The 144,179-nt window shown below is 32.6% G+C and overlaps 4 protein-coding genes across 6 annotated transcripts in view; 3 read left to right on the top strand and 1 right to left on the bottom strand.

Moving 5' to 3' along the window:
- The window catches only part of LOC148599374 (neurobeachin-like protein 1), a 71,839-nt gene extending 35,499 nt beyond the window's left edge, over nt 1-36,340 (bottom strand). Inside the window, exons 1-31 of one of the 2 annotated variants that reach the window (XM_088557071.1) lie at nt 36,228-36,340; nt 33,244-33,335; nt 31,444-31,605; nt 30,646-30,727; nt 29,608-29,726; nt 28,295-28,368; nt 26,793-26,875; nt 25,710-25,889; nt 24,609-24,717; nt 23,985-24,091; nt 22,923-23,006; nt 22,012-22,110; nt 20,653-20,893; nt 20,207-20,310; nt 19,882-19,983; nt 19,573-19,706; nt 17,074-17,206; nt 16,277-16,396; nt 14,816-15,101; nt 14,417-14,428; nt 12,380-12,468; nt 11,708-11,797; nt 10,848-11,019; nt 9,735-9,868; nt 9,301-9,454; nt 7,573-7,675; nt 7,040-7,193; nt 6,487-6,645; nt 3,798-3,957; nt 3,187-3,275; nt 1,239-1,988 (exon numbers count right to left, since the gene is read on the bottom strand). In XM_088557071.1, coding sequence (XP_088413197.1) covers nt 1,239-1,988; nt 3,187-3,275; nt 3,798-3,957; nt 6,487-6,645; nt 7,040-7,193; nt 7,573-7,675; nt 9,301-9,454; nt 9,735-9,868; nt 10,848-11,019; nt 11,708-11,797; nt 12,380-12,468; nt 14,417-14,428; nt 14,816-15,101; nt 16,277-16,396; nt 17,074-17,206; nt 19,573-19,706; nt 19,882-19,983; nt 20,207-20,310; nt 20,653-20,893; nt 22,012-22,110; nt 22,923-23,006; nt 23,985-24,091; nt 24,609-24,717; nt 25,710-25,889; nt 26,793-26,875; nt 28,295-28,368; nt 29,608-29,726; nt 30,646-30,727; nt 31,444-31,605; nt 33,244-33,335; nt 36,228-36,287 — 4,437 coding nt within the window. In that variant the 5' untranslated portion in view covers nt 36,288-36,340. The remainder of the gene's footprint in view (nt 1-1,238; nt 1,989-3,186; nt 3,276-3,797; nt 3,958-6,486; nt 6,646-7,039; nt 7,194-7,572; nt 7,676-9,300; nt 9,455-9,734; nt 9,869-10,847; nt 11,020-11,707; nt 11,798-12,379; nt 12,469-14,416; nt 14,429-14,815; nt 15,102-16,276; nt 16,397-17,073; nt 17,207-19,572; nt 19,707-19,881; nt 19,984-20,206; nt 20,311-20,652; nt 20,894-22,011; nt 22,111-22,922; nt 23,007-23,984; nt 24,092-24,608; nt 24,718-25,709; nt 25,890-26,792; nt 26,876-28,294; nt 28,369-29,607; nt 29,727-30,645; nt 30,728-31,443; nt 31,606-33,243; nt 33,336-36,227) is intronic. The other variant, XM_088557072.1, reaches the window with a different exon arrangement.
- A 596-nt stretch (nt 36,341-36,936) lies between these two features.
- Nucleotides 36,937-43,183, top strand: LOC148599373 (UPAR/Ly6 domain-containing protein cold-like). The gene is made up of 4 exons (XM_088558097.1): nt 36,937-37,066; nt 37,803-37,922; nt 38,646-38,824; nt 40,421-43,183. Exons 1-4 carry the CDS (start codon nt 37,018-37,020, stop codon nt 40,502-40,504), a joined length of 432 nt encoding a protein of 143 aa, XP_088414223.1. The 5' UTR covers nt 36,937-37,017; the 3' UTR covers nt 40,505-43,183.
- A 32,545-nt stretch (nt 43,184-75,728) lies between these two features.
- LOC148599372 (uncharacterized) lies at nt 75,729-105,627 on the top strand. Its single transcript, XM_088557085.1, has 20 exons — nt 75,729-76,019; nt 77,808-77,938; nt 79,396-79,722; nt 82,407-82,576; nt 82,787-82,964; nt 85,449-85,535; nt 91,049-91,153; nt 91,741-91,971; nt 92,332-92,489; nt 94,147-94,299; nt 94,417-94,570; nt 97,527-97,826; nt 98,648-98,847; nt 99,344-99,560; nt 99,989-100,393; nt 100,758-100,967; nt 102,873-102,951; nt 103,380-103,558; nt 104,416-104,568; nt 104,841-105,627. Exons 2-20 carry the CDS (start codon nt 77,839-77,841, stop codon nt 104,969-104,971), a joined length of 3,537 nt encoding a protein of 1,178 aa, XP_088413211.1. The 5' UTR covers nt 75,729-76,019; nt 77,808-77,838; the 3' UTR covers nt 104,972-105,627.
- A 5,262-nt stretch (nt 105,628-110,889) lies between these two features.
- On the top strand, nt 110,890-132,707 carry LOC148599371 (uncharacterized). Of its 2 annotated transcripts, XR_015917601.1 has the most exons (11): nt 110,890-111,553; nt 111,701-111,953; nt 112,967-113,145; nt 119,384-119,512; nt 120,408-120,524; nt 122,700-124,109; nt 124,540-124,664; nt 126,314-126,386; nt 126,596-126,825; nt 127,765-132,075; nt 132,144-132,707. XR_015917601.1 is itself a non-coding variant. In XM_088557086.1 (10 exons), the coding sequence occupies exons 1-10, from the start codon at nt 111,259-111,261 to the stop codon at nt 127,897-127,899; spliced, it is 2,946 nt and encodes a 981-aa protein (XP_088413212.1). In that variant the 5' UTR covers nt 110,890-111,258; the 3' UTR covers nt 127,900-132,707. The 2 variants fall into 2 exon arrangements, 1 of the variants encoding a protein (XP_088413212.1); XM_088557086.1 differs by having other exon boundaries at nt 127,765-132,707.
- Nucleotides 132,708-144,179: the final 11,472 nt, after the last annotated feature.

Below are 144,179 nucleotides of genomic sequence, written 5' to 3'. Positions count from 1 at the left end.
AAATCTATTGCAGAAAGTTCTAGGTCAATTCACAGGATAATATGGAAATAATTTGATAATTATATAATAAATTACATACGATAGTCATATGAGTATCGTATGATTCCGATATGTAAATTTTGGCCGGCTAATATATCGTTATCAAATGGCAATGGTGAGAATATTATAGGAAGAAATGATATTTTGTTTTATATAGTGACTTTATCAGTGTTCATATCAGGTGTACCAGCTAGGGCGAGTCCTGATATTAACTGTGATGAAGTCACTTAGTCTACATAAAACACAGTATCATTTATTCCTTTTATTGGTAGTTTGCTATTTATAAAAGAAGATACTTGTTAACTGAAATAAGTTAAAGATATTAAACAAAAGCATTATTTAAATTGGGACTTTTTTCAGATGACCACTAATCATCATGATTAGTGATACGGTCCAGTCAAAATTTAGCATGTGTGTCCTTTGATGAAGCGACATAACAGGAGAAGGTTGGCATACTACAAGATTAATTTGTTAACATCTGTTGTGAACTATTATCAGGTTTGTTTTAAGGATTATATAAATTCTAAAATGGTTACAATTTCGCTAGTTCCCTCAAGAATAAAGTCACTCCAGTGTATGTTGCCAGTATTAACGGACGATATACTATTCATGTGCTACAATTCATTTTAAAATAGTACTTTATAGTAACTAGTTTACAAGACAAGATTAACATCAGTTACATAACTTGAATGAGCATCATGGTTTTTCTTCAGCATGAGAGCAGACGATTTACATGTACATGTAAGAATGCAGCAAATCTTAATTGTGGTTTTAGAAAAGTATACTGTATTGATTTTTCATATCATTTCAGGATTAATGTTCAAAAGATTTGTGATATTGATGTACATGTATCCTAATTCTTTTGCATTTGTTTAAAAAATATTGTTTACAGTAATAGTTGCAAGTACAAATTTACCGGTCTTTGCAACGCCATAGTAAAACATAATTTCATTGGCTTCCTCAAAAAGGGGATCCCTATGAGGGTATTTGTGCGTGCTTATTGCAAACTGACCCAATATTTTGTTGTATCAAGTCAGTTTGTCAATCCAAACATTATCAGCAAGTACATATCAAAAGAGTGTCAAGCAGTTTTTGAGTACTTGCACCCACAAGTGTGATTGCATGGACTGACAATGTTACTTGGATGTTCCCTTCCGCATAGCTGCAGGGGACAAAAACCTAGTTTCACTTTGACCTACCTGCCATGCATCAGAATTTGATCCTTCTATACCCTTCATCATAATGACAAGGAGAATTACAATTATATTTTGGCACACTTCTTCTAATCTTTCTCCACTATCCCTCAGGTAAGTCTGCACTCCAAGATTATCAAGTGCCTTCTGAATATCCTCATTCAATGTCCCAGAACTTCTCCGTGAATCACTGAATGAAGCTGAAGAATGAATAGATGCATTAATGTCTATGGGACTACTAAGGATAGAAAATCCTGATATTCTGCTATCCCGTTCCTGAGAACTACGACTAGAATTTAAATCTTCTAAACTAACTGTTGAACTACGACTTATTGACCTAGCACGTAGGTCTTCCATGCTGCTACTAAAATCGTCAGCATGAGTAAGATACAAAGGAGTCATGGGACTATTAGGTGAGGGCATAGAAGTATTATCACAGGACAAGTATAAATTCAGGTTATTTGGATGTTTTACAGTTCCATCTTTATCACAGTCAAATAAAGCACTTGAATCACTTGGAGTATTGTCTATTGCACCATTTGCTGAATTAGAATTGTTAATATCAGCAGGTAAATCCTTGCAAGTATTATCCCCTGTAGCACAGGAAACTGGATTGGGCGAAAGTTCAAGGTCGTTATTTACAGGGACTTCATCAAATGACCTGAATATAAAAAGTTTGACTAGAGATTCCTGCCAACCCAGCTGTTTGGCAAAAGTTTTAGCTGCATTTGGTCTGGAAACCAGCAATGAAATTATCTGAAAAAAAAAGATGATCATTCTAAAAAATTTGGCAAAGTATACGGCAATTCAGAAGTTACTGTGATATTCTTATTTTGCCAAAAAAAAATTACAGCATTTTAATACCTGGTTGCAAGATATCAAAATATAAAAACTGCAAATGCAAGATAGGGAAATCTCAGACACCTGAGGGTAAGATTTCATTATTTTTAACGACGTTCGACCAGGTGTCTTAGATTTCCCAGTCTTCCACTTCTACTATCATTAGATTTTTATCTCACTTTGAGTTAGATTTCTGATAAAATGTTTGAATTGAAACAACCTGCATTAAAACAGCTGATCGTGACATATCAGGCCAGTGTTACATAACAACCAGGTGTAAATTTAAATCACATCATAACAGTATAAACTGCAAGAAATCATCAATAATCAATTATTCTCAGTAAAATTGTTATTTTAAAAGAGTTTTCAAACACATATCAAATATTGGTCAGATCTGATTGTTCATTAACTTTTATTCAATTGTGCCAATTTTTTTTTCACAGGAAAGTGGACATATTCTGTCTTAACCTGTGGGTTATTTAAGGAAATTTTTGACAGACAAAAATAACGATTTTCTTGTCTCTTTAGTGAGAAACATCTATCCCAATTTCACACATTTCTTTCTATTTTTCACTTATTTATTATTCAGATAGCTTGTCATGCATTTTGTAAACTAAAGACTATAGATTATAAAATCTCCAGCAAAACCTAGAAATGGATAGAACCATGGACTTTCAATGACTGTCTTGTCAGTCATACCCTTTCACAATCTTATCTATTGTAAATCATAAAATTCTCATAACATTTTAATTTTGTGGTAGGATCTGTAACTTGAAAATGACATTGTCTTGAATAACCCACCAGTGCACCTGGTCCATGCTCCCAGTTTTTAGTGGAGTCTGAATTGCTCATTTACTTTTGTTACTTTGTATGTATGGTTTTGGTTACTTTATGTTCTTTGTTGTGTATGTCTGTTTTCCATGTCTGGTCTTTGTCCCTGGATTACATTCTTTTAATTACCGCTATAACTTTGGTTCCCTTGATTATTCTTTCAAAGAAAATTATCACAAAATCTAAGAGAAAATCACAAATTCAAAATTGTATAAAAGTAGATTAATCACAGAAATTGCAAAAAAAAATCAACATGAACATTTTCTGGTTTACAGTAACTGACCTGCTTTGTAGCCTCCAGTTTAATATCTGAACCACAGCAGTGGATCAGCTGTAATATTGCTAAGATAGAGTTGTATGTCTGTGGAGAATCTGTCAGGTAAAAATAAAATTTACATTTAACACAATCTAAATAATCCATGGCCATCAAGCTCCTCTTTCCCACCACAACATACACAAAAATGATGCTACTGGAGCTCTAAATACTGTGAAAGTTCTACTGATTGTGGTACCAATTTGGGTAAGCCAAACAACGTAAGTTGGTTTCAAACAGGAAGAAGATTTCCATAGATGTGTATACTGAAAACCTCAAAACCAACAATTCATAAATCAACGAACTTGTGTTTCTTCCTCAATCAACAAAAATTGATATCTACAAATTTAAGTACTTTCACAGTATAAAGCTTCAGAAATTTATAACGATTGTTTTTGTCGTTTTTTTCTGCTTCCTAGAAATTTACCTGAAAAAAAGTTGATCTTGACACGAGGAAAGACTATTAATGAAATAGCAATTTACTTCACTATTAATCATTTACTATTAAATAAAAAAGTATACATGTACATGTATATAGTATTAATGAATTTAATTTTCCAAATATATCCAAAATATCATACCTGTAAAAGAAACTTGTTCTAGAAATCTTTTGATCATCGGCCCAGAAATATCAATACCCTGCATCAATCCCACAATTCCTAAATGCCCACACTCTGCCAGTCGTAGTCTTGTTTTACTCTTTTCATACACTTTGTCTGACTTCAATAACAAGTATAAAACCTGCAATAATAATTAATCATTATTAGTATCATAACAGCATGACACAATGTATACCTATCAAAACAAGAAGTTTGTTAGCAATGGCTCACTAGTGATAACCCCACTTTCAATCATGATATGAGGAAAATAAACAATGTCCTCTGTAAACAGAATGTTGTTGTTGAATCCCACCATATGGCACGGTGTCTTCTAGCTATTCCAACATTTTAAAAATATATATTCTGGATATTCATACATGCAGAGAACAATGGATGTTGTTTTAGTAGGTTTTGTTGTTTTAGTAATTATTGCCTAATTAATTTTACAGGTAAATTTGGGATTCAACATTGGATTTAAACATTTTATTAGCAAAATTATAATGTGTTTTAGAGAAATGTGGGGCTATTTTTGCCAACTTTATAACTTTTTTCATGGTAATAAACATATAAAATATAGACTTAAAATGTTGAAATAATGGAAAGAAGATAGAGACTGAAAATTAAAACTTAATCCCTTGTTTATACAACCATTCTGGCTATTCCTACATAGATTTTATCATTTTCACCTATAAATTTTAGAACGTTGGAATAGCCAGAATAAACTTATGGCACACCTACAAGAAGAATGTGTTAAAATTTCAAGCTGCTGTAATAAATAGTTGCTGAGAAAAAGATGGACAGACTAACTTTTTACAGACTGACACACAGACAAGTGTAAAACAGTATACCCCCTCTCCTTTGGAGTAGGAGTATCATTACAGTGAGACCTGTCATAATCTATTCCCTTTCAGACAGTACAAAATGTTCAGCTTAGAAAAGTGTTCAGTTCATACAAGTTAAAATACATTTAAACTAATATGTTTTAAGTACAGCTCTGCCTTAAAATCAGGCAGAGGCTTATAATGGGTGATTCATGCATTTCTTAATCCCAAATATTTTTTGGATATTTGGCTTGCTTAAGGTAGTAGACCTGGGTTAAGGGAGGTAATACAATTGAAAGGATTTTAGTCACTAGAGCGTTTGATGACTCCTAAAGTGATACTGATGTTAAAGGAAAATAACTCCAAGAAAGGGTTCAACTTATAGAACAAAGATGCCAGCCCTAGTAACTCTGCTCTTTGGAAGTATTGATTAAATGTTTCAAATGGGTACATTGAGGAACACATTTTATAAGATGGCAAAACGTTTGAAATGAAACCTTTCGCAGCAAATCAAGATTCCTTTAGATATAATATTAAAATTAAAATATGACATTACTTCTGTCATGAGACAGTACGGCTAACAATAACATTGCCAGTTTTATAACTTCTTAACCTTTTAGAGTTAAAAAAATATATCTTTCCTATAATTCCTTATAAGACTTTAAGCTTGTTTTCATTTTGTTGCTTTGTTCAGAATATGGCTCTATCCAGCATTGAACTATGTTTAGCATATAAGTTTGTCCATTCGTCCAAAAGTATAAATATTTGTGTGACCACAATTATCAACAGTAGTTGACTCAAGCTGTGCCTGGCAATGCCCTTTCATCAATATATGTCATCATAATTTGATACTTAGTAACCTTACTGAATATTAACATAATTTTAGCCATAATGACTAATCAAAAAAATATTACAATGCCTTACCCTACTGTCATTAAAATATTTTTAAAAAACTACACAGTGAACTTTTCTGAAAATCTGTTTATTGATTAGCATATGAGTAGTCCATATAATATCAGTTTTGTATGAAAATTGAATTCAAAACTATTTTGCAAAATCGAGATTTTTATATAAGCCAACGGCTGAAAATCACCCCCCTTTTTGTTATTTTGGTAAATTAAAAGCCTAATATTCTTCTACAAAATGGAAAGAATAAAATTTGATGTTAAATCGGATATATTAATCCTTTTAAAGTGAATTTGACTTAATATTCAGTTATTTATTTAAATATATTGTCAAAATGACCCTAAAATACCAGATATGGTTCAGTTTGGCCAATGATTCAGATTTCAAAAAATTGCAATATTTTAGTCTTCATTGTTCAAAATCTGCAAGGTGAATTTTCTTTAAAATTTGACAAATGATGCCCCACAGTTAGTGTAATATCATGTACAAATTTAAAGAAAATTGAATTATGGGAAAACTTTGGGGGTACCCCAGGTCTACTACCTTAAATTTCTTGAAATTTTATTCAGCGTTTTACTTTGATAAAAGAAGCATAAGATATAAATTTCAAGAAATTTTAACCATATGTTTCATGGGAATAATTTCAATGAACATATAGTAGCTTCATCAACAAAACTGTTGTTCACTAAGATGCTTTGAGTTTGATATCAGAATGTCACAAAATAAAACGCTTTGCTGATTTTTTCAGTTATTTCCCTTAGGTGTTTTGTATCCCCTTAACGATTGATCAAAACAGATGATCCTGTGTCAAATAGATTAAATCAAAGTATTTTTTAAGACAATAAAAAAAGCTGTAAAAAACAAACAGTCCATACAACATTCACCCATATTAGTATCAAGTAGTTACAAAAATAGCTGATTCTGTTTCTGAAGGTTATACTCACCTTAACAATTTTCTCATAAAAAACAACAGAGTAGCCTTGATGGACCAAGAGTCCATACAACATTTCACCCATGTCAGCCTCAAATAATAACAAAAATAGCTGATCCTGTTTTCGTGGGTTCTCTAACAATGATATAAGGACATCCAATATCTCACATATCTGAAATGAGAATTAACCATCTTATCTGAAGATAAAAGTACCAAAAATACAATAAATATAATTGTTAAGTTGTGCTTTAAGTGAGTCACAACATGCTTCCCAAATTGTCACGAACTCAAAGTTTTGAAATCATCATATGATTTAAAGCCACAATATCAAGTTTCATCAAATTCTGTTGAATTTTACACTGCTTTCATATGTGGGGACCCCATTTTGAATAGCAGCCATTTTTGTAATTCATAAAATCGCTTGCAGTAAAAAGGCCTATGACAATATATATCACAGCTTGTTAAAAGCACATTATTAAAACACTACATTTATTTAAGTTTAAATTCTAATAATTCTTACAATATGAACAATAATCATGTCAAAATAGGTGGACATAAAAATATACCATATTCTCTTCTTTGGCCACCACCAAGAAACCGATGATGTGTAGAAGTTCATCAGCAGTTACTTCCTTTGCTATGTAGAACTTGACAAGACTAAAGAGGGAAACACGTATCTGTTTGGAATCTTCTGGTGACAACCCACTATCATGGATAGAGCTTAAAAAAATAATTTTCAATTTTGACAAATTGAATTCTTTTTAACTGACTTTCATTTAATCATTAACGTAGCCAAAGAATTTAAAAATTAAATTGAATAGAAAAATAGTAAGGCACTATTAAAATCCTACTGTAAACTTTTTGCTTCATTCCCATCAGAATGGTTTCAGAGAAGAATATATTTTAACCATGACATGCAATGAAGACAACAGCACATAGTGATGCCAATGCAATAACTCATAAGGACCTTTCATCATGGTGACCTAAATATAGGATAGCGAAATCAGTATCAAAATAAATAATCATAGTAGTAAAATCCATGATACAAATTTGATTTCCATTTTAAATCAAGAACTCAGATTTCCTATGTCACACATACCTATAATACATTCTAATGACATCCAGAGTAAATTGTACTCCAAACTTCTTCCTAAAATATTTCTTGTCATCCTTTATAATAGTAGATAGATACTGGATATGCCCTGTAAAGATGAATATAGCACAGTTGATATTGCATGTAAGCAACAAAATAAAATATCAAGGTCATTCCTGTGTTGACAAAAACATTCCCTGTTGCTTAATGAAATGTTAACCATCAAATTATTTTAGAGTTATGCACCTTTGAACATAGAATTACAATATATGTGAAAGTGAACTGCTTTCAATAACAAGTTTTGAATAGAGTAAAAAAAGGACAAAAAACATATTTCTTTTCAACTCCCATTATATATACCTTCAATTCAGAAAGTATTGCGTCCATTAATTTAATATGATTTTAGGCACTGCCTATGAGGGACGAAGGCATTGTAAACATACCAATTTTCATGATGTACTATTTTTTGTTATTTTTGTGGTAAACAGAAAAGCATGAAAAGTAATACCTGTGAAATTAATTTTTAAGACTGAAAAACAATCATTTATTTGAAACCTTGAAAATTTATACCCGTGAATATGTTAACTTGAAAGAATCCATGATAATAAGCACTGACAAATATTAATACATTTACAGTATTTTAACTCAAAATTTATTGAATTTTATTGTTAAAACAACTGCTACGATGTAATATCACTGACGTCTCAACCAACAGGAATATGCAAGACTTCATTTAACACATGATGTGTGTCCTCTGTAAGTAATCACATCCAAACTACATGTATCACTTCTCACAGAACGATTTCAACCCATTCATGTTTTGACAGAAGATCTAAATATGCAGGACGCTCCTTCCCTATTAAAGCAGTGTGATATATTTTGGAGACACCTTTCTTTGCCCACATTACTTCAAAAGTAAAGTAAAGTAATGACTTTTGCCAGTTTTAATATTTAAATAACACTATCCTTGTTGATGTTTAGAATAACTCTAGCCAACTTCATAACTAAAAATTACTCTTGTCTATCCTATTTTCAGACAACCCCTTGCCTATTTGATTGTCTCATACCCTTGTACCCTTTCCATTTTTAAAATGACTATTTCTTATTTCAGTTTCAGAACTAATCTTGCCTGTTTCTTTATCAGGCTCATCCATGTCTACCTTTTGGAATTTACTTTTCTCTTACCTTTTTTCCACTTACCCTAACCTATTCAATTTTCAGAATTACCATTGCCTATTATATTGTTAGAATTACCATTCTCTATTATATTGTTAGAATTACCATCGCCTATTTTATTGTTAGAATTACCATTGCCTATTATATTGTTAGAATTACCATTGTCTATTATATTGTTAGAATTACCATCGCCTATTATATTGTTAGAATTACCATCGTCTATTATATTGTTAGAATTACCATCGCCTATTATATTGTTAGAATTACCATTGCCTATTATATTGTTAGAATTACCACTGCCTATTATGCTGCTGCTATTACCATTACCTATTATATTGTGGGAATAACCCTTGCTTATTATTTTTTAGGAATGACCATTGCCTATTCGATTGTAGGAATTAAACCTTGCCTATTAAATTGTTGGCATTACCCTTGCCTATTATATTGTAGGAATTACCATTTGACTGCCAAATGCACATTACTTTTTCTACTTTCAGAAGAATCCACAGATATCAAATTTCAAAATTATCAAATTAAGCATCTCTGAAAACTCTTTACCTATTCTGATTGGGAACTGACTCTTGCTCCAGATTCTGAAGTCAAACAGTATGTACTGGTACAAGTGTTGTAGTAATATTCTACTAACATTAGCCATCTCTACCAGTAACTGGACGGCCATCAATACATTCACATCCACCAGTTTGGGATTTACCTGAAATATCCAAGCAATAAAGCTGTACAGTCTAACTTGTCCGAAGTGGTCACCATCAAATGGACAGCAAAACCATGATCACATAAGACAAGTGGTCCTTATATACAGGTTAACATTACAAACATATGATTTAATCATAATTGCTGAATACAGGTGGTCGCTGAGATAGGTTTGACAGTATATGTTAATGAATATTTGGTAATAAAATACTGCTATCAAGTTTGTGCATGACCAAATATATCAAAGCCTTGTCTACATACCAAATTCCTTTCACTCCTACCTTTTGTAGCAAAGCTCCTATGGTAGCAGCAGCATTTATCCTCACAAATGTATCTCTGTTAGTAGGACTGGCATGAAGCATGTGTCTTAGTAATGTCAGGAAACCTGCTACTTGATTCTGCTCTAATTTGGCATCTACATGTAAAGTACAAGAAAAGCTACTTTTTAGAACTTGAAAAAGTTAAGCACTGGGTTTGTAAGAATGGTGGGTGATACATCAAGAACAGCAAGGTATTGGACACTATGTCATACTAAGAATATCCCAACTCAACCATCCCTGGCAAAGGATAAGAAAGATGAGAAATTTCCATTACCCATCACCTAAATAATTACTAAGTCGTGTGGTAAACAGGAAGCAGAAAAGCAACAAGTCATCATGCTAAAGCAATTACCCAATATCTAAGCAGTCCTTTCAATAGAAGCTGAGAAATCTGTGACAGAAATATGTAATCTACAGACTAATGGACAGACCGATGGACAAAGTGATTGCAAATTAGAGTGGGATGTACATAAAAAAATCCATAAAAAAATACACATTTAGTTAAGATGCAGGTTGCAGAAAGAATGAACTATTTGAAAGCTGGTTGAAATGAACATTTTGATTTTCTGTGTATCCAATCAAATATTAGCTCTGTGTGCCAAACAGTCAAGGCCCCATTTCCTACAGGGAGGCAGGGAATTAAGTCAAGTACAAAACTATCCCAGCACTACATGTGTTAAGTGTTTTCTTCATTTATTGCATACATTTCAGTTTTACAAAATGATTTAGGTGTACCACAACAATGACTGAAATTCTAATCAATTAAATAAACATACATGTATATGGATAACATATGTCAACTAAAAAAGATCATCTGGTCATTACAGATAATTTTTTAAAATAAAAAACAGACCATAGCATAGGGAAATAAATAAACACCATATTCACAAGCACCCTCCCTTCAGAAATAAACAAGACTCACAAGAAATTTCACCAAATCCTGATTGCAATTGTCCAGATATAAGACATCTTTATTTTCCTCTGCTGATCTTTTTTAATGCCTGTCTCTATTTCCCCACCCTAAATTTATCTTTTTCAAATCATCTTTTGTTTGCCCATCAAACACCTATTTACCTGCATATGAGCTGCTTGGTCTAATAAGAACCCAATCCTCGTCTGTAGGTGAAGCTTGGAATACACTATTTATAGAAGCTGTATCCTCATTCATTTCTGGTACAGGTGATTTGTTGACTTGTTCAAGTAAGGGGAATAACACTTGAATACCTCCAATACAGTTTATTACATCCTGTTGAAAAAAGAGACACAGACAATGAATAGCATGCAGTTGGACATATTGTCAGGCTGAGCATATTCTTACTTGTTCAAGAAGTGGATATCAAAGAGCAACCAAAATCATTTACATTTGCCCCATCTTTATGAAACCACACACCAAATTTGAATAAATCCATCAATTGGGAGCCAAGATAATTGGTAAGAAAATTGGACAGGTGGATAGAATGACCGACAAACAAGATCATTCCAATATAACAAATATCTGTTGAGTGGGGGTATAATATGTCTATATATAATATCAACCAGAAGAATAAGTTTAAGTGAACTAATACATGAAGTTGGATGCTTTTCATGCTAGGCATACCACCAGTCATTCCGTACAGTCAAATTGGGAAAGTCCAACAAGATATGAAGCAACCAAAATTGCTTACAACATATGCCCAATCCACATAAAGCCAGATACCAAACTTGAAATCATTCCATCCATTGGGAATGCAAAGAAATTAGGACTGATGAAATGAAATAGGGCAAAGTGATTCCAATATATTATCCACTCATTTATTGGGGGTATTATATGTCTCTATTTCTTCTTTAAAACTCAATATATCTACAGGTTCATTTATTATCTGCCTGATTCCTTAAATGTAACAATTCCAATTTTCTGCCTTTGTAATTATTGATCATTTTATTCACCCACAAACCTTGATGTCCCATGTGACACAGCACTGACCAATCAGATTTCCATGATTCTGGTTCCCTGTCAGATCAACAATTACACCATCCTTATGAGCCTATAAAAAGTAAAACAGGATTTCTTTATAAACCCAATGAAACTATAAGCATTCAGATCAATATACTATAGTTTTATATTCTAAAACTACTGTTAGAATTCCTGGGTATTTCATTGGTTGTAAAAATACATTAAAATACTGTTAACTAAGAAATTTTGGCATCATCTTTTTTTTTTCATGGTTTCTACAATCAATCTACTTTCACACAGTTTTTAAATTCTAAATTCATGGCATGTTCATTTTCATGTTACAGGTATTACTGCAAAAATAACAAATCCAATTTGTTGTAATTAAAAAAAAAACACTGCATTGATGAGTTTGAGTTATCTCTCTTTGCTTCTATATCTAAGGCAACCTATTAGTGTTATATTAATGAATAAATAGACCTCAAAAAACGAGTTAGTATAACAACCCATTTTGTTCTGGTAGGCCTAATATTCAATCCTGATTTATAAGGATCTATACATCACCATATCTTAGCAGAGTAGGGTTATATTCCAGGATGCTTCATGGCTTGCAAAAAAGTACATTTAAAACCTGTAAGTCTTCCTTTTGTCAGTAAGGATCTACACATGAACATACCTTAGCAGAGTAATACAGAATAGCCTTGCTGTGTAGATCATTGAGTTCTGATCTCTCCTCATCATCAAACATATTCTTATGGTTTGGTCCTATTAAACAAAATATACTTGTATTATATTATGAATGCAGATTTGTGGAGTTATTTCTATAATTATTATTACCAGTTGCAATTTACATGATTTGATTAAATAAAGTTACATCACTTAGTATTCATGGATGTTAGTTTTAGATAGAAATTTTACAGTAAGTAATAAGAATGAAATCGAGTTGTTTTGCTTTATGATGTTATATACAAATATCACAACTTTTTAAAATTGCCAAGAATGAGCTACATATTAAGATAAAAATATGGCATTAATGGAAAGTGATACTCTGTCACATAATGGTGAAAAAAAGGGGAATTGCAAAATGTTTAAAATGGCCTAACTCAAAAACTGCATTCTGAATTATAATGAAAACTGAACTTGACCAGTGTTGTATAATACATAACTACTGGGCAAAGTTTCAGATCAATGGACAGACATGCAACTATTTGGAAGGTATCAAACAATACCTTGCCACTTCATGTATGAGGATACAAAAAGTCAAAAGTCATCAGAGCAACAGAATCCTTTCAGAGGCAGTCCATGTAAAAATCAGGCAGATCCTTTGATGTGAGTTGCTCATGGTAAATTTTATCCCACTGAATTTTTTGGGGTTTTTTTTTTGTTCCAAGGTAATATATACACTATATGTATGTCAAAATATTTAAAGTTTGTTTTGAATCAACAATGGATGGCTCAGAAAAGGATTTTAAAGTCCCCTAACAGGGCAACCACATTTTGCTCAAATTAAAGAGTTATCTCCCTTTGCAATGAATTTTTATGCTTTTCTACATAATTTATTTCTCTTTTAGTGTTGCAGTTAATTCAAAACAAACATACAACTTTGAAAAAGGAGCCATTTGTGATATGAAATGGATAAAAAATTGTTGAAAACAACATTTTGTCATGTGCCTCCCACTGCCTCACTTTTGCCTGGAAACCCTCTTAAAATTAAAAAAAAATCACCTCACTGTAAACATACCATTAATGTATACATGCTAAGATAATTCTAATCAATGTATATCTTATGACAAACTTCATGTATATAAACTTTCAGATTAATTCATTCAGATTTGTGTAGAACTTTGCAAGTCAATTATATAAGTAACAAGGTTTATTAAGCATGCTTATTGTTCATTGAAATAAGAAACATAAATAAAAAAATTTTCTCCTTCTCAAACACTGTGTATATTATAATAGCACATAAAAAGTTGATGTTCAGGTGAAAGAGTTGGTCTTCCGTTAATTAAGGACAATCACTTGATGACATTCCTTGATTGGAAATTTCAGTACTGAAATAGTAGTGGATAATACATTACAGAATTTTTGTGCGAAAGAAACTTGCTGTATTTATATTGGCATTAAAAGTACAAGAAATATGTAGTTAAATTCCTGTACAAGATTTCTCTACTCGTGATAGTTAAGTTTTAGAGAAATCTTGTAATCCCAAAGATCACTGGGGAAAAATCTGTTACTCCCATGAAATCTGTAGATGACTTGGTAATGTAAAAAGAAACAAAAACTCTTGCAGAAATTTAATAACCACCCAGTGGTTAAAAAGTTGCACATATTTTTAGAATGAGAGAAAGAAATTTAAACTTTCTATCAGACACAGATTTAAATGCCAAAGAAATGATAGAAATTTCAAACCTCCTTGTCAATTGTTTGCATGATTATCTAAGGTAGTTCAACATGTGACATTCAATCAACAGAAGACCAACTCTATCCCGTGAACATCATCATTGTATGTGCTGTAATAATCAAGTAACTCTAACTGATGGATTTTACATTATAATTTATCATGCCAAATGCAGAATTTAAATGTTTCACTCTCCAAGCCACATACATATCAAAGTATAATATTCAGTCAATAAATATATGCTATGCAATAATGCAATATATGCTATAATTGTGATACTACCGATAATTTTTACTCAGGGTTGAGAACACTTACTTTTAGCCTTTTCTGCAAAACAGTACTAATGGTTGAAATAACAACATTATTGTGTTCGTTTTTTTTTTTTTTTTTTTTTCATAAAATAAAATGTTTACTTTTGGTCAAAAATTGGAATTGACATTACAGTCCAAAACATGATTACCTCAAGTTCTTCTCTTTTATCATTCCAATTGATCAGTTATTTAGCATTCATTTAACTTAAGAATTACTTATTTCATATTTGTAATTTTTGCATACTTGCACTTCAAATTAAACAAATTCTGCAAAAATGGTATGTAAAAAAATTCCAATGTACTGTTCAGCTTCATGAAAGAAATAAAATTCATCAGCCAACACAAAAAGTAGTTATTGTAATTCCACTCATCAGTTTCTCAAAGAAGGCAAAACCATAAGTACCTGCAGTGTACAAAGCTTTGATCTGGCTTGGTGTGATGACATCATGGAATACACAAACTGACCCAAGCTGCCCATGGAGTACAATTGGAGAACCCCAATCCTCATTCTGCTTTCCACAAGGCACAGTGGTGACACCTGGCTCATTTGAACTGGATTTTGATTGGACAGGAAACATTAACCTAAATGGTGACTTTTTCTTGACCTCTGCACTGGCATCTGATTGGTCAATTATTGCACTGTATGAAGATTTGGGGCAGGGTGAACCAACACGACATGATGTAAATGGCTAGATATAGAGAAAGAAGAAAGATTAAAAATTCATTAACAACAACATACAGTGCAATACTAGTATCCATACATTTTATATTGGCAATTGCATTCTCAGGTATCAAAATTTTTGCCCAATTCTGATAATTAATTCATGAAATAACATAGATCGAACATTTGCTCCTATCAATATGTTATTCATCCTGAGAATATATTTATTTAAAAAGCAAATAAATCAAACAACAAAACCATCACAACTAAAATCTGCATAAACCTGACATCTTCTCACATCCTTCTAAATGATATAATGCATTGTAAACTTAAAAAAACCTTCAGTCTATGAGGGTTTGATGTAGACAGGTTTATTTGTAATTCTTAATCATGAAATAATATCTGAATTGACAAATGGTGAGAATGCTACACATTTGAAGTGGCAAACCATTAGTATGCTACCACTATATCACTCTGTTATTACCAATAAAACAAAATATTTTCAGTTTCTAATTCTTATCAATTATGTTTGCATGTTACTTTAATTTACTAGATGGTGATAAAATATTTGCAAGTGGTTTCCAGTCCATATTATAATTTCAAATTTTCTACCTTTTTTTCATTTATCAATTTCCCATACAGCCAAAAAATTATTTTAAACTGACTTGCTCATTCTCAAACAGACAATTTTTACATGCCTCCTAAAGCATGCATGCTGAAAATCAAAATTGTGATATTCTCAATAGAGAAATATGTAATTTATTTCAAGCCTTTCTTCTATGAATCGACCAAATAAAATTAATTATTAGATTCTGATTGCCTCTCGTCCCTAAAAAATTGACAACAATAAAAAAATGATTGGGACAGAAATTTCAAAATCATGACTTTTTTCGTGTCAGTTTCTAGTATTGAGATTTCATTTCTTGCTGATTAAAACAATGTTACTTCTCTAAAACTGATGTGGCTATACGTTTAGAACATATCAATACTTTAAATAGCTAAAATTAAACTAACAAATATCTTGTAAGAAATAAAAAAGATAAAAAATAAAATCCTCCCAACCACCCCATATTTTTTGTGAAAGATAGATGAGAATCTACCATTTAAATTTTACATGGTCATATATATATCACTATCTGATTGTAAATCTACATGTATTTTAACCACTCCTACATACAGCTATTTTTAACCAACAGTACATACATCTGTCATGCTGGGAAACTTTAACTGTGAATTCTGTGTCAGTTTACCATCAATATAGATATTCAACTGACTAACTGCGAAGGGTCTTCTAGAACTACTGTGTACTATATCTATACAATGCTGCAATACATAGAATACGTGTAGTTAAGAATACATGTAAGTTTGTTATGAACAAAAATATACAGTACTTGAACCAATCTTTACAACTGAAATCAGATTTGCCACCAACCATTGATCATTGAATGAATTTAAGGACATGAATTTTTAAAATTTTGAATCAAAAGTAAGGCTTATAGCTTTATATTCCATTCATTCAAATACAACTTCTGAAGTAAAGAGGAATCCATCATCCATAAATTTACATGATAAACCATGATCAGATCTGTGGCTGTTTATTGTTTATCAATTCATCATAAATCAATCAAAATTTGATCATTGATCAGTCAATTTGTTGCACCGATTGGTTTTTAGGACTAAACATGTACCAGTAATGGTATGTACCAAAGAAACATGTACCTTATAAGTATTAACACCCTAAAATAAAATGTTTTATCCAATGAAATTTCATGTTACAGTGATTGTTGCATAAGAATCAATATCTATCCATATCAACCCTTCTATTAACTGGGATGATTTTACGAGGTCCACAAACAAAGCGGAAATAGGCAAAATTGGAAGTAAATATACAGTAAAAAAAGAATCGTAACTGTAAAGTCCAGATTTGAAATAGCGGAATTCTGCTAAAATGCAGAAAAAAATCATCCCTTTTTTAATTAACCTTATACTACATGAATTACCCAATGTCCATCTCCAAGGATAGTATTCTCAACCAAAACTGAAGAATGTTCCTTCTTGTTGAATACAGAGATTACAATATTAAACTCAGCTGTCACAAAACACTCCAGTCCACATCCCGTTGAAGATATAAAGCTTGAAAATTAAATACAATTGCATTACAAAGGTAAATATTACAACATGCATGTATGTTAAAAATTATATGGAAACAAATGTTAAAAGTGACAGAAAACCAGTAGCATCTTATTTACATGAAAGCAGGGCTAAAATATAAATTGCTTGAATTTTTTCTGTCACAAATTACCTACATAATTCAGAAATAATGGTCTGAAATTTGAATGCACCTCACAGAGTTTGTGTTGGTTGAAAGTCTTAAAATTTTCCTGTTGGTCTAGACATCATCCATATAACATGGAAGTTCAGTATTGACAATGTTGTTATTTGAGAACAAATAGCCTCAAACTTTATTTCTAAAATTCATATTGTCTGTTGCTTGGCATTTGATGGATGACTATCATATTAACAATCATATCACATCTCTTACTCTTATATCATATTACAAGTTGGAAATGTAATTTTCTAACACTGTGAAAATATCAAAATATGATCCTTTACACCACATGGAGTCACAATTACCTCCTGCCTTACCTCCAACCCCACCCCAGCTATAACTACCTGTACACTTGTCCTCTATAAGTACGGTCCACTACACCATGGGGAGTCACATCTACATCCAACCCCACCCCAGCTATAACTACCTGTATACTTGTCCTCTATAAGTACAGTCCACTACACCATGAGGAGTCACATCTACCTCCAACCCCACCCCAGCTATAACTACCTGTATACTTGTCCTCTATAAGTACAGTCCACTACACCACGAGGAGTCACATCTACCTCCAACCCCACCCCAGCTGTAACTACCTGTATACTTGTCCTCTATAAGTACAGTCCACTACACCATAAGGAGTCACATCTACCTCCAACCCCACCCCAACTATAACTACCTGTATACTTGTCCTCTATAAGTACAGTCCACTACACAATGAGGAGTCACATCTACCTCCAACCCCACCCCAACTATAACTACCTGTATACTTGTCCTCTATAAGTACGGTCCACTACACAATGAGGAGTCACATCTACCTCCAACCCCATCCCAGCTATAACTACCTGTATACTTGTCCTCTAGAAGTATGGTCCACTACACCATGAGGAGTCACATCTACCTCCAACCCCATCCCAGCTATAACTACCTGTATACTTGTCCTCTAGAAGTATGGTCCACTACACCATGAGGAGTCACATCTACCTCCAACCCCACCCCAGCTGTAACTACCTGTATACTTGTCCTCTATAAGTATGGTCCACTACACCATGAGGAGTCACATCTACCTCCAACCCCACCCCAGCTGTAACTACCTGTATACTTGTCCTCTATAAGTATGGTCCACTACACCATCAGGAGTCACATCTACCTCCAACCCCACCCCAGCTGTAACTACCTGTATACTTGTCCTCTATAAGTATGGTCCACTACACCATCAGGAGTCATATCTACCTCCAACCCCACCCCAGCTATAACTACCTGTATACTTGTCCTCTATAAGTACAGTCCACTACACCACGAGGAGTCACATCTACCTCCAACCCCACCCCAGCTGTAACTACCTGTATACTTGTCCTCTATAAGTACAGTCCACTACACCATAAGGAGTCACATCTACCTCCAACCCCACCCCAACTATAACTTCCTGTATACTTGTCCTCTATAAGTACAGTCCACTACACAATGAGGAGTCACATCTACCTCCAACCCCACCCCAACTATAACTACCTGTATACTTGTCCTCTATAAGTACGGTCCACTACACAATGAGGAGTCACATCTACCTCCAACCCCATCCCAGCTATAACTACCTGTATACTTGTCCTCTAGAAGTATGGTCCACTACACCATGAGGAGTCACATCTACCTCCAACCCCATCCCAGCTATAACTACCTGTATACTTGTCCTCTAGAAGTATGGTCCACTACACCATGAGGAGTCACATCTACCTCCAACCCCACCCCAGCTGTAACTACCTGTATACTTGTCCTCTATAAGTATGGTCCACTACACCATCAGGAGTCATATCTACCTCCAACCCCACCCCAGCTATAACTACCTGTATACTTGTCCTCTATAAGTACAGTCCACTACACCACGAGGAGTCACATCTACCTCCAACCCCACCCCAGCTGTAACTACCTGTATACTTGTCCTCTATAAGTACAGTCCACTACACCATAAGGAGTCACATCTACCTCCAACCCCATCCCAGCTATAACTACCTGTATACTTGTCCTCTAGAAGTATGGTCCACTACACCATGAGGAGTCACATCTACCTCCAACCCCATCCCAGCTATAACTACCTGTATACTTGTCCTCTAGAAGTATGGTCCACTACACCATGAGGAGTCACATCTACCTCCAACCCCACCCCAGCTATAACTACCTGTATACTTGTCTTCTGTAAGTATGGTCCACTACACCATGTGGAGTCACATCTATCTCGGTGTCCAAACACAGCCAAGTGTGGAAGGAAAATGCCGGCCCTGGCCACTTCTTAATGCCTGGTAAATTTACAACCTGAAACATGATATTTTCAACAAATTAATGTATACTCAAAATACTCAATTGGGGAAAAGGGTACTTTTAAACAAATTATAAAGGTAACAGATCATGTCTCAGGACAATACAACCTAATATAAAAAAAACCAACTAAAATCTTTTTATCAGAAAAAAAACTTTAACCAAAACTTACATCATTATTTTCCTGCAACCTAAAGAAATGTAATGCCCCTTCTTTTCCCTCCCTCCTGGCCATGGTTGACAATGCCCTCATCATTCTGCTACAATATGGATTCTGAAAATAAATGATAAACTTACAAAAATTGAAGAAAGTTTATCTGCTGAAACTATTTCTAATTAAAAACTGAGTTCAACAATTTTGGTATTTTTGACAACTTCAAACCTATGTTTTTCTTTTTTAATCTAATGCTGGAAAAAAATAAACATTGTAAAATAAAATAACATAGAAAGTTTTCATTATAAAATTTGTAGCTTAATTTACAATCTGAATTTTTTACCTGATTCTCTTCCTCATCCAGCCTAAACAGACCAATCAACTTCTTTAATTCTATCGCTGTTATTGATTGGGTGCCTAAACACTCTAACAGACCAATCAAAAACCCTGTAATATATAACCATGCTGATACAAAAAGTAGTCATTAATAATGACTTTAAAAATAAGACTACAGGTTCCCCCCAACGCCTGTAACCATATACAATGTATTTAAAATATAAAGAAAGTTGTAGAACAGGAAGATGGTGTTACTCAAGTCTGATTCCATGTATATATAAAGTATATCTTAGTGTTGAATGCTGGTATTGTACCATTATGCATTTGTACTTGATTCAAAACCTCTAATTAGACATGTTTTTTTAACTCTAATGAAAATTTACATTTTAGAGAAACAAGTTTACAATATTTTGATACATGTTCATCTTTTATATTTTCTGTCCAAAAACTCACCAACTGCTTTAGTATTAATTTGTTTTGCTCTCTCCATCACCTGTAATATTGCACCAATCATTTCATTCTGACAACAATTCATTTTGTTGTATGTTCTGGAGCACAGTGTACCAAGGCTCTCTGACAGCCATATTTGAAGGTCATGTGACTGAATGTCAGGTAACCAGTGCAGTAACATAATGGCTGCTTGTGTATTCTGAACTAGCAGGTGCTTGGTACTGTCAAACTCTGTCTCTACAACCTGTAAATTGAGACCATGATGCAGATTTTTAGATAAATTGGTCTTAATGGCAAGCCAGTCAAGTTTAGCTATCTACCCAGATAAACTGTGTTGTTTTCATTCAATATCTTCTATCAAGACATTAATATCCTTAGCAGTATATTTCTATATTCTATTTTAAAAAATTAGCAACTGTGTAAATTAATACATTTACAATAATCAAATAAACCAAGATTTCAGGGGTAATCAAAATAATATACTCCAAGGTCAAAGGTCAGACAAACAGAACAAAAACATGAAATAACCAAAATCACATGTAGAAAGAAATGAAAGTAAAACTAAAAAACTGAGGGCGATGTAGGTAACAAATATATTACAACCAAGATAGTTAAAGAGCATTACTTTCATCTGCACCATAAGAACTGATTTGTTCAACATGTTATACTTTTCCTTTCCTCTTTCATCTACCCCGGACTTGACATTTTATGAGCAACTCCATGGGTGTTTCTATAAAAAGCAAAGAACACTTACCCTACCAGTGAACCTGGTCTATGCTCCCAGTTTTTAGTGGAGTACGAGTTGCTCATGTACTTTGTTTTGCTATGTATGTATTATTCTGGTTATTTAATGTTCTTTGTTGTGAGTGTGTGTTTTCCATGTCTGGTCTTTGTCCTTGAATTACATTTTTTTTATTTCCGCTAGAATCTTTGTTCCCTTAATTACTCTTACAGCATAAGCTTTATCAAGTGCTTAAAATACCAAGATATCTATCAAGATTTGAGAAATCTGATAATCCATCAAAGTAAGACACTCTTTCTCTAATTTCTTAAGACAATGTAATTCACAATGAAGTTCATATTTGCTCAACCTTTATGTATGAAACAATATGGAATTCTGGGATTGCTATTGTTCAGGATGTCCATGAATGGTCAATATATATTTTACAAGAAAGGAAGTTGAATTTCTGTTTTGGTCCAATGAATTCAATTGCATTATCTGCCAAGAAAAAAAAGCTCATATTTGTGATTAACAATATTACACAAAGGGTCAAGAGATGAATACATTCTCAGGAAATTAGAGAAACCAAAACCCCACATTTTACATTTTATTGGTAGGCTTTGTTTAATATGTCATTATACCAAATTAAGAACAGCTTTTAATAACTCCATAGACGGCTGTCCAAGACTCTTCAGAGCTTCAACAAACTTGACATAGCCAACCCTAAGGTGAAATCTCTCCTACAAAATAAATATCATTGTTATTATAGAATTTGTTATTAAGTTTTTTTTATGTTTTCCTGATATCTGAAAAACATATACATGTATCTCTTTTCATGCAAGCAATCACCAAAAATAAAATAAAGTCATTACTGCATTTTTATTTTTTTTATTTTAGACCAAAATTTCATTTTAATAGATGACTTTCACTTTCATTTCGATTCCGAAAAAGTTCTTCAATTATATTGAGGTCAACTGAGGTCATCAGGTGTAAGATCGGATGACACTGCAATGGGAGCCAAGGAATAGAAACTTGATTCAATTACGGATCAGAATATTTAAATGACACATAAATTACAGATATTTTAATGTTCAGAGATGATTTTCCACATAACCATTAATGTTCTTGTAGCCTTCAAATCTGATATCCTTTGTTAGTCTATTATAAAACCGTGAATCAGTTTCCACTACATTTGGCGTGAATTGCGAACATGAAAGTCATTATTGTTAGCAATATTGAGAAAAAAATCAAGCTTCAATTATATAAAAATTACCTATTCCAGGTTTTTATTGTAACATGTGCAATAACAAACCAACGCTCAGTACATTAAAAATATTGCAATTGTTTCTAATGTGCAATATAAAGAAATTCCTGCAAAAATGTTGCTTGGTAGTATTAGCAATATTCAAAATCGTAACTTTAGATTTAAAACATAACAGCTTTATATCTTCCCATTAAAAATAAATGAATGTTAATATTAAGATAAATGCGATAAATACATATTTATTAAGAAGTGGAGGGATGTCATTTAATATACAAAATCTCAACAAACCTTAGCACTGACTGACCCAGACAACACAGAGGTCATAACCTTGAGAATTGACATTGCAAGATTCTGACCTTCACATCCAGTCAACTGAAAAATATTAACTTATCTTGAGAAGTAGAATGATAAATGACATAGGTAAATAGTTGTGTACATGTATGTTAGGGGTGCTCAAATCAGGGAATTCATTTTTTTTCTTTAAAGTTCAATATTATTATCTTTAAAACCAAAGGTTGTTTAGTTTCAGACATCTGGTTTAATTTGTATTATAAACACAGAAATTTGTTAAATGAGATTTTATTTCTATGAGTTTTAGTGATAATGCATGTACACAGAGTGAAGAGACCTTTTGTTGATTCTGTCCAATTATATCATGAATGCAACTATTTTAATAACACCTTGGAAAACTGCAATGGAAATTTCATTTACTCATCGATATGTTTCACCATTTAAGAAGACATCTTCAGTATGCAATTATTTGTATAATAAATAACAAGTCTCTGAGATTTCTAGTCTAAGTTTAGCACACTGAAGTTCAACTTTACTTTTGATTTAACGGCTCGCATAGGCAAGTTTTAAGTCCTTTCAATTGTGGTAGCTTGCATTAGTAAATTTAAAAGGACAAAAATCATTTCAATACTGACACGCCCCTATTCAGTTAAATTCAGGGCTACTTTTCTCATGTTTAAAGATAAAAATGTTTTAAAATTAATTTATAAGAATTGGCTATGATAAAAATTTTGTCTATTAAAAAATAACATAAATTTTCCATGTGCATATTTTGTTCATTGCAATTCGCGCAATAAACAATATGCACGTGGAAAATTTATGTTATTTTTCAATAGACAAAATTTTTATTATTGCCAATTCTTATATTGCTTAAAATTTCCTTTTATTAAAAACAGTAAAAAGCGAGATTAAACTGTGAGCAAAGCTAACTTGGTGATACCCCATATCAATCACTAGAAACCGTACAGTTTAAAAAAGCCTGAAATGTTCTAACCCATATTTTTTACTATTCAGCAACATTACCCCATATTACATGTACATGATATTCTCTTAACTTACAGCAGTTTTCTGTAGAAGTGATATAAATGCATCCAGTGTACCACCACTGACCATAATAACCTGTAGAGAACTTTTATCCTGGCATGCCAGCATCTCATTTATAGCACCTAAACAGGAATTACTGTTGATAATTGCTAGCTAATGATTACTCCTTATTTCATCAATAAAAAGGATTTACCAGGAAAAATTGATATTGCATAACACAATAGAAAGGTAATAATAAAATGATCAAAACTCATAATCATAAATTTGGAATAGGAGATACATGTATCAAATACATATAGCACTGACAAAATCAAGGATATATCGGAAAAACAAAATAAGCCGCTGTGTTCCTAACTTGGTACAAGCATAAAAGTGAAAATGTAATTTAAACTAGGTTAGATGGCTAGCCAAGCCTTACTCTTATTGGTGTAAGTTTGTGTTGTGCACACAAGAGTCAAAATGATAATGGGTAAAATAGTAGTTAACACATGGTAGACTAGACAACATTGCATATTTACAAGTATGTATATCATTCGTCAAAATAATGGTTTTGAAAAGCACATGTACACATAATGTTAAGTACTTGTTAAAAGTAAGAACTAAAAAAGTTCAATATAAGGATTAGAAACATTATTATACCAATCATTGCCAGTTGAACTCGTAATTCCTGTTCATCTTGAGGTTCATCTTTATTCTTCAATAATATCTTGATATAATCCTCCATAACATGGGATACCTCCACCTGCCTCTGAAACACACAATACTAAAATTATGCTTTATGCATCGCAATGTCAAACATTAAGGAAATGCACTTACTATGATATAAAAACAAATAACATAATTTATTATATACATTTCTCCAATTCCAAACCAGTGATTAAAAATGCATGTGATTTTTTAACAACCTGGCGGTGATTTAATTTCTGTAAGAGTTTTCCTACCATTTCACATTTCTGAGTTATCTACAAATTTTGTGGGGGAAACCAATTCTCCTTCAGCCTATTCTTGATTTAAATTATTTCTCCACTCTCTATGGTAAAATTTAGATTTTATCATGCTCGGTAAGACTTGCATGTTGAAAATTTTAATTTTACCATCTCATGTGGAGAAATCATTTAAACCATCCATTACTGAAGGAAAGTCTGTATGTATATAGAGCGAAGTATGAAATATTCTCCTGCCAAATGTAATTGCACTTTTCTCTTGTAAACTTAACTTTATTCCACCAAAGTTTTAGTAAATAGGAAGGATAAACTGTAAACCAACTTATTTTCGTGACTACTTTCTTTCACATTTTGCTGTTTTTGGCTAATTTCACAATGATTATTTTCACGTTTTAAAATAAAATAATTGCTTGAACATATAGTGTCTAGGTATGCTTTTTTGCGACTTTTCTTTTTTGTGATAATTCTACGTCAGCGAAAGCCACAAAAATAAATCACTCGCGAAAATTTTATAGGTTTACAATAACCAAAACATAATTATGAGAGCTAGCATGCTATAACATTTAATTTGTACTTGGAACAATTTCCCAACACTCATTACTTCTTAGTATCTTTCAGCTATCATTATCATATTTGGGTTATTCACTATTTCCAATCAAATATCCTATAATTATAATCTTTTCATGTATTATATAAAAAGGTACCACATTTGATACCAGCCATTAACTCCTGGTTTTAACCCCCCCCCCCCCAAATATCAACAGGATTTATCACATGTATAGTCCATCTTTCTTACCTGGTCCACACTAGATGCATTTATAACATGCACCATACATATTATACACTTGAGCACCAAATCTTTGACAATAAACATCTCCTGTCTGAGTTCATTGGTTGGTCCTTTTACATTTTCAGCTGATAACATCTTCAGTAGAACCTCCAGTGTGGCTGGTGTTATCACTTTTAAGGCATTTCCCTACAAATGTATTACAAGAAAATGTGATTGACTGATTGATTGTTGGGGTTTAACGCCCGAGCAGCAATATTTCAGCTATATTCAGGCGATGAACATGAAATGGATGATTAAATGAACATGAAATGATGATGATGAAATGAAAAAAGGGATGGGACACAAGGATAATAGGGTCGACAATTTTGATTGCCACAAGATAAAAGGGAGGGATGAGTAGGGTCAGGCAATTTAGCCTCCTGTGGCGGAGCACAAAGGTTCTTACTCCTATCGAATACCACAGCAGGGTTCTTTCACGTGCGAGAAACGTGGCATCTTTCCCAACACGATGCACCACTATGGTTTGCAGTCAGGTTTTCTGTACTACAGCCTGACAACCCCAGTATGTAACACGCCAGGGGTACCCCATTCCACCACCTGGGGCACACATCCCAGTTGCTCTGTGGGCAGAGCGCCTAGCCACCGGCTAGGTTTCTGAGTACTATTTAGTCGCCTTTTACGACAAGCTTAGCACTACTACAGGCCTAATCTTTTGACATCCGGACCTGCAGGGGCACAAGTAAATGTGTCAAAGAAATGGCAAATATAGAAAATCTAAACAGACTAAAACAACTGGCAATGGAAAATCAGTTAGGCTAATCAAAGGTAATCATTTTTCATGAAACTAAAGAGTGAGGCATTTCTTTCTGCCTTCTAATTTCACAAAAGAAATTATGAGAGTTTTTTTCACTGTTTACAGCCAGAAAAAAATATGAGATTAGTTTATTTTTTATTCTTTATACTTGGCAATTAAATGGGTAATGAGACACTTTCAAAGGAGACCAGAAAAATTTTCAGAAAATAACAAATTCCAAAGTTAATTGTGAAGGACATTTGGGTATTTTCATTTCTTCATGAAATGGGCCTCACCTGTGATCCACACATGATAGCACCAAACATATGTAACAGTCGTGTTCTCAAGTCAAATGGCAAATGTCCACGATCAAAACAATCTACAAAAAAATATTCAAGACTTACATATTAACTTTTCTGCTGGAGTTTTTAAGATAAAGCTTATCTTTTTGTTATCTATTTTATTCTGTTGGCTAAATTGTGTAAGTATATTGTCTCTGTTTCATGTATTTAGGCCATGTTTTGGGATTTTGACCTATTTGAATGATCCCACTGCTGACTCCAGCCGATATTCTAATTTTTCATGCAGTTATCAAGTTTTTCTATAACTATGTATTGGTAAGTACTTGTAAGAACTTGCATGGGAATAAAAATGTAAGTTAATGTTAAATGATTGTTAACTGTCACAAGAAAAGAAGAATCCACATTTGTTTTCATTAACTGAAGAAGCATTAACCAAAAATATCTCCTATAATCAAATAAATTTGTTTTGAGATATTAACATGTTTGGCAAAGAATGACCCCCACTCATGTTTAACAATAGAAAAATCAGAAATATATAAGAATTAAAAGGAAGCTCACTCATATCAATAAAAAGGAAAAATTTAACAAAGTTTCATAAAAATTCGTGAAAAATTTTTTGCGCACAGTGTAAACGACAGATGGATGAACAATGGTTTACCATAATAATGTACCATCCACAAAAACAATCGTATAAAAACTTTAAGAAACACAGGAAACAGGAAGTATATGTGCTTGAAGGGGAGAGACTGCACAAGTCACCATGCCAACACTATAAAACTAGTAACGAAACATTTCATGCAGCTTGGGTGGGCAATCTGTTACAAAACTGACAAGGTGATTGCAGTTATGACACCCTCTCTCTTGAATTACATGATGAGTACAAAACTTTCTCCCTACACTTTATGTAGATACCATACACAACCCATATCAATCTTACCAAAATACAGGACACAAAGCCCATCCAATCACACATGTCAATCTTACCAAAATACCTACACAACCCCGCCTAATCACACATATCAATCTTACCAAAATACCTTACACAAACCCCGTCCAAACACACATGTCAATCTTACCAAAATACCATACATAGACCCCGCCTAATCACACATGTCAATCTTACCAAAATACCCTACACAAACCCTGTCTTATCACACGTCAATCTTACTAAAATACCATACACAGACCCTGCCTAATCACACATGTCAATCTTACCAAAAACCATACACAGACCCCATCCAATCACACATGTCAATCTTACCAAAATACCATACACAGACCCTGCCTAATCACACATGTCAATCTTACCGAAATACCATACACAGACCCCACCTAATCACACATGTCTATCTTACCAAAATACCCTACACAAACCCTGTGTTATCACACATGTCAATCTTACTAAAATACCATACACAGACCCTGCCTAATCACACATGTCAATCTTACCAAAATACCATACACAGACCCTGCCTAATCACACATGTCAATCTTACCAAAAAAGAAAGGAACAACTTCCACATGTAAGACAGCTGGTTTATATTTCATTCTACTTTTATCCATACTCCATCTGCAAAGGAAACAAGAAAACTTAATTTTTTTTTTCTTCCATTTTAGTTTTGTAAATTAATATATTTTTTTGCAATGCTATTGAAATATGGAATTTTTTACATGAAAAATACAAGACACATTTTTAAATTTTGCAAAAAATATTATTACATTTTAAGGTAGAATAAAATAATCTCGACAATTAATCCCCCAAGCTTGCAGCAACAATAGAGGACAAATGTTTTCATTAGGCCTAATAAAATTATACCTCTGTTTCCTGTTACATGTCAGAAAAAAAATAGGTCAGTAGGTCAAGATTTTACTTTATTTACTTATTTTTTCCCAAATTTCAAAGAAAACAACTTCAAAAAACATCTAATTTACCACACAGATTTTGTGAAAAAAGTTGTGTAATCCAGAAGTTGATTACAATCAGAAAAAAGTAAGTGTCATTCAGTTTTTTTTTTAATGTAAGGAATATTTCCAGTCAGGGGGATCCAACTATGAGTTAGTAAACAGAGGTATAACCTTTACAGCAAGAAGATTAAAATGGTGAAAATCCATAACTCCCACAAATTATCCTAAAAAATAATGAATCCTAATGGGGTTAATGTGTTCACATCTACACATGGTAAAACAAATGCTTCCAGTATGGACAAAATCTGACAAGTGATTTCAGAGAAATTGCATACATTATATCTTACAGAGGGATAGCCACTATAACCATGTCTTTTCTATCACTTTGCTGCAGAGGATAATTACTAAGAGTAATCAAGGGAATCAATGTTATAGCGGTAATCAAAAGAATGTAATCCAGGGACAAGGACCAGACATGGAAAACTGACATACACAATAAAGAACATAAAGTAACTAAAATCATACATACAAAGTAACAAAAAAAAGCAAATGAGCAACTTGGATTCCACTAAAAACTGGGAACATGGAACAGGTGCACCGGTAGGGTAAGCATTCTATTTAAGTTATAACAATTTCCCAGAGATTTCAGCAACTGTGGTGATACTAAAATTTTTATGTTAATATTAATGGCAATATCAAATGACAATCGAATATGACGCTGCAAATAAATAGAAAAAGGTCAGGTTTAAACGTGTCAAAAGAGTATCACATTTTGCCCCTAACAGGCTTACTGTGATATTTTCTGTTCAGACTTTATAACTACTGATATTCTGTAGCATTAACCAACATGCTCTCATGACATCTTTTGTATGTCCCCGCATTTTTATCCAATGATACAACTTACCCTCTAATACGTTTTCTCCAGAGAAAGTAAGGATCGTACAAACACTCAAAGAAATGTATGATGAGTTTGAAGAACTGACAACTTTGTTCATAATCTGTAGAAATTTCTGGCTGTGCTACCTGTAATGTAAACAATTGTAAAACTTTTAATTTTGATAGGAACAAACCATCAGTGATGTCCTGTATATGTAAATGCTCTGAAACATTAATAGCTTAAAATGGTTCAGTCTGAAATGAGGCATTTTGGACTTGAAATATATAGTTGGAAAGTAATAGTTTGAACTTGTAATGCAGACACACATGTGTGGAAGAGGAAGTCTTGCATAATCCTACTGACCAAAACATTACCCATAAATTAACAAGTACAAATATCTCGGTCCCTCATAGGCAAAGCCTAAATCACATCATAGAAAAAAAAGATTTGGTTACTGATATTACAAAAATCAAAGCATTCCAAAACAGAATTGAGACAGGCAAACAAATGAATGGTAGGGTCAGAGAAACAAGAGGCTCCCAGGAGCCTGAATCGCTCACCTTGTTAGTTTGCCTTCGGCAAGGTGAGCTAAAAACTTGTTTACTTAAGGTTACCCAACATTCCATATTTATTCTGCCTACTATAGCACATTTTATTGGCATTTTCTTTCTTTTAGTTCAGTACTATTAAAGTCAATATATCCTCCCAAATGTGTCTATATAAAATAGTTTAATCAAAATTAAATGGTTTTACCTATGGTTTTAATGTTTTTATATCCAATGCAATTTTAGACAGACATATATTTTTTTCTTGGCCTACGATGAAAGGTCACAAGAATTGTAACACATGTACATCCCCAGTTCACCCAGCATGAGTTGTAAAAACAAAAAGAACTTACTAGTAATTGCTAAGAAATTGTGAAATTTGCATTAAAAATGTTAGCTAAGAATAGAACTCAGCAATGTCATAAGTACATGTATTATCAAATGCATGAAGTTTTAAGTGTTTTAATGGCATTTCTTCTCCTTTGTGAATATCTATTTTTCATTACTTTGTATATCATACCTTTGTTATGACAATGGTTGCTATGGTAACAATATATTTAACAAATTCACAAGATGCTACTAATGGAACATTATCATAATTCCTAAAACAGATAAAAGGATATAAGAAACATGAAAATATAAACTGTGGTAATTATGAAATATTTTTAAATTAAATTTCAAATGATTGAGGTACATGTACATAAGTGATGTTTGACTGTCTCTGTTAAAGTAATTCCTCAGCCATCAGCTAGCAAAAGAAGATAAATATGCACATTCAATATGGCATTTTATGGTGTACTTTCTTATTTTTTTTTTGTATGTCATGGCGGTAACCAGGATTAAATTGGTTTTCTCTATGATCTGGTTGCCATAACTACCTCTAGCTTGGCTAGATATTGCTATATCACACTATGGATGAAGTGAAACCGACGTGAGATAAAAAAAGTCACTGTTGCAGTTGATTGTTGTGTGATTGTGTCCCTTAGTCTATAAACCTAATTTGTCAAAAGTGATGTTGTGACATTTAATATGTTGTTATGTCATAATACCTGGTGATGTCATAGACAGATGATTGCTAGAATTTCCACCATAACAAGATAAAGGTTTCATCACTAGTGAAATTTGACTATAGCAATAAATCAACTGGCTTGATTTAATTTCAACTTCATAACAATCTCCCAGAGGTTTATATGTTATGATGTTGAAATTAAACACCTGGAGTTGATATTTTGCGATATACAACTTGCACTCATAAAGTGTATCGTTCCATTTTGTTAAGAGGAAAACCAAACAAACTTAACCATTTATACTAATGTACCTTGTAATTATAATGAGACATTCTAAAATTCTACATGAAAATTTGAGCATTTCTACATCAAAGCCTTGTAGTATAGATTCACTGCATTGAGACAGTTGAGAACTGAGCACTTGTAAAACACCATCTGGCAACACTGTGAAGTGTGGTCCCTCTTCTGAATATCTACAGTATAAAATTTTCATCCTATCTGAAAAACCTGCTTACATTAACATGATCAAAGATACAAATGGAGACCTATAAAATGTAAATGAACAGTGTGTATCTATGGTTGAAAAATTCAACAAGTAAAATACAAGAATTTTTCATACTTCAGTATTACTTCCAATTGTAATTCATTTAATTTATTTCAAAAGAGCCAAAACCAAGTAATCAGAATTGCTTTTCGAGAATTAGTACAGACTAGTACATGTAATTAGATGCTTCTCAGTCCAGTATGGAAAGAAATTTCATTGAACTGTTTCTGAGAAAAAAATTCAGTTTCAAAGAAATTGAACTAAAAGAATCCAAAGGCAAACCCTCAAAGACCTGTGGCCCTTGAGTGTTCCTGTGTCCCTCTTCATAATTTCAAAGTGCTCTGATGAAATTCTTACAAAAAATGTCACCAAAGCCATCTCTACATGAAACAAAGGGGGTCACTCTTGTTTAAATTTGGTACAGCAGTGCAGGTGAATTTGGAAAAACACCCTGATTCTTATATTTGTCTGCAAGAAAATCAGTCCCATTCACAAATATTTCAGCATAAAATACATATCCATTCATATATTCTACTACTGTGTACATACATGTAACATCTTTTTGAATTAACAAGATCATAAAAAAAACAAGACCTACAGCAGGTTGCAGAAAGGGCACATAATTGCTTAATCTTTTGATCAAATCCAATACACCTGTAATTGATCAATTCATCACTTTATAAATTAAGATTAAACTACAGCAGACACTAATTGAAGATTAATTGGTGATAATTGGAAAGTTTGTCTTAGAAATTAATTATACAAGTATACATTTGAATTGTAGGAATTATGACCCACTGATATAGTATAGATCAGAAATGACAGCCCATTGACATAGGAAAGTGAAAAATTTATAACCCAATCAAACATTTGAATTCTAGAAAAAAAACAGACCTGTTCCAGCGGAACGACTGTAAATACCAATATGTGACACTCCCTCAAGACATAAAATAAACATTTACAATTGCAACATTTGTTGTTTTATGTTTTAAAACACATGGAAACATGTTTAGGACTAGTACTGTCAAAAAATGTTTTTGTGCTTTTAAAAACACATGAAATCTTACGTTTTCAAAAATCATATGAAAACAGTATATATATATATATATATACATATATATATATGAAATCCTACTCACTGAAAACATGTAAATACCAAATGATTTTTATTTAATTGTAATTCATGAATTAATTTGTTAGTCAGAAGCACATGTTTTTCATGGTGGTCCTAAACATATGAAATACATATGTTTTATGGGTGTTTTCAAAATAGTATATACGAAATTGATTTCTAACACTATATAATGCTAATAATTTTTTTGGAAACCGTGAAAATTGATACTGGCAAATATGATAACTTGATAGAATCCATGAAAGTTAGCAACCAGAAAAATTAATATGTTTACAGTATCTGAGTGTCTGTGGTATACAGTACAAAAACACCAAAGTGTCCTCCTCCTGTATCCCTCTTTTTTCAGATCATAACTAGAAATTGAAAGTACAAAACATTTACATGTATGACATAAACAGGCACATGTACACAATGTTTGTTACCATGGTTACTCACCCTTCATTTAAATGCTCAAGATCTAAATCTATTAAATGGTTATAAGTCTCTTTAAAACAGTTCAAGAAGTCAGCAAACTTTTCTCTTTCATTCTGAAAGGCAATAAGTTTTAAATTATATCATACATATCTTTAAGGAGTAATCAAGGGAACCAAGGTTATAGGGGTAATCAAAAGAATGTAATCCAGGGACAAAGACCAGACATGGAAAACAGACATACACAACAAAGAACATAAAGTAACTAAAATCATACATACAAAGTAACAAAAGTAAATGAGCAACTCAGACTCCACTAAAAACTGGGAGCATGGACCAGGTGCACCGGTAGGGTAAGCGTCCCTGCTTTTCTAGAAACACCCGCCGAGTTGCTCATAAAAAGTCAAGTCCTGGGTAGACAAATGAGGAAAGGAAAACTATGACCCGTTGAATAAATCAGTTTTCATGGTGTTGATGGATACACCATAACGATCCACAAGTTCATGATGACGAAAATCCTCTAAACATTTTTATATTGAACAAGTGTAAAACCTGTTATATGAAGATCAAGACCATATAAAAAAATAAAAGAATTATTTATTCATACTCCTTTGATTGATATGGTTTTGATGTACGGTACATTGTAGAAAACCAAGTTTGAATGAATTAGTACTGGATGTCAACAAAACAACCAAACCCCTGGTAGGACATACTCCGAGTTCTTCAATCATGTGTCCTGGGCTTTGTTAGTTTACCAGGAAAAACTGATACCAACAGAAGCCTGGAAAGGATGTATGTACCAGACTCAAAAGGCTAGTCAATACCTTTTAAAAAAATCCATCATACAATGTGCATACACCTGAAATTTGTTTTTGTTTGGCAAAAGTCCATACAGTAGCATGAGTTTTAAATTTAAATCATGATATCATTACTTTATTTTCATCCATTAGGCTAACTAACATCATACATGTGTTTGTCTGTCTTTTAGACATTTTCAAAGAAGTAAAATGATTGAGAATGTGAAGCAGTGCTCTATAGTAGATGATAAATACAATAAAAATATGTAGATGATTTCACACAGATTCTAGAATAAGGTTACTTATATTTTACAAAAATGAATGTCATATTCCAGGACTCAAGCTACTGGAAAAAAACAGGGAGAAGTTACTTCTTTCAGAGAGACACCAGGGAGAAGTGGGGAGGGGTCAGGGAGAAGTAAAGTTTATCACCTTCACATGCATGATTCCCCACCGTAATTCTGTGATGTATGATGTTACATGCATGTATAGAAGTGAGCCTTTTGATGCCCGTTTCTTGGTATTAGATAAATGCTACCTTCCTGTGTGGCTATGAGCTTCAGGAGTAAGTTACTAAATATTTTGGGAAAAATCGTAGCTGTTAGAAAGGAAATTTATTTTGAGAAGGGGCCATTTTCAGGATTATTCGAAGATATTCACATGTACAATCTTAACAGCCATAAGTTATGAAACCATATAGTTTTCTTTTAAATGAAGGGGCTATTTCCAACAAGAAAGGGAAATGGCCTAGAGTCCTTCGCAAGTCCCAACCCCTGAAATCAAATTAGACAGCATGCTGACAAATAAAAAATTGGACTGTATTGCATATTCATGTACATGAAATTGATTGACTATACCTCTACCTCTCCCCTTTTTAATATTTACTGCAACAAAATTAGTATATTTAAATGAGCAAAGCAAAGCTTTGTGCAAAGAATGGTTTACGATTTTCCCCTTTTTAGCAGCAGTTTAAACAATTTTGGCCAAAGACATTACTGCTGGAATTTTCATTTGTTCTTTTATATTTTCCAAAGCCCACTTAATCCTTAACGTTTTTATAGTCAAATATTTTGTCTCTGGATATAAGCTGATCAGGAGAATCAATATCATGTTCAAATTTTATTTCTGGCAAATCAAGATTGAAAACTTCTTTGAAACAAATTGCATGTATTGTAGCAGTCAGTCTAATAATGTCTGTAACTGAAAACATATTCCATTGAAACTGAGAATTCTCTGTTCAAATATGAAACAAGAAGATAAAAGTAAATGCTTTGTATTTGCTACCGCTTCTCAACTGAGATAAAATCATATCCCAAACAAATCAGAAAAACGAATTTGCAGAATTGGTAACAAAATTAGAACGGTAAAGACTTTCATTCCTGAATTGTCCGAAGCTTGAGTATCAAAATACTTGCTTGTAACCAAATTTTCGATGAATTTAAAAGATTTTGACCATTTTTTTTCTACATGAAAAATAGGCTCCATTCTTGGAAGATGTATGTTCAAATATAACTGGAATGGTCAAATACTGCTAAAAAATGGAATACAGTTCTGATCTTTAGGGGGCAAGGGTGACTTCACTTTGCCTTTGGTGTCCTCTGAGGGGGAAGTGAGCAACATCATGGGAACTATTTTGCTCAAATTGCCTTGTACTGTGAGTTCTGATATTTGTCATTTTCTAAAGTAAGATCAATGTATTTTGTCACAACTTATGACTACTTAATTTTACACTTTAAAAAAAAGTTATTTCATACTTAAATGATTTACCTTATCTCATCAGTAAATAGAAAATCATACATGACAGGTTATATAAAATTTCCAAATGTTATTGTCTTAAAACAGTTTAATTTCATTATCAAGTGCTGGTATGGTGATGCTCTGATCAAGGATTTATAAATAGCATTTTATAACTCCTTGCTCTGATTTAAGAAGTGTGCCCACTATATTGCACTAATAATAAGTCACACCCTTAGGCATTTATTTCAAAATAGTGAAATTATTGTCAACTTCACCTTAACCGAGTGTTAGCAGGAAAAATGACAGGTCAATTAAAATTTCACCACAAATTTACGAGAAATTATCAAACACAAATAAAAAAAACTCAAATTATGGGGCGTCCGGTTCCGCAAAAGATGATACCGTGGATGATCAACTCAACTATACAAGTTTGATTGGGGTGAAATGACTTTTCTAGTTTATCTTCTATTCAACCTTTGATGTAAACATCATCCATTTTTCAAACAGTGTCTCGGTTGCGCTCAGACCTTCCATTTGTGTGGATTTTTTAATTTCGACTGACAGTTCATCAGCAACAGGAAGTGGAATATACTGCTAATTTGCTAAATTGATGAAACAATTCTGATAACGTTCCCGGGTAACATGTCAAATTACGGTTGATTCATCAACTAAAATATAGTCAAATTCGGGACCTGATCAAATGAGCAACTTCAATCTTCAACTCTTTTTCAAGCATAATATTTATTTCATTTACAAAAAAGAATTATCGTTGTACGTGAGTGTGATTTATCTGATAAAATATTTGAATTTGAATTAAATTTAGTTGTGTATTATGTGATAACTAGTACATGTAATAGTACTTGTAATTATTTTTATTTATAGCCGTGTTTCATAGTAACAGGGGTTTATATTTTACATTTTCCCCATTTTCTTTATTTTTGTTTATCTCCGTGTAAATTTATATATACTGTATATTGGTTTAACCAAGGAGTTAAATGTATATACATGTATATAAATCATTGGTTTAACCTATTTCCGGTGCAATCACAAATTTGGATTAAAAATGTGTGTTATTTCTTAAATTATTATATATTTTGATAGGTCTTTTAAAAACAGGTGAAAAATCTGGCTTGTTCTTATGAAAGCATTCATTTTTCTTAGGTTCGTTTTGTTTAAGAGATGTAGTATTAGTTTTAGGTTGAGCAAATATTCATTTCCTACTTCCGTTTACCTGTTCAGGTGTTCAAATGTTTGAAACAAGCAAATGACGAATCTTTACATGTATATAGTCCTTCTTGGACTGCCACTTTGTAGTAAGTATAGCCTTTTCAGCTTTGGATATTGGAAGTTCATTTTTACGTAAAAAATAATCAAATATTTCGCATTTAAAGACCCTACCTTACAGGTAAAAACATGGCGCCTTGAAGTCATAATAAACAGCAGAATGATTTCAGTTTTATCGAGTATATTTTGATTATTAATATAAAGATTGTGGATAAAAGTATTGATGGTGTTCTTTCAAAGGTATTTTAAATAACATGCTTCTCAAATTATACCTGCAAGCTACACCTTTTGGCCCAATATTTAGTCAGTGACAGGTGCGTTCTGAAGGCAAGAAAAACGGCCGGCTGCCAGTTATTGTTTCCAATATTCAGACAGTAAAGCTAGCTAAGGTTTCAGAAATGTACGAGGAAGACATTTGTCTTAAGTTCGACCAAGGCATTTAGTAGGTTCCCTTTTAAATAAAATGGATTAAAAAGATATTACAAATATTTGTAATTTAATTGGTAAAACAATCCCAGGTTCAGCAAAGAATGCCTTCTTTTACCACAACAGGATTTAAGTTTTTGATAATGTCAAAGGAATTCTGATCAAATAACGTAATGTGGTCAATATGAAAAAAATTCTATACATTTCAGACTGATGGATCTTCACTCACTTATAATAACCAGTACAAAATGTATAGTCGATTCGATGAGTCATCTTAAAAAAACTAATAGCTTCATCTTATTACAGGTTACACCTCCGTTATATTGTATTTCTTTATAGGTTATGCATTAGAGTGCTATGTTTGTGAAGCACAGAACAGCAATAAAGACAAATGTGTAAAGACCACCATTCAGTGTCGACAGGAAGAAGACACATGTAAAACACAAATACGATGGCAGCGTAAGTATGGGGTTTTCTCAAGATCTGTGATAGCATGGTAATTTTTGTACTATAAGGGGTCTTGAATAGTCATATAATCCATATGTCAAAACAAGTATATAACATTTAATGATGAATAAATCTTTAGTTCTGCATCAAAATTGTATTATAGAATTGAAAAGTCAGTTGATATTTTTTCATATACATATAACAAGAATAGATATGGTGAATATGTCAAAGAGACAACAACCCCACTGGGATGAAAATGTCAACCAATGAATGACTAAGAAACCTTCCCACCATAGGGCAGACTGCAGCTGTCCCCAAATCAATATTACACAGGTACAATGAAATGGTTGCCCCTATATACCCCAGCAACATAAAAGTAAATTGAAAGTGAAAACAAAAGACATACGGAGGCTGGAAATTCCTGACTTGGAACAGGTACAAAAAATGTGACGGGGTTGCAGTACTCTGGCATGATAACAACTCTCCCCTGTTTAAATCTGGACACTGTGAAAAAAAAACACAATTAATATGAATTAAACACACCTAAAAGGTAAAAAAGTTTACCCTTGTTAAAACAGAAATAAAGATACTGATTATACATTATACAAACATAGGACTACTAGTACTTAACTGACATACCGGCAACAGACCAGTTTAAACCTACAAAAACTTATGTCTTCAATGTATGTACATGTATTTTGACAATGTTTTTTATATACTTGTGATATTTTACAGAGCCATTATTTTGGCAACCTCAAAGTAAACGATACCATTACATATCAAAGTCATGTGACACATCCACCAGCTGTCAGCAAGAAAGTATTGGTCTTGGAGTACGATGTAAGCGTGATTGGTACCGGGACTGGACGTGTGTTGAATGTTGTCAAGGTGACAGATGCAATTATTATACAACAGTAAGTAATTATAGTAAGTTTGAGGTGTTTAATGTTTTTTTTTGTCAATCCTTACATGTTGTGGCCTATTTAGCTTCTCCTTTTTTTTAAACATAAGTTAAAAGGTTTGGATGGGATTGAATATCACAAAAATCTGTTGTGGGGGATGAGACAGTTAAAAAATAATGATATTAGCATACCACTTTTTAGTGGTGTAGGGGCTGATTTCTTATTGCTACAATTTATCCCTTACATTGATGTATTTCATTATTGCATAAAATGTTTGAGGTAGGTAAGGGATACTCCTTCAACGTAAGAGGTTGGGATTCCGTTCCTCCATACTTCATTCTTATTGCGAAAAAGAATATCAAAGTAACCAACGAATTGCCTTTACCAACTTTAAGTTCGTTTTGTCAAAAATATATTGTATTCTGTAAAATTAGTGACCTAATTCAAAATTGTTGGTCATTTTGACAACTGTCTTCATTACAAATGTTTTTTAGGTATTAACAAATATTTAGGATTTTATTGCTCAATTTCCGGTAGGTTAAACTTTTTTTATGTATATAAAAGACTTAGAATGTTTTAAAACACATGTTAAGCTAATTCACATTTGCGGTGGCCTTCGATGGCACCAAGTCAGAAAATAGCTTGCCAGACAATCTCTAGCATTGCTGGAGTAGGGTGAGGGACATAACTCTTGACATCGGTGATATGTTTGTATTATATACAATTTCACCAAAGCCTTTCAAGCTTTCATTTGAGACAGAATGAAATCAATCCAAGTTACTTAGATGCTTACTTGAGCTTGGTGTCAAATGCTGAATGCAAACATTCCAATGATTTGTAAGAGTTGTGTCCCTTACCCTAGGTCTACCTCCTTAAACATCTGTTACAGTGACCCGGTCTCTTGCAGATCTAAACTGCCTTATTTACATGCTCAACTTGTGTATAGAATCTGCATTCTGGCCATACTAAAGACTTGAAAATTGTTTGCCATTGCTTCTTCTCCAAGCACTCAGCATTTCATGTTTTTTTTTTCTGAAATCTCAGAGTTTTCTCTACCATAGCAAAAATATACTTGGTTCAGTAATCATGGTAACTGGAGGATTAAGGTTTAGACTTTAGAATCACAGAATTTTAGTTCATATTGAGGTTAAAGGCAGTACTAATTAATTAAGATTACAACTACAACTTTTGGAGAGAAGTAAAATCAAATAAGTAAATAAAACAAAAACACCTAATCAATGGAATCACTATGTCTATCAGTTCGCAAAATTGTTTTTAAATTTGATATATGGCTTTATATTGATGGTGCATTCATTGGTAGTGATTTTGGTTGCTGTCAGATATCAACTGTCTATTTTGTGGGACTTTCCCATTTTTCATTATTTGAAATGGTTAAGAAAATTTGGTTCCCAAATTTCACAGCTCCTGCTGGACAGGTTGGTTTCAAATTTCGTATTTGGTTTTATATTTATGGGCCATGGAAAGCAATTTTGGTTGCTGTCCAATATGAACTTCCTGTACAAATGGTGGTGTACCTAGCATGACAACATGTGCAACTTCTTGTTACCATTACTAGTATTCTGGTAAAACTTTCATTTTCTTTTGTAGCTTGGAGCTGGAAATACAAAGATCAGTCTGCTTTTACTGACAGCTGTAACAGTGATGAATTATGTCTTCCATAGATACCTATAAAATCTTCAAATTAAAATGAAATGTTATTATGCGAAAATTCTTATATTGTATTTTTCAATAAGACATTTTGACTTGGAAGAGAGTTAACCTTTTTTTTTTATAGATTTTAACTAATTCCTTGAGAAATTTTTAAAATAAGAGTTTTTTCTCTGTGTTTATGTTTGCTACTTTTCGAATTATTTCAATAGAATAACAGTCTTTTGTATTTTATAAGCTATGTGCCATCACTGGTTGTGAATTTTGTATATAATGCATTTTTAAAATCATCTTGATTTATCAGTTTATACAGAAGTTGTTCAGTACACTGTACAATATGTATTTGAATGTGATCTGTACTTCAACATTTAAAGCCTTGTATACATAGTTTGATTGATCACATATGTTTTGCTTTTACCAGATAATACAGCAGATTCCACTTAATCATATACCTGTTAAAGTGTCTGTCCCTGTAAGAATCAGGCAGTGGGTGAAACACGGTATAAAAAAACCCATCATTTTGATATTGTAATTTGCACCATCAGAATAAAGGAAACAGACAAGATTTTCCATATCATGCTGGTCCATTGAGTTGCAATTTCAATGAAATGCACTGAAAATGAACATTTGAAGGGCAGATAACTGTCAAAAATCTAATTTTTCTAACATTCTGTTGACAAATTTCTGACAAAGCCAGTCATGCAGAGATCAAATAATGGTATTTTCAAATAGAGAAGGCATCCTTGAGTGATATTACATTGTCAGATCAGTGGGGTTTTGACATGCATGTTTCTGATTTTTCCCATTTTGCATGATTCTTACACACACTTACACTTAATTGCACAAAAACTCAAACACAAAATCATTTACTGTCTCATTAACATAAAATATTTCTCTTACTTACAAAAATTAGAAAATTTCATTTAGTTGCATAGGTATCTTTCAATATTTACTGACATGTACCAAACACCTTTTGTTGGGTATATCCAGTTTAAAAATATATTTAAACTGAAACAATGGGACTTCAATATGTGTTTGCTTTAGACAGATTTTTTGTTAATTTAGGGTTTGGTTGTGTCAAATTTCTGTAAATGCTTATAACAACAATGCTTTGTTAGTGAGAATCTATACATTGTTAGAAGAGCATTATCAGGTCATTACTCACAAAGATTTTTTTATGAAATTGAGCCTAGTATGTACAGTTGTTTGTTTTTATCTCCCATTTTGAATATCGAAGAAGAGTTATTTATTTCATTACTTGCTAAATTTGAACTTTACCAACAGACGATCAGTTTTTTTGTACCAATGTCATTTAAAGTAGACATGTTTCTGTTGTTAGAGGTAAATAATTTTGTGAATAGATTTGTGTACTAGGTTTTAGCAATTGTACATAATCTGTAGATTATATGTTATATATAACTCTACTCTTTATACAGTCTGTCATGTGACTCCTGATGATTTTCCTGACTTTTTTGGAATTTTGAGCAGTTCCTGTTTTTTTTGTTTTTTTTTTCCAAGAATTGATCACTCCTGATTTTGATGTTTTTTATCCTATAAAAAATTCTAGTGTTGCTTATATTTTAGTAAATAGTAAGTGTGCCTCTTTGAAAGTAATTTAAGACATATTATACAAGGTTGCCTTGGTAATTCCTAGTACTGAAAAAATGCTAAAATTTGTAATTTAGTCTAAAATTCTTACTAAGAGGGGAGAAGGCCATTTCCAATATTTAAAAAAGTGTATTTTTCACTTATCAGACACAATTTTTTCCTCTTTTTAGCTGAATTCTGCTATTTCAAATTCAGATTTTACTGTTGTGATTGTTTTTAACTGAATATAATTTATTTCCGATTTTGCCAATTTCCACTTTGCTTGTAGACTTTATAAAATCATATCTGACTTATTTCCTAAACAATTCCCAAAAAATATCCTGATTTTAACACTAAAATCTGCTTGATAATATACTTATTTTAAGCTGAAGAGTTCTTGACAGACTGTTTTTATCATCATTGTACATTGTGCTCTGCTGTATTAAAGAGGATGATATATTTAGTTTTATTTTGTAATCAAAATTGCTACTGATAGCAAAAACTGTTATTTTGGTAAAAAGGAAATTCAATTAACTCGTAAGAAAGAAAGTTGAAATTATATAAACAAGAGCTGTTTCATGAGTTTTCATCAAGCATGACCATTTATCTTCAGAATGTTCTTTACTGTAATTACTTTTCAAATGAAACAAGTAAGTAATATAAAAATGATGTAGTAAGGATTGATTCTGTGGCTGATCCAGAGGGGGATGCAGGGGGTTGGCACCCACCCCTTTTGTTTGAAAATTTGTCATTCTCATTTGTAAAATTGATAAAATATGGCAAATAATGCCTTAGCAATCCCCCCTTTTCTGAGGAACCTCAACTGGCACCTTTTCCTTTTGAAAGTGTCTGGAACCGGCCCTGTGATTGACATCAGGCTATCAAATGTATTTCTTTAGTACTTATCTTCATGGTATAATGATTTAATACATATGGAATCTGACTTAGTTTCATCATGACAGATTGAACGTATATTTTCATACATTCCATTTTAATTCACTTCCTGTGACTTTGTAATTTATGAATGAACCTCAATACTGTATATTATTATCATTTTTCACTTGTACATATCAAAGCTTTTATACATTATACTAACAATAAAACATTTTATTAGAATTCTGTGGTTACTGTCATTACTTTATTGCCTGAATCATGGTAAACCACTGTCAGTTTGTCTGTCGGCACGTCATACGATAGCTTTTGTGATATGATAATTGATAATTTCAACTGGATTTTCTTAAGTTAAAAAATGGGTTATTAATATGGTGAAGTACATGGGTGGGACAGGGCAGGTAGCTGCCTAAACTTGTCAGAGGTGTAACTAACACATCCTTTGAAATAGAATTAAGCTGTTTCCTCAATCAGAAGGTACAGAGCAGTCCGGTATGTCTGCGCACCTAAGACTGTACACATGTATTGATTCTCATAATTTTTCTTTATTCTGGTAATCACAGATATTTTTAAAGTCAACAATGGGACTGGAAACAGTACCCTTTAGTTTTTTTTATAGAATCATGCAAGAAAAGCCATTATTAGGCACAGACTAATTTTCTACTAAGGTGTTGGGGGGGGGGGTTGAGAGGAAGCTGGGATTATTTGCACTTGCACTAAAAATGTTCAATTCAACATGAAATCCTAGGTTCCTACTGGAAAAGTAATTTCGATACAAACATGCAGGAAAATCAAGACCACGTGTTAATTATTCGTACCTTTTTTTATTGTCTATACATTTCCCATTTTACAGTTATTGGACTGATCACAAGTACACGGGGTCACAACATACTTAGCCCTCCTTTTTTCTGATTTTTCCAGTAATAATAATATTTAGCCCTCTGTTACGATTTCCTATTTATTTTTGCAGTTTTACTATCAAGCCGTTTTTTTTTGTCCAGATTTATCATTTCTTTGCTCGTATTATTCAATTATGAATATATACCTGTTTGGCATGTGAGACTACAAACTATCAATAAGGTTTCTACGGTCCTAATTACAAAAAATACCAATTGTATAAATATTGCAAATTAAGATATGTTGTACACACCACGTTTCAAGTATTGACCTCTCATCAGTAGCATTAGAATCACATACAGGTCATAGGACAATCGAAATCCCCAAATTAATTGTATATAAGAAGTACTCAAAAGCAATACTATCGAAATAGAAAGCCAAATCCACCACAAAATGGTCGGAGTTACCTCCCTCTGAATCAGTATTTTTTTAAGTACTTCTCTGTCTAAGAATAAGGCAAAGTGTGTTTAAGGTGTGGCACATGAAGGGAAAAACTCGGAGAGTTTATTGCATTATACAAGTAATTATACCTTATAACCTGTAGAAATAACCATCAAAGTGTTTGTAAAGTTTGCCTTTTTAAGATATTGATAGTTTAAATTTAGTTGAAATGCACTATGGAAATAGCAAGAAAATTTTCACTTTATAAGTAGTAAAACAATATCTAGGTCACAGATGATTTCGGACAATTTTAAATAGCTTTTTGGTTCGTTTCTAGATTCATTGACTATATCTGAGGCAAAAACAAAAACAAATTTACAAAAATAATATGCCACCCGTTGCCTGATTCTTACACAGAAATGTACTAAATACATATATCTCCCATTCCCAAGTTGACATCGGGCCAATATGTACAAACTTTGTTTTGTTTTTATTTATCTAGTTTAGCAATGTAATTATATAGGCCCGCCATTACAAGAAATGGATTACTTGCTTTATTATTGTGCTATGTAAGTAAAACAAATCTGCTAAATCTCTGCGCGTTCTATATTCCATTATATGCAAATTAGAGAATATTCTCTTTCAATCAATATTATAAGCTATTATTTCCAAACGTTTAGGTTGAGTTCGCCAGAATTCTCACAAATAAAATTTAACATGAATCCTTTGTAAACCGGCCAACTATTGACGGTGAGAATGCTTCAATTAATTTGGTCAATCTTATCAGCAGATAGAGTAGTGTACAATTTATATATAAAGGTCACCCTCAAGACAAGGAAAACTGACCTCTACAACTATGCAGGTCTAGGAAGATCGTTTTTTTTTAAACTTAAATTGACCTGTTCTTATCATTATTCTCAACCACTAACTCATACTTTTATGTCAAAAACTTCTGAGCTTTACCCAATTGTCATATTATTCTGTAGTAAAACTGGTGTTAGACAGGGTTGTCCTTTCTTAAAGTTTTTAACACTCTTTAATGTCTGTAATCAAAGTATTACCAGTTACCTTTATGAATATCACTTCGCAAAAACTCTGTCTTATGATACATTGCATTCATATCATTTGCATGGATCAAAATGATAGTAGCTATTTTCTGTTTTACCAACATTGCAATTCAATGATTTTTTAATTAGATTTAGAATGTAAATTTGGTGAATAGTTCGAGCTAAACACCTGTTAAAACAAACTTAATAACCTGGAGTGTTATCCGAAATAGAAGTCCCTATACGAAAGACAATCATTAATATACACGAACAAGTTAATTAATGTCATTTCATGTGGTTTGACCTTCTGCTTTTAAATTTGCAGCGCATTATTTAACTGATTTACTGTTTTTGATGTTATGCATTCAAGATAGTTTTGTGGTACCGAAGATAAACTGCAATTTTAGGTCGGTCTCCAGTGCAAAATATAAAGGAAGGAAATTTACCTATTTAGCAACAGTCAAATATCTGGGTCAAGTTTATTCCAAATATTAATCGATCAAACTTATCATGTCAAAAGATTTATAATGATGAGAAATGTATTTGCTATTGTTGCTATTCATTAAGCAGTTTGGAAAAACTGTCATCATACATCCATATCATTTATCAGGACTTTACAGTAAATTTGAATAAATATTTGGAAAATATTTGTACTATGCAGTATAAAAGATGGACTCTTATATTGTAACATTGTAAAATTGTGCCCGACCTTTGGCGGAGCAGGGCATATTTACTCTACTGGATAACCTGATGTCAAATAACGTTTTTATGTGGGAGTTCATATTGCAAGTGCTTTGGATTTGTTGTGTGTGTGTGTGTGCGTGCGTGCGTGCGTGCGTGCGTGCGTGTGTGTGTGTGTGTGTGTTAGTAGTGTGATAAATCCAAAATCATGGCTTAAACGTGAACATAAGAAACAGAGACGATATCTGTCTGCATAACAAAATTAAAGATCCACCATTTAAATAAGTCATCTGTTACTTAATCAGGCGTTTGTTGTTAAGGGTTTCTCAAGAAGTGATGACACATCTTTCGTGCATTGTATAAAATGAAAACAAACAAACGCAAACTACCATAATCAAAACAAAAAACACACAAAACGCACAAAAAGCAAACAACATAAACAAATTATCCCACTTTGAATGTGATTCAAAGTTATTTATGTTGCACTAAAATAAAAACAACATATATAATAGTGCGATTGGTTAGTGTACATATAAAGAGATGCACACAAAGATTGTTAATGAATACCTCTAGATCAAAAATTGTTAAAAGATCATTTCAATTTTTCAAATATTTTATTATTGTGCTTAGTTCTGTACACATTGGAAAGATACAACAAGCTTTGAACATTGCTGTATACACAAAATGCAAATCTTGCATAAATATTAATAATTTCGGTATACAGTACACTTGTTTAAACTCATCTGCAGAGTAAGAACCAAATCCATACGAAGATTTAAGTAGCACTCCAGCTAAGAATCATGCAAAATATGATACATGGTTGGAAAGCCTACATATTTTTATTTTTTATATCTTCTTTAAAATGCTTTAGTAAACAGAAATTAACATTTGGTTTTTCATATAACCCGTGTTCATAGGAGATAAAAATTATGTAGAATGCAATGTAGAATTCAAAAGTAAGGGAGATAACTCAGTAAATAACACTCAAATACAGTAGAATCTATTGGATTTTCAATGTTGATTTTCTCCTTAGAGCAGGCAGATTTGAATGAATAATTACACATTTCATAATGTATACCCATAAAACAATTTAATTACAAAAATAAAAATATGTAGCCTTTTTTGGGGTGTATCACATTTTTTAGATTTTTGCATGATTCTTACAAAGACAGCTACTTAAATCCAAATATAGAGAGTCTACCAAAAGGATTCATATCATGTGAAGGAACCTTAATGGCCCCACCAGAGAAAGTTTTGACCAGTACATTGCTATAGCAAGCTAGCTATTCGTTTATCGGATAATAAAAATGTTAATTATCTTCTTTTTTATTAAGAACTTGAAACCAAAAACTACGACGTCATCTCGTATAAGCAGAAGTACATTTGCTTACTTCGAAATATGAAAAAAAAAACATCGGGGCCAACTGTAGCATGCCCTGTGGCTTGAGGGTTTCCTCGTCGTTCATTGAAGAACTATGGATGGCATGGCCTTGAGCTGACATTTTTTTTTTATTCCGGCTAGGTTGTTGTCTCTTTGAAATATTCACCATATCCATTCTCGTTATATCTATAGATATTTCATTCTTCGTTTTAATGTCTGCGAATTTTCTTTTATCTAAACCATTTTAACGGTGTTAATTTGAAGCAATCTTGTAATGTTTGTCATGCTTCTATCAAACTATTTTATATCCTTTGAACTGATTTAATACATAATCCTTTTTCATTTTTACGAAATGCAAGCCATTTAAGCAAGTCACCTGCCACAACAATGCCACAAAACGAGGTAATTCGTTTTACCAAATAGAAGCGGAAAAACTGATGACAGTTTCGGATCAAATTCATCAGTTTCGGATCAGGTAGCACATTCATGAAATAAGTGCATGTTTTTACTTTTTATTTCTAAAAAAAAAGCCTAAATAAAAAAAACCAAACAGTTTATGTCCTTTCTTTATCGAATGATTTAAACATAATGTTGAACTATAAATTTATTGTTAGGATCTTAAAACATCATATTGATAACGGTCAAACAATGCGAATATTTCATTCAATTAGAAAACCATACCATGCACAAATAGATCTAAATACATCATACATGAATAGACCCTTTTGTGGTAAGTTGATGAGCATGCTCAATATACAATTCCGCGAGGTAGGGCTTGAGTAGAACAAAAGAATTGAGCATGCTCTACGCGTGCTCATCGACTACCCCGACGTTAACACAAAAGGGTCTATTAAAGTGTTAATTAAACAAACTCATATTTAACTAAACATACGGGAAACATGACATGCATTGTTACAAGTGGTTAGATGGTTTTATTTAACATGCTTGAAGTGGTATAAAATAATATATTTACGAAGTTACGTGACGTCATTAAGAGAAAAATCGTCAATATTTTGTACACGTCATTTTAAGTTTAAACAGACGACACTTAATAAATACAATTAGTTTGTAATTTACTGTGACCTAATTACTATAGTAATGTTTGTTATTGTTTACATAATCAGGCTTGTTAAATACAAAATACTCTAAAGTTTAAGTGCCATTCCGTGTAAAAATCAGGCAGTGGGTGGTACATCATATTTCTCATTTTGATTGTTTTGCCCCAGATTCATTCAATACATCTAGAAACATCTGAAAAGCTGTTGGTAATTTCTCGAGGTTATCAGGTATAAATACTTGTATAATGCAATACAATCTCTGTGATTTTTTTCATGTGCCACACACTATACACATTTTGCCTAATTCTTAGACAGAGAAGTATATGCGAGGGATAATGTTGTCTGATTTTATACGTAACAACTACGACACCATGAAATCTCCAATTTTATTGCACGATCATGGGTTACTGATGTTACTAAGTAACCAACCAGTAAGTACCTGTATATAAGTCCCAGACAGAAAGTGTATTGGCAAGATTTCTTCGAAAAATGACAATATCCGTTATGCTGCAATAGTAATCAAGGGAACCAAGATTCTAGCGGAAATCATACGAATGTAATCCAAGAGCAAGACCATACATAGAAAACAGATACACACAACAAAGAACATACAAGTTGTTCATAAAAAGTCCAGATTAGACGAAACCGGAAAGGAAAACTATGACAGGTTGAACAAATCAGTTTTCATGGTGCAGATGGATTACACCGTAACGATCCACGAGTTCATGATGACGACCATAAACTTCTGTAGTGATGACTTCAATCTTGTAGCAACATACCCCTGTTCCAGAAACTTAACTGTAAGAAGTCTAGCGCGATACAAAAAGTCTGGGTAGATACAACAAGCTTTAGACTAGATGAACCGGTAGGGTAAGCGTCCTGTGTTTTTAAATTTTCTAGGAACACCAGCCGAGTTTCGCATATATATATATACAACGTATCAGAATGTGACGGCTCTATTCACTACACTGTTCCATCGGATCAAATTGATAAAGGGAAGATAACGTAAACTTATAGAAGGGTCTGAAAAATTCCCAACGATGTTAGAACTGTCAAATTTGCAATTTTTTTGTCGTTCCCTCCGCGGGTATTGAACTCGTACCGCTGTGACATCTATGGCAACACCGCCTGCACTATGGATCAAATTGATACAGGGAAGATATGTAAACGTATAAGAAGGCCTGAAAAATTCCTAACGATGTTAGAACTGTCAAATTTCCGATGCAAATTTTTGGTCGTTCCCTCCGCGGGACTCGAACTCATACCGCTGTGACATCTATGGCAACACCGCCTGCACAAAGTCCAGCAACCTAGACCACTCGGCCAGCTAGGCTATATAAAAATATATCAGTCATGTGGAAATATTTGCAGGTATAAATTTTCGCGGTTTAAAACTATGAATAGTGTTATTTAGTGTTAGAAGTCATTTTGTTCTTGCTTTTCAATCTACCGCAATTATAGCGAATACTAGTACACAGCAAAAATAATACATTTACAGTATTCCAAGGATAATGCTTATACAAAAAAAAAAATAGACAAGAACATGAACTTGCCAGATTAACATGCGAAAAGAGACAAACAAGTAACATTGGCGCCATTAAAACACTGGAAGCATATATCAGGTACACTAGAATTGTAAGCGCACTCTGTTCTAAAACACCCCCAGAGAGTTGCCCATAAAATGTCACGTACAAGGTAAGACTTACATTGTGTTTATTCATCCTTATTTTCAGCTTCATAAAACATCTTGTGTTAAGTATTTGTCAACACGGTTGGTTACTGTTTATATTATTTTCTATCATCTATAATTGTATTTAATTGAAAAAAAATGATGTTTTATTACTTTTTGTGACGTTAGTGATACAAGTGATATCCACTTGGTGACCTTCATTCCAAATATGTTGTCTCGTGGTTGTCCGGGCTTTTCTTCCAATTATCTACCGGAATTCCCTACCACGTGAAATTGTCTACAGTAGGAAAAAAACTGGGATCCTGTTTAATTTGAAATACACAATTAACTGAAATCGGATGTATCTATATGATGTTCTTATTTTTATTGTTTGCAATGTTCAACGTATGCACCATTTCATTTGTGAGATAAATTTGATTAAATAAAATATATGATTTTATTGTAAATGATTATATTTTACATATTACTAACTATAGTAAACCAATAATCATTTTGAAGTATTCAGATTTCTATCATCCCGAATTTTATCAGATTTCATCTTTCATATTTGTCAAATTTTGCAGTATTACAAATTTCAAAATACATATAACACTTAGGCTTCATTCCTTGTATTGTACATGGTAAACCTCTCAGTGATGGATTCGGCTTCCTATGTAGATCGTTTTGGTTTTGAGTAATTCTTGTATACAACTAGGAGAGGACACTCCTTGAAACACGTGTACAGCATATTAAAATTTACAATAGATATGCAGCCCTTTTCACAAAAAATCGTAAGAGTAAAATTAGTCGTAAGTTGTGACGTCACAATACTTAACTCTATTATGACATTATAACTTACGACTAATTTTCGATTCGTATTTTTTTTTATTTAACAGAGCTTTGAAGTATATGATGAAAATATCTTTATGTGTTACATACTATGTAAAATTCACTTGTATTTATTGACCACCTAACAAATGTGACCATGTGTAATTCTAATTTGGAAGTGCACTCAAGACAAGTGTTTAACTGTATTCAAAATGTTGCCTGTCGAGAAACAATTGTATGAATAATAAACAAGTTAACAGTAATCACATTTAAAAGATAAAAAGGAGCTAAATATAAATAACATACAAAGAAAAAAGCAATGAAAATGAGGTTCAAACTTGTGGCCTTACGGAGTAAGTCGAGAGGGGGGCAAAACGTACTAACTGAGACAAAAAGACAAATGCCGATTCCGACTATAGAGTAACTCACAGTTTGAAATGTACTTATGTTTCTTTGCTTTAACTTATATTAATGATATTAGTTCTGTTGATTCTTTAATGAATCTGTATTGAAAATGCTGCTCCAGAGAAATGCATGACTTAACTAATGATGTATGTCACTCTATTGAATTAAATGTTTGAACTTACGGAACAAGAAAGGATTAATTCGAAATGAAAATAAAGTGCTTGAATATTTGTAAAATCCAGTATTGGCAGTCTATCCTGCAACAGGTCTGCAGGGTCGTATTATATTTTAAAAAGCCTAAGCTTGGTTGTAATTCTTCCATGGTACCTTGTATTTTCTTCTAGATACTATAGAGATTGATAATCGTTCAGTTTTTACCCACCACATTAAGCACGACCAAAGGATTAAATGGTTTATTTGTATATACACATTTTATGCACGAAACCACTATGACTTTCAGCTTACAAACATCGCGTGGGTGCTAATGACTTCAGATGGTATAGATGAGGTGTAGTGTAAATAAAGAGGCATTGTTTCTTTTGCACTACATTCCACATTCCCATATTCCTAATTTCACACCTGTAAAAATTAATAAGCTCTTTAAAATGTTTGGATTGAAAACAAATGTCGCCCACATACTGCTCTGCAGTCATTAAATCATAGATAAAAAATACCTGATGCACGTCTTTTGAAATATATTGACTTGTGAATCTCAAAAAGGATTGGATGTCAATACGTATGAACGAAACACAATCAAAACCACTACACTGCATAGAAACATGTACATTTGCTTTATAGATAGTCGACATCATTAGGTATGAAAATAGACTTTTTGTCATTAAAATGCAAACAACGTTTTCGACATGTCGGCTAAATAACTTAAATTGTTACAAAAATAACTTCACTACCTCCAATGTGCAATATACTTCCGGGATTAAAAGTGCACATCAAATAGGTCACTTTGGCGGTCAACATAGATGTATTACCACACTGATATTAAACCAATTGATGCGTAACTTTTAAATGTCGTCAGTATACTATGGTCACCCAATGACAATTGTGAACTAATTAACCAATGATATTCCCTTTCGCAGATGTTCATTCACGCCCTTGAATGAACGTTAAAAAATATATTTATGTATTGTGGCTTTCTTGATACTATAAATTCTATCGTTTTATCAATGAAATCATTAATCCATTCATTCGCACACCAAAGATGAAGTGTTTAATTCTGTGCTTAATTGTATTTACTATAGTGTCAACAATGACTTTAGCTAAAAGTATTCCATGTGGTAAGTAATAATTTATGACTAAAATGTATAATGCTGTATAGTTAAAGCAATTCATGAATGTGGATCATTCTATTAAATTATGTTATAAAATCATAATTGAATGAATATTGACGAAAACATTTTCGACAAAATTTAATCAAATTCATATTTCTTCGTCAATTCAATTTTTCACAAAGTTGTTAGTATTTATGCAATTCTTATTGTTATCTGTATTTTAAGAGATAGAATAGAAATGTCTCTGCTGTTTTGTTTCTTGTCCACGTGGGAATCAGACAAAGTTGTCCATTTTCTCCCTAACTTTATCCTGATGTCTGCATACCTTACCTTATCTAATTATAATATATTGTGTTCTATTTTTAAGTTAAAAAAATAAAAGAATAAAATATTAAAGTAAACAAATAGACATGGTGTCAAAATTGAAATGCACTATCGAATTAATTATTTTCGTTTGTTATTATACATTCCCTGTTGTATTACAGCTGAATCCATCAAAGAATTAAAATTTTACCTTGAACATGGAAAAGACAATACCAAGGCAATCACACATCAGGTATATATGATTGATTTATTGTACATTAAGGAAGTGACAGAAGGTTCGAGAAAAATACTATTTTCGACAAGTTCATCACATGTAACTCTGCCCATATTTTGTACTAGAGTTACCAACAATAATGATTATCCATATGTAGGGTGAGCCACACATTTCTAGCCTGCATTGATTTTTAATATTATTTAATTTCTTGTAATATAATTTTAATGCTTTAATCTTGTCCTACACTTTTCCAAATTGTTAACGAGATCATGCTTTTTAGTCAACATTTCTAACATTGGTACATATTGGAAAGGAGTGTTCTATATCAATTGCGGTTAGTTTTTATATTTTTACTGAAATTTCAGCAGATCTTGATTTTTATCCTTTCTAGATTGGTTGCCTTATAAATACTGTTAACTATTTCAAAGAAGAGGTTCGACGACTTGATGAGGATTCACGACAACTTCGTCACCTACTGAGGAGAAAACTAAAGCTATCATTTTAGGACATTTATTTCGAAATATGTTGTGTTCAGTATTGATAATACCAAAGCAATTCTGTGATATATTTATCGAATATTTATTTATTTATTTATTTATTTATTTATTTTAAAATGTAAAATGAATACTCATTGGTTGTGCTAAATGTGATGTCAAATATAATTTTTTTTATAAAATATTTTACAATGTATATTGTTTTATCCTTTACCCCAATTATAAACGAATGATTCACATTCCCCCAGGCAAATTTTATCAAATTCAGGCACTTTCTAAAATTTATAAATATGTATTGACATGAAATTGTTAAGAACAAACATAATGCATTCAATCCGGGTAACACGCAAGATGTTCCAAATGAGGTTAGCAACATAATTATCAATATTAAATGATATGAAAAATCCAAATAACATTACATAATACCTTAATCAACCTATTCGGTCAATATGCCTATTTCCTTGTTTTATGGTATGTGATATGAATAGAGTACTTGATTGATAAAGCAGAAAAAAATAAACTGGCCAGCAGGAACTGACATGTAAAAATGGGCACTATTTGCAACTGGAAAAAATAATATAAAAAATACACCCAGCAGAATGTATAGATATTACAAACATGAACATACTGAACAATAAAAGATAATTTGAGGTTGTCAGTGCAAAATATAATAAATTGAAACAACCATGTTTTATGGTCAATTCTGAGGTTTATTTCTAAATTTACTTATATAAAAGCTTGTTTCATTTCATTTATGAATTAAAAATGCATGCAAGCAACTTCGTAATCATAATGACCTAAAATTGGATATATTGACGGACTATTGATCTATTACTGCTTATACTGTGGTACGACAACATATGTTAACTTTTTTTTTCATACTTTGTTCACATAAGATCACAAAATGTTTCGATGAATATGCAATTCAGAAAATAAATAAAACTGCATTCTCAAAAGCAGAAAAGGCAACATGCATTGACCAGTATAAGTTTTTAGACTAGAAAACAACATAAAGATATTGTGTATCTACAATTGAAATTGTAATAGGTATGAGGTATCTGCATTACTGGTAAAATCGACAAAAGAAGTACAACAAAAAAAAAGAATTACAAGAAAACGGGAATTAGGGACAATGCAATTATACGTCAAAGGATAAAATAATATAACATATATATATATAAACAGAATGGGATGACTCTATTCACTACACTGCTCCATCGGATCAAATTGATACAGGGAAGATATATAAACGTATAGAAAGGTCTGAAAATTCCCAACGATGTTAGAACTGTCAAATTTGCGAAGCAAATTTTTGGTCTTTCCCTCCGCGGGACTCGAACTCGTACCGCTGTGACATCTATGGCAACACCGCCTGCACTATAATATTGATTTGTTGTGACATTAATTTGATCCTCTATCCTACATAATAACATCTAGAATGAACTGTCCCGTACTACCAAACATCGTGTACCAAGTTACAGCCCTAGATTAATCATACGAGGAGGAATGACCCGGCCAGCGAAAAGGTCTGAAATATTCCTAACGATGTTAGAACTGTCAAATTTGCGATGCAAATTTTTGGTCGTTCCCTCCGCGGGACTCGAACTCGTCCCACTGTGACATCTATGGGAACACCGCCTCCACAAAGTCAGGCGCCCTAGACCACTCAGACCTTTCTACGTTTACATATCTTCTCTGTTTCAATTTGATTCGATGGAGCAGTGTAGCGAATAGTCGTCACATTCTGAGACGTTTATATATATATAACTGGAACTGATTCAAAATCAATACCAAAATGTCAATTTAGTTAAATATTGTGATTTCGGTATACTCTTTACATTTCAAGTTAGCAGAACAATATCAATCAAATACATGGGATTATTGTGATAAAAAAGATAATCTACAAATCAAAGGCTTCATTTCTTGTATTCCAATAAGTAGAACTTTGCGATCCTAAATTTCGATATGTTTAGTTTGGAATACTTATTGTGTGCATTTCAACTTTTCATGTAGATCGTTGTAGTGTATCCATCTGCACCATGAAAACCGATTTATTCAACGGTTCATAGTTTTCCTTTCCTCGTTTGTCTCGTGACTTTTGTTATTTTGTATGTATGGTTTTAGTTACTTTATGTTGTTTGTTGTGTATGTCTGTTTTCCATGCCTGGTCTTTGTCCCTGGATTGCATTCTTTTGATTACCGCTATAACCTTGGTTCCCTTGATTACTCTTTCATGTACATGTATTTGTTTCTTACGCTGCCGATAAGAAGTTACTCTATAAAATATTCATACTTATTTTCTTTATAGCTCGTGTCATATGAAGTAAAATAGAGAGGAAAGAAACACAATTACTTACAAAGTTGGCTTTGAGAATTTCTTTGAAAATTTACTGCCTTAAAACATACTGAAAATTTAATCTGATATCTTATCTGTATAAACATTCATAATAAAATAGACTACATCTAGAATAAGGCACGAGGTGAGATACATCGATGCACTAGTGTAGAAAGTATGTAACAAAAGATAGATGGGAATTTAACGATATGACAAAATTATCGTCGTACAGTTTTCAAGCTTTTTTTTTCAATATATTATATTAAAGAGACGGCCATAAGTCAAGGAGAAATAGAAAATTCTCTGTCATTATTCTTAAGTTATTTATTAGAATAGATAATGATGTGATGAAGATGAACAGCTAACCGACAATATTTAATGAAAACTGCCATTGCCTCTTTTAAATGGTATAGGCTCTAAACATGACAGTTTATGTGACGAGGAAAATAGGCAGTTATTGGTAAATATGTCTTTTTCATTGAAACAATGATGTTTTTTTTTCAACGAAAAAGCCCATCGTATAGGACATCTTTTAATCATTCATAATAAGGTATGGACGGTAAAAAGAATTGAACGTGCTTATTTGAGAAATAATAAAGAGTTCTTCCGATTTCATTTAACAGGCAAAAACATTTTGTTCTTATGTAATACAAGTATATCATCCTTTGGTATAAGTCATAACCACATCAAACGAATCGATTTCCTGATTTTAATTGTGTAAGAATTAGGGAGGAACTCCATGTGAAAAGCTCTTTCCAGGATAGATACTAGTACGTGTTATCACTTTGGATTTTGCTTACGTAATATTAATGCATAGTTGAGAATTATTTACATATATAAAGTAGATTTCTTGGTATGGAAAATTAAGTAGATAGCCTACGTGTTGGAAGATAAAAATCCGGTCTGTCTATATCTATTTTACTTAAATTCCAAAAAAAGGATAAACATGATAATTACATAATTGCTATGTTTAAATCACGTGTCTGCAATTTAACGGGTCAGACAGAACTTGTCTGGTTAACAGTCTACAGGAAACTAAATCATGATGAAATGGAGTCAACACATGTACATTTTAATGGTTTTAATCTTTATTTCATCTTTGTATCTAATGATTTGTTTCAACCCTACGATAAACAGGGTTTGGTATTTACATGAAATTTTTCCCAGAGTTATCAAAACGTAGGATACAGCCCAATATACAGTAACAAGTTTCATTGTTCTACAACATCGCGACAATGTCGATATGTAAGACCATAGAAATGTACAACATTGCACTCAAGCCCCAGTAAAAAGCAAAGAATACCTGTTTTAACTATGCCATAATTTTAACACACTTTTTACGATTTTCGGAAACTGCAGAGTTTGTGGAAGAGTAATCAAAGGAACCAAGGTTATAGCTGTAATCAAAAGAATGTAATCCAGGGACAAAGACCAGACATGGAAAACAGACATACACAACAAAGAACATAAAGTAACTAAAATCATACATACAAAGTAACAAAAGCAAATGAGCAACTCGGACTCCACTAAAAACTTGGAGTCAAGTCCGGGGCAGACAAACGAGGAACGGAAAACTATGACCCGTTGAATAAATCAGTTTTAATGGAAAAAGGGACAAAATACCAATGGATAAATACAAGTACATCAGATTCACGATATAATAATTTCTCCAAATGAAATTTGTAAAATATTTGGTGATATAAATGGCGGGATACCTCTATCGTAAATTATACCTGTCGGTGGTTTAAAATAACGAGTGTAAATTCTTAAGTGAGTGACCTTAACTTTATATTTTTTATTTACAAATGTCAGCCATTCATTGTCCGCACCAAGACGACATTTCACGATTTATTCATATTTTCATTATTATTTTTATCATTGGCTTTTATAGTATATTTCTTTGTAGTGTAATAATCATTATTGAAAATACTTTTAAGTATATTTCAATTTTCTTTACTCAAGTGTCGGACAGTGATAATGACAACTATGTCTCAACTATTAATGTATTAAGAAAACAACTATTGCTGTGGTTAATCTATTGTACGGTGTCACAACTGCTATTCTTTAAGACATAATCAATCACACATCATAAAATTGAATTCCGATAAAAAGATATCGTATAAATTAAAAACCTGAACGTAAATTACGATTACTTGAATTGAAAATTCACAAAACTCATACATTAGCTAAACATAATTTCTTCTTTGAAGTAAGGATTTTATTTAAGAAGTTAAAAGAGATAGCCAAAAAAGATTAAAAAGAAGTCAAGTCCGTGGTAGAGGAAAGAGAAAAACTATGACACGTTGAACAAATCAGTTTTCATGACGCAGATGGATACACCGTAACGGTCCACGAGTTCATGAACAAAACGTCTGCGTAGTTCTGGCAAGCTCTGGCATAACGTATGAGTTTTAATATGAATACTCCATACACAGGTGCTGAATGGATGTTGCCACATTTGAACGGAAAGTTGACAATTCTAATGAAAAGTCATTACGTTTGTCGTAAAGTTTGGTCAATAGTTTTCCTTATTCTTTATCTCAAGTTCTTTGGGGTAGATACGATGTATGAAATCCCCAAAATTAGGATTGTTTAAAGATAATACGTCATCTATATAGCGGAAACTGAGACTAAAGGATATTCTTTCTTTCGGATCAGATCAGCTATAAAGGCAGCCTCATAAGACTGGCGGAATAGGTCAGCAAGTAGAGGAGATAGAAATAGAGAAATAGATAACGTACTGTCTTTAAACAATCCTAGTTTCGTTGATTACACGTATAGCATGTATCCAAAACACTTGAGATAAATGGGAACTACAGTCACTATGAAGTCAGCTTCATATCTTGACATACGCTTAGAGATCGGATGAAAAAAAAACTCATGAAAATATATACGATAAAAGCGACAACTTGACTTCTCCTTCTGTATTGTCAACTTTCTTTTTATCTTTAGCAACATCCCTTCAGCACCCACATATGGCGTTTTTATATCACAATTCATATGTTATATGAGTGATTACTGAAATTACGAGGACTTTTTGTACCGGGCTAGACTTCTCATAACTAGGAGCAGGTTTATGTTGCTACAAGATTTAAGTCATTGTTACAGTGTAATGCTTGTCATCATGAGCTTGTGGATCGTTATGGTTTATCCGTTTGCACCATGAGAATCGTCTACCCTGGACATGGCATTTTATGACCAGCCCGTCATGTGTTTTTAGAAAAGAAGAAGACGCTTACCGTACCGATGCACTTGGTCGATACTCCCAGATTTTAGTGAACTCTGGGTTGCTTATTTAATTTACAATTTTTTTTCTACCTGTACAGACCTCATTCTTGGGATATATTCTTTTAATTTCGAATCTAGGTTTCCTTGATTACTTTTTCAATCTACATACGCCATTCGTTGACGTAACAATAATCTTTGCTGCAATCGATCTGCGTTTTTGAGAAAACCATACATTTATTTTCAACTAAAATTAAACTCAAGATCAATAAGTCTTTCAAAGCATCAATTTCACACAAAGTCCATCTAATTCAATGATGAAACAAATATTGTTAAATAACGTGAGTAACATATCAAATATTGATGATACTAGAAAACAAATGCATATAATGATTCAAATTGAATTTCAGCAACGAAGATAAGCGTATGCTCAGTGCGAACCTGCAACGGTTGTTCTGTGCATCTTTCAAGTTATCTTAGTTAAATCATTGGCTTCACTGAACACTGTAATATGAAACGGTCCAAAATTGAAAAGTTTGACAAGAATTTTACTTGTCAATCCACACTTAAAAGATCTTTAGATCTTTAGATTGTTCAGAGTAGGAATCGCTATACAAGGTATACAAACTATGACATGTAGATCTTATTCAGAAACTTTTATAAACTACATTGCCAAAAGCTTGTCATTAGGTTGTTAATATAAAGACATACTATGTATGTCCTGTAAATCTATTATTTTACACATTTATGAAAGTTTGCTTAGGGAAAATTTCGAACACAAAAATGGTTACTCCAAACAGAAAAAAAATAAAGTCTTGATAATTTATCGTAACAGGGATCAACTAAACAAAAAACTGAAACAAAATTGATAGATAATTATGTTAAAAGAACGGTAATTCATAGACAATAATTGGAGTTTAAGAACGAAACCTGTCCTGTTATAAGGAAGACCTTTATTATATAATAAAAAGACCGTAAACAGATACACAGACGTATATACTTCTGGCTTTAAGATATATGCAAAATTGATACAAAAACTGACATGTAGGTAACCTGGCATCCCGGGTAATATTTTTGTCCCACAAGTTTCTCTCAGATATACCCCGGGTCATCAGTGACGTCTTCCGTCTTTTGATTAGCTGAGAGAATATGACGTTATTTTTGCACTTTATACGTTCTAATATTTAAATTTAAAAACATATACGTTTAGATATTTTTTATCTAATTATTTATATCATCTTATTAAGTTAATTTTGATATTTTCATCTTTGTTTTATTTTATTTCATAAGCGGTAATGATATGATATTGACCAAGGAACCATATTAAAGTTTTGTTTTATTTTATTTTATTTTTGTTTTGTTTTGTAATTCAGTTACATCCATTAGTTTTACAAGAGGCTATGCGTATGTCTTTTTACGCTTCTGTTTTATTGTGTTTATTTAAGTGCTTTAATTTTATATATTGGCAAAAGCATTATCAATGTTTTAATGTTTCGTGAGTTAAGTTTTACATGATTTATTAATGTGTGATCAAGTTCAATAAAAACCGTTCAGCATTCAAGATAGAATTGTCTAATCATTAATGTGCTTATTGATCATAGTCACTTAATTTGCCTCATTTAGATTATTTACATTATGAAGAGTACTCAAGGGAACCAAGATTATAGCGGAAATCAAAAGAATGTAATCTAGGGACAAAGACAAGGCATGGAATACAGACAAACACAACAAAAAGCATAAAACATCCAAAATAATACATACAAAGTAACAAAAGTAAATGAGCAACTCTGACTCCTCTAAACACTGGGAGCATGGACCAGGTGCACCGGTACGATAAGCATCGTCAGCTGTTCTATCAACACCCGCCAATTTGCTCGTAAAGAGTCAGGTCCAGGGCAGACGATGAGGGAAAGGAAAACTATGACACGTTGAACAAATCAGTTTTCATGGAAACTGCGTTAAATAAAATGATATCGCCAAGATTTGAATCCTACCTGGTTGTTCTTCCGATGTGTAAAAGGACAAAACAGTTCTGTCATATGAGCCACACCTCTGCGTGATTTATCCCCGTTGTAGTACAATATCGGTAGTTTATATAGCATGATCTAGTCAGGACTTGAAATCATACAAACCCCATCCTAACGTCCAAATTTGCATAGTTGTTAAGTAGCACTCCAGCTAAGGATCATGCAAAATGTGATTCATGCGTAAAAAGCCTATATATTTTTATTTTTTACATTTTGTTTGAAATGTCATAGTAAACAGAAATAAACATGTGGTTTTTCATATAACCTGTGCTCTTAGGAGATAAAATTATAATTACAATACAAAATGCACTGTACATTTCAAAATTAAGGGAGGTAACTCTGTAAATGGCGCTCAAAATGCGATAGAATCTACTGTATTTTCAATATCAATTATCTCCTAAGAGCAGGCAGATTTGAATGAATAATTACACATTTCATAGTATCGACCCATAAAACGACTTAATTACAAAAATAAAAATATGTAGCTTTTTTGAGGTGTATCACATTTTTCGGATTTTGTATGATTCTTACAAAGACAGCTACTTAATTACAAAACAGTCAAAGCTACTCACTTATGAAATATTGTATCATATGTATATCACAAAAAATCTGCACTTCGTCGGCAACAATGCAAAAACAATATCATAAACAAAACAAAACATACAAAACGATATGTTTTATCAATGTTTTCATGATGGAATATTCGTCTTAAAAGTTCTAATCAAACCATCATGAAGAAACTTTTTTTCCTGGGTTACCAATTTTGCCTTTATTTTTGAAGTAACATTATCTTTATTAAAATACTATAGTATTTTGAAACTTTTTTGAAGCTACAAACATGGAAGAAAGTACGATACAGGATTTCACAATAAAATCAATTATCTCGGAACAAATACAAATGGGAACGAGATAATTTAAATAGCAGTCTTTATAACAATCAGGTGATTAATGCATGTCAAATTCAACCGAATTATTCACTTTACAGACCATATAACCATCCTTAGATTTTCACTTTTAGTTTTCGCTTATAATATACAATTTATATAGATTGAACGTACAATTGATTGGCACTTTGCCAGACTTATTATTTTTGATTTTGTTCAATTTAGTTGATTCTAGTGGGAGGAAAAAATATTATTTTTCTAAAAAAAAAATACAGTTTAGAATATGGAAAGGACAATAGTAACGTAAAATATTACATATGTAGATTGAACGAGCATCGCTTGTTCGGTGGATTTTTCTTCACCACGAATCACTTTACTTTGGGCAGTGTCAGAATTTTTTTTTTTTTTTTTGGACTGGTACTATATATCGTAACCTTCTTTGCAGCAATGCACATTTATACATAATACAGACACTCTGTCAGGTGTACTATTCTACTAGAAGGGACACAAATTAACTTGAATATTTGAAGAGACACCTATATGTTTTATGTAATCAGTAAAACAGAACTATTTAAACCATTTTCCAAACACATTGGGTGGTCGATTAGAGTTATTCAGTTCGTTTAAGAGGGAGAAACAAGCTATTTGACTGTCACACGATAAAAGACGCTACACACCTGCTGTTTGTCATACAAAAAGTCTCCGACAAAATGAGCCGAGGAACATCTGTGTTACTACAGGATAAGCCAATTAGTTGGAAAACGTTGTCTAAAAGAGGTTCAGAACAATGCGATAGTAATCAGGACCATTTCAGGAAACGACGTGAAGTTTAGTTGTACGAATGCATTTAAAATCATGGGATACATTGAAACGATTAATAGGCAATACATAAGCAATCAATTCACAGCGAGAAACATTGAAAGCAAAAACCAGGAAACCAAAATCGCACGAGGCTTGGAAAAAAAACGTGCAAGTCGCGACCAGCCTGCACAGGTTGCATTGGAATGAAGAAGGTCAAATATATGTTTTGTAATACAAGCTAAACGTCAGCAATCCCCTCCACAAACCTATAACTGCTTTATGATTTACTATATATTAAGCTGAAGGGTCTTCTATACAGGACATCCCAAGCATGAGCACAACTCATTGCAAACCTGCGAAGTTCTAAAACCAATTCACATGTCTAAATGAAAAAAAATGAGCTGATAAGATGTGTCATTTTGGTTCTGTGCTAGGTCATAGCAACTTTCATAATAGATAAAAAAAAAAATTTTCAGAAAGAAAAGTTCAGTTCTTTACCTGACTCATGAACTATAGATGGAGATGGAGATGAGATGGGCAAACATGACATATTATCTATTAATGACGATTTTGAAGTGCTAAAAGAAAAGCCTGGATCTTGTTAATTATTGCCATAGACATCAATAATATCATTAATGTTAATAGACTGAAGCTGTTTTTGTGGTCTGTCTAATTTTCCAGTTCCATTTTCTTTCTTAACATCGCTTGGCTCGAATGAAGGTCTTGAACGTTTACCCTTGCTTTTATTTTTACCATCCTTGCAAATATAACCATATAAGGAGGATTTTAGAAAACTTTCGGAGTGTTTTGCATGCCTTCGAGCAACCGAAAACTGACATCAATCTGTTGAGTATACGATCTAGCATTCAAAGCAGAAGCTCTTAAGCCAGCTTTACCAGAGTTTCTTACAGAGGTGTCTTGTATACTTTGCCTAAAAATTTTGTTGGCGTTTTGACCGAAGCTGTTGAAATGTTTCAGTGGATTTCCCACTTATCCCTTGTGCAGGTACTGAAATAAGCTGACTTTTATCGTTTATTAAGTCTTCAAGTGCAGTACAAGTACCTTGATCCAACTCTACTCGCTGCTTTCCTTCGGAATCTGTAGCAACCTCATTTGCCAAATTATCAACCTTTGTTGGAGGATCTCTTTCTGTTTCAGATTATTCAGCTGTCTTACTTACGACCATAAAACTTCTGTAGTGATGACTTCAATCTTGTAGCAACATAACCCTATTTAAATTACAACAGTGCATGTCCTCATCAAATCATTGCTTTCTACATTACTCCATCTATATGATTATACAGTCAAACCAGATTTAACCTATGGAAGTAAAATCTTGTATATGTTCTAAATGAACCTCAACAGCTTGTAACACAGAGGAACAGTATATTCTTGAGAATTTTTCTCATGACCTTGACTGTTATTTTCAGACGGCTTTTTTATGAACATGTCCGTTCTATGACGGAAATAAATATTTTTAAAATAATGAAGGCTTTTCTGTTAAAAAAAAAATTCCATATTTTTCACATTTTTACATAATTGTCGTTGTTACCCCATTCAATGTCAAAATACGAAAAATAGAAAATAACAATAGAAAAAGGGAACCAAAGTTATAGCGGTAATCAAAAGAATGCAATCCAGGGACAACGACCAGACATGGAAAACAGACATACACAACAAAGAACATAAAGTAACCAAAATCATACATACAAAGTAACAAAAGAAAATGAGCAACTCGGACTCCACTAAAAACTGGTAGCATGAACCAGCTGCACCGGTAGGGTAAGCGTCCCTGCTTTTCTAGAAACACCCACCGAGTTGCTCATAAAAAGTCAAGTCCTGGGTAGATGATCTATCTATGGAAGCTTTAACTTTGATGAAATTTTAATTTTTTTCTGTAATTATCAAAGAATTCACGGAATTCATCCCCAATATCTTCTAAATTATTTTAATGAATTTATTTATTTTCTATTTTCTCTGTTTCTATTTTACCAACTCCCTCTTTTATCATATATTGCCGTCAAACGTTTTCCAATCTAAAATCTTCTTTTTACAATCTATGAATTCAGATATTAAGGTTTTTCACTTTTGGGTTACACGACTGTTTAAATTGCTCAATAAGGCATTGCATTATTGTCAAAAATATCCACGATGTATTATGTTCGTTTCAAACAAAAGACAAACCATTCATTCAGTATTGATTCAACTTTGTTCACCCAGAATATTCTATCGTCGTGTTAGTAGAGGAAGATTGTGTAAATTGCAGGTAGCTTTTCTGATTTTCCAGTCACTAGTTTACGCCAAATGTTAATGAATCTCTTGCAGTAAATACTAAGGTATTTATTTCCAATGGAAACACGTGTTTGCAAAGTGCTAATTTCATTTACAGCCTATGTAAAATTTATCTCAAAAGCGCAAGACCCATTATGTGGTCTATAGGTGTGTCTGAACAAGAATTTGGTGGGATTTTGACATGCATGAGACACTTCCTGTCTGACCTTTATTCAGACTGCTTCTTTAAACATGTAATGGTTTTACTTTGAAAACCTGCTGTACAATATACGTCTTTCAAAAAATGGCAGTGGTACTAGAATATGCAAATTGAATATTGTTAATTTTTATGTGCTAATGGTAACAACACTGACAAAAATCGTCAGATATATCGTCCGGATTTTTTATATCTGACCTGTAGTTTCTATTCTAACAGATCAAAACTTTAAACTTGCTATAGGAAATATGTTAATGTGAAAGCCCGGACAGCAAAACAGTCAAGAAAAAAGAGGAAATAAACCCTTGAATTAACCAATTGATTATCCTATTTATTATATAGTTTTTCTCCATTTTATATTGCTATTTTCAAGATAAAATTTGTGAACAGCGGATTGATGCAGTGTATTCGTGTTGTGAAGTATTGGCGGTAGAAAGTGCGAGAGTAAAATTACCGAATTCAGTGTGAATTATTGATTATTTTACACCGGGAAATTTCGATAAATCACTGCTACCTATATAATAATATAATTTTGGGTTAATTGTATTTAGGCGCCTTATCAGCTATTTAGAATAATCAGTGGACATTTTTCTTTATTTACTTTCAAAATAGGCGATGAAATCACATGTTCCTGCTGGAGACGATTGTTGTGGTAAGCACCAAGCTTGGTGGACATATGCATTTGATAAATTTCTGCTAACAGCCTTTTGTAATTTGCAAATTATGTTTAATTGGTGATATTTCACTGCAAATCAAATTTCATATTACATTATTAATTTATATCTATAGTCCATATGATAGCTTATACAAAGGATACTCGAGTTGAAAATTGAAAATTAGATTTTTCTAAATGATATACTTTAACAATATGGTTTGTAATAATATAGAAATATATCATTCTTCCAAGCCCCTATAAATCGACCAATATTTTAAATGAATATTTTGTAACCGTTAGTTTTATTTTAGTAACAATGCATTGTAATAATGTATATGGTTTCCAACAACCACGAGATTCTTTGATCGTTTCTTGTACAGAAGTATTGTACAATCTATACATTTGCGGTGCAATTTTTCAAAAATAAACTTGCTTGACGCTGAATCACACAGAAAACAAAGTATGATGCGCACATACTTAATGAGTTACTGCAAATCAGTTCAGAATGTTGCTCGAAAATCATCTTTGACAAAAAATTATTTAACCAACCTTTATTATATTAACATTTTCTCTGAAACGGTAGCACTGTTTAAAAAAAAATTTTTTTTTTTTTTTTTTTTTTTTTTTTTTTTTTTGACAGAGTAAAAAGATTTTATATAAAACAATGATAAATAGCGTTTATTAATGTATAACCACGTGTATACTATCAACTTAAAATTAAAAGACAATATATACCAGTAACATATTTAAAAGAAAACAATAAAATATGTCTGTGCTTTCCATCACATAAATAAAACAAATCCCAAAATAAAATAAGATCTTTCTGAAATAGCACATGTTTTGGTGAGAACATGTCAAGTGTCAGTCTCTGTGAGAATCGGTAATAGATCAAAATAAGTCATCCCTAAGTGATATCATATCACATCGTAAAAACCATGCCATCTTGATTTTGATTTCACCGCATTGTCTTATTTTTGACGTTTTTTTTTTTGTTTTTTGTTTTGCTGTTTTGTGTAGTATGGGCGTTCCTTCTTTTGTCTGAAGTTTCAGTTCCAACCGGATAATTTTGATTTAACCTTTACACCAAAACAATGTTTATACTTTGTATTGACTGTTACATGTACCTGTGAAAACGTATGTAGTATGAACGTGGACACAGTTATAGACCTATTCATTACTAAGGGGTGTGTTTCTCGGTGGTTTTTGAAGTTCATTAACTTTTTAAGATATGAATCTATTATCATTTGATGCGAATAAAATATCCAATGTTGATGCTAGATTGTGTACTAATTACTAAATTAATTTTTCTAATGAATTGTGTCAAATCTGTCAAAATTGACATTTATGTCAGCACTAATTGTTTCGTATAATGAATTAAAAGGGCATGGTTAAAAGATCCGTTGCCATGGACTAGAAAGGTTCGGGTATCCATATCAACAAACATAGTATTTCTTTGATGAAAGTACATAGTAAATATGATATTAAGTAGATATACTTGGTTTATCAAAAAGCAGATATTTGATTCAAAATTTAATTCAATTATTGAAACTTACACATGGAAAATGTAAACAAATTGTTAAAGTGAAAAATGTCCAATTAGTAATGATTTAATAAGTGACAACTGTATGGTCTTTTTTTATGACCCCACACTGCCTAAAATTATAAAGTCATATCTAATTGAACTTTTTTGATTGGTGTGTAAATTCAATAAAAAAAAGTTATACAAAGCACGAATAAGTCAACAATCCTTAATATAAGTCTTAGAGAGTAACCAATATCACACTTTTTCGATGTGTTTCATCATTAATAGACTGGCCAGAATATGTGGAAAATTATGAATGGACAAGCGGGAGTTCAAAAGCAAATAATTGAACGCGTAGTTGCAGAACCTTCTTGGCAATTGTTTGAATATTACATTCACAAATATAACATTTGTTATTACACATATCATTAGAATCTAAAATAGACTATGAGCAAAGCTTACTTGATGACTCATTCACACAGATATCATATTGAAAGTCTGAAAAGGTACACAGATTAAAATGCATAATAGGAGGGTGCTATTAAATCAACTGATAAAAAGTGTGTGTACCATTAAAATACATTTATCGGTTTCAGATGAGTTGCAAGTAGAACCTGGAAAATATGTTTCTCTACTTTTGCACGCATTTCCTATCCCTTTTATTAAAACTCACATGGAGCGAGTATTGAAGTGTACACATACAGCAAGGGAGAAATGATTTAGTTCTGAATTTGGAAACTGCAAATGAGAAAACATATAAGCATACAATTCTTGCATATGAAGAAGAAAAAAAGTTTACCAATATTTAGATATTGTGTTAAATTTTGTACTTTTTGGTCACTTTCTGGTCACATATTTGGCAAGGAAATGGTATCCACAGCCAAGAAACAACTTCATGTTTAGCGAAAACATATATCATTATATAGTGTATCATATGTGAAAATATAAAGTTGTTTCATGGGTATGGACATTTTAATGTATGTCCGATAGAACAACAAATTTACTATTCCCGGTAGTTTTTGTATAGTGACTTAAACGATATGTCATATTATGACGTCATTACAATGAACTAATGCCACAAAGTTTATATGTTCCATATATTTATAAACGCACAACTTTAACGTGGTAACAACAAACTTAATATTTTGGGCAAAGTTCGTAGCTTAATGTATGCACCTTTCAATATATCACTATTTAGGCAATTCTCATTTCTTGTCTAGTATTAGCACTTGATCTTTTTAATTGATGTTAGTGCTTCTAAGTTATCTGTGCTTTAAAAATACATGTGTCTGTTTGTTTTACTTACAAACCTTTTGTATACTGCTTCCGCCTTTCTGGGCATATTTACCAATCGACAATGGGTCATATAACTGAGTCATCCATTCAACAGGGGAAGTGTTTCCCTTTGTGTGATCCAATGATCAGTAGTTCTATATTTTCTCCGTTGTTTTTCCATACCAAACATATTTCTGTTGTGTTTGGTTTGAATTTCTATGTTTCTGCAATACCATACTATATTATTTAATTATATGATAACATACGTGAATAGCAGTCTTTTTAGGTATGATGCAAATTCTGTAATATGTGATACGCATCAAAAAGGGCTATATATTTTAGTTTTTATTGAGTATCTTTAAAGGTCTATATGATGAAATGTGTAATCATGCATTCCAACCTGTCTTGTCTTAGGAGACAAGTTACATTGAAACTCGAATGGTTTCTACTGTATTTTAGTGTCATTTACAGAGTTGTCATCCCTAATTTTGAATTTCACATTACATTCTATATAATTTATATCTCTTATGAACACGGGTTCTATAAAAATCCACGTGTTAATATCTATTTACATAAGCATTTTAAACAAAATATCAAAAATTAAAATATATAGGCTTTCAAACTATGTATCACATTTTGCATGATTCTTAGCTCGAATATTGCTTACATCAATTAAAAGAAGGGAGAAGTAATTAGTAACCAATTAGTTTGTTTCATTTACTTCAGCTTTTCATGTTTAATCTTTTATTATTTTGCCAATGACAATATTCTCATAGCTTTTAAAACTGACATTCAGAGAAACATTTTATCATAAATGAATTCGGTGAATAATTTAAAGTTACATTTTGAAATGATAAGATGATAATGTCTAGATTGTCTGTAAGTTGGTATACCATAAAAAAATTACCCTTAATTTATTTGCAGCAGAAAGAATATTGGCAAAACAAGTGATCAGTTTGCTAGGGTTTGACAACATTTGTTTACTTTAAAAGGGACACTTTTTCAACAAATTATCGACGTTCTGATAACCCAGTAATTGTGCACCCCAATCTACTATCCGATATGTTTCTATAAAAAATAATATGAATCAACAAAATTACCGAACAATTTTGCGATCCATAATCAAGGCAAGTCCAAAATAAACATGACACAATAAATATTACACCGATCTATCTATGGAAGCTTTAACTTTGATGAATTTTTTTTTCTGTAATTATCAAAGAATTCACGGAATTCATCCCCAATATCTTCTAAATTATTTTAATGAATTTATTTATTTTCTATTTTCTCTGATTATATTTTACCAACTCCCTCTTTTGATGTTTTATGTTCTAAATCTACAGAGAGTTATCATACATTGCCGTCAAAAGTTTTCCAATCTAAAATCTTCTTTTTACAATCTATGAATTCAGATATTAAGGTTTTTCACTTTTGGGTTCCACGACTGTTTAAATTGCTCAATAAGGCATTGCATTATTGTCAAAAATATCCACGATGTATTATGTTCGTTTCAAACAAAAGACAAACCATTCATTCAGTATTGATTCAACTTTGTTCACCCAGAATATTCTATCGTCATGTCAGTAGAGGAAGATTGTGTAAATTGCAGGTAGCTTTTCTGATTTTCCAGTCACTAGTTTACGCCAAATGTTAATGAATCTCTTGCAGTAAATACTAAGGTATTTATTTCCAATGGAAACATGTGTTTGCAAAGTGGTAATTTCATTTACAACCTATGTAAAATTTATCTCAAAAGCGCAAGACCCATTATGTGGTCTATAGGTGTGTCTGAACAAGAATTTGGTGGGATTTTGACATGCATGAAACACTTCCTGTCTGACCTTTATTCAGACTGCTTCTTTAAACATGTAATGGTTTTACTTTGAAAACTCGCTGTACAATATAAGTCTTTCAAAAAATGGCAGTGGTACTAGAATTTGCAAATTGAATATTGTTAATTTTGATGTGCTAATGGTAACAACACTGACAAAAATCGTCAGATATATCGTCCGGATTTTTTATATCTGACCTGTAGTTTCTATTCTAACAGATCAAAACTTTAAACTTGCTATAGGAAATATGTTAATGTGAAAGCCCGGACAGCAAAACAGTCAAGAAAGAAGAGGAAATAAACCCTTGAATTAACCAATTGATTATCCTATTTATTATATAGTTTTTCTCCATTTCATATTGCTATTTTCAAGAAAAAATTTGTGAACAGCGGATTGATGCAGTGTATTCGTGTTGTGAAGTATTGGCGGTAGAAAGTGCGAGAGTAAAATTACCGAATTCAGTGTGAATTATTGATTATTTTACACCGGGAAATTTCGATAAATCACTGCTACCTATATAATAATATAATTTTGGGTTAATTGTATTTAGGCGCCTTATCAGCTATTTAGAATAATCAGTGGACATTTTTTCTTTATTTACTTTTAAACTAGGCGATGAAATCACATGTTCCTGCTGGAGACGATTGTTGTGGTAAGCACCAAGCTTGGTGGACATATGCATTTGATAAATTTCTACTAACAGCCATTTGTAATTTGCAAATTATGTTTAATTGGTGATATTTCACTGAAAATCAAATTTCATATTACATTTTTAATTTATATCTATAGTCCATATGATAGCTTATACAAAGGATACTCGAGTTGAAAATTGAAAATTAGATTTTTCTAAATGATATACTTTAACAATATGGTTTGTAATAATATAGAAATATATCATTCTTCCAAGCCCCTATAAATCGACCAATATCTTAAATGAATATTTTGTAACCGTTAGTTTTATTTTAGTAACAATGCATTGTAATAATGCATATGGTTTCCAACAACCACGAGATTTTTTGATCGTTTCTTGTACAGAAGTATTGTACAATCTATACATTTGCGGTGCAATTTTTCAAAAATAAACTTGCTTGACGCTGAATCACACAGAAAACAAAGTATGATGCGCACATACTTAATGAGTTACTGCAAATCAGTTCAGAATGTTGCTCGAAAATCATCTTTGACAAAAAATTATTAAACCAACCTTTATTATATTAACATTTTCTCTGAAACGGTAGCACTGTTTAAAAAAAAATATTAGTTTATTTTTTTGACAGAGTAAAAAGATTTTATATAAAACAATGATAAATAGCGTTTATTAATGTATAACCACGTGTATACTATCAACTTAAAATAAAAAACAATATATACCAGTAACATATTTAAAAGAAAACAATAAAATATGTCTGTGCTTTCCATCACATAAATAAAACAAATCCCAAAATAAAATAAGATCTTTCTGCAATAGCACATGTTTTGGTGAGAACATGTCAAGTGTCAGTCTCTGTGAGAATCGGTAATAGATCAAAATAAGTCATCCCTAAGTGATATCATATCGCATCGTAAAAACCATGCCATCTTGATTTTGATTTCACCGCATTGTCTTATTTTTGACGGTTTTTTTGTTTTTTTTTGTTTTGTTTTGTTTTTTGTTTTGCTGTTTTGTGTAGTATGGGCGTTCCTTCTTTTGACTTAAGTTTCAGTTCCAACCGGATAATTTTGATTTAACCTTTACACCAAAACAATGTTTATACTTTGTATTGACTGTTACATGTACCTGTGAAAACGTATGTAGTATGAACGTGGACACAGTTATAGACCTATTCATTACTAAGGGGTGTGTTTCTCGGTGGTTTTTGAAGTTCATTAACTCTTTAAGATATGAATCTATTATCATTTGATGCGAATAAAATATCCAATAATGATGCTAGACTGTGTACTAATTACTAAATTAATTTTTCTAATGAATTGTGTCAAATCTGTCAAAATTGACATTTATGTCAGCGCTAATTGTTTCGTATAATGAATTAAAAGGGCATGGTTGAAAGATCCGTTGCCATGGACTAGAAAGGTTCGGGTATCCATATCAACAAACATAGTATTTCTTTGATGAAAGTACATAGTAAATATGATATTAAGTAGATATACTTGGTTTATCAAAAAGCAGATATTTGATTCAAAATTTAATTCAATTATTGAAACTTACACATGGAAAATGTAAACAAATTGTTAAAGTGAAAAATGTCCAATTAGTAATGATTTAATAAGTGACAACTGTATGGTCTTTTTTTATGACCCCACACTGCCTAAAATTATAAAGTCATATCTAATTGAACTTTTTTGACTGGTGTGTAAATGCAATAAAAAAAAGTTATACAAAGCACGAACAAGTCAACAATCCTTAATATAAGTCTTAGAGAGTAACCCAATATCACACTTTTTCGATGTGTTTCATCATTAATAGACTGGCCAGAATATGTGGAAAATTATGAATGAACAAGCGGGAGTTCAAAAACAAATAATTGAACGCGTAGGTGCAGAACCTTCTTGGCAATTGTTTGAATATTACATTCACAAATATAACATTTGTTATTACACATATCATTAGAATCTAAAATAGACTATGAGCAAAGCTTACTTGATGACTCATTCACACAGATATCATATTGAAAGTCTGAAAAGGTACACAGATTAAAATGCATAATAGGAGGGTGCGATTAAATCAACTGATAAAAAGTGTGTGTACCATTAAAATACATTTATCGGTTTCAGATGAGTTGCAAGTAGAACCTGGAAAATATGTTTCTCTACTTTTGCACGCATTTCCTATCCCTTTTGTTAAAACTCACATGGAGCGAGTATTGAAGTGTACACATACAGCAAGGGAGAAATGATTTAGTTCTGAATTTGGAAACTGCAAATGAGAAAACATATAAGCATACAATTCTTGCATATGAAGGAGAAAAAAAAGTTTACCAATATTTAGATATTGTGTTAAATTTTGTACTTTTTTGTCACTTTCTGGTCACATATTTGGCAAGGAAATGATGTCCACAGCCAAGAAACAACTTCGTGTTTAGCGAAAACATATATCATTATATAGTGTATCATATGTGAAAATATAAAGTTGTTTCATGGGTATGGACATTTTAATGTATGTCCGATAGAACAACAAATTTACTATTCCCGGTAGTTTTTGTATAGTGACTTAAACGATATGTCATATTATGACGTCATTACAATGAACTAATGCCACAAAGTTTATATGTTCCATATATTTATAAACGCACAACTTTAACGTGGTAACAACAAACTTAATATTTTGGGCAATGTTCGTAGATTAATGTATGCACCTTTCAATATATCACTATTTAGGCAATTCTCATTTCTTGTCTAGTATTAGCACTTGATCTTTTTAATTGATGTTAGTGCTTCTAAGTTATCTGTGCTTTAAAAATACATGTGTCTGTTTGTTTTACTTACAAACCTTTTGTATACTACTTCCGCCTTTCTGGGCATATTTACCAATCGACAATGGGTCATATAACTGAGTCATCCATTCAACAGGGGAAGTGTTTCCCTTTGTGTGATCCAATGATCAGTAGTTCTGTATTTTCTCCGTTGTTTTTCTGTTGTGTTTGGTTTGAATTTCTATGTTTCTGCAATACCATACTATATTATTTAATTATATGATAACATACGTGAATAGCAGTCTTTTCAGGTATGATGCAAATTCTGTAATATGTGATACACCTCAAAAAGGGCTATATATTTTTTGTTTTTATTGAGTATTTTTAAAGGTCTATATGATGAAATGTGTAATCATGCATTCCAACCTGTCTTGTCTTAGGAGACAAATTACATTGAAACTCAAATGGTTTCTACTGTATTTTAGTATCATTTACAGAGTTGTCATCCCTAATTTTGAATTTCACATTACATTCTATATAATTTATATCTCTTATGAACACGGGTTCTATAAAAATCCACGTGTTAATATCTATTTACATAAGCATTTTAAACAAAATATCAAAAATCAAAATATATAGGCTTTCAAACTATGTATCACAATTTGCATGATTCTTAGCTCGAATATTGCTTACATCAATTAAAAGAAGGGAGAAGTAATTAGTAACCAATTAGTTTGTTTCATTTACTTCAGCTTTTCATGTTTAATCTTTTATTATTTTGCCAATGACAATATTCTCATAGCTTTTAAAACTGACATTCAGAGAAACATTTTATCATAAATGGATTCGGTGAATAATTTAAAGTTACATTTTGAAATGATAAGAAGATAATGTCTAGATTGTCTGTAAGTTGGTATACCATAAAAAAAATTACCCTTAATTTATTTGCAGCAGAAAGAATATTGGCAAAACAAGTGATCAGTTTGCTAGGGTTTGACAACATTTGTTTACTTTAAAAGGGACCCTTTTTCAACAAATTATCGACATTCTGATAGCCTTGTAATTGTGCACGCCAATCTACTAGCCGATATGTTTCTATAATAAATAACATGAATCAACAAAATTACCGAACAATTTTGCGATCCATAATCAAGGCAAGTCCAAAATAAACATGACAGAATAAATATTACACCGGCGGAACGGCAAGGTACAACAAAGGTCCTGACTTGAAGCTGGGATTTCAAACGAAATGGTGGCCTAAATCTAAGTTTTACAGCGCGTCAAACCTCCCCCTCTTCTATTGCAGCGTGAAAATACCGGTGGTGATTAATCAGCATTTGCATGCTATAGTGTCTTAATTGGTAAATCAGTGGTCATATAAGCATACAGAATAATTGAATAAAATCTGAGTATCTTTCAACCAAGGACTGATATTGTAAATAATAAAAAATCTGGAAGTAAACATATATTTATTCGATGACACATGCATATGTTTTATATATATAAACAATAAAAACAAATGAGAAAAAAGGATGAATTATAACATTTAGTTAAATATCTCTTCTCATTTGCTATTAATATGTCATACTTCATACTTCAAATGTCAGTTGGAATCCAAAATCTGTTTTCTACTATGAAAGATTATGGTAATTTATCTGCAAACAATAATTTGGAGGGGAAAAGTATTGACGATCTACTGCCTTTTAGTGGTAAAAGCGAATAGCCAGTTGCCTATAAGGGATCTGATTGGATAATTGAAACAATATATCCAGAAAGTGGAAACAATTACGGGGTTCTTTTGGAATAGATTCCTACTGGACTAAGTTTGCATTTTGAAGCTAGAATTATTAACTTATTTCAAGACAGACTTTAAGACAGAGATGAGGTATCGGAACAGTTAAAACTTTTGTGCTATATGCATTGCTATTTGGACTTAAAACCAGGTAATTACAATTAAACATTTACAATAAGGTTTGCATTTTGAAGCAAGAATTATTAACTGATTTGAGATAAACAGATTAACAGAGAGGTTAGGTATTAAAACAGTTAAAATGTTGGTGATATATACATTGCTAGTTCGACTTAAAACCAGGTAATAAAACATTTACAACGTAATGCATATTCAAGCATACTTTATACATCCTACCATATCAAGTCTCATAAAATCTTTAAAAAAAATATAACAGAGGTAAGACATGTTTGATCCAGAAACAACTCGGAATTTGATAATTACAAACTACTGCCAACATTTATGTCACCAGTTTTTCAATTAATACATACACCATCGACTATCGATATGTTCTGGTACCTCTCATGATTATAATAAGTCATGGATACAGGGTTGTTTGAAAATTCAATATTGATAATATTTAGGCGAAACTGTGAAAATGTTAACGGAAAAATTAAACTAAAAATGGAACTGTCAGATCTCTATGATTCAAGCAGACATTTTTAGAAATAAATGGGACTTTATAAACCGACTCTAACAATAACCGAACAGTTATCAATACGAAATGTTTGCTTATGGACATATATGTAGTCCTAGGTCTTCAACCAATATGAACTTCCAGACCGATTCGAACAATAGTGTAAGAAAGTTGTATCCATAGTTCATTTTGTGACATACACAAAAAAATGGGTAAGGAGTTTGAAAAGTTTTAGCGGAACAGACTGGCATAAGATTTTTTAAGTTTAAGCAAAAAAACATGTTTTATCATATTGTCTTAAGGACCCCTTTAATAATCATACGTTTATTCCTTTCTATGAAAGTGTTTAAGTTTAATGCTAAAAGCCAAGAATTTGTCTATTTGATTTTTGTTCTTTGATGGGCAATAACTCAAATAAAGAGTTATTATACAACAAGGTTTCTATCGGAACTTTTGTAAGCTTATTCATAAAGAATATTTCAACGATTGAGGGTTTCTTTCTATCTATTTTGGTTTTGCGCTAAAATCTTCAAAATTTACCATTACTTGAAATTAAAGAGCACAAACTCCAAACTGTCGTCGTCAAACAACTTTAACAAAAATTGAGAACTCTGTAGATCTCTTCCAGCTGAAGGCATTTTTTAGATTTTTGTATCAAATGATAATTAAATGAAGTATTTTGAAAGAAGCGTTTATAAATTTGGAAAGAAATACGTATAATGTAAACACATTATATTCATATCATCCCTGTCAATAAAAAGAAAACGTCGTTGTAAATCCTTCATATTTGATACAAACTTTTGGTAAGAAGTCATTTCCAGGGCTTCCAGTTACTGTACATTTTTGGAAAATTTAAGTGTAAATAAATCAGAAACATGCATGTCAAAAACCCACCGATCTGAGAATATAATTTCACTCAAGGATGCCTTCTGTTTTGAAAAGATCATTATTTGATCTCTGCATCACTGGCTTTACTCAGAAATATTTCAATAGAATGTTAGAAAAATGAGGTATCTGCCCTTGATATGTACATTTTCAGTCAATTCAGCGCGAAGTGGAATATCTTGTCTTTTTTTCCTTGATTCTGATGGTGCAAACAGTCTAATATATCTTTTTTTTTTCAAAATGGTGTTTTTTTCATGTTCCATTCACTGCCTGATTTTTACAGAGACGAACACTTAAATAAGATATGTTAATACTATTTCAACGCATCTGATTTTAATTTTGATACCGTGTTTATTAAGGAGTGTGTTTGTGGCCCTTCTACTCTTACTGGGTAACGTAATTCAATCACCTTTTTTTCAGCAAAAATAATCCAAACATCTATTTGACTAAGATGTTAATATCTCATATTTGGATGCTTTTCATATTGATGTACTTTGGGACATTTTTAGTTTCCATAAACGCTTTCAGTATTCCCATGGATCCTGAAACAGGTAACGAAATTTAATATTGCAGTTATTTATGTTTTTAATTCATCATACTATACTTGACACTAGGCTATCATGTACCAATTTATCAACAGATATGTGAAATTCAAACTTCCATAGAAAATAAAGTACCTGAATTAGGTAAAGATCCAATTCATGTAATTCAGTTATGATGAATTGTGAATGGTACAATGAGATCAAGTTTCATAACTTTCCTTTCTTGGATGCTTATATAAAATAACATATACACTTAGTCTTAAATTAAGGTCAACAACGTTTACATCAGAAGTGTCGTTCTTGTTTTCTTTGTTATGTTAAAAATATGTTTTTACAAGTTTTTTTACATCAAAAAGCGCTTTGGAGCAACATGGATATAAATGTAATGACTGTATGACAACACATATAATAACATATTTAAACATGCATTCAATCGGTGTATCTGGTTCATGCTTCCAGTTCTAAGGGAAATTCCAGTTGCCCATTTACTTTTTTTTTTGTGTGTATAATTTTGGTTATTTTATGTTTTTTTGTTGTGTAAGTCGGTTTTCCATGTCTGGTCTTGGTTTCTGGCTTGCATTCGTTGATTTTTGCTAGAATCGTGGTTCCTTACATTACTTTTTTTTTTCAATCACACAGACCTAAAGTAATTTACCCAATGGCATCAAATTGTAAAAATATTTATAAAATCCATTTACTAAGGTTTCCGGAATTATATAAACTTGAATTTCTTACAGGTTAGAGAAATAATAATAGACATGCCTCAAAAAAGAAATTGTATCAAAATGACTGAAACATCGGAACAATTTTATTCAACGGGTCATAGTTTTCCTTTCCTCGTTTGTCTAACCCGGACTTGACTTTTTATGAGCAACTCGGCGAGTTTTTCTAGAAAAGCAGAGGACGCTTACCCTACCGGTGTATTTGATCCTTGCTCCCAGTTTTTAGTGGAGTCCGAGTTGCTCATTTACTTTTGTTACTTTGTGTGTATGATTCTAGTTACTTTATGTTCTTTGTTGTGTATGTCTGTTTTCCATGTCTGGTCTTTGTACCTGGATTACATTCTTTTGATTACCGCTATAACCTTGGTTCCTTTGATTACTCTCTGACTACAAAGACTGACCAGAAAAAAAACGCACTAAAAATTGTGTACCGCCTGAAATCCGCAATACATGTATATATCTGACGAATCAATTTAAGTACAAATATCTGCTATGTCATTTACTTAAAAGAATTGTACATTCTGCATGAGATAACACAAACAATTTGTCAAACGAATACAAAACATCAAACTTAATACGCAACAAACAAAAATAAGACAATACCACAAACTTATGATATACTCTTGTTTATTTCCTCACTATTAATTACTTGTTTTACATATTTGTTTTGATGACATTCTTGAATGTATCAGTTTAAGATGTTTTTTTTTAACATTTTCAATTTTTTTCATATATATATATCAGACATACCTAACCAATCAGCTTGGCCCCTAGGAAAATATGCACTTCCGGCAAGTATGTTTGGTTGTCCCGAGACGGGTTGGATAATAAAATATATCAACCTTAGTCTTCCGACTGACGACATTTACTGGACAACTACTAGCGATTTGTTTCGATGTAAAGGATATTGTTTAGCTGAATTCAACAACACAAGCTTTTTACAGATATTAGGTCCATATTCTACCAGGTCATTCCAATTTAATTTTTGCGGCAGAAACGATACAAACCAAAACTCGCCCTGGCCAGTTGGGAACTACTGTTTGTTTGGAACAGAGAATCAATGCCCAAAAGGTATTAGTATTATTAACATTATTATAAAGTATATATAATTATGCAAATGAATGTGTAACGGGAGTCTTCTGTATGTGCACGTTTTACAGTGTAAATGGCCAGTTAACACTTTGAAATGTTCGATAGGTAGTAAGATTTCTTTGATAGTGTACGGTGTTTAGTGTGTTCTAGCTTACTGATCATTGAATGTGTCAATATCAACTACTTATATTCAGGACACCTGTTATGTGTTACGTTGGTCAACTGGACTCTCTTACTGCAAGACTGTCTACATGAAAACTCTATTAGACATTTATACATATATTTGGTATAATCGCGTACAAAGCTTTAAAATAAAACAAACATGCATATCGATTATAAATTTGTAACGCTTAACAACTTCAAAATTACCTGGTGTGATAATGCAACTGGAAATGACTTGTCTTAACTCCCTGAACGTTTATTTGCCATTCCATATTTTAGCTAGAATTACATAATTATCCTATATAATAATACATATATAAACTGTCCCGTACTACCAAACATCGTGTATTAAGTTTCAGCCCTAGATTAATCCTACGAGAAGGAATTAGCCGACTAGCAAAAGCTATATTTTTATATAGCCTAGCTGGTCGAGTGGTCTAGGGCGCTGGACTTTGTGCAGGTGATGTTCTCATAGATGTCACAGTGGAACAAGTTCGAGTACCGCTGAGGGAACGACCAAAAATTTGCATCGCAAATTTGACAGTTCTAACATCGTTGGGAATTTTTCAAACCCTTACATACATATATGTTATTTTGTTGTCAGTTTTATTGGTTGAAGGCGCATTGGAGGCGATACCCATATTTATTAATCGTCTTAAAGTATATCTGTATTTGATATTTGTTCAATACTGTATCCTTACTTAAAGTGCATTAATAAATATCAATCCTGTAAAGAAAACATACACTTATTAGTCATAGTATGCTCTGATTTTATATAATCCGTGAAATATTATGTCCAAACTACATTGAACATTTAAACAAATCATCATGTTCAACCATCTGTCAGGTGGATTGTTGAAAAATTCAAAAGTATAATCTTTGTTTTTTTTTGTTTTTTTTTTTGTTTTGTTTTGTTTTTTTTTGGGGGGGGGGGGTTTTATTGGTTTCAATGGAAATCGAATGTGTGTCTAGAAATTTGATATAACTTTTTTTTTAAATACAGTCCCTTTATGGAAATACATGTATATACCAATTTTTGGGAAATCTGACACTTATAATTTTCCAGCATGTATTTACCCCTTTGATGCCTAGAGATAACTACTTTTAAAAGTTAAGGTTACCTGAATATCAAATAAGATTTTAATAACTCTTTGTAAGAGCATATTATGTATTGAACGAATTTCGTGTCGATAAATTTTATTGTGGACACTTTTACAAATCTACAACTGAAGTCTTCAAATTCGCTAATTGTCAAATATTCTATGCCACTGATTTTGTCACTGAAATGACACGAATGGGATATGCTCTGAAATCGGATGACTTCCGCAAGAATATTGGTGCTCTTTATATGATTACTCTTTCTTAACCGTGAAGACCCGAATGTTTTGCAATCGAAACACACGGTCCCCAGGAAGCGCGGGTAATGTTTTCATTCCACAAGTTCTTGTCAAATTTGTCAATCGCTTATGATATTATTGACCAGGGAGCCAGATTGTATATCGGCGGAACCCTGATAATGCTAACCGATATTTTTATCTATTAATGTAAACATTCTGTTCTCATGCAAGCAAAAAAAAACCCGTTGAACACATGTGTATGACATTTAAGAGGTACATTGTGATCTCTTTTAAAGCTTGAATTATCAATATATGACTGTAAACACGGCACCGATCAGCAGTTTAATGAATCCGCCATTGAATTCAAAAATCGAATAATGTTGAAATTTGGCCATTTTAAATGCATTAGCCATTTTAAAATTCAAAAATGATTGCACATCCTCTAAAGATGATTGATGGTTGGGCCAAGTTTGGTTTGAACGGAATGAACAGTCTCTAAGAAATTGTCAGGGCATCTTTACATTCAGAGGAATAATAATAATAATAATAATAATAATAAACAGAGCAAAACAATACTTCGTTTTGGAGACTTAATACATGTACATGTACAAGTGATGTTTGTTCATGTACATGATTGTAGTATGTTAGTTCATCAAACTTCCTGTCAGTTTGGGTGGCTAAAACTGTTCTGAGTGAAAAATATCGAAGTTTTTCAACAATTGGCATCCTAAAATGGTTTCACTAATACATTACACATCAATGCTTAATGTTTCATTTATAAGTCCCTATTTATGAAAATGTATTTAAAGGAAATTTATTCAAAGACCTACGTTTGGGCTGTCATGTTGGCATTTGATATATATGATGCAAAATACAAAGGATCATCGAAATTGTAAACCTCAAAGAACCCCCTTTTTTCCTCTCCACCATCCCCCTTTTTTCTCAAAAATAAATTTAATTGATCTAAAGATATAAAACAAGTTTAGCTAATGAATTATAAGGCATTTTCATGAGCGTCATTATTTAGTTAATAATTGGTAATTTGTAATAATTGCATGACAGGTCCTGTCAGCCAATAAATTTTACAGTTTGTCAGTAAAACTTGCATTTGAAAATGCCTGTTCTATTTAAATTTAACATAAATAACACATGTATTAACAAAAGGCTTTAAAGAGAGTATCATGGCAATCAAAGGACAGAATGTCGAGGCAAGAGGATTCATGAATGGTGTCAACAATACTGGAGACATTTTTGTTCCGTTTTGCTGTCAAGATAATGCTAGAAACCTGTCTTTGGACACACTGCCTAATGACTTCCCATTTGTTCTAATTAAAGTAAGTATCCACATTTTCATGTGCTTAAATAAACTTTGTACATGTACATTTAGTAAATGAGGTATTGTAAACATAAATAATGAAAACTTCTTTAAAGTCTTCCACAAGATTAAACACATAATGTGTTACATGTATTACAAAATTATTTTTTGTGCAATTAAGTACTAATCTTTTCTCTCTCGTTTTATATTAGTAACTCTTTTTATGAAGGGATCAAGTTATCAGCCTTGCCCGCGAATGAAAAGTATGACTGTCCATGAGGAAACCATATATTTACCAAAAAATATTGCATCAGTGTCAGGATCTTTACTTGAACTTTTGATGACAAATACTCATCTTGGTTTAACATTTTGCTACTACCAACCAAACAGCACACAAGAACAAGAAAGTAAGTGCATAAACAATTCGTAGGCTTAATTAAATCCAAGAAATTTAGCGTTCTTGTATAATAAATACCTATGTTCATACAGACTTCACAAGGCCACAGCCGATTGCCAAGTTTTTCAATTGTCTACCCTGATTGTCTGGTGTAAATAAGACATTTACTCACTATACAAAGTTAAACAAATGCAAAGTTTGTCTTCAAGGACTTCAAGGCTAAACCACCTGACTGTTCTTGTATAAACTCTCCATTCAAATATAGTCCTTCCGATCACGACATTACGGGAGATTTAAACATCAACAAAAACGAATCTATGCGTAAGGTCATTTTTAAAGGTCCCAAGTAACGTGAATTATTCCCTATAATTTGGAATTACAACTTAATAATTTTAAAGTTTTTTATGGGTGCCTTGAAGGGCTTTGCAAGAAAATGGGTATAACGAGAACAAGAAGAAATTGATTTACTGTCAGCGTGGTAAAGGCTGTGAGGTCTTTTAATATGAATACTTTGTATGTATGATTTTAGTTACTTTATGTTCTTTGTTGTGTATGTCTGTTTTCCATGTCTGGTCTTTGTACCTGGATTACATTCTTTTGATTACTGCTATAACTTTGGTTCCCTTGATTGCTCTTTCAAATATGTAGTTTTGGTAGAGATTGTAAAATCCATATTATCTTCCAACCATACAGAAGAAAATATTTTTAAAATGCTGCAATTTTTTTATCGACAGCATATTTGTCCAGTGTGATGGACGCGTTTTTCAACAAACGGTCGGCATTCTATTGGGAGACTTTAATGAGGCTGACTTTATAACTGATCTGATTCGTTTTGCTTGATCCTTTAATCACAGTTTCTGCTATATGGTTGACTTATTATAATTTGATACATCGCATCTACCCCAAAAGAACTTGTGATAAAGGATACTACAGACACTGTGACGTCTCATATCATGACCTACTCTTGAGATCGATGGTAAAGGAAAACTAATGAACAAAAATTTATGACAAACGTGACGACTTTTCATTCAGTATTGTGGCAATATCCTTTCAGCACCTACATATAGAGTTTTCATATCACAACTCATACGTTGTGCGTTTTACCTTGTGTGTACTATTTTGGTAATTTTATGTTCTTTATTGTAAGTGTTTGTTTTCCATGCCTGGTCTTTGTCCCTGGATTATATTCTTTTGATTTCCGCTAGAATCTTGGTTCACTTGATAATTCCTCAGCAACTGCATATAGCGTTTTCTTATCACTAGTTTTGTCAGTTCTTGCCGTAAGAATGCAGACTTTTGTACCGCACGAGACTTCTTACAATTAGGCTTCTGGAACAGGGTTATGTTGCTGCAAGATCGAACTCATCATGAACTCGTGGATTGTTACAGTGTATCCATCTGAACAATGAAAACTGATTTCTTCAATGTGTAATAGTTTTCTTTTCCCTTTCCGTCTACCCTTGACTTAACTTTTAATTAGCAACACGTTGGGTGTGTCTAGAAAAGCAGACGATGCTTATCCAACCGGTGCACCAAGTTTTAAGTGGAGTCCGTGTTACACATTAATTTTGTTACTTTTTATGTATAGTAATGTCAAGGATATAAAATAGCTGCCAACGTAATCATGTTAGTGAAAAAGTAATTAAATGAATACTATGATAATATTATTTTCTTGTCGAGAAAATTAGTGACAAATATTTAATGCGTGCTTCCTACATTAACAATTTTACTCCATATTCTGGCATAATGGTACATAAATTTACATTATTATGAATGACTCTAACGCAAAATTGAAAAAGAATGGAAAATTGCATAAACACATACTACTTGTCAGCTGATGCTTTGGCAAGACCAATTCTTGCTTCAAACATTATTTAAGTACTTAAAAAATCTGTGTTTTTATTCTTCGTGTGCTAAATCTTTCTGTCTGATTCTTAGAGAAGAACTTAAAACACTTTTACATAAAGGTTATTTCTATGAGCCACTGATAAAGAAAACATATTGTCTAAACTACACTTTACATGTATTGCAATGAATAGAAATTTGGTGATCAAGATAACGTTTAGCGTAGCACTCATTAAAATTTTGTTAACTTCTCAATGTTAAAGTGAAAACAAAGTTCGGAATAATGATGGCAAGTTCTACGGTTTGTAATAAGGGATTAAGGTATTTTGGAAATATTATATGATGATTATGAGTAGTGTATTCTACATCGCAGATTGATAATTTTGATATATTTGTCAACGATCTTGCAAGAAGGTAATAACTCTTTAGTAGACAGACAGAATTAAATGAAATATAGTTATCTCATTAGCTTTTTCTTCATTCTCTTCGTTTTTACATTTCTCAAAGATAACACATACCATTATTTCAAGTTTGTATTTGTAAGTGTAAATTGTTTTAAATAGATTTATCTATAACTGTATTACACGTATTACACAAGTTACATTTTAGGGGGGGGAACAGTGCTGTATATTGGGATTGTGTTTTGCAGGTTTCGAAAACTTTGAAATATACAGCTTCAGTAAACCTATTTATACCCCACCTAACACCGGGTCAAATTTTTATGGCACCGGTAAGGGTAAGTATTTACAGTTTTTTTCATGTATTTGTTAAACATTTAAGTACATTATGAAAGGGAACACTGGCATAAACTATTTACTACAACATTATTTTTTTAGAGGAAATAGTAATATATAAGCGTGTGATCAATATTGTTTTCTAATATTAGTGCAACGTCAAACAATATAATACCTGATATATCTACTTGATTCAGATGCAAAAATATTGTTTTGTCAGAGAAAAAAGAAATAATGCATGTAAGATATGGTGTAGTAATTATTTATAAACGAGTTGACCTTTATATTCGTATCTTTTGAAACATGTTCGCTCCAGCGGTACAAACAAACACATTTAGTAATATTATATTATACATTATTGTTTGCTGATTAGGTTTGGTCATTTACATGTAATAACAGTGAAAAGCGTCTCAAAAACTAGTTTCTAACTATTATAGTAAATTTAATTCTGATTAGAGACACATGAATATCTTAAAATGAGTCTGTTATAAAATCCTTTCGATAATGGTGACTTCCCATACGATATAAGAACAGAAAAAAATTGAATTATAACTTCTTCAACTTAAGATGCTTTATGAGTAAGTCAGGGTTGTGACTCATGTTAGATCAATAATTCATGAATAATATGAGTTAAGCACAGCCTACAACCGAGCATGGCTTTAAGTTCGTAAAGGCATTGAAAAAGGGAAAATTGCTGAAAGGTGGTAGATAGGATAGGTAAACGGTTTCCCTAAATTAGTTCAGACCTAGATACTTTTTTTCAGGTTGTGGAATAACATATTTTAATTTTAGATCAATTTCTAGACTACTTCCACTTTGAATTTACTTCCTTGACCCATTTATGCCGGCCTGTGGGTCGGTTTTATACCTATTCCGGTTTGACTGACCGTTTATCGTAAGCCTTGCATGCAATACTCGGTATTTTTTGCAAAATGTTTTTATGAAAGAGAGTAATCATCAAAAAAACATACATTAATTATTATAACTTGTTCAATAAAAAGAAATCATCTTTAGACTTATACCTTTCTACTGTTTTAAGGCATGTTTGCAAAGAAAAAGCAGGAAAAAGGGATATAATTCATAAACATTTACAAATTAAAAATGTACACCAATCAAATTGGTAGTACAAGTTTAACTAAGTGGTATTTCAAATAATTTAAATTCACCATTTTAAATGAACATTTAAAAAGCAAATTCAATCACAATTTGGAACCCATCATGTGCCACCCACCCTTATTCATTATTTTATTAAGTTGTAATTTACACCTTAATTTTTAAATACAAAACACCATTTCTTGAATATGAATATGCGTTATTTAATTCTATTTTGTAATTTATGATATTACATGACTTTCCTTGCAATTTACACGCTTAGAATCTTAATGACGAAACGTTTCGTTTTGTCGTTTCGTTTCTGTTTTCTGTTTATGCCTGGTCTGATTACTTCTTTAGAAAAAAAAATATGAACGAAATTTAACAGTTATAAATAAATTCATTTTCAGTAAACGTCTCTTGGGTATTTTATGCTGTCAATTCAAATCAGCATTATAGACGGTACACCTAGATACAATAATGTAGTTTTTTGTAGAGATTCCTCATACTTTGTAAAAAAAATAATTCAAAATTATCTTCTAAATTTACCGACGATGATGTTTTCAAAATGCTAGAACTTTTGATCGACAACATATATGTCCAGTTTGGTGGATGCGTTTTTTAACAAAAGGTAGGATTTCCAATGAGAACAAATTGTGCTCATCTACTTGCTGACCTATTCCTTCACTCTTTTGAGCCTAACTTATCTGAGCTGATCTGATCCGAAGGAAAGACCATCGTCTCCCTAGATCTTTTAATCTCAGTTTCAACTATTAAGATGACGTATTATCGATACACAATCCTACTTTCTGGGATTGATACATCGCATCTACTCCAGACAACTTGCGATAAAGGATACTACAGACACTGTGAAGTCAGCCTCGTATCTTCACCTACACTTGAAGATCGATGATTAAGGAAAACTATTGACCAAATTTTACGACAAACGTGATGACTTTACATTAAGTATTGTCAAAATTCCTTTCACCTGTGACATCATCCTTTCAGCACATGCGTCAAATCACAACCCATACGTTTTGCCTGAGCTTGACGTTAAACGTACGCAAAAATTTTGTATTGCGCTAGATTCTTAAAATTAGGCTTCCGGAATAGGGTTATATTGCTACAAGATTGAAGTCATCATTACAGTAGTTTTATGGTCGTCATCATGAACTCGTACATCGTTACGTGTATCCATCTGCACCATAAAAACTGATTTATTCAACGTGTCATAGTTTTCTTTTTGCTCTTTCATTCACCCCGAAATTGACTTTATATGAGCAACTTGGCAGGTGTTTCTAGAACAGCAGAGTTTGTTTGTTGTTTGTTGGGGTTTAACGTCCGAGCAGCAATATTTCAGCTATATTCAGACGAAGAAAAGCAGAGCAAGCACGCTATCCTTACCAGTGCACCTGATCCATGCTCCCAGTTTTATTGGAGTCCGAGTTGCTAATTCTGTTGCTTTGTATATATTATTTCGAAGTGTTACGATTTCGTTCTAACAAACAATGCTATTAATTATGCGAGTTTTGTGTAACAAACATGTGAACTTAAATGACCAAAAATTTCCAAGTCGGTATTATTAAAATTTTTTGCAAGGTTTTGAAAGTGAACCCTTAAAAAGTGTTTAAGATAAAAAAAAAATTCATTTCAAAATTTGAGAGAAACCTACTCATGTATAAAAGCACTACAAAGTTGGACAACCGGAAGCCACCGCGAAGGAAATATCTAGAATATGCTGAGAAATATTGTAGCAGCGTTTTTCAACATTATGTGTCGAAGTTTGGTTTTCGCAAGTTCAGAAATTGTAAATGGATTAATTAAGACATAAGTAATGATCTTTCCATGCCCATAACACATTACAGCAAGGAATGACAAAAGATAAGAACGAATTGAGGTAAAATGGAAGAACAAACTATTCAGTTTTCTAACAGAAAATGATCTATCAAAAAGCATACTTTATTTTCAAGTTATAGGTAAAAATAGAGACGACAAAGTTTCGTGAGTCAAATAAAGAGTGTTTATAATAATATTCTATGAATTGAGAGATTTAAACTAGCCTCCGAAAAGAAACATCGTTTGTATATAATCTGAGATCTCAGTTGCAATATCTAAATAATTTTAGATTTCCTATATGTCTTCAATTTTACTTTATTTATTCCTATCTGTAAGATTGCCTCTCCTTAAATGGTGTCCTTTTAACACTCAAAACTTCTTTGAAACGCATTAGTAGTGGACCTCAATCTTGCTTAAATTATTTTACGGTGTCTGATTTTTGTGTCAACAGCTGAATAAGTATCAAGTGGTCTGTACACATCGCCCACTTATAAATTCTTCATGCATAAAATGTTCAGCTAATCATGGCAGAAATTGGGGTATTTTTTAATCTGACGTTGTTGCATGGAAAGGAACGATCAAAAGAAGAATATCCCCTAATTCGACATAACTATTTGTACTTCATGCCTTACAATGTCTTTTACTCAAAAATGAGTTAAATCCCATCCCTGTTCCCGTTTTAACGTGTTTGCAAATTGTAACTGTTTTCTGTTGTTTTTTTTTTTTTTTTTGTTAGTTTTCTTGTAATTCAGTTAAAATTTGTTTTAGGACAAAGTATTCAGCGTACGACAACCTTATAATATTACTTGCCATCCTTGAAACGGCTGTATATCTGTCAAACATTTGAATTAAAATTTATTGGCTTGTAGTGTATACTCTATTTTGAGTAATGACTTAACAGAACAGTAAAGTGATATTTTTTTGTTTTATTCGAAAATTCAGTGATGTGATTAAAAGTTTGATAATGGGTATTTTTCTGTATTTGTTAGAATTTCAATGGGACACTCTATAGCCTTCTCCCCATGATTTAATATTAAAGTTGGGAAATTTATATACATTGAAAATGGTACATGGCAAATGATTTTTCTAATCGTAATCATGCAAGTTTTGTTTCTTATTCATGTCAGGGAATAAGCTTAACTGAGCTAAATTGTTCCCAATACTAAAAACAACTTTTAACAAACAAAAAAACACTAAGTACCATATGGCCAGTACTAAAAATGCTGTTTCCAACATCCTGTATAATGGTCCCTTGATTACATTCTTTTGATTTCCACTAGAATCTTGGTTCCCTTGATTACTCTTCCTCTGCAACATATATTTATAAATTGTAGCATGGGTGTTTGGCTTTTGAAATGTTTAAACGTCTATTTATCGTTGCTTATTTTTATTTTTTTTCATGAATACAAAAGCTTTGTATCCAAAACAGTTTGCGTTTCATATTTTACTACGCAGACTTTTTGTACTCCGCTAGAACTCTAACAAATAGGCTTCTGGAACAGGGTTGTGTTGCTACAAGATTGAAGTCATCACTACAGAAGTTTTATGGTCGTCATCATGAACTCGTGGATCGTTATGATGTATCCATCAGCACCATGAAAACTGATTTATTCAACGGGTCATAGTTTTCCTTTCCTCGTTTGTCTACTTGACTTTTTATGAGCAACTCGGTGGGTGTTTCTAGAAAAGCAGAGGACGCTTACCCTACCGGTGCACCTGGTCCATTCTCCCAGTTTTTAGTGGAGTCGGAGTTGCCCATTTGCTTTTGTTACTTTGTATATATGATTTTAGTTACTTTATGTTCTTTGTTGTGTATGTCTGTTTTCAGATGCTGTAACAGATAATTATTTTTAAATTACAACATGACTTGGCCGAATATTTCTTTCAATACTCAGTTAATTCAGTACTAGAAAAAAATTACTTAAAATTGTCGGAATACAACAATGTGACTACATACAATTTTTCCCAAAAATTAATAAGTAATGGTATAAATGTATTAGGTGTCAGACTATATAAAAATCAGGCAGTGGGTGAAACATGGTTTATAAAACACTATTTCGAAAGTGTTATTCGATTATTTTCAATGTCAAAAAAGGAACTAGAACAAGATTTTTCATTTCATTTTGGTAAATTGAGTAATAATTTCACTGAAATGCACTTTGAATGAACGTTTCAAGGGCAGATAACTCTGTCTTAGAGGTCATTTTCTAAAACATAATTGAAAATTATTGAGGAAATCCAGCAATGCAGAGATCAAATATTTTTTTTTTCAAATACAGAAAGCATCATAAGATGAAACAATATTTTCAAATCGGTGGGGTTTTGACATTCATGTTTAAATTCAGTAGCATATATGTTCTTCCTTTTGAATTTCCACAAGATCGATTCACACTTCTACCTGATTAAATGACCGGCATTACTCAATTATCTGAAAAAATACAATGTGATTACAACAATGTACGGGAAACCAACCAAATCCTTTGAATAAAAACACCAGGCTACAAATTTCACCTTGTTTGTACAAATGAAAATATAAAAAAAACTCCCAAAGACAAAATTAACATTTTTTTTATATTTGTTTTGTTAGATATGTACGAGTTCCGTTTTAGTACAAACCGTGTGCATAGACCATGGATTCAGATAGACCTACAACAGTTTGTAAAAGTTTATGGGGTTTTCAGCCGTATACTTTGTATGTACTAGCAAACAATACAATTCTCAATAATAATCACAAAAACTTTAACATTAATCGGAGTTTACTGCTTATTAAGAATAATAGGATAATTTATTGGAAAAAGTGGATAAAAATATGATAATCTTAATTCGTTTTCTTATTATTCACGATAACCAATTTATTATCACATTTAATATATCAATTTTCGCCATTATTGGTTGCTATTTTCAACATAGATTTTAAAATTTGTGAACGGCGGATTGATATTTGTGTCGTGGCGTTTTGTGACGTTTTTGCGGGAATAAGCTTAAGAGTGATATTACTGAAATTAATTCACAGTGTGAATCGAAATTTTTTACACCAGGAAAATTCTGTAAATCACTGATATTTATATAGTTAATACTTTCATTTTCAAACACAGCTGAAAAAATAGGGAAAGGTCGTAGTTAGTATTCTAAGATGTACGATCAATACAGCTTCGTACTGAAACTGTAAAGTTGAAACCATTCTTTTGCAAGAACTACAAATGCTTAACATAGCACAGATTAATGCGAATGCAAATCTCATTTTTTTTATTTATTATTTGTTTTTAAATTTTTGGTTAGTGCGGCCATCGGGAGTCGAATACGTGTTAGTGTACATTAGTATGGAACAGTGGGACTTTTTCAATAGAGGGGCTAAGACATGTAACTTTTGTAAACTAAATCTATATGACAGTCTTATCAACAAATGTGCGTGTCGTCGCCCAATTACTGGACAATATGTAACATTAGTCATCGAGTATTTTGGCCAAAAAAAACATCTATATGTGCTTGAAATCAACGTGTACGGCTCAGGTAAGATATACAATCAATTTTTATTAAGCTTGAATAGAAATGTTTCAAAAAGTATTTTTGTCATGTACAGAGTTTAAAATTTACTATCAAATCCTTTATTGTAAAGAAGAACACAGACATCTGACTTTAAAATCTAAAGTCAAAAACAAAGCAAGAAAAAACATAAAAACATGAAAAAAAATAAGCCAAACAAAAACACCCACAATCTGAAGATATGTATTGAAAATACGTTTGATTTATATAATTCAACCATCGATTTGATATATCATTAACAGTTTAATGTATTTCACTACAAACGCTTACTTTTTAACGTCTATACTACACTAGTATTATATATCAGGAAAATTCATATATATTTAGGAACTGGGTGTGGGAAACATTTAGGAATGATTACTGGTGATATCAAAGAATACCAGTTGGTCACGTCTTCAAATCAAAGAGACATTCGATTTATCAGGGCTCTGTTTGGAAGACAGGAATGGTGTTCTCATGAAAATGATATAAAACCCTGGTTAATGGTATGTATGAAAAATAAGAAATCAAGTAAGGTAAAACCAAGAAAGCAAATGTGTCATTAATCAAACTTATTATTTAGTTTACATAAAAAGATTAATAATTAGATATTTGAAATTATCCAAAAGTACTTTTGTAGATTTCGATTGGTTAGACATATGTTTTACAACTATTCCAATGGGAACAAATTGTGCTCCTCTACTTGCTGACCTATTCTTTCACTCTGATGAGGCTAACTTTATAGCTGATCAGATTCAAAAGAATAAATATCGTTTAGCTAGATCCGGTGATCCCCGTCCGTTTCCGCTATATAGATGACGTATTGTCTTTAAACAATCCTAATTTTGGAGATTTGATACCTCGCATCTACCTCCAAAGAACTTGAGATAAAGGATACTACACTGTGAAGTCAATCTCATATCTTGACCTACACTGAGAAATCGATGGTAAACAAACACTATTAACCAAACTTTACCTTAAACGTGATGACGTTTCATTACAAATTGTCCACTTTCCTTTCATCTGTGGCATCATCCCTTCAGCATCTACGTATGGAGTGTTAATATCACAACTCATACGTTTTCCAGAGTTTACCGAAACAACGCAGACTTTTTTGTATCACGCTGTTATTCTATTAAATAATCTTCTGAAACAGTTTTATGTTGCTATAAGATTGAAGTTATCACACAGAAGTTTTATGGTCGTCATCATGAACTCATGGATCGTTACGGTGTATCTATCTGCGGCATACAAACTGATTTGTTCAAGGTGTCATAGTTTTTCTACCCCGGACTTGACTTTTTATGAGCAACTCGGCGGGTGTTCCTAGAAAAGCATAGCACTCTTACCTTACCGGTGAACCTGTTTTTTTGTGGAGTCCGAGTTGCAAATTTGCTTTTGTTACTTTGTATGTATGATTTTAGTTACTTTCTGTTCTTTGTTGTTTATGTCTTTTACCATGTCTGGTCTTTGTCCCTGGTTTGCATTTTTTTATTACCACTATAACATTGGTTTGCTTGATTACTCTTATATAATTTTACAAAGTTTCAAAAAGGGTATAATATGGAAATGATGGAAAATAATTTTAAAAAGATATATGGAATGTTCGAGATCAAAACTTTCATTAATACATAACTTGATAATCACATACCAGTGACTTGTTTTAAGAAATGAAATATGACTGTGTCTAGTTCTAAAATTCTCATGTGAAGATGTGATTAAAACCTACCAGTAAAGGGAATATATTTGCAGTTGCGAGCACCTCCCCGTAGAGTGTTGATTTTTCTAATTATGAATTATCCTATGTATATAGTTCTAATAAAACGATATAATTCGCTAAAAAACATATATTCAGCAGTTTAAACTTAAAGTACATAATTTAAGATTGGAATTTAAGGAGGTAGACCTAGGGTAAGGGACATGACTCTTGAAATCAATGGTATTTTTGTATCATATTCAATTTCATTACGAAACAGAATGAAATCAATCCAAAATACTTTGATGCTTACATAAGATTAATGTAAAATGCTGAATACAAACATTCAAGTGATTTGTAAGATTTGTGTCTCTTACCTTAGATCTTCCTCCTTCAGTATGTTATACGATATTAGCAAAAACGTATTTACAAAATGATTAGTAATTTGGTTTAATCGGGTATTACAGGTAGATTTGATTGTCTCCACAAAAGTCCAGGCAGTAATACTGCATGGTTGGTTTCAACAAGAAAAAACAGGTTTAATCAACAAGTTTACCGTTGAGTACGGTGTCATGAAAAATAACTTGTCCTTCTACAGTGAAGAAAATGGACGTCCAAAGGTAATTTTGAGTTTTTAAAATAGATAAACTATGGTATAATAATCAGTTTATTAATTGTGAAAGGAAAATAGTTCAACATGGACCAGAAAATTGTTTTTTTCTTTGTTTTAATTGTAGGTTTTCAATGTTAATGCAGAAGTGAATGTTAATAGTTTTAAGACGTTCTGGTTTTGGAAACTTCTTGTTGCTAGATACATCAAGATTAATGTTGTCGACTTAGATAAGCCTCGAGCATGTATGAAAGTAGAACTTGTAGGATGTCCAATCTATAGTAAGTGTTATTCGATGTTCAAATTGAAAGGGAATAAGGAAATTGTTTCGAAGCATTTAATTAAAAGTAATCAACGGAACCCAGGTTCTAGCGGTAACCAAAATAATACATACAATGTAACAAAAGCAAATGAGCAACTCGGACTCCACACAAAACTGGGAACATGGACCAGGTGCACCAGTAGGGTAAGAATCCTCTGCTTTTCTAGAAACACCCGCCGAGTCAAGTCCAGGTTAGAAAAAAGAGGTAAAGAAAACTATGACACGTTGAACAAATTAGTTTTCATGCCGCAGTTGGATTCATCGTTACGATCCACGAGTTCATGATGACGACCATAAAACTTTTGTAGTGATGACTTCAATCTTGTAGCAACATAACATTAAATAAGTCTTTTCACACTAAGTTGTCCACATAAAAAGAAGATATATGTAAAAAAATATAGATAATAAAATAAGTGCAGCTTTTTGACTGTCCAGACGAAAATTCCATTTAGGTTGATCAAGTCATGGCAGCAAACATAAACAATTGGAATGATGAGTCTTGTCCCAGAACGTTTTGTATATACAAGAGTAATCAAGGGAACCAAGGTTATAGCGGTAATCAAATGAATGCAATGCAGAAACAAAGATCAGACATGGAAAACAGACATACACAACAAAGAACATAAAGTAACTAAAATCATACATACAAAGTAACAGAAGCAAATGAGCAACTCGGACTCCACTAAAAACTGAGACCAGGTGAACCGGTAGGGTAAGCGTCCTCTGCTTTTCTAGAAACATCCGCCGAGTTGCTCATAAAAAGTCAAGTCCGGGTGGACAAACGAGGAAAGGAAAACTATAACCCGTTGAATAAATCAGTTTTCATGGTGCAGATGAATATACCATAACGATCCATGAGTTCATGACGACGACCATAAAACTTCTGTAGTGATGACTTCAATCTTGTAGCAACATAACCCTGTTCTTGAAGCCTATTTGTTAAGAGTCATTTGTTAGCGCGATACAAAAAGTCTGCGTAGTTTCGGCAAGCTCTGGCATTACGTGTGAGTTGTGATATTATCAGTCCATACGCAGATGCTGAAGGGATATTGCCACAAATGAATGGAAAATTGACAATTTTGAATGAAAAGTCATCACGTTTGTCGTAAAGTCTGGTCAATAATTTTTCCTTACCATCAATTACAAAGTCTAGGTCAAGATATGAGGCTGACTTCACAGTGTCTGTAGTATCCTTTACCTCAAGTTTTTTGGAGGTAGATGTGATGTATCAAATCCACAAAATTAGGATTGTTTAAAGATAATACGTCATCTATATAGCTGAAACTGTTATTAAAGAATATAGCCGAACGATATTCTTTCTTTCGGATCAGATCAGCTATAAAGTCAGCCTCATAAGAGTGAAGGAATAGGTCAGCTAGTAAAGGAGCACAATTTGTTCCCATTGGAATGCCGACTGTTTGTTGAAAATCACGACCACCACACTGGATAAGTATGTTGTCTATTAAAAATTGCAGCATTTTGTAAACATCTCCCTCTGTATATTTGGAAGATGATTTGGAAATATTACTTACACTATAAGAGGAATCTCTATCAAGAACTATATATTTGTATCTAGGTGTACCATTTTTGTATAATGTTTTTAAGTCGGGACTTTAACTGAGTATGGGCAATGGAAGTATACTGTGTTGAAAAATCATAGGTTTTAATGCTATTATGTTCAGATAATAGTCTTGAACTGATTGTCTCCAAAAGATCTTTCGAATTTTTCAGGATCCACATGAAATTAATACCACTACAAGGGTAACAAGTGTTGTGGTAAGACTGAAGACCCTCTTTGAGAGATGTGAGTATAGAATTGGTGGTACACTTTGCAGATCCAGCTATGGAACGTTGTTTGTATTGATTCTTGTTGATTTTGGGAATCCAGTACATAGACGGCAAATCACAATCATCGTCTTTGGTAGAGAGACCAAAGAGGAAAGCACAGATTTATAGTTTTCCACAATCTCTTCTTTGGAGAGTGTGGTTGCAGTATAGGTCTTATCACTGCTATTATTTTCTACGTCTACCTCTGATAATAAACATTGGGTGTAAAACGTTTTGCAGACAAAAACAATGTTGTTTTGGGCTTTGTCTGCTGGGACGACAACATATTTGTCATGTATAGTAGACAATGTTTTTGCTACATAGGGGTCTTTGAAAACCGATGTAGTCTTGGCACTCATTGACCTACTTAACACTTTCATTCGTTTCAGAATAAAAGACCTCACGGCCTTTAACCGTGCAAGTGAGCTATTTCCAGAAAATTAATTGTTTTTATATTGAAATTCTAAATAAATCGTTTGTCCTGAAAGACCTTATACTCAAAATGATATGGAATATAGCCACATTGTAAATGGTAGTCGGCAAAACAGATGTTAAAGTCGTCTGTGTCTTTAGTTGGCTGCAGGTCAAAGTAAAAAGTATGCCTACAGTGAGTCGGTGAATTCCATAACCTCTAGTTCTAGTTCAGTATGTTTATTTCAATTAGAAATTTTTTTAAGGAGTTAAGAGCTACATGTAGTTGCATATGGATTTTACAAATAAGAACGTTCTGAGGTCACCCTAGACGCTAAAGTCAGCCCTCTCAGAAAATGCAAACTTGAGAAAAAAGAGAATCTTGCAAACTCGGGAAAAGTTAATGATTTGACACGACGTCATCCGGTGGTTAGTAAAAGATGAAACGAATGTCAACTTTATCAAGAATGTGCATTCATTGGGTTAGGCTTAGAAAATGTACAAATTTCTTGTTTTTTTTAGATTTAAAATAAATGTACTGCATTATTAAATGTCGAAGAAAAAAACATTAAATATGCATCATTTACTTAACTACACACAATAACGTCTGTCTTTTAATTTCATCAGTATTGAAAAATCAGTTCATAGACTATTAAACCTTTAAACTTTTATTGTAGCTAGTCGAAGCTCAAATTGCAATGGCGAAAAAAGTCTGGTCGATTTAGGTTTTGCACGTATTCAAGGCTTGAAATTTAAGGGAAGTGACAAAGTTAAAACCATTTGCGAGAAAGACACTGCATCATTGTTAGAATGCCAGAATAAAACTATCAGTTATGGTTACATAGGAAATTCGTTTGATAACAAAACTAAGATTTGTTGCTTTGTCAATATTTCAATGGATAACAGACATTTTAGAGATTTGTGGAAAACAGTTGAAAGCGACAGTGCTGTTGTATCCGAACGACTTTGTTTAGCAGGTATAAAGCACACAGATCCGTTAATTTTTAAAAATAGTTTCGTTTTAACACTATGAATTTAAAATTGAAATGTGGATGCTGTATCGTTATGGTTTTTTTCTTGAGATTTTTTTCTTATTTGGTAAATTTTGAACCGGAGTTTGTGAAGAAGAAATATTAAGTACGAATAATTTTTTTCTTCATATGTTCAGATATATCTATGTATAAAATGCATTTACTTTGTTATATAAGTTTGTCAATATGTTGTGTAAATTATATATGATTTTTTTCACGTGAATAACATTGTATGTTTATGTTGTACGTTACACAGGAAAATAGAAACATGTTTTCATATGTTTCAAAACATATGGAAACATATGTTTATGACCAGGATGGAAATATATTTATCTGTTCCCATCAAAACTCATAAATTGCATTTTTACCCCAATCCAAATGAAAACAATTATATCTTTAATGATTAAAACCATCTTGTGAGGCATTTGTTTACCTATTAATGTCTTATTCAGAGAGTATCATATATTTATATTTTAGTTGAAGACATATGTTTTTCATATGTTTTTCATTGTGGTCCTTAATATATGAACAATGTAATAGACACATATGTAAATCATATGTTGCTACTTTTCCTGTGTACCGTCTTTGCGTAGGATGATTCCGACCTACTTTTGTGATCCAGAGAAAAACTGAGTATGGGTATTCTTTTGTTTGGTTATGTTAATTTCCGATCCGTATAATTTGTGTTTTCATGCTTTCGTTAAAAGCAGTTTTTTCAAAGCGAAATATGTTTTAAATACTTAAATACTATTTAATGTTCTTTCTAGAAATCACCTCCGAACTAAGTAACATATCAATAATACATGTTGGAAGTAAACGTGGTACATTGTTGTCACCTATGTTTCCATCTAATTACCCCAGAGGAATTAAAATGAGATTCAAACTTGTTGGACACAAACAGTATATAAAACTGTCAATAGTATATGTGTCTCTTGCTGAAACGGCTACCAAGTCGTATCTGAGACAGGTATCTTCTTTTATATAATTAAATGAGAAATAAAACTGTTATGTACGGTGTTAATCTTTAAAACATACTTGTATAAGCATCATAGAATTTGTCGAAAATATAATTATAAAAATCAGAAAGTGCTAACTATGCTAAGAGGGTTTAAATCAAGAAAAAACAACGTTCTTTTTTTATTTATTTTAGCGGTCGACATCCTTGCTTATACGCATATATTTATGCTTAACTTATAAGCAATGTAATTCTTGTGACTTATTACAGATATATACATTCAGATTTCACTTGTACAGATAAAAGCAATGTATATTGACTGCTCAAATAGAACGGTTGCAGTAAAAAAATAAATTTGTAGTCAATATATCAGCTAAAAATACAAAAGAGTAAGTATTTTCTGTCCGATCAGCTAATGTTTGAATGTAATTTATTCCTTTAGCGATATTAATGAAATTTGTCAAGTAATTTGATTATTAAAGAAGAAAAACTAATTCTTTTTTTTCAGATAGGCAATACAGATATCAACCCAAGTTACTGTAAAGATAATTTAGCTATCGATATTGGCACTGATAAGGATATTATGATTACTTATGAAGACCAGAAGAAATATCGATATGCTTCCTTCATATCCTCAGAACATCATGTAAACATAATATTCACAACGTGTTTCCAGTATAAACCAGCAGATGGGTTAATGTTTCAACTTCAGTACGAAACTGTCGGTAAAGATGCCGTATTTCCTTTCGAGTTTATACCAAACTACCTTAACTCTAATGAAGAAATAAAAATCTGGAAAAAAAGTCATTTAAAAATGTACAATACTTAACCAAGACATTTGAACACAACATTACTAAGACGTTTAGCGATGTTTTAGCCTCATTGAATGGGGATACGTAACTTTTATAGTTCAATGTTGATTTGTCATTAAGTAAATCAAGCCTATCGAAAAGAAGGCCCAAATTATAAATCGGTATCCCTAAATATGTTTTCCATTTTAATTGCATGATCTGACAGAAAGTATGGAAACATTAATATCTATTTACCCACAGCTTTTCATCCTTTTTATTATTTAATTTTACTGTTTTATTATCATAATATCCTATCAGTTACTATGAGCTAATTATTTTGGGTTGTTTTCATATAATTATAGATTATCCAGGATGTGGCTTTGACGGTTCAGTTCATATGGAGTGCAAATTAAAGTCAGCTTACGTTGGTTCTTACCTATATCCATCGATCTGGACAACTTCAGAGTCTAACACATGGAAACTAGAAGGACAGCCTGGTCAGTACATTGAATTATATATTATAGATCTGCATGTAGTTGGTTTAACTAGAAATGACACTTTTATAGAGATCTTCGACCTGTATAAAAGTGGGGAAAGGCGTGAATCACTCGGTAGGATTTATAATACATTAATTCATAAAACTTTGAAATCAAGTTGGCATAGAATGGAAATAGAATATAGTATTGGTAGTGGCGTAACAGGTAGAGGTTTCTTCGGACGGTACGAAACTAAAGGATTCCAACCGTTCCAGAATTTTGCAAATGAACGTAAGTACAAATCAGAATAATAAGTGAAAAAAATAAACTCATCAAAAAATTAAAATGTTGAAAGTAAAAGTTTCGTTCTCTTTTAAATCTGACTAATTATTCAAATGTTAAGTTACAGGTAAATCAATGCGCCGGACGATTGCCTATTTACTTTAATCTGCTAAGATACGTTTTAAACTGTGATTGTCTAATTTTATACTGAAGTGTATCGTTAACAAAAGTGTCCTTTTTAATCCACGTTTCCTGGTACAATATTTGTCCATCACCAAAGACTTGTAGATGGAATATATGTCACAGCTAGGTATTCAAATATATCAACCATAGCATAGCTTATGTGTTTTGAAAGTATTTATCCCTTTGTTAGGTTGTAATCCAGGTCAGTACTGGTTTCAACAGAGCTGTTATACGTTTAGCAACATTTCTTATGTTAATCATCATAGAGCAGAGAAAGAATGTAAGAATGATGGTAGTCACCTACTTGCCATTGGTTCTGAAGACGAACAGAAATTTATTTTTTCAATATTACTACATCTGGTATCGTCTAAATCTACTACAGATTTCTCGGTTCATATAGGTACAAGTACTTCTTATTCTTTATTCTTATTGCATTCAAATTGAAACAAGTAGTTTTGTGTTTTTTTTTTATTTGATTTTTATTTACCTTAAGGATATGTCATGTCATATGAGCTTAGACTATAAAAATGAAGTGGTATTGTATCGCCCCCTTTTACACAAAAAAAGTTTTTTATGTACGATTGAATGCCTTTAAAGGAATAATTTGGGAACAAACCAGACTACTTGACTCACAAACTGAATTGTTCTAGAAGTTGCACATTGTCTTTTTATATGATGAATCAAATATTTTGGACCGAATTTTAAAAATGTGTTTCCGCATGAAATTAAAGAACATAACCTTTTCATACATGAGTTCAAATTAACACACATTTATCATGTAAACAAATATTGTATAGCATAATATTTTCCCCAAATATAGAAAGCAATACAACGTCAGCGTGTATTACATTTCCATATTGCACTACAAATGCGGTTTGTGACGTTATCCACTAACTACAGTTCATTTTAAGCGAAACTTAATTGTATTGCCATAAAATAAAAGGGTTATTGCATGAATACTGGGGAATCATACCCTGCGTTAACTCGTTCAATATGTAATTCTAATCGGTATAATATTTCCCAGTATGCATGCAATAATCCTAAAATACTAATTCCATGAACTAATTATTTTACTTCTGAACATACATATTTGTAAACGTATTTAATGAGTTTGTCTTTTTATATGATGAATCAAATATTTTGCACCAATTTTTAAACATGTGTTTCCTCATGCATGTAAAACTACATGAAATTAAAGAACGTTTTCATACACGAGTTTAAATAACGCACATATATAATGTAAACAAATATTGTATAGCAGACTAGGTACTGCAATACCTTACGAATGCAAGGACAGCATCGAAAGTATAGGAAACCTTTCAAGCCAATATAATTATAACATTAGTGTGATTAATTTATCTGACAAAAATGAAAGACGGGAGAGGAATCAAGCCCACCTAAGTAACATGATGTCTGCATAGATGGTGTTCTTTCATACAAAAACTCTCGGACTTCATCACATTAGAACCAAACTTTATTCCATAGCTCTTAACCTCTAACTCTACTACACTCCCTTTACAAAACAAGTCTTGACACTCCTGTTTCTGACCCTACCTCATAATTATACAGACTTGTTGCCATCATGTTGTTACCACAACACTTGTTACTCCCGTAGTGATAATAATTCAATGTTGATCCGTAAAAATTCGAAAGATCTTTTGGAAACAATCAGTTCAAGTCTATTATCAGAATATAATAGCTTTAACACCTAGGATTTTCCAACATTGTATACTTCTATTCCCCATACTCAGTTAAAATCTCGACTTAAAGAAAACATTATACATCGTTGTTTTTCCCCAAAAATAGTACATCTAGATACAAATATATAGTTCTTGGTAGAGATTCCTCATAAGTTGTGAAAAACAATTCAACATCATCTTCCAAATATACAGAAGAATATGTTTACAAAATACTGCAACATATTTGTCCAGTGTGGTTGCTGCGTTTTTCAACAAAGGGTCAGCATTCCAATGGAAACAAATTGTGCTCCTCTACTTGCTGACCTATTCCTTCACTCTTATGAGGCTGACTTTATTGCTGATCTGATCGGAAAGAAAGAATTTCGTTTAGCAAGATCTCTTAATCTCATCTTCCGCCATATAGATGACGTATTATCTTGACTAAACTTTACGACAAACGTGATGACTTTTCATTCAGAATTGTCAACTTTCCTTCCATCTTTGGGAACATCCCCTCAGCACCTGAGTATGGAGTGTTCATATCTATTTATTTATTGATCTGTTGACCAACAAACCAATTGCTCTAATTATAATTTTGAAATTTGTAAAAACTTTTTTTAACACAGGACTACTCAAACAGAATTCCTCAAAACTATTCACAGATTTTCGCTGGACAAATGGCGAAACTATGGTCTACACAGCATGGTAATATGGTTTTGAACCATTTGTTTGGTTTCCATAATAAACTTAATGTCATTTGATAATATCATCAGCAAGAGTTTCCCAAATTCACGATTGCAATAGTTTTTAAATCAGTAAATGATAAGCACAAAGGGAAAATCATCATTTGCGTTTCATTTAGCATTTCCGGCATAGGTTGACTAATTTATCAACTATTTTGTGTTATGTTGTTTAAGTGTTTGAGTTGTTGTTTGTGTGTTTTCAATGAGTATTTCCTGCATTGTTTTGTACAAGATTTACTTCCCTTTAGTTCATATGTCTTCGATATAACTACTTCGAATTTATACTGAAAAGAGACATGAAATAACTATCACCTTTAAACACAAGGCAAACTTATTTAGTTTAAACGATTAAAATTTTCTTTTATGTACTTTGTTTCATCTATGCATTAGGTTTGAAGGTTCGTCCCGCACTTTGCCTCAGCCTGATGGATTTCAAGATGAGTTATGCACAGCAATGGTGTTTAACAGTGCCCATAATGTATGGAATTGGCATGATATTCTTTGTGAATACTCTAGAAGTCAATTTTTTGTATGTGAAAAAGAAATGGCGGTTAACAAGACAGAAACAGGTGATATACATATAGTTTATTGTTTGGTATCTATATCAGAAGATTTTAATTTCGTGCTTTTTTTGTTGTTTTGTTTTTTTGTTTTGTTTTGTTTTGTTTTGTTTTTTTTTTTTTTTTTGGATACGACCTTCTGAATAAAACATATCTTCTCATCCTCTCAATTTTGACATTTCTTATTTCCAATAAACAAAAAAATATAGCCTAGCTGGCCGAGTGGTCTTTGGCGCTGGACTAAGTTCAGGCGGTGTTGCAATTGATGTCACAGCGGTACGAGTTCGAGTCCCGCGGAGGAAACAACCAAAACTTTGCTCCGCAAATTTGACAGTTCTAACATCGATGGGAATTTTTCATACCCTTCTATAAGTTGTCGTCATTTTCCCTGTATCAATTTGATCCGATGGAGTGTAGCGAGTAGAGTCACATTCTGAGACGTTGTATAATATTGATTTGTTGTGACGTGCATCATTAATTTGATCTTCTATCCTACATAATAACACCTAGATGAACTATCCCGTACTACCATATATCGTGTACTACGTTACAGCCCTAGATCAATTCTACGAGGAGGAATGACCCGGCCAGCGAAAGCTATATTTTTATATAGCCTAGCTGGCCGAGTGGTCTAGGGCGCTGGATTAAGTGCCGGCGGTGTTGCCATAGATGTCACAGCGGTACAACCAAAAATTCGCTTCGCAAATTTGACAGTTTAACATCGTTGGGAATTTTTCAGACCCTTATATATATATATATATATATATATATATATATATATATATATATATATATATACTAATAAAGTTCAACACTGCAAAAGTCAATTAATCTTAGCATGCATTCAAATTTTCCATTTTTTGTAGATTATTATTGGACAATTAGTCACGAAACACAAGGATTTGAGAGGAAATTAAATTCTTATTTGTTTGAGTGCAACAGTGGTGAAATTGTGTCATTTTCTGTCATCTGTGACTCTTTTCGAGACTGTTCTGACAACTCTGATGAGAACAATTGTAGTAAGTATATGACATAAGAGAATAAAATTATATGTAGTATATAGGTCCAACAGTAATCGTATCTACAAGGCTCGCTTATAATTGCAAAACTTAAGACATTCGATATTTTGTGTATCATAGTTGCATCATCAGTAAACATACGATAATTCTTAATGTATTAATTAATATATGCCAATCAGACATTGTTTTGTTTTGTTTTTTTTTTTTGTGTGTGTGTGCTTTTTTTTTTCACACTGATAAGGTAGCTTACTTATAATTATCTGTTTCATAAGACGAGAGTTGTAGTGCCAGCCAATTTCAATGTGGTAATGGTGGAAGTATTCATTGGACACACTACTGTGATCATGTGCGTCATTGCAAAGACGGATCCGATGAGGATTTCTGTTGTGAGATTAAACGTTAATAATATTTAAACAACCAAAAGATCGATTTTCTTTTCAAATATTCATCACGTGAGAAGAAGGGCATGATAATCGTTGTCTTAAAATAATGCTGCGTATACACCATGTCAGAACATCAGATAATTGACTTTTTTATTTAAATTGGAAATTTTAAAATTTGTATTAAATACGACCCAGAACATTTACGGCGAAACAGGGGCTATTTACATATGAATGTTCCCTAATTTTGCTAATGAAAGTGTGTTCTCTGATATGCTGCTATTCTTCGTGAGCAATTTAGGGATAGTCTATCTCATATTACGGATATTCTAAATGAATGACACCCCAGGCGTCTTTGCTGAATTTTAATATTTGTCTATTGAATTCACAGTTAAATATATTGTTCTCATTCAATAATAACAGGATTTAATAATTTCAAATTCGACTTTGAATGAACTTTATGTAATTCGACTTTTAAAAGCCCCAATATATTTTTGTTTACATAAGGCACTTTTAAAGTCACTAACCTACGTTTGTTAAAGAAGTTTAAATAACGGAGAAGACCGTCTAAAAATTAGAGTCCATGGGATGGCGGGTTCAACCGTGCACCCCAGTTATTAACTCATGATGATTTTTATTATTCTTTATATCTCATATTTACGAATCAAGTTGTCGCCAAAGAATATTATCTGATGCCTTTGTTTTTGTTATTTTTCAAATTCAGGTGTGCAGACCTACAGACATGTTAACGGAACCAAAAGTTGTAGGTTACACAATGTACCGCTTCAAAAAAATTAAGATGAAAAGCGCTTATTGTAACTTTTGTATTAATTGGTTTCCACAATTACATGAAAAAATTATCTAAACATAAAACCAAAATGCTTTATTTTAGCATGTAACCGATGTAGAAGGTATGTTAGGCACTATTGAGTTTGATGTTTTCAACATATTTCAATGGCTTAATTCTCGGTTTTAAGTTTACAAAAATGACCAAGTAGAAGATATTATCGAAATTTCAGATTTTCACCTGAAATTTTCATTTTCAAATATAATACTTCAAACAACCTTTTGTACATTTAAAACATTAATATTGCAACTTCGGGTTTCTAATTAGCCAAGTAAAACATAAATACTACTCTTTCCCAGCTTAAGTTACCCCAATATGAACAAAAATGGTTAACGTCTATTTTTACATCATTATATTCTGAAATCTGCATTGCAGTTCATGTTGAGGTACTTTCGTCTGGGATCGGTTGGCAATTTTCCAATTAAATAGACTTGAAAAAGTTCAAAATTTCAACTTTCATTTTAAAGTTTTTGATAAATCTTGTTGCTTCAAAATCGCCAAATTTTACGACTGACAAATTAACCGCCAAAGAAAGAAGAAAATCTGCAATTTTGAAAACTCCTTTTTTATGATTAATTGAAACCAGCAGTGGAAAACTGTATTGGTCATATGTGTTGCCTTACTTAAACCCTGTTATCCATTCCTGGACATAGGTTGTCGACACAAGATTTCCATTTCCTTCTGTCCTGGGCTAGCTTGTCAATTTGACCCCATGTCTTGCCCTGTTGTTTTCCCTCTGGTAAGGCTGATCGTCTCCATGAGTTTTTAGGTCGTCCTTACTTCCTTTGGCCTTGTGGATTCCACTTGAGAGCTTGGTTTACAACGGTGTTTTTGGCTCTCTAATAGTGTGCCCTATCCAGGTCAACTTCCTCCTTCTTATTTGTATTTCTACAGGAAACTGGTTCGTCCTTTGTCATATTTCTTCATTTGGAATCTTATCTTGCCGTTTGATCTTCAGAATGTCTCTCAAACATCTTTTGGTAAATGTTTGAAGACTGTGTGTTGTTGCTTTTGTCGTTCGCCAGGTCTCAGAAGCGTACAGCACGGTTGTTACATTAGAATTAAAAATTTTCAATTTGGTGTTGATGGAAATTTGTGAGGATGTCCATATTGGCCGTAAGGTCTTAAAAACAGCTGCTACTTTTCCAATGCGGTCTTTGTCTGTACCACCATCATTGCTCACAATACTACCCAGGTATGTACATTTATCTACATCTTCTAGTTATTCTTCACTTAGTTTGAATTTTGCTGTTTTTTTCTCTTTTATCTGCATAGTCCTTGTTTTCCCTGATTTTTTTTAGTCCAATCTTTTTACCCTGTTATTCCAATGTTGATAATTTTGTTTCAGGTTCTTTATATCTGTGTAATAGGAAGGCTATACGTCTGCAAAGTCCAGGTCTTCAATATGTTTTTGAAAAGTCCACTGTATACCTATGAGCTGTGAATCTGTAGTTGATTCCATAACCTAGTTCACAGCCAACAAAAAGAGAAAGGGTGATAGTAGACATCCCTGGCGCACTCCTGTTAATATGTTGAAAGGTTCAGTAAGTGTGTTTTTGTGAATAACTTGGCATATGCTTGGTTCATACATATGCCGATCTAATTATTTTTATATTCTTTTTTTCTGGAATGCCATGATGGTGTAGTAGTTTCCAAAGTGATGATCTATCCTTGATCTTAGACAGGGTGCGTAAACTAATCCATTCATGGTGTTGCCTTGTCTTTTTCCCTATGACATTGTCATATGTCTCTTTCCATACATTTTTTATCTTATCCCATTGCTGTTCCACTGTAGTGATTTATCAGAAATATCTGAGAGTGCCTGAGAGCGATTGGAAAGTTCTAGATGGTATTCCTGTTCGATGGTTCTATCTCTAGGTCGGTGTTATAATTATGGTAGGTTTTCCTATCTATGTTTTGGTAGTTCTGAAATTTCAATTTAATTTTACAAATTAGTAGGTGATGATCTAATCCAACGTCAGCCCCTCTTTTATTTCTAACAAGTGATCTCCGGAAGGTGCTACTAATACAAATGGGATCTATCTGGTTTTCTGTGTGGTGATCAAGTGATACCATGCTATTTTATGTATTGTTGTGTGTGGGAATACACTTCCACCAATTACCAAGCTGTTAAAGGTAAAGGAGTCTGTGTAAACATTTAGTTTTCATTCATCTCTCCAAGACATTCTCTTCCCATAACCAACTCATGTCCTGTATTATCATCTCCTATTTTTGCATTTAGATCTCCCATCATTGTGAGTATATCTTTCTTTGTCTTCTGATTTAATCTGGTCATCTGAGTCATTCGTCGGTGCATAACCTTGTATTATGAAAAATTGCTGTGATAATACGTGATGATATTGCCTTCCAATCTATCAGAGATGTGATGCACTCTTACATAACATTAACCCCGACACCTTCAGTATGTAGTGTTCCTGCTTCTTAATGTCCTGAGTATAATAGTGTTTCACCTATTATTGATTTCATTTTTCCTACGTCAATCCACCTGGTCTAACAAAGTCTAAGAACAGACAGTTGGTATTGTTGCATTTCTTTTGCCTTTTGGTGTGTTTTTCAAGCTTCATGCATTGTTTTAGCATTAAATGTGCCAAATAGTTTGTTGTGTCTAGGTGAAAACAGGGACGTCTGTATGGTTGCTTCTTTTCGGTTTTGACTTCCATGCTTCATAATAGTACTATCAATACTACCTATTTTACCCAGCTCGTTGTTTGAATGATTTTTCCTCCTTGACGTTTCTTTAACAAAAAGTTTTCCGTATAGAATAGTTAGCCCTATGACAACCTTCTACGTGAACATACTGACGGATCGGGTTTTAGCTCACCTGGCCGATGGCCATGTGAGCTTATACTATCACCTGGCGTCCATCGTCGTCCGTCGTCGTCGTCGATGTTAACAATTTTTCAAAATTATTCTCCTCTGAAACTACTTGACCAATTTGAACCAAACTTAGTATGAATGTTTCTTGGGGTATCTTGCATAGAGCTGATGTGGGGATTTTTTATCCGTCGAAAAACAAGGCCGTCGTTACTAAAAATAGAACAAAGGGGTCAGACAGTAGTTTTTTGCATATATCTCCTAAACCGTTAGGTTTAACCAAATTCTGACATGGGATAACAGTGTTCGGCATGATGCGATCTATAGGTGGTCAAAATTTGGTGAAAATCTGTTGACCCATGTTGGAGTTATTGCCCTTTTTGGACGTTTTTTACTTTTTTAGTGTTATTATTTTTAAAAAATCTTCTCCTCAGAAACTACTGTACAGAATGCACTGAAAGTTGGTATGGGCATCCTTAACAGAATGACCTTTTGGATTTTTTATCTGTTATAAAGTAGGCATCAGGGCGTGTCCACAAACCAGTGGGCCATGCATGTCATACATTTTTGGGCCTAGTCTCCTCCTAGACCTTGTGTTTTAGCCTGGGTACCCAGTTACCATCTACCACCTCGTAAAGTGTCCTATTTATAGGACACATAGGTCTTACTGAGTGAAAGGCTATAACTGGGGGACTGGGGCAAGCTGCCATCCAGCGGTGTGGCTGAAAACGGGAGTGACAAGCACAAACACTACAACACACACACTGTACGCATCACCCAGTCATTTGATAGACATATAAGTATGAGTTAGGTACATGATTTTCTTAACAATGATTGTTGTGATATGCTTTACTTTGTTTGATAATTGATAAAATTGAATAATTTATTGACGATTTGGTCGAAAATTTATGTGACTTTTTATGCAAAATTCCACTTTTTATCAAGTTATGAGAAATTTGAACTATGGAAATGGCCACAAGTAAGAAAAAGAACCCGAGTATTTGCAAGTGTGATATTTCCAAACAGAAAATATCAAATATGCATTGTTTACAATAAATATTAACGGGGTTATGTCACGCCAGTCATTTTTTATGGTAGAGTAGGGATAAATTTTGGTAATTAATTGAAAACCATCTGTTCATACGCAGCATGAACTGTACCATTACCAATCTGAGATATTTGGTAGCGTGTTGATATCCATATATATCAATTAACAATGTTTTGTGGAAAGTAAAAGCTTTGAGATTCAAACTGCTCAAAAAAATGTTTGTTTTACTTAGTGGAGAATAAAAAGTGACCAAAAAGTACATAACTGCTTTAGTTTAATTTTTGGCGACAAATTGATTTGTGGATAGGAGATATTAGGGTACTAGGAAATTCATATTGAGGATGATGACTGAGAGGGAGCACATGGGGGTAGCTCACGTGCTAGGAATAAATGAAGTTAAAGTAAACATATACTTCGTTTTGAAAGTAAGAGAAATCTAACCGGCATCAAGATTTTGGAATAAAATGGGTTTTTCCACTTTTCAAAATTTGTAAATTAGAGCAAAATTGAATTTTCAGCTACAAAAAACTTAGTCGTCTATAAAATGGTGAAAACTTAAATTATGTGGTATTTTTATATTTTTATTCTATTTCATTAAATTATCAATCGTCATTCTTCCTGATTAAAAAAGGATAATTCAATTTATTATTTCTTAATATCAGATCGCTTCTAAAGCTGTTTCGAGATCTCTAAGTTGTTGATAGAATACATTTTTTTTTTGTTAATTGGGTCTTAATTTTACGACAATTATAAGCATGATACCCATTTCAACGAGTGCATGATAATTTTTAATTACGTGTCCATCCCTACGTCCTTCTGTCCATCCGAATTCCGCCATACATACAAGGCACACATGTTGTAAGCGATTTTGAGTGCTGTCGGAAATCAACCTACTGTTTTGTAAAACTTTTTTTTTTCACTATATCTTGGTTTCCACTGGATGGAATTATTTTAGATTAGGCATATAACTTGATATGGATGAGGCATTGGATAAAAACGATTCTGGTTGCTGTTCAATATGAACTTCCTTCACGAGTTGGGGTAAACCTAGCACGACAACGCGTGCACCATTATGTTTGTGATTGTTTTGATTTATATACAGCTTGGCCTGACTGTTCAGAGAAAGACTGGACATGTCTCAATCGCCAGTGTATACCAAAAATACAAAGATGTGACTCTGTCAAACAATGTGTTGATGGTTCTGATGAACAAAACTGTCGTAAGTTATTGTCGTTGTCGAAATCTACCTCCTCGAATATTTTAAATACATTTGTCATTGCGCTTTGTTGTCCGCATCTCAATGACATAAATTTAGCATTTTCTTACTGGTGATCGTTGCTCAAATCTAAGATCATACAAAAACTCACACAAACATTGACAGTGATCGTAAATTATTAGGGGAAAAACTGTACACTTATTTGGAAAAAAATGATCCCGACATTCTTTAGTAACGTAACCCACGATAACGTTGCATCACATCTGCTACACCTTCCGACAGTTACACAACACGTATGATTTAATAGCAATGTATAAAACATTTGTCCACGAAAAAGTGTCAAAGTAAAATATCGTAAGTTTTTATGTTTGGAAACATTTCATCGTATGAATCAATGACCCTTAAATCACAGATTGTATATTTCAGTAAATGGGTGCTCCCGAAGTGTCTTTCAGTGCTACGATGGATTTTGTTTACCTTTCAAATATCAGTGCGATGGAATTTTGATTGTTCCGGAAAAAAATTTGAAGATGAACGCTATACACCTGTAATTAATTCAGCAAATCGATGTCCAAGATTTCGTTATACCCAAAGGTCTTGTGAAGAATGGTGGAGAGTTGGAGCTAGAAATAGTGGGACATATATGTTGCATTTAACAGGTAGAAGATAGTGTTACTTAGGAACAAATAATGGAAATATATGGGATGAAAATGTCACATGTATAAATACTGAAATGTTTATACATTTTTCATGTGAATTTGAATATGCAAGAATCTTACCTCTAAATTAAACTTCTTCTATTTCAGATGCCGTTCAAGTTATTTGTATATTCGAGATAATTGACGATAGAGTTAACGTAAGGACATATTTTATGGCAAAACTAATCAGCTTTAAACCCGGAGGCTATTTGTCAAATACGATTCTTCGATTGTTCTTTTCTGATCCAGCATACAACTGTAGACAAACCATAGATCTGATGTGTTATTACCAGGACATTGTCGATTTTTATTTGAATTTTACTATGGCAGAAACATCGACTAGAGAGTGTTGCCACGGGAGGTATGAGAACAAACTTTTTCATCTTGACTGTTTTATTTTTTGTTGTATTATAAAATGTTTATCTCAAGCTTGAGGATATAAAAGAATTTACCACTGGTACCGACACGGCAAAACATAGGGAAACGAACATGGGTCTTTATTACATCATCAGTGTTTTCTAATATTAAAACGTCATTCTAGAAACTTTGATTTATTTTGTTTCATGCAGAATATATATTCAATGTTTATATATTCAATGTTAGTATTATCTCAAAAGATTTGCAAAAAGGTCTCCTTGCAAATTGCCCTGGTAAATCATGGAAAGATAACGTAAGCATAACACTGCCTGCACAAAGTCCATCGCAAATTTTACAGTTCAACTTGGTTGGGAGTTGTGCAGAAACATCTATGCTTACGTTATCTTTACTGTATCAATTTGATCCGAAGAAGCAGTGTAGCGAATAGAGTCTTCACATTCTGAGACGTTTGTATATGATTGATTTGTTGTGACATATATTGTTAAATTGATAAAAAAAAACACCTAGATGACCTGTCCCGTACTAGCATACATTGGATACTGAGTTACAGCCCTAGATTAATCCTACGAGGAGGAATGACCCGGCCATAGATGTCAGAGCGGTACGTGTTCCAGTCCCGCGGAGGGAGTGCCAAAAATTTGCTTCGTTAATCTAACATCGTTCGGCCAGATCATTTGATCTCTATTGACATAAATATTGAATTTATGTTAAATGTACAAGATCAGAAAGAAGAAGAAGAAAAATCAGTCTCATATCTTGACCTACACTTAGATATTGATGGTAAAAGAAAACTATTGAACTATACGAAACAAATGCAATGACTTCTAATTTCGTACGGTCAACTTTCTTTCAATTTTTTGTAACATTCTTTATGCACCTGCGAATTGAGTTATTTTTTTATTTCAATGGAAATCATCTATGCAAGTCAAATTAAATAAAGGCTCTTTTGATTGTTGAAACTTCCTTTCAATGTCAATTTATTCTTGATACTTGTAGAAGTCAGTGCATGGGAGGAACAAATTGGACAGATAAAGACATCAATACACCACTTTCGGACAGGATTACTCTAACAGACAGAAGGATTTTACCAATCAGAAGTATTTCTTATAGCGAAAAAAAGTTTAGTAAAGAAAGCTTTTCCACTGTTGAAGTTGGGCCTGTGGTGTGTGAGTCTAGTAAGTTAGTAGTTTTCAGTATAGTTTAAACACATTTCATTTGAAAAATAAGAAAATGGATTGGACACAAGTACTTTTATGGTGGTCATCATGAACTCGTGGATCGTTACGATGTATATATCCGTCTGCGCCATGAAAACGGAATTGTTCGATGTGTCATAGTTTTCCTTTCCTCTTTCGTCTACCCCGGACTTGACTTTTTACGAACAACTCGATGAGTGTTTCTCGAAAAGCAGAGGAGGCTTACCCTACCAGTACACCTGGTCCATGCTCCCAATTTTTAAGTGCAGTCCGAGTTGCTCATTTGTTTTGTTACTTTGTATGTATGATTCCAGTCACTTTATGTGCTTTGTTGTGTATGTCTATTTTCCATGACTGGTCTTTGTTCCTGGATTACATTCTATGGATTACCGCTATAACCGTGGATCCCTTGATTACTCTTCAACATGTTGGTGCATAGTAGAATATTTAGATAGGAATTCCGATTGATATTCGTGTATGAGAGAATTTGACAAAAAGTTGGTTATGTACATATTTACTTTATGTTCTTTATTGTGTATGTCTTCCATGTCTGGTCTTTGTCCCTGTATTACATTCTTTTGATCACTGCTATAACCTTGGTTCCCTTGATTACTCTTTGATTACCGCTATAACCTTGGTATCCTTGCTTACTCTTTGATATACAATCTTGTCTATAATCCTGCCAATGCTATGTATGAGCGTCATTGGTCAATAATTTGAAGGTAATGAATAGTCATCCTTTTTTAATAGTGGTATCACATTAGCTACTTTCTTATTTTAGCATATTTTTAACATTACATGACTTATGGTATCTGGACCCAATGTTTTATTTGATTTTAATAAATTGATAATGTTCACGATTTCACTTAAATCAATGTAAATCGTTTCCATGTGGTTTTCATTCTTTAATTCAAAGTGTTGAATGAGTGTTTATATTTACATTGTCAAGTCAGAAAATTGATGAAAAATGTTAAGTTAAGAGTGCACATTTGCAAATATTGTCAAACGTGTCAATTTCCAGTACAGGGTCAGAAATTACATTTTTCAGTGGGGAATATTTGATGAACCTTTACTTTACTTAATCAGATTCTTCATTATTTTCCGTATGTTTTAGGTGAAAATACATTTTATTTATGATAGTGTCCATATTTTCTTTCAGTTTTTTTTCCAGATTTTCAAACTTTATATCTCTCTACATGCCTATCACTTTTGGATTTTAGTACTGATTTTCTTAAGTGAACTCGCTATCGTATTTCGCGCCTGATTGTATTATTGAACCAGGGATTGTCGCGTTTCTGTTGGAATGTATTCCATAGCAGTTTTTAGAAACTGGTCAGAAAATATTTTGCAAATTTATCAACGTGGAAAACCAAATATGCCAATATATATTTATTATTCTCTGTCTAATATATTATAAAGTCAAGAAGGAAACTTAAGTCTTAATGTGATTTTAGGCAATGCCTATGATGGACTGAGCTCAATGTGTGGATCCTACATTCTACATAATTAGGACGTTGTTGATGCTCCATACATATTACTTGTTCCAATTGCCGCTGCTGTATTGACAATTAAATAACTGGATCTTAAAAATATATTTTTTGTAGTTCCACACTTAATCAAATAAATGTTTCACGATCCTTGTAGTGAAATTCTGTTATATTTTTACAGTTTATCAAAAATGAAAGCAAAAAAATGATACCAGATTCAAAATCTTAAGCCATGTAATTCCTCAGTTAGAAGTAAATTGTTAATCTTTAATTGCCTGAAAAGATGAGAAACATTGTTGATTTTTTTATAACATGTGTTAACTTACATTATGAAATGGAAGTTTATGCAAGTTAATTGCTTTAATTAGCCAATATCAGTTCTTATTTTGGACAAAGATTTCAATGTCTCCAGTCTTGGGAGCACAATTCAACACTAATACACTAGCATTCTTTCCAGGATAGTCAGCGATTTACTGGAGATACTTTTATGTTAAATTCTTCCGCGCCCTTAACTTCGTTATGATAACATTTCCGGTAGCGCGTGAATGATGTTTTCTCAAATAATGATTCATTAAAATGATTGAAAATTGTCATTATACAAAACGTATGCGAAACTTGTTTAACTTTCTGAAAGAGGTGAACTTTTTTACTTCTTCTGTTACCTACATATCATATTTGGATAACATTTATAAATACCATTTACAGCTCTACAACAGCTCTATATGAGATAAGGCAAAATCAAAGTGAGATTATATCACCCATTACGCTAAAAATGCGTTTAGTATGATAACCCATTTCTAGCACAAAACAGGAGCATGGATGTATTCATTTCTCTATGAATAAAATGAAACTGTCGCCAATTGAAGCATAGACGTAGAAGGTAATCTGGTAGGTCAATTAACTTTGACAGTTAATAATAAAACTTTTCTTTCTGATTTTAAAATTAATCAAATAGTGTATGTATCGTGCCTATTCCCTGAATCGTTCCGTAAATGAACGGCATTTTCATTAAAACAAAACAATTTTGGAAAATGGTCCTCCGAAATCAATACAAGAAGTAAAAGGCAAGAAAAGAAGCTAGATCCGTTTATTTCATATATCGATATATTGACTTCTTTTTCGACATTCATTATCTTAAATTTGGAGATATATCCAACAGAACCATGAAATAAAGACATTTCTGTCATAGCTTCTCCTGCGTTATTTTAAAACCTGCACCCCTGAATTTTTTTACTTGTCATTATTATTATCATCTTGGACTTGATGAGTTTTCCAACAAAGACTGATTTTAAAGTTGATGTCTCGAATTTACCTAATTATAATTGTATTTAATTTTAATATCTTTTATTTATTTTTCGTATCTTCTGTACTGTTTCGACCTCTGGTTTTACCGATTTAACCGTTGGACATTTTATAATATGGTGCCTCTTTGTGTTGAGATATACCAGCACATCAAATACCATAGTCTTATGTATTCAATGCCAAATAATGCTAAATATTAGTGCCGATATATAAAACGATCATCCTAGCACGATTATTGTAATGAAAATATAATTTGACATATTAGATATGTTGATTTACAAATGTATGTCATTATAACATGAAGGTTTACATATACCGTTTTTATATATTTACCCATAAAACTCACATGTATAGTGTAGTGGTAGTGCTAAATTACATATCACTGGGGTAAAACGAATGACCGAAACGGAGGATGGAAATACGGATCAGAATATTTTTTTAATAAAGTAGTCTTTTCAATAGTAGATTCTTCGTTTTGGTCATCCGGTCGATATTTTTAAATCTCGTTAATCATACATTTTAACCACATGCTTTTCTCTTCTAATGTCAAGTATTGATGATTGACTATTTGTCATATTTAATTTGTTGAATAACTTGAATAGACAACTTTAATAAAGAAAAATATTCTGACCCGCCTTACCCCAGTGACATATGTCATATAACCTCATACATCAAAATACATATGTATATTGCATATGTGTGGTTTTTTTTCAAACCTTGATTAATATATATTTTAAAATTTTCACAAGCGTTGAGAACTAAAATATGATTTTAATTGAAATTTTACCCGGTCTCACTGTTATGGAATACATTGTACTTTCATGTTTCTGTGTTTTATGTGATAAATGAATATACCAAAGACACTCTATGTGATTTCATGCTCATTAGTGTTATTTTTTTTAAGATTTGATTTTGGATACTGGTCTTATACCAGAATGTTGGTCTATTAATATAATGATTACTACCTTCAAAAATAAAGCATCGAAGATGGATCCGGAAATGTATAGAGGAATTACCCTTAACTCTTGTTTCAGCAAAACTTTTTATGCAATTTTGAATAATAGAATAAATAGTTATGCAGACCACGTGACCTTATATCTAAGGAAAAACTGGTTTTAGAAGATGTTTCTCTACAGTTGACAATATTTTAGTCCTACATGCATTAATAACAATTTACTTTTCTCTTGAAAAAACTTTCTTGCACATTTGTAGATTTTAAAAGTGCATTCGATACAGTATGGAGGTCAGGGCTATGACAAAAAAGAAGAAATATGACATAAAAGGAATATTGATATATGTTATCTATAACATGTATCAAAACTTAAAAAACATGTGTAAACAAGGTAAAACACAGTCAGGTGTTTTTTCATGTGTGATATATGCGTAAAACAGGGAGAAAATTTATCACCTTTTCAGCTCACCTTGTCAAAGACCATATGAGATATTGCCATCACTTGGCGTACGTCGTCCGTCGTCGTTAACCCATTTTTCAAAACTATTCTCCCCTGATACTACTTGACCAATTAGAGCCAAACTTGGTATGAATGTTCCTTGGGATATTTTAAATGGAACTGATGTTGGGATTTCTATTTTGTTGAAAAAAATGGCCGCTGTTACTAAAATAGCATATATCTCCAAAACCATTAGGTTTAGTCAAATTCTTTCGGGGTTTAAGTGCATTGCATTACTAGATATATGTGTGGTCAATTTATTGTTTTAATCTATTAAGGTCTCACTAACCACTTCCGGGTCAAATGGCCACCCCCCTATGTAGTACCAAAAACACACTGAACCTAGACATATGCATTGTAAGTGCATTATTTGTGTGTATTATGATTAAAAGTAGTCAAAATAAAGCTGAGAATGTGTACTTTAAAATCATATATGTATTTAACTACAATAGTGTATGAATATTGTTTACATGTGTGAGTAATTTGCCTCCATGCTGTCAGTTAGCAGAACTGGTGAAAATGTGGATTTTCAGTATTATTTATTCAAGTAAATTTTGTGAAGAATTTCTACAATCATCGTACCATTAGCATAATGATTTTAGAAGCCTTATTTTCCAAGCTTCGCAACGGTATGCAACTTTAAGATGTCATTTGTCCTGGGAATTCACAGTGAGACTTTGAAAATTACTTTTTTATCATGTAAAGTAATGGAAACGTTAGAAGTGGTTAGTGAGACCTACGCTATGTTGGGGTTATTGCCCTTTTCAACGTTTCTTTTTTCTTTCAAAATATTCACCTCTGATGTTACTGAACCAATTCGAATGAATGTTGTTTAGGGTGTTCTACATAAATCTAATGTAGGGATTATTGATCCATAAAAAACATGGCCGAAGTTATTTAAAATAGAGCAGAGGGGTCAGATGTTGTTCTCATACTTCTCCAAAACAGTCAGCTTTAGCCAAATTCTTTCAATTGCCAAATGATCCTTATTATAAGGCCAACAATAGTCTGCAATAGATCTTAGATGTCGAACCACTTTTTGTTAGAGTTATTGCCCTTGAAAGGCAAACAAATATGTTTTTAACAGTTTTTAGCTAATATCTTGAAAACTATAATACATGCAGATAGAAAGAAACTTGCAATTGCTGAAATGATCCTTATAATAAATCCTACCAAAGTCTTTATGAGTCAAAATTGTCAGACAACCCCTTGTTAAAGATATTGTTTTAGAGAAAAAATATTGAAAATTTAGAAACAAAAGATGATTTATTTCAATAGTCATTACTTATGTTTGTTAAGTTGTTTATCATTCTATACGCTAATGATATAGTATTATTATCTAAAACTGCAGAGGGTTTGCTACGAATCCTGAAATCTTTTGAACAATATTGTAACATATACAAACTAAGAATCAATATAAAGTAGACTAAAATTTAAATTTTAAGCAGGAGGAAGTTCAAACGGGTTCATGATTATAAGATAGATGGAAAAATCGTAGAAAGTATTTATTCATATTCTTATCTTTGGATTGTATTTAATTATGGAAGCTATTGTAATACAAAAAATGATCATGATCCGGAATAAATTGATAAATGATAATAATAAGCTGTCATCAATATATGTGTATAGGCTGATGTTTAAACTTCATATAGGGAATCCGTTGATATTTAAATGAATTGCATGTAATATATATATACCGATGGACCGATGTCCTAACATTCTTCTTAAGTTTAAGACCAGCTCAAAGTTGATCGCTAATATGTTGCCAGTCTCACTAAACATAACATTTATTTTTACCAATCCTCTTCGGGAAATTTATACAGGACAGCGCATTTCATAGAATTTATAAATTGGCCGAATACAAAATTATTGGGATTGCAGTTTCTCAGGATGTTTTATTATTTTAATTACTGTGTTCTTACATTACACGTATTTCTTTCAATTTTGTGATAAAACACTATCAAAATACTGTTTCAGATATTTCTGTTAATTCAACGTCAGATACTCGCATGTGCAAAAATGGAGTAATGTACAACTCAACAGATTACTGCATTTTATATAAAGATTATGTAGCTTGCAGAGATATGTCACATGTCCAAGATTGTGGTAAGTTAGGCTTTTCATCTTAAAGACGAACCAATACATTACATTTCACAAAAAATAGATTAAGCTTATTGCTCCTGACAAAAGTTTTCAAAATATAATTATAATTTGAATGCATACTTAGTACTAATGTACCAAACAATTAACACAGAGGAATTATCTACGTAAAATTAAACAATTCATCGTTGATTGAATATTAAGGATATTCGCTGCTTTACTATGGTTATTTTTGGTAAGCGTTTCGGATTCCATTGGTCATCCATTTCATAGCATGAATATGCTTTGCCCAGGGAGCCCTTCTTTCTTTTTTTTTTTTTTTTTTTTTTTTGGCAATTTAATTAAACACGATTTGAATTGAAATTTAAGAAGATTTTATGAAATATGTGTTTAAATAGATAAAACATACAAAGATAAACCCCATTGGAAAATCCAGAGAAATCCTTTTTCCGCGATAATTTCAAATTCTTATATCGCAAAAAAACAAGCACACTAACCCATCATTTTTCTATTCGTATTGTTCTAACGTAAAAATCTGAAATGATTTCACATACTTTGAAATCCTTGATATTCTTAAACTGAGCAGCAAACCAAGCCCGTTTCCTAAAAGTGTGTATAGAAATACTATGTAATAAACAGAAATAATTTAATTATCAGTGTTTGAATTAAGCATTTTCTACGAGTATACCTCCTCCTACATATAATGATTTTTTTTTTCAAATAAGACAATTATTTCAATATATTGGCATTGTAATTTATTGTTTATTGTAAACATCGACCGAACTCTAGTTTGAAAAATAGTATGTTGTGAAACAAATACCAAGTTTCTTCTTTATTGTCAATTGTAAATTAATTTCAATTAGTCAACGTCCATTGTCCTAACATTTGTTTCTACTTTAAGAGCATTTTCCATGTCCATCAGGATTCTACAAATGTCCTAAAAGCTTCTGCATTTCTTCTGAAATGGTTTGTGACGGCATCAAACATTGTCAACATGGCAACGACGAACTGAATTGCGGTAAGTAAAACGGGAAAGTTAGTAGTTTATGAAATAGACATTGCCTATAAGTAAGCACAGCATTTTTACCAGTATAAAGTTTCGGTAAAAATGGCAAATAGTTGAAGGCACATGCGTGAGCAGTGCTTAGTCAGCAGCGAACGTTGACTATTTATGTTCATTTGAAATAAAATTATCATTGAAATATACGAAGTATTCATAAAATATATAAAATATAAATGTATATATGTATGTATTTAGAACTGCAAATGCATTTTTTTTCATTTTATACCCAACTTATTGTAATTTTACATTCTCTCCGCGACATTTTAATTCAGGACGATTATTTGTTTTCTTATCATTCTGTAACCCGCTAACTTCCTTTAGCATGTTGCTATGCAGCTTTCCGCTCTCGCTGCAGCTTCGACGTATTTTGAGGTATGCTTGCTATAATTATTTTTGGTGTTTATTCAAATTATAAGTCCTTATTTAAAATCTTACTAACTTTAGTGCAAAAAGTAAAATATTTCAAGTTCAAAATAAGGTACATAGCGTAAATTGAAATTTTATTTTGTTTGGGGTATCTTGCAACAAGGAAAATCACAAAAGACAATGAAAGAGTACCAATGACACGTATCCAATTTGACAAAGACTCGATTTCTAGTTCTTGGTCTTTTCTCTCTTTATCCATGATCTGGCATAATCTTCAATACATCCATTATGGTTTTGAAATAAAGTTTACAATTGAGGCGCTGTGGTTTTCTTAATTTAGGACCCTGAGAAACTAGAGGTTCATTCAAATCTCCAGTGATGACATGAACTTCAATTAAAAAGATAAGAAGCACAGTCCCATATCAGATGTAATTTTAAGTATTCCTCAATGTTTAGATTCTGCAATTTCTTTTTATGTTTAAAAATGTTACTACTTATTGTCTTAGCGTAGCTGTAAGAGATACTAGGAACAGATAGAATATCATTATTCGATCTCCGCATAAGTGGCTTTGCACAGACATACTTCAATAGAATGTTAGAATAATCAGGTTTTTACAGAGTTATCTCACTTTAAATGTTCATTTTCAGAGCATTTCAATGACATTTTAACTTGGGTTACTAATTTGATATAAAAAAATCCTTTTTTCCTTGATTCTGTTGGTGCAAATAATCAAATCAAACTTTCAAAATGATGGGTTTTTCCTGACCACGTACAGCCACTGCCTGATTCTTACTGGGTTTTTCCTTACCACATACACCCACTGCCTGATTCTTACAGAGATTGATACTTATTTGTATGTCATCGTTGGAAACATTACAAATTATTGATTTACGTCCCGATACCAAATATGCAGTTTTTGGCTTATTTTACTTATAGATGTACATAAGGGGAGTTTGACCTGCATAAAAAAATATGTGGTTTTCACCATCTAATGTGCATACACAGGACAAAATTTTAATATAGGTTTCCATATGTTTTAAAACATATTAAAACATATAACCGGTGCACCTGGTCCATGCTCCCAGGTTTTAGCGGAGTCCGAGTTGCTCATTTACTTTTGATACTTTGTATGTATGATCTTAGTCACTTTATGTTCTTTGTAGTGTATGTCTGTTTTCCATGTCTGGTCTTTGTCCCTGGATTACATTCTTTTGATTACCGCTATAACCTTGGTTCCCTTGATTACTCATTGAAACATATGTTTAGGACCAATATGTAAATTTATGTTTTTGTGCCTATAACAACATAAGAAAACAGAAATATTTTACGAAATTATATGAAAATCATACTTTAAGTCATACGAAAGGCATATAACTACCAATGGATTTTTTTTATTAATTCATTTGTTAGTCCTACACATATGTTTTTCATATGTTTTAATGGTGGTTCTAGAAATATGAGAAACATATGTTGCAATTTTTCCTATGTACCTAGATATGGAATAGAATACATTTATGATAACTCTTATATAAATAAATAGAATGATACTTTTAAACATGTATACACATTTTGATAAATGTAGATAATGAGAATAAAGTCAATATACAACACTGATAATAGATAAAATGATAAGAAAAAAATGACAACGATTCCGTACGAAGACAATTAAACAAATCAGTGATATACTTGACACGAATTCTTAAAATTACCAGGGTATTTGATTTTTTCTTAATTCTTAGTGATAATTTTATTACATTTTTCAGGTTTTTTGCAATGTCCTGGACTATACAGATGTCAGAGATCTACAACATGCTTGACGATAGACAAAGTTTGTGATGGCAACACTGACTGTCCGATGAGGGATGATGAATTGGAATGTGACCTAGTATGTCCACGAGACTGTTCTTGTAGAAATGATATCCTGGTATGCCATTACACTGACGTACATTTCGTTTACAACTTTGCGACAAAGTATGTTAAGAAGTTAGATTTGAGTCATTCAAACTTTATAGGAAACAACTTTTCGATTCCGGATTACAAGTGTCTGAAAGAATTAATATTGCACAAATGCAGCATACAGACTTTATCGTCTGGGTCTTTTTTGAAACTTTTTAACCTATTATATTTGGACTTAAGTTACAATTTAATCGAGTCATTGCATTCAAATACCTTTGTTGGTCTTGAAAGTCTACAGTTTCTTGATATTTCGAACAACATGATAAAAACCATAAAAGATTACTGTTTTAATGGTTTAGAATCCTTGCAGCATATTGACATGACAAACAATGTTTTAGAAACATTTCCCGTGGACGTATTTGTAAGTTTGAGTGTATTGAAGTTTATAAGAACCGATTCCTTCCTTTTCTGTTGCCGTAAACCCGAATCAGTTTCAGATGAAAACTGTCATCCAAAGGACGAGTTTTCATCTTGCAGTGATCTTATGAGTAGTGATGTTTTACGCATTAATCTTTGGATAGTTGGATTAAGCGCTCTGATAGGGAACGCTGGTGTTATATGTTACCGAATGACAATTCCAAACGAAACACTGCGCAAAACACATGGGTTCTTCGTTCTAAATCTGAGTATTTCAGACTTACTGATGGGCATTTATCTCATTATTATTGCTGTCGCCGATGCTTACTACAAAGGAGACTATTTGTTGTATGACCGTACGTGGCGGAACAGTTCGTATTGTATGTTTGCTGGAGTGTTATCAATGGTGTCATCAGAAGCGTCCGTTACATTTTTAATGTTAATATCGATTGACTGTCTTTTAAAGGTGAAATATCCATTAGGTGGTAAGCACATAACATTGACATGGGCGAAAATTGCCAGTATTGTTTGCTGGTTTGCTGTTGTTTTCCTTAGCATTCTCCCATTTGTCTCCACTGCGTACTTCAATGATGAGTTTTACTCTAGAACTGCTGTGTGCTTAGCTCTCCCATTTTCTAGGAAAAAGACATATGGCTGGGAATACTCCGCAGCTATTTTTATCTTTTACAACTCGATGGCATTTCTCACGATTATAGTTTGCCAAGCATGTATTTTCAATTACGGAAAGACTAGCAACAGAGTAATTGCCAGGAATATCAAAAAGGATATAGCACTAGCCAGACGACTTATTCTTGTCGTTTTGACCGACTTTTTGTGCTGGTTTCCGATAGGATTGATGGGTAGGTTAAACACATAACATATGAAAGACCCCTTTTTCCTTATTTGGCATAAAAATGGTGAACGAAATATACTCCCTTTATAAGTTTATACATTAAGTATATATAATGGATTAGTGAGTTGTATTATTGAAGTTTTTTACTAATATATTATATTATTATAGTATATTAAACTACTCAGAAGATAAAATCATAGATTTGCGAAAGTTTTCATGTACAACAGAAGATACAGAAGCGATTTTGACAAATATCACAATGTATCGCTTAATCAAAGAATAATTTTTTTCTTAAATTTTGACTGTTTTTTATGATTATTTTACAAATAATCGATTGACAAATTTTTGTATATTTTTTTATCGAATTTGATCTAACAAATATTGTATATCTTAAGCAAAACAAACGAATTGACATATACTATTCAACATATTTTCAGGCATCTTTGCATTGGGTGGACATACTTTTCCTGCTGATATTTATTTGTGGGTAGCTGTTTTTGTATTGCCAATAAATTCGGCCCTAAATCCACTCTTGTACACATTCGCCACCGTTCTGGACCTGGTAAATACAGATTGCATATTGCTGATGTAGAACTTAATCTATTAATGAAATAAACATATCAAACCTGTAGTCGATTAGAATTAATACTAATCATTTGATATTGCATTCAATTATACCTTAACACCAATTTATCCACTGTCAGTGAATCAATATCAAATGCAAGCATGTTGTCAAGACGGTTGTACACTCAAAATTTTTTTTCTTGAAATCAATGAAATAAGATACAACAAATATGAACTAAACATCAAAATAACGTCCAGATGATTTCATTTGTGTATTGCTTGTTACATTGTTTCTGTTTATGATGAAAAAACCTAAACCATATAGAGCATATTTAAAAGAATGGCCTGTTACACAGGAAAAATTGAAGTAAATGCTTTCATAAGTATTGACAACACCTGAAAAACAAATGTTTATCATACGTATTTTCATATGTTTAAGACCACCATGAAAAACCCATGATTCTGACTATGAAATTAATTTATGAAATACAATTAAAGCCTACATTACATCTTTTCGACCAAACATAACGGCAATTGTGATGACTATTCATTCAGAATTGTTAACTTTCCTTTCCTCTGTGGCAACATTCCTTCCGCACCTGCGTATGGAATTTAAATCACAACTCATACGTTATGCCAGAGCTTGCCGTAACAACAAAGACTTTTTTGTATCGCTCTAGACTTCTTACAATTCGACTTCAGGAATATGGTTATGTTGCTACAAGATTGAAGTCATCACCACAGAAGTTGTATGGTCGTCATCATGAAGTATTGAATCGATACGGTGTATCCATTTGCACCATGTAAACTGATTTGTATAACGTGTCATGGTTTTCCTGTCCTCTTTCGTCTACCCCAGACCTGGTTTTATATGAGCAACTCGGCGGGTGTTTCAAGGAAAGCAGAGGACGCCTACCCTACCGTGGACCTGATACATGCTCTTAGTTTTCAGTGAAGTCCGAGTTGCTCATTTACTTTTGTTACTTTGTATGTATTATTTCAGTTACTTTATATTCTTTGTTATTTTCTCAGATTTATTTTGGACTTGACTTGAATATGAAACTGATTTGTGTCAAGTAATTTTGTTGTTATTCTTATTTCCATGTCTGATCTGTCCCTGGATAGTATTCCTTTGATTTGCGCTAGAATGTTGGTTCCCTTGATTACTCTTTCAATAGGATTTCATATATGAAAAGGGTATGATTATTATATCATTTTATGTAACATATAATTTCATATAATTTTAAAAACACATACTGGTCCCTAACAAATGTTTACGTATGTTTTTTAAACAAATGAAAGCATTTGTTGCAATTTTTCCTGTGTCTACTTTTCTTTTTTCTAAGATAGAATAACTTTAAAGACGTGATGTACTATTTATAACTTCAGATGTGGGTTATTTTCATTTGTGAACCAAATACATTGAAGTTTTAGATTGATATAACAAAATATCAGACATTCATTATGATTTAATTCAGTATCAACACGTAACAAGGACATCTTCAATATAGATAATACAGTTGACCTTATTTAGCGTAGGAGATGGAAAAATATTTTCTTTCCAAACAGAAAGCTGGTTTCCTCTGAAATTAAATTTTATGCAAATATCTGAGTAACATATTATGATTATTTTTATATTCAACGTAGAAAATCCATGCTGTGAGGAATCTAACAGCGAAGGTCATACACAATCTAACAATCTACGGAAGAAGATGTAAACGTAATATTTATATTTAACAGAATTTTATTTATGTACTAACTCGAATTATTGCGTACCAAGAAATTTGTTTATTTAAAGTTTCTGTGTTTATCATGTTTGTTTGTCGTTACATACCAGTTTTATATTAATTGAATGCCTTTCTTGACGCACACTCTTATAAGTCGCTCAAATACAAAGACAACTGCCGCATTTTAATTAACTATTTTCAGGTTCTAAGACTGAATACAAAGCGTTGATAGTTTTACTGGACCGCCATGAGGACTTGTACTTGGAATGTCGAAGCTTGAGAAAATTGGTTGGAATGAGACGTTTAAAACCGAAGGAGAGTTATTTTCTGCTTTCTACTGTTGTTCACACAATTGCATACCTGCATCAGAACGCTTATACCTTGAAAGAAAGCATTAGCTCAGATTCAGTCATAGCCATGATTGAAAATGAGGTAATATGGCAATATCGTTTTAAGAATATAATATAACTATTAGTGATCTTGTAAATATGTCAAAGAGAAAGCAACCCCGGCGGAATGAGCATTAAATGTCAGCTCAAGGCACCCATGGGTCTTCAATGACAAGGAAACCTTTACACCACAGGTCAGACTACAGCTTTCCCAAAAATAACATAATAGAACAAATAACAAAACCTTTTAGTTACCTACAATTTTAAAAGAGTGTTTTATCTTTATTGCGTAGAAGCCCATTATTATGAAACATTAAATAATCAATAGATAACGAACTTTTATTTTAAAAATGAGTTTTTTATAGGATATTTGAAAAATGTAAAAGGCAAATCGATTTTTTTAGACCCAGTATAGACTTAAATATTACTTAGGCTTTGTAGGGTAAAACAATGTGTAGTGAAATATTTGTAATTGTTGCAACAGTCTTTGTAAGAATCATGAAAATTCTATAAAACGTGATAACCTAAAAAAAATCTACATATTCGTATTTTTGTTTAAATTTGCTTTATAGGTCTATATGATGAAATGTATAATATTTCATTCCAATCTGTCTGCTCTTTGGGGATTATCAACATGGAAAATCTAATAGTTACTTTTGTATGTTAGTGTCATTTACAGAGTTATCTCCCTTAATTTTAAATTCTACAGTGCATTCTTTGTAAGTTTTATCTCTTATGAAAATGGGTTCTACGAAAATCCACATGTTAATTTATGTATACTGTAACATTTTAAACAAAATATGTAGGCTTTCCAAACATGTATCACATTACGCATGATTTTTATCTGGAGAGTAGTTAAACGCATGCAGCACGTTTCTTTACATTAATTATTTCAATTACACAATACAAGAAACTATTAGAATTTTCTAACATTGTTTTAGGATGACCATTTTTAGACTACTGATTCTGTTTCTATTCACAGAAAATTGTTCAGATAAAGATCATTTCACCGAAAAAGGACATTTCCTGTGAGAGCGAAAGTAACAAGGACATTGAAGACATTGGTACACTCACCCGATTTCTACTCAGAAACACAAAACAGATTCTGAAGAAATAATCAAAAAATGTTTATTCCATGACACATGATAAAGAGGAACCAAATAAGTTAGATGTTAACACGCTTATAATTGTTACAGTTACACAAATCCAAACCGAACTATCAGAACAGACACCTATTTAAACAATACATTTTCAAACATCTTGGTTGCCTTGGTCGCTCTTCCTATCAGTTAGGTGTTATCATATTTATGATAATTACAGTTATACAAGTTTTAACCGAACTTTCGAATTAGACATCTGTATGTACAATACATTTACACAATTCCTTTATGCCAACGTTCTGCATAGATTTGACTTAACGGTCCATTCACACAATCCTAAATCGATTTTAATCGACTTTGGCGAACTTGGGGCGTTGAAAATGTGTTTTCGGAATGTAAATAAAAGACAAAAAGCAGGTGCCTGATTTCTTTCCCATTCTTATGGCAGATTTTGATTACTAAACCTTGCTCGAGTTAAACAGACAACTTTGAAGTAGTTTTTTTGACCTTAATGTTAGTTGAAAAAAATTGATGACAAACTTTGATGGTGTAAACAAGTCTTAATGTGGACTGTATTTCCAGCACAGGGATCTCTGTGTAGGCTGATGTCACTGTTGATCTCTGGGTAGGCTGATGTCACAGGGATCTCTGTGTAGGCTGATGTCACTGTTGATCTCTGTGTAGGCTGATATCACAGGGATCTCTGTGTAGGCTGATGTCACTGTTGATCTCTGTGTAGGCTGATGTCACTGTTGATCTCTGTGTAGGCTGATGTCACTGTTGACCTCTGTGTAGGCTGATGTCACAGGGATCTCTGTGTAGGCTGATGTCACTGTTGATCTCTGTGTAGGCTGATGTCACAGGGATCTCTGTGTAGGCTGATGTCACTGTTGATCTCTGTGTAGGCTGATGTCACTGTTGATCTCTGTGTAGGCTGATGTCACTGTTGATCTCTGTGTAGGCTGATGTCACTGTTCTATAACATGCAATATTCAGATAGATAGACTTATGTACGTGTTTACTTTCTTGGTACTTTAGACACCAAATCATTTGGATTTTTTTGTAATGCATTTATTATTGCAAAAATTTGGCATGGTTTTAATCGCAATAATATTTTTTTTAAATTTTGAAATGTTAATATTTATAACAATATTTGAAATGCTCTCTTTGTTTCTTTGTTTATTTGTGTATGTCATTGTTTGTAGTGTACATGTATGGCGTTAGTTCACCTGTATTGCACATGAATATTTATGGCAATATAGAAAATGTTTGTGTTGTACGTGTATGTTAGTATATAAAGTAATCGTGATTTACATATACGTGTGTGTAAGTTTAAACATCAATTGTGGTGTAAATGTTAAGTGTCAGTCTCTGTACAAATCAGACAGTGTGTTGAACATGGTATGATATAAAGACTATTTTGAAAGTGTATTTTTACTATTTGCACCATCAAAATCAAGCAAAAAGGACAATATTTTCCATATAAGTTTTGTAGATTTAGTTAATATTTCATTGATATGCACCCAAAATGATCATTTCAAGGGCAGATAACTCTGACAAAAACTGGTTTTATCTAACATTCCATTGTAAAATTTCTGAGCTAATCCAGTGAATCAAATAATAGACTTTACAGAAAGTATCCTTGAGTGAAATCGGTGGGGTTTTGAAATGCATGTATCTTGTTTTTTTTTATTTTCCTCGATTCTTATAAAAACTTACATTTAATGCTAGTATTGAAAAGTGTGAGTAGTACTTGTATGCCAGTAAAGTAATTGTTTGTTTATTACATGTGCTTGAATAGAACGAAATTTTTGGTCCCTTCTTTACCCGTTTTAAGTGCGTCAAATAAATTTATAATTGAAGAAAAATATAGAAAGCATTTTAGTTTGAAGTATGTGTTAAAATAGTTCGTTTTAGTCCTATTTAAAGTCTAATTTATGAGGAATTTTCTTTGAAGAAAGTGTAATACATGTTCATGTTTGTATTTTTTTAAGAAAGTAACATAACTGTTTATTGTTTTGTAAGTGTATTAGATGTTTATGTGTCAGGGAAATATGACTGAGAAAAATGTTCTTGTAATTTGTTAAAAACTGATAAATGTTCGTAAGTAAAATGTGAAACATAATCATGATAAACTGTGGTATCAGTACAAAAAAAATCGTTTATATTTTAAGGAGCAAAAATTGAAATTAAATGTTGTAGTTTTATTTAAGTGGAAATAATATTCATGTGTGGTTTTATCTAAGTGTTAACAACGTTCGTATTGTAATTTTATAATAGTGAAGGTTAAGCTAGTGTTTTTGTTATGAATAATTGTTTGAAATGTTCGTGTCGTAATTGTATCTATATATGTTAAGGAAAGGTTTGTGCCTTAATTGTATCTAAGTGAAGGAAAGGTTTGTGCCTTAATTGTATCTAAGTGAAGGAAAGGTTAATGTCGTTATTATATCTAATTGAAGGGAAGGTTTGTATTGTAATTGTATTTAAGTGAAGGAAAGGTTTGTGCCGTAGATGTATCTACGTGAAGGAAAGGTTTGTGCCTTGGTTTTATCCAAGTGAAGGAAGAAAGGTTTGTGTCGTAATTGTATCTAAGTGAAGGAAAGGTTTGTGTGTTATTTCATCTTAGATTAGAAAAGGTATGTGCCTTAGTTATATCGTAATGAAGAAAAGGTTTTTGTCGTAACTGTATCTAAGTGAAGGAAAGGTTTGTGTCGTAATTTTATCTAGGTAATGGAAAGGTGTGTGCTTTGGTTTTATCTAAGTGAAGGAAGAAAAGTTTGTGTCGTAGTTATATCTAAGTGAAAGAAGGGTTTTTGCCGTAGTTTTATCTAAGTGAGGGAAATGTTTGTGCCGTAAATGTATTTACGTTAAACATATTTTTTTATTTTTTTTTTACGTTTTTTTTCCTCAGATCAAGACATATACCTGTTGTAGGTTTATCTAAATGTAATAAATATTAGTGTCGTACGTTTATCAAAGTGTAGGAAATGTTATTGTCGTAGGTTTATCTTAGTGTAGGAATAGTTAGTGGAAATAATATTTATGTGTTGTTTTATCTTAGTGTTAACAACGTTTGTGTTGTAATTTCATAACAGTGATGTTTAAGCTAGCTAGTGTTTTTGTTTTGAATAATTGTTTGAAATGTTCGTGTCGTAATTGTATCTATATATGTTAAGGAAAGGTTTGTGCATTAAATCATATCTTTATAAGTTAAAGAAAGGTAATTTTATCTAGGTAAATGAAAGGTTTGTGTCTTGGTTTTATCTAAGTGAAGGAAAAAAAGTTCGTGTCGTTATTGTATCTAAGTGAAGAAAAGGTTTGTGTCGTTATTGCATCTTAGTTTAGAAAGGTTTGTGCCTTAGTTGCATCTAAGTGAAGGGAAAAAAGGTTTGTGTCGTAGTTGTATCTAAGTGAAGGAAAGGTTTGGGCCGTAATTGTATCTAAGTGAAGGAAAGGTTTGTGCCGTAGTTGTATCTAAGTGAAGGAAAGATTTGTGCCGTAGTTGCATCTAAGTGAAGGAAAGATTTGTGCCGTAGTTGTATCTAAGTGAAGGAAAGGTTTGTGCCGTAATTGTATCTAAGTGAAGGAAAGGTTTTTTGCCGTAGTTGTATCTAAGTGAAAGAAAGGTTTGTGCCGTAGTTGCATCTAATTGAAGGAAAGATTTGTGCCGTAGTTGTATCTAAGTGAAGGAAAGGTTTGTGCCGTAATTGTATCTAAGTGAAGGAAAGGTTTTTTGCCGTAGTTGTATCTAAGTGAAAGAAAGGTTTGTGCCGTAGTTGTATCTAAGTGGAGGAAAAATTTGTGCCGTAATTGTATCTAAGTGAAGGAAAGATTTGTGCCGTAGTTGTATCTAAGTGAAGGAAAGGTTTGTGCCGTAATTGTATCTAAGTGAAGGAAAGGTTTTTTGCCGTAGTTGTATCTAAGTGAAAGAAAGGTTTGTGCCGTAGTTGTATCTAAGTGAAGGAAAAGTTTGTGCCGTAATTGTATCTACGTTCAACACATTTTTTTTTTTTTTCCGTATTTTTTTCCCTCAGATTAAGACATATACCTGTTGTAGGTTTATCTAAATGTAATAAATATTAATGTTGTGTGTTGATCAAAGTGTAGACAATGTTCGCGTCATAAAGTTATCTAAGTTTAGGATATGTTATTGTCGTAGGTTTATCTGAGTGTAAGAAATATTAGTGTCGTAGGTTTTCCTTAGTGTAAGACATATACATGCTGTAGGTTTATCTAAGTATAGCAAATGTTTGTGTCGTAGTTTCATCTAAGTGAAAGAATGCTCGTTTGGCGTTTCTTAATATACTGTTGTAGGTTTATCTACGTGTAGAAAATAATCGTGTTCGTGTCGTAGGTTTATCTAAGTGAAAGAATGCTCGTGTTGTAGGTTTATCTTAATGTAATGAGTATTTTGGTTTTTTAACACACATAAAGTGTATCTTCGCGTTCTTGCTGTGACAAAATATTTTTAATGTTCTAAATGCAGTGGAGTAAATTATCACTATATTGAAATGCGAAAATTAACATATAATGGTATGGCATTTTTTACATTTTGAGCAATAATTGTCTGCAAATTGATATCTTAATTCTGGGAATTCAGATTTGATTGGATAAAAAAGAAATCAACGTTTGAATGATCAATTCCATATTGTTCTCAAAAGTCATAAAAAATTCTACATTTAATTCACTTTTAAATTGGTGAAGCTAATTTCTATTGTAGCACAAGGTCAACTGCGAGTTTTTTTATTCTTTATTGAATATTTTGACTTTCTGTTTAATATTTTTAATGTTCTGTAGATGTTGTAATTAAACTTACTGAACCTTATCGTCAATGTGTCCATACAATAGCTCCAGCATAAATACATCAAAATTTTTATTATAGGTGGGAATGCAGAATAATCCCTTTTTACTTTCCACTTTCGTCTTATATATCCAGATGTGATATCATGTAAGCAACTCGGTGGATGTTTCTCGAAAAGCAGAGAGCGCCTACCATTTTGGTGAACATGGTTTATACTCCAATGTTTGAGAGGAGTTGGGTTGCTCATGTAATTACTTTCCTTTTTATGAAAGAGTAATCAGGGGAACCAAGGTTATAGGGTAATCAAAAGAATGTAATCCAGGGAAAAAGACCAGACATGGAAAACAGACATACACAACAAAGAACATAAAGTAAATAAAATCATACATACAAAGTAACAAAAGCAAATGAGCAGTTCGCACTCCACTAAAAACTGGGAGCATGGACCAGGTGCACCGGTAGGGTAAGCGTATACTTTTGGTTAGTTCATGTTATTTATAGTGTCTGTCTATTTTCCTCTGTTAGCTATCCGCAAAATATTTTTATTATTATGGAATCGTTGTTCTATTGATTTTCTCAAAGGCTGACATTGCAAAATAAACATACATGCTAAATGTTTAGAAAATGGTTTTGGAAAATGCCTAAAATATCTAATTTTCAATTCAAATTTTAGTCATAAAAATGAACACATAACGAAATGGATATGGCAAATATGTCAAAGAGACAAAACCCACCTAGCCCATACTAAGATATATAATTTTGACACCTTTATGTAATTTCAAAGAAAAAGAACAGGTGCCACAAAACGTAATTATTAAGTAAAGGGTACGGACAGATTAAGTATGTTGATTTTACTTCCTTGTATCTATGGACAATATCCGTTGTATCCTCCAACCATCACCAAATGGAGAAATTTAATGATTGATTGATTGTTGGGGTTGAACGCCCGAGCATCAATATTTCAGCTATATTCAGGCGATGAACATGAAATGAATGATAAAATGAACATGAAATGATGATGACGAAATGAAAAAAGGGACGGGACACAAGGATAATGGGGTCAACAAATTTTGATTGCCACTATAAAAAAAAGGAGGGATGAATAGGGTCGGTCGGGCTATTTAGCCTCCTGTAGCGGAGTGCAAAGGTTCTTACTCCTATCGAATATCACAGCAGGGTCCCTTAACGTACAAGGAACGTGAAATTGTTTTCTAACACGGTGCACCACTATGGTCTGCGGTCAGGTTTTCCGTATTATAGCATGATAACCCCAGCATGTAACACTCCAGGGGTACACATCCCAGTTGCTCTGTGGGCAGAGCGCCTAGCCCCTGGCTAGGTTTCTGAGCACTATTTAGTTGCCTTTTACGACAAGCTTAGCGCTGCTGCATGCCTATTCTTTTGACACCCGGACCTGCACGGGGCGGAGGAATTCAAATAGTTTGGGTACGATTCTAGTCTTTGCAAATTGAAAATAGTACCACCGATGGGATCGTACCATTTCCGGTTCGCTAAAACGGAAGCAAACATTTCCCATTTGCAGACCCTTGCTGAAAACGAAAATCAGGATATACACGTATGCTATCATTCTGCCAAAAAATGAATAGATCATTTACAGGAACTTATTACACTCTGGAAATACTACTGGCATATGGAAAGTATAGAGGGTTAGTGTATGAAGTGTTTCTTTCCAAGAAAGCAGTCAGTAAGATAAACAATTAAAAAATATTTTGGACTGTTCACAGATTTTGTTTAAGATTAAGCAGGTAGCTAACTCCATCAACATGTAATACCGAAAACGAAAGACAAGAGTACTTGTAACTTCATGTATTGAAATGAAGGCATATAACTGGTTTTTGGTACATGTAGACAAAGGCTGCTTCTTGAGATGTGCTTTGTTTCCATGAATAAGAAGCAGACAAATTCGTCCTAATTTTCATATCATATCAGACATACAACTTGCCTGGATTCAAAATTGAAATTTCGAAATTTCTACCTTTGGATGCTGAATCGAACATCTATATCGCAATATTTACCACTATGTGTTATCTTTATTAGCTCAAGCTAATTGATCTCCTTTAATGGTTGTACAAACCGGATTTCGTGAACTATCGGCCTCTTAAATCGTATCATTGGAGGTAAACGCTATACCAGTGACAGCATCTGGTTTTAGCACTCCAAATCTCATTACCAATCTGATGTTTCCATTCTTCACCAGGTTAATAAAGTAATTAATCAAATCGTTGTGCTCTAGTGACAGAGCAAACAAGGTGCAGCTTTTTCTTAAGTCCTCTCGGGTTGTCGAAAACCAGTGTCTTTATATAACTTTTCATTGGCCTCAAACAAGTTCAGGAACGCTACAGCATAATCTCGGTTGTCGTTAATTTTAAGGATATGGCTGGTACGCAACTCTCTGTTGACAAATAATCCAACATCAGTCACATTGCGGACCGGTCTTTTTTTCCATTTCTTTCATATGCGATAGAATTATGCTAAGATCAGTTATAGTTTTACATGCTCGAAAGGTAACGTCAAGTAACTGTAATTTATAAGGTGTTTCCTCTCCAGATAAAACAATGAAAGAATTATTACTACGCCGATAAAATTTAAAATACAAGATAACTCCTTGATTGAGATGTACATCAAGTGAAAACACATTCTCTAACAATGGTCCTTCTATTTCATATTCTTGACTATTCTTCACGTGGTTACGTCGTAATATCAATCCACTGATCGGTCTATTCGTTGCATTTGTTATCAAAATATCTCCACTATCTGTCTTTTAAGCTTTTAAGAAAAATTGTCTTTGAAGCTGTGATTTTTGTTCGTGAGAACCACTGCCCAAGTATTCTGAGTCCCTGTCAAGTCGCTTAGGATCCGCTTTTGGTTCGTAAAACAAATTCAACTACTTCGGTATGCTGATATCTTTATTTTCGAAATAAAAGTCTGTTCTCGGCTGATTCGTTTTGTCAAATGACAATGTCTTCCTTTTTTACTTCTATCCTTTCATGCATGTTTGTTTGTTTACTTTTTTTCGGCGGAATTGTTTTTCTTTCTTTTTTTAGTTTGATTTTATACTCAGTTTTGTTTATCTAATACGAGGCTCATTTGCCTTTTCCTGCCGGTACTTATCTAATATTCTATCACGTTTTAGAAATTTGTTTAACAATCGGTACATTGTTTGAATTCATTCATTTTCGAACATTTGATTTTAAACATTATTATAAAAATGGAAGTTTCTAAGTTAAAGTGAAAGAGCAATCAAGGGAACCAAGGTTATAGCGGTAATCAAAAGAATGTAATCCAGGGACAAAGACCAGACATGGAAAACAGACATACACAACAAAGAACATAAAGTAACTAAAATCATACATACAAAAGTAACAAAAGTAAATGAGCAACTCGGACTCCACTAAAAACTGGGAGCATAGACCAGGTGCACCGGTAGGGTAAGCGTCCTCTGCTTTTCTAGAAACACCCGTGAAGTGTTGTACACGCTTCCTTGATGAATGAAGCTTGTTATATAAGTATTGATCTGATTGAGATGTCCTATACACACAGTAATATAATATCAAATGAATTTGATAGTAGTATTTTGTCTTATCTAAGACGAATGGCGATGTGTCTTTTAATGAATTCTACGTATACTTGTTAGAGGATAACTCTGTCGAACCGAAGAAACTCTCTTCACAGACGCCCCGTGCAAATCCGGGTGTCAAAAGAATAGGCCTGCAGCAGCGCTAAGCTTGTCGTAAAATAGTGACTAAATAGTGTTCAGATGTTAGACCGTAGCTCCACTGGAGTATTCACCAATATAGTAGTCAGATTTGGCTAATCCCGAAATATATACGATTATGTTTATCAATTATCCAAATTTCCATTACTACAAATTTCATAATGCCTAAAACACTGAGACTTCATTCTTTATATTGCACGTGGTTAAATCTCTCGATGGTGGATTTGGATGAACCTATTTCTATTGTTTTGGTTTTGAATGTTTCTTGTAAACAATCATATATTTGATTTAGTTCTTCCTTTGCATTCTATTGCTGCTGAGAGGTTACTCCGTGATACACGTGTACAATATACAGAAATGTGCCATGTATATGATTGGTATTTGTGTATTCCATTAAATCCACTTCACAGGATACGGAACCTGAAACAATATTTACCCTTCGGAGTTCAGAAGACAAATAAATACTGTAAACGTATTAACGTTCGCGGTTGCTAATTTTTGAGGTCCATATTGGCGGGTACCAAAATAGTTTAGCGTTATATAGTGTTAAAATCATATTCGCGGGTATTATTTTTCGCGGTTTTCTGTCCATCGCGAAAACAACCATTTACAGTACATTTTTATCCTCTTAAATTTTAATGATTACTACTTAGATGTTTATCGTTTGTGTTTAGTGAAACTATTATGACAATGGCAAATGCAGATGAAGATATATTGCTGCACGGGTAAGGGTAATTTATGATATTAGAATTAAGGTCGTCCCCTTTTAACAAAAATCTTAGTGCTTAGATGACCACTGTTGTCATATTCGAGATGAAGATCCAAAAATGCAGAACAAGCTGTCTCTGTAGTCTCCTTTATCTCGAGCTCTGATGGCTATATTTAAGGTAACCATTTTCCAAAAGAAGGGTTGTTAATAGGCAATACATCATCTGTATGTAAAGTTAGAGGATTTAGTATAATTACCACTATACCCTTTTGCGATGTTTTAGAAAAATATGTGGATTTGTTACCAAGAACAACATAATTTTTTTCCAATCAGCAAGAGATTTGCAAATAAGTCCTTTCAAACAAGATTTTAATTTATAATGAGGCAACATAATGTAAAGAGTTGAGAAGTCAAAATTTGAAGAGGACTAATTTCCGAAAATCTGCGGGATTTTAGGTTTTAATGTAAATCTTTTTAACTATCCACAAATGATATATGCCACTGCGAGAGTAGATGGTATTGCAACAAGCTTGCTGACCGTCCTTCCCTACAGGCAATATCTTTGTAAGGTAAATGGATTGCTCCTCCGTGGGGCAAGATGAGCATCCAACTATATACCTTTCTATGTACTGATTTTTATGAAATTTTGGGAATCTAATACAAGTAAGGTAAGTTCTCACATTTTTTTATGTTGACAAATGTGCCTTCACGGAGGATTTAAATAAATCGAGTTGTGCTGCAACGAGGAGGTCTTATCTACTTTCTTCTACACACTGTACATTGTTAACCTTCTACACAAGTCTGGAGTGATCGCCTCATGCAGTTTTATTGAATGAAAGTTATCGGGAAAACCCCGCATTCGCCGACATTTTATTATCATGGATTCCAGCTGGTTTACAAGATCGCCTGAACATTTATTACAAAATACATTTTTTGTACGTACTCCGCTGGGAGATAAAATTTTAATTTATTGTCAAACAAGACTAAGGTAGAGTAATACCACTGAACAATTGGTTTTATTTTATTTTTCATAGTACTTCAACTCTCTATGATGCATTTTGGACTGACATTTTGAACTCTTTGGTAATACAAAAATTGATATTTCATTTTTTCTACTTCATTAGTTTACAACAATTTTATTTGTTGATTTTACAAAAGGGATAGGACATAAGTTGTACCAACTTATGAAGTCTTCTCCCAACAATGATACATAATACATAAAGTAGAACATTGAGGGCATTAAATCATTATGAATATTAAAAAAACGCAATTATTAATTAGATTTTACAGGACAATGAAGAGAAAAAAAGAAAAGAAAAACATCAATACAATGAGATACAAAAAAAAACAGAAAAACACCAGTACAATGAAAAAAAAAGAAAAAAAACAGCAAAAATATATGTGCAAAACTGAAGAGAAACATAAGTGGACGGATGGATGCGCTGTTCTTGTTCGACATTGATTTTACCTCCATAATATTAGGTCAGAAATCTTTTTGACCTTTAAATAAATATGAAGACACCATAAAAAATAAGTATATTTTCTTTGTTCGTTAGGTCAGTACTGCTCCTGTTGAACAGTGAAACATCCATTCTTAAAGGAATTAAGCGTAAACCCCATTCTTAAAGGAATTAAGCGTAAACTCCATTCTTAAAGGAATTAAGCGTAAACATCCATTCTTAAAGGAATTAAGCGTAAACCCCATTCTTAAAGGAATTAAGCGTAAACATCCATTCTTAAAGGAATTAAGCGTAAACATCCATTCTTAAAGGAATTAAGCGTAAACTTTCAAATAGTGTAAATCGGTTTTCAGTATATGTTTTGCATTCGAAAAAAAAATGGTAGACAGTTTCTTCAATGGGAGCACCGCAACTACACGCTGTATCAGCTACAATATGGACTCTGTGTAAATCGTAGTTAAGAAAGAAGCAGAACATCGCAGCTGGGTCAAACAAATATTTAAAAATTAAAATATTGGGGAATGTCTAGTTTATGCAAGGTGCTTTCGCTTCGGATTGCACGTTTGAATCTTGATATTAAATTTACATTTCGGGCGTCTTCAATTAAATTGTCCCATTCTCTTATAACAGATGATATGAATGATACACTAGTCAATGATAATCTACAGAAGGGTAATATAATATCAGATCCATTACGTAGCGGATAGACTGTTGTACTCTGAACAAGAAGGCGATAAGTTTGCGGAGATAGCTTGGAGCATTGCCATTTTGTATATTGTGAAACATTTTTAACTTTCTCGTATTTCGCCTTTCAAACATTTTTTCTCAACTTGTTTCTTCGTATAAATAGCTACATAAATACTGGAAGACCTGTTACTATCCTCGCGGCTTCTAATTGCAATTTTTCCAGTTTGTTAGAGTAGGTGATACGCAATAATCCCAGACCTCACTGGCATATTCTAAGGGAGCGTATAAAGACGAGATATAACTTATCGAGATTTGTTCTACTTAACCTAAATTTTAATTTTCGTAGTACACACAAGTGTTTGGATACACTTAGAATAAGGTTATCAATGTGAGTGTTCCATTTACCATTATCAGAGAATGTTACTCCACGATGCTTATGATTAGCTGTATTTTGTATTTGTACCCCATCGAATGAGACAGTAAAAGGCTCCTGTAATTCATTATTGGAAAACAGCATGATCTCAGTTTTATCTGGGTTAAATGACATAAGCCATTTAGAGGACCAATCATTCAATTCTTTTAAATCGTGATTTATTATATTTTCTATGTCTTCAGAAGACGAAACAACTGTTCTTTTTTCTCCATTGAGTTCAGAACTGTGTTGTATAATTCTAATATTAACTTGTGTGCTGAGCATTTAAGTAGCAGGCACGAGACCGCAATTAATTTTCAAGTTCATTTAAATATACACATTTGAGCAGATTAAAAAAATTTCACCGGCGCAAACTGAATAAATATTCTCTGGCCTAAAGATATGTACAAACAGGATTTTATATATAAATTGTAGAAAATTTTACCATCATTTTCTGAAATGAATACATATAATTCGGAGATGGTGTAAACATGACAAATGAACTGAGTTAAAAGTCCTAAATTTTAACCTTCTTCCATTGAACCAAATCACAACTATAAGTCAGAATTGATTAATGAAAAAAAAAAATCCCATGTAATTTTAACCTATTTTCTACCAATTAGTGGCAAAACTTCAGCAAATAAGTTACCAGTAAAAATATGAAAAATGTAGAAGGTACCTACTACGAAAGTTGGAACTATATTCGAAAACCAAGGGAGGTAATTCATGCATGTCAGAAACTTTTATTTTTATTCACTTAAGAGTTACAGACCACGAAAACAGTCATAATTTTTCATTAAGCTGTTTCACTTTCGAGATAAAATTATATAGAATTGGCACTATCATGAGTTGTCGTTCTTGAATTGCTTAATTTTAGTGAGATATGAATTTAAGGTTTTCTTTAAAATAAAATACTGATCTGAACACAGAAAGAGCTATCTAACGTAAAAATATAGCATACGTTGACCGAAAAAAAGCATCATTTGTTTCGTGTTGTTTTTTTTCCCTCTACTGTAGGTAGTGTCTGAATTTATATGGACTGGTACTTAAGAACGCTGAATTTTTAATATATTTTTTTAAATAATCAGATATGTTGTTCATGTTCCATTTGTAGGGGAATTAAAGTATGATAACATGTACTAGCCCACGGAGGACTGGATCTTGCTACGTTGGATTTCGAGAAAAAGGACTTTCCGGTATGGTAAGGGCATGTGAAAATGTGAAAAAAAATACGCCAAAGTAAAGTGAATATATCTTGACATGCATCCTGTTTAAACGGAATATGAACTTCATACTTCATGATATAATTTGTCGAATTCTAAAACTATTCTTCCCACGTGGACCTTACATGTATATTAAAACCGGTGTTTTGTATACCTGTGTGAACTAAACTGGAAAACCTGGAACCCACTCCACACTGGATTTGGCCAAATTCTAACTGTTAATTAAGTGTTTCACTTTTTTCTACGGATCTGAATGCCATGCGTCTGGTCCTATTCCCTTCACCCCCCCCCACCCCCCCCCAAAAAAAAGGCTGCAGGCGTTGTTTTGCATTAGGCATTCTTAATTCGTACAGGAAGAAGATATCGGAGATCAACCAGAAACACTTACAGCGTAAGCCCTTCTTTAGAATGCCACACCATATTTTGAAACAAACTCATCAACTGGGATACCAAGATAATCGGTCGGAATGACGGACAGACAAGGGGTATTTAATCTCGTTTAGCGGGGATTTAAAGTGATAAAATAAAATAAAAATCAACACTAATGAATACACGGATGCAGAAGCCTATATCAACCACTCTTTTATATCTTGACTTTTTAACTTATTATAAAAATAACTGAAAATTTATTTAAAATTGCATGTATATGGCGTTGTCTTACTATTCTGGTGTTGTTCTATATTTTGGGTTTGTTTTCAGTTTTATTAAATGAACTTTTTTATCTCCTGAAAGCTAAACAGTGCTATATTGCAGATATTTTGTTTCTCAAAATCTACATACTGCGGAAATATTACATTTTACTGATCTAATTCTTTATTATCCTCCCTGTAAGACACTAACCTACATTTGTACTATTAAGAATTTCTTTTTCATTCCAATACTTCAATGAAATCATGCTGAATCAATTACACTAACCCAGATATAGAATAAAACATGGTTTGATATTTACATGATTAGCCTACCACTATACTAGTTGAGCGAGAAATTAAATAAGCTTAAATAAAAAGTCGTTGAGCGAGAAAGTAAGCCAATACAATGCATGTCGATGCTAGACCTGCTGACTGGAGTAGATTACTATTTTCTTCAGAACATTTTCTTTGTTATTTTTTAAAGATACATGTGTGCCTCTCACCTACTGCCACTACGTTTAGAATATATACGTTCAGACCATATCGTGCTTTCTTCACGGTCACTGCTTTTGGTAGGTACTGGAACACTCTGGAAATGATATTTTTTTTTGGCATGGCCTGGAATAAGAAGAAAATAAACATCCTGGGCTAAAACTCATGAAAATACCAACATCAATCAATAATTTGAAATAACTAAAAACGATAATGAATTGTAACCCTACCTTAAAGTGGGACAAAAAATGTACGAGCTAGTGTTTTATGTTAGTTCTATTAAGATTCATCTAGCTCCATATCAAGGTCCAATTTGATAAGCAACCGATGGGCTTGTCGCGACTTTGGAACGCAACTGTATACAACCGATACAACGATCCGCTCTTGTCAGGGGGTAATGGTAATTCAACATATATTCTCTGAATATGTTTATTTTTTCTGCATAGTGGTGATAAGTTACGTTTGGAGAAAATGCAACGTCGAAAACCAACGACTGACTAAGCTTTGCACGCTTCGTACTTCCCTGGTACGAAGCGTAGTCGATCGTGGGTTTCCGACAAACGAGAAGATGCACGGTATAATATTTTATTCATTAACACTACTTAACAACCTCACCCCGATGATTATATGAACGTGTTCACTGAATGCGGAAAAGGCTTATTGTTCTATAGATAGTCAACAATATCAGGTTTGGTTCGTACTAAAGCTCGAAAAGTTAATTAGTCCGTTAATCGTGAATGAAAATCTTAGGTGGAAGGACTGAAAATTTTTAAATTTCTTTAAAATCGAAAAATTATGAGTGGAGTGACTTCGCTGGTAGTAGGATATGTTCATCAAGGCTAAGTTCATTTATTAAACAATAAGCCTTTTCTGTAAAGTTTGTCTTGAGTCGTCAAACACATTCATTATCTTGTAAATCTTCTTAATGGAATATAAATGACGTCGAACCACAGCACGCAATTCTATGCTGTGTTTGTTAATTGTGTTTTGTAAATTTTCGGACGAAAGCTTTGCTACGAAGTTCTGTATTGTTATTTCGTGGAAACTAAGCAGTATTCTTTCTGGTTCAGTAATATACTAGTATACAAGCAACTGTTTTGGGAGGAGGGAAATTTTAAGTAATAAATTGCCGAATGTCTATGCTGATTCAAAAAGCGTTTATGTTTATATAGTATGAGTCTCATCATACCGGTATGAAAACTTACTGGCTTGTTATATTTTCGTCTTGAACTGATTGTCTCCAAAAGAATTTTTCAGGATCCACATTGAATTAATACCACTACGGGAGTAACAAGTGTTGTGGTTGGACTGTAGACCCTCTTTGACAGTTTTGAGTATAGAAGTTAAAAGTTTTGAAAGAGGTTTGGTGGTACATTTTGCAAATCCAGCTATGAAACGTTGTTTGTATGGATTCTTGTGAAGTTTAGGAATCCAGTACATAGACGGTAAATCACAATCATCGTCCTTGGTAGAGAGACCAAAAGAGGATAGCACAGATTTATGGTTTTCCACAATCTCTTCTTTGGAAAGAGTGGTAGCAGTGTAGGTCTTATTACTGCTATTATTTTCTACGTCTACCTCTGATAATCAACATTGAATATAAAACGATTTGCAGACAAAAACAATGTTGTTTTGGGCTCTGTCTGCTGGTACGACAACATACTTGTCATGTATAGTAGACAATGTTTTTGCTACATCTGGGTCTTTGAAAACTGATGTAGCCTTGGCACACATTGACCCACTTAAAACTTTTATTCGTTTCAAAATTAAAGACCTCACGGCCTTCAACCACTCTGACAGAGAGTCATGTCTTCTTGTTCTCGTTTTATCCATTTTCTTGCATAGTCCTCGACGGCATCCATAAGAACTTTAAAGTTATAATTCCAATATATGGAGCGTGGTTCACGGTACTTGGGACCTTTAGAAAGGATATTACGCAGAGTTTGTTTTCGATAATGGTTAAATCTACCGTAACGACGTGACCAGAAGGACCATGTTTGAATGGAGAGGTTTTGCAAGAACAGTCAGGTGGTTTAGCCTTGAAGTCTTCAAACTCGAGGTTCTGCAATAGCCTTTTATAATTTAAAAGATCTTTTAAAGATCTTTTTCCAGTGAAATGCCCTAGGAATTCATTTGTAGAAGAAAATA

This window comes from Perna viridis, chromosome 13 (assembly GCF_037379345.1).
Source record: "Perna viridis isolate PV_CMFRI_1.1 ecotype Kerala chromosome 13, ASM3737934v1, whole genome shotgun sequence".
Lineage (NCBI taxonomy): Eukaryota > Metazoa > Mollusca > Bivalvia > Mytilida > Mytilidae > Perna > Perna viridis.
The sequence above is the reverse complement of the archived record's forward strand: the minus strand, read 5'-3'. Positions and strand labels throughout refer to the sequence as shown.

What these genes read in the sequence shown, in the direction of transcription:
- LOC148599373 (XM_088558097.1), top strand. Translation starts at nt 37,018, where the DNA reads ATGACGAATCTTTACATGTATATAGTCCTTCTTGGACTGCCACTTTGT. An exon ending in TCTTGGACTGCCACTTTGTA is followed by an intron (nt 37,067 to 37,802) that starts GTAAGTATAGCC and finishes ATTTCTTTATAG; the next exon opens with GTTATGCATTAGAGTGCTAT. An exon ending in AACACAAATACGATGGCAGC is followed by an intron (nt 37,923 to 38,645) that starts GTAAGTATGGGG and finishes GATATTTTACAG; the next exon opens with AGCCATTATTTTGGCAACCT.
- LOC148599372 (XM_088557085.1), top strand. Translation starts at nt 77,839, where the DNA reads ATGTTAATATCTCATATTTGGATGCTTTTCATATTGATGTACTTTGGG. An exon ending in AAGAAAATGGACGTCCAAAG is followed by an intron (nt 94,300 to 94,416) that starts GTAATTTTGAGT and finishes TTTTAATTGTAG; the next exon opens with GTTTTCAATGTTAATGCAGA. An exon ending in ACTATGGTCTACACAGCATG is followed by an intron (nt 102,952 to 103,379) that starts GTAATATGGTTT and finishes TCTATGCATTAG; the next exon opens with GTTTGAAGGTTCGTCCCGCA.
- LOC148599371 (XM_088557086.1), top strand. Translation starts at nt 111,259, where the DNA reads ATGTTTGGAAACATTTCATCGTATGAATCAATGACCCTTAAATCACAG. An exon ending in ATATATGTTGCATTTAACAG is followed by an intron (nt 111,554 to 111,700) that starts GTAGAAGATAGT and finishes CTTCTATTTCAG; the next exon opens with ATGCCGTTCAAGTTATTTGT. An exon ending in TAGCCATGATTGAAAATGAG is followed by an intron (nt 126,826 to 127,764) that starts GTAATATGGCAA and finishes TTCTATTCACAG; the next exon opens with AAAATTGTTCAGATAAAGAT.